The sequence below is a fragment of the Coregonus lavaretus genome (assembly GCF_964263955.1).
Source record: "Coregonus lavaretus genome assembly, chromosome: 14".
Taxonomy (NCBI): domain Eukaryota; kingdom Metazoa; phylum Chordata; class Actinopteri; order Salmoniformes; family Salmonidae; genus Coregonus; species Coregonus lavaretus.
The window spans coordinates 42752729-42874624 of NC_140001.1; the positions used below are offsets into that span (position 1 = coordinate 42752729).

Sequence of the window (121896 nt, forward strand, 5' to 3'; positions counted from 1 at the left end):
GGTCAGGAAACGTATGGCTTCGTTCCTACAATCAATGTGAAACCAAAAACATACGTTTCTTCAACTTCCAAGGAACCAAATGTTCTAGCTGGGAAAATTGTCTCCATTGATGGGTTTTATCTATTGTCGTTATTTTCACAAGTAATGTTCAATTTGACGTCTGAAAAGACCTTATATTCCCACTAATTAAAACCCTAACAAGGTGCAGAGCCACAGCCACCACGCAGCTATGTCTGTCTAGGGTGCTAATCCCTCTGTCATCCCTCCTCATTCCACTCTGATAATCTAATTAACAGACACTGCTGTCTGGTTAACTAACTAATCCCTGCAGCCCTCAATCACACACACACCATTACACACACACTGTTGCTGCCTTCACCCACACAAACAAACTGATAGCAGGCATGGTTATATTGGGCAGCCACCATACCTGTGTTCTACTCCCCCACACCCAAGAACCTGCATATGGGCCTCCGTCGGTGGGTCTGTGTTCACCAACAACAGGACAGGGAACTTTAGCAGTGACTACAGCAAGGAGCAAGACGACAAAACAGGTAGGCCTGTTTCCAAGAACAGGCAGAATATTGTATGATGTTTCAAATAGCCTATGTATTCAATATATTTGTTACTCTGAAATGTATTTGAAGAAGTATTTTAGAAAAGTATTTCATATACTTTTGGAGAGTGTTCAGGAAAGCATTTATATACTTCAAATGTATATACTTCAAATATACATCGTTTTATGGTCAATCTATCTCTTTGTTTCTATATTCCAATCAATGAGTTGTTGTCCCACCTTCCCCTTCAGATGCTCCTCTACTTCAACATATTCTAGTTCCCATGCTGGTAGGTCTCTGCTGTTGTCATGTTGGATCACAAGGTGGCTTCTTCCTACTGACTTCACAGAGGTTGCCTCAAGGTTCCACAATGCTTTGTTTATTATTTATAGCATACCCAAATCAATAATGCATTATTTGTCTTTCTTGTCATAGTTGTATTACCTGCCTGGGTACTACCAAGCTCTCCTTGTGACTGGAGTGGTTCTGCTTACCATCTGTGAAATCACCAGGCTCTATCTGGGCTATATCGGCACCCTCAAAGAGAAGGTAACTGAAGCCAACTTCCTCTCTGGAACAGTGGCATGTATTCATGGATGCCAAGGGAAGCTATGCTTCCCCAATAAATGGACCAATAAAAAACTGGGGAATAAAGTAAAAAATAATGTATCTTTCGTCTCTGTATTTCATAATTGTTCTTCAGTTCGCAAGAGGCAGAATGTACACTACATGACCAAAAGTATGTGGACACCTGCTCGCAAACATCTCATTCCAAAATCATGGGCATTAATATGAAGTTGGTCCCCCCTTTGCTGCTATAACAGCATCCACTCTTCTATAACAGCCTCCAATAGATGTTGGAACATTGCTGCGGGGACTTGCTTCCATTCAACCACAACAGCATTAGTGAAGTCGGGCACTGATGTTGGGAGATTGGGCCTGGCTTGCAGTCGGCGTACCAATTCATCCCAAAGGTGTGCGATGGGCTTCGAGGTCAGGGCTCTGTGCAGGCCAGTCAAGTTCTTCCACACCAATCTCAACAAACAATTTCTGTATGGACCTCACTTTGTGGACGGGGGCATTGTAATGCTGGAACAGGACTATTTCTTCCCCAAACAGTTGCCACAAAGTAGGAAGCACAGAATTGTCTAGAATGTAATTGTATGCTGTAGCATTGAGATTTCCCTTCACTGGAACTAAGGGGCCTAGCCCGAACCATGAAAAACAGCCCCAGACCATTATTCCTCCTCCACCAAACCTTACAGTTGGCACTATGCATTGGGGCAGGTATCGTTCTGCTGGCATCCGCCAAACCCAGATTCGTCCGTCGGACTGCCAGATGGTGAAGTGTGATTCATCACTCCAGAGAACGCGTTTCCAGAGTCCAATAGCGGCAAGCTTTATACCCCCTCATGCCGACGCTTGGCATTGCGCATGGTGATCTTAGGCTTGTGTGTGGCTGCTCGGCCATGGAAACCCATTTCATGAAGCTCAGTTCAGAACAGTTATTGTGCTGATGTTGCTTCCAGAGGCAGTATGGAACTCGGTAGTGAGTGTTGCAACCGAGGACAGATGATTTTTACGCACTACGCGCTTCAGCACTCGCCAGTTCCGTTCTGTGAGCTTGTGTGGCCTATCACTTCAGGGCTGAGCCGTTGTTGCTCCTAGACGTTTCCACTTAACAATAACATTACTTACAGTTGACCAGGGCAGTTCTAGTAGGGCTTGTTGGAAAGGTGGCATCCTATGACGGTGCCACGTTGAAAGTCACTAAGCTCTTCAGTAGGACCATTCTACTGCCAATGTTTGTCTATTGAGATTGCATGGCTGTGTGCTCGATTTTATACAGCTGTTAACAACGGATGTGGCTAAAATAGCCGAATCCACTAATTTGAAATTGTGTCCACATACTTGTATATACAGTGCCTTTGGAAAGTATTCAGACCCCTTGACTTTTTACACATTTTGTTACGTTACAGCCTTATTCTAAAATGTATTAAATTGTTTTTTCCCCTCATCAATCTACACACAATACCCCATAATGACAAATCAAAAACATTTTTTTTGACATTTTTGCTAATAAAAAAACAAAAACAAAACTGAAATATGACATTTACATAAGTATTCAGACCCTTTACTAAGTACTTTGGCAGCGATTACAGCCTTGAGTCTTCTTGGGTTTGATGCTAGAAGCTTGGCACGCCTGTATTTGGGGGAGTTTCTCCCATTCTTCTCTGCAGATCCTCTCAAGCTCGGTCAGGTTGGATGGAGAGCGTCACTGCAGAGCTATTTTCAGGTCTCTCCAGAGATGTTCGATCAGGTTCAAGTCTGGGCTCTGGCTGGTCCACTCAAGGACATTCAGAGACTTGTCACGAAGCCACTCCTGCATTGTCTTGGCTGTGTGCTTAGGGTCGTTGTCCTGTTGGAGGGTGAACCTTCGCTCAAGTCTGAGGTCCTGAGCGCTCTGGAGCAGGTTTTCATCAAGGATCTCTCTGTACTTTGCTCCGTTCATCTTTCCCTCGATCCTGACTAGTCTCTCAGTCCCTGCCGCTGAAAAACATCCCCACAGCATGACGCTGCCACCACCATGCTTCACCGTAGGGATGGTGCCAGGTTTCCTCCAGACGTGACGCTTGGCATTCAGGCCAAAGAGTGCAATCTTGGTTTCATCAGACCAGAGAATCTTGTTTCTCATGGTCTGAGAGTCTTTAGGTGCCTTTTGGCAAAATCCAAGCGTGCTGTCATGTGCCTTTTACTGAGGAGTGGCTTCCGTCTGGCCACTCTACCATAAAGGCCTGATTGGTGGAGTGCTGCAAAGATGCTTGTCCTTCTGGAAGGTTCTCCCATCTCCACAGACGAACTCTGGAACTCTGTCAGAGTGACCATCGGGTTCTTGGTCACCTCCCTGACCAAGGCCCTACTGCCCCGATTGCTCAGTTTGGCCGGGCGGCCAGCTTTGGGAAGAGTCTTGGTGGTTCCAAACTGCTTCCATTTAAGAATGATGGAGGCCACTGTGTTCTTGGGGACCTTCAATGCTTCAGAAATATTTTGGTACCCTTCCCCAGATCTGTGCCTCGACAAAATCCTGTCTCGGAGCTCTACGGACAAATCCTTCCACCTCATGGCTTGGTTTTTGCTCTGACATGCACTGTCAACTATGGGACCTTATATAGACAGGTGTGTGCCTTTCCAAATCATGTCCAATCAATTTAATTTACCACAGGTGGACTCCAATCAAGTTGTAGAAACATCTCAAGGATGATCAAGGTCTCATAGCAAAGGGTCTGAATACTTATGTAAATAAGGTATTTCTGTTGTTTATTTTTTATACATTTGTAAAAATTTTTAAAAAAAACTGTTTTTGCTTTGTCATTATGGGGTACTGTGTGTAAATTAATGAGAAAAATAAATTATTTAACCCATTTTAGAATAAGGCTATAACGTAACAAAATGTGGAAAAAGTCAAGGGGTCTGAATACTTTCCTAATGCGCTGTATGGTGTATCTCACCGGAGAAAGCATCCGAGCAAAACAGCGCCCCTCTGTATGTGTAGGCTATCTATCATGAGCTAGATCAAATTGATCAAATTGGCCCTTTCTTAAATTAGCCATGGATGGAGATTTGGACTTGTGGTTTTACTTAATTCTCCGTACCTGGCAGTGATTATAATGGCGATTCTGATCCAACCATAAATACATGCATTGTGCCCCTAGCCTGAGAGGATGGAAATTCAATATTTAGCTAGATGTAGAAGGCTAATATTAACTAGATAACGTTGCCCATGAATGGAAGTTAGGCTAGCAAGCAAGCATTTTAGCCAGGTTGCCTCTCAGAACCATGGACAGCCACATCATATTTAGCTTAGGTTGATTGGACGAAATAGTTTTTGGTATCTGCCACTGTGTCTTCTTATTATCTCGGCCTTTAGGCCTATATATCACAGTCGCAAGGCATATCAACTAACAGGTTATAGTGGAAACAACGCAATTATCCAAACACATAGGTTGTAATATGTTTGTTTTTTTGGGCTTGGCTTCCCCAGTGATTTTATCCATGCACAGCTACTGCTCTGAAAACAACATTTGCTTTATGTGCTCTCTTCTTCCCCCTTCCACAAATGTCTGATCTGTTTGAGTGCTTTGTGTGTGTATGTGTGTAAACGTTCCCACTGAGTGCACTTTTGGCTAGGACGCCCCACTGAGCCTGTGCGTGTATGTGTGTGTGTGTGTGTCTTTCTCTCTCCCTCTCTCTCTCTTCCTCTCTCTTCCTCCCTCTCTGATCAGGTGCCAGAGCTGGCTGGCTTCTGGCTGATCTCCTTCCTGTTCCAGCTCTCTATCCTGCTCTTCTTCCTGACTGACGAGGACCTCAAAAATCCTCCCTCTGGAGAGGGCTGTCCAATCCCTCTACCTCCTCTTCATTCTCTCAGAGCTCCTGGCTGCCTTTTTCGTAGGATGTCACAAGGGAATCAATCAATCAATATCTTATTTTTTTCGTGAATGGGAAATGTGTAGTGCAGTCAGGTTACAAAAACAACATTAAAACAATTCACATTGGGGAATAGAAGGCAGTGTGCAGATGATCTTTTTACCTTTTATGGGACTTTTTTTAATATACATTACCAGTCAAAAGTTTGGACACACCTACTCATTCAAGGGTTTTTCTTTATTTTCACTATTTGTTACATTGTAGAATAATAGTGTTGACATCAAAACTATGAAATAACACATATGGAATCATGTAGTAAAGAAAAAAGTGTTAATCAAATCAAAATATATTTTATATTTGAGATTCTTCAAATAGCAACCCTTTGCCTTGATGACAGCTTTGCACACTCATGGCATTCTCTCAACCAGCTTCACCTGGAATGCTTTTCCAACAGTCTTGAAGGAGTTCCCACATATGCTGAGCACTTGTTTGCTGCTTTTCCTTCACTCTGCGGTCCGACTCATCCCAAACTATCTCAGTTGGGTTGAGGTAGGGGGATTGTGGAGGCCAGCTCATCTGATGCAGCACTCCATCACTCTCCTTCTTGGTAAAATAGCCCTTACACACCCTGTAGGTGTGTTGGGTCATTGTCCTGTTGAAAGACAAATGATAGTCCCACTAAGCCCAACCAGATGGGATGGCGTATCGCTGCAGAATGCTGTGGTAGCCATGCTGGATAAGTGTGCCTTGAATTCTAAATAAATCACAGAAAGTGTCACCAGCAAACCCCCACACCATAACACCTCCTTCTCCATGCTTTACGGTCAGAAATACACATGCGGAGATCATCCGTTCACCCACACGCGTCTCACAAAGACACGGCGGTTGTAACCAAAAATCTAAAATTTGGACTCCAGACCAAAGGACACATTTCCACTGGTCTAATTTCCATTGCTCATGTTTCTTGGCCCAAGCAGGTCTCTTCTTCTTATTTGTGTCCTTTAGTAGTGGTTTCTTTGCAGTAATTCGACCATGAAGGCCTGATTCACACAGTCCCCTCTGAACAGTTGATTTTGAGATACAGTGGGGAAAAAAAGTATTTAGTCAGCCACCAATTGTGCAAGTTCTCCCACTTAAAAAGATGAGAGAGGCCTGTAATTTTCATCATAGGTACACGTCAACTATGACAGACAAAATGAGGAAAAAAAATCCAGAAAATCACATTGTAGGATTTTTAATGAATTTATTTGCAAATTGTGGTGGAAAATAAGTATTTGGTCAATAACAAAAGTTTCTCAATACTTTGTTATATACCCTTTGTTGGCAATGACACAGGTCAAACGTTTTCTGTAAGTCTTCACAAGGTTTTCACACACTGTTGCTGGCCCAATTTTGGCCCATTCCTCCATGTAGATCTCCTCTAGAGCAGTGATGTTTTGGGGCTGTCGCTGGGCAACACGGACTTTCAACTCCCTCCAAAGATTTTCTATGGGGTTGAGATCTGGAGACTGGCTAGGCCGCTCCAGGACCTTGAAATGCTTCTTACGAAGCCACTCCTTCGTTGCCCGGGCGGTGTGTTTGGGATCATTGTCATGCTGAAAGACCCAGCCACGTTTCATCTTCAATGCCCTTGCTGATGGAAGGAGGTTTTCACTTAAAAATTCACGATACATGGCCCCATTCATTCTTTCCTTTACACGGATCAGTCGTCCTGGTCCCTTTGCAGAAAAACAGCCCCAAAGCATGATGTTTCCACCCCCATGCTTCACAGTAAGTATGGTGTTCTTTGGATGCAACTCAGCATTCTTTGTCCTCCAAACACGACGAGTTGAGTTTTTACCAAAAAGTTCTATTTTGGTTTCATCTGAACATATGACATTCTCCCAATCCTCTTCTGGATCATCTAAATGCACTCTAGCACACTTCAGACAGGCCTGGACATGTACTGGCTTAAGCAGGGGGACACGTCTGGCGCAGCAGGATTTGTGTCCCTGGCGGCGTAGTGTGTTACTGATGGTAGGCTTTGTTACTTTGGTCCCAGCTCTCTGCAGGTCATTCACTAGGTCCCCCCGTGTGGTTCTGGGATTTTTGCTCACCGTTCTTGTGATCATTTTGACCCCACAGGGTGAGATCTTGCGTGGAGCCTCAGATCGAGGGAGATTATCAGTGGTCTTGTATGTCTTCCATTTCCTAATAATTGCACCCACAGTTGATTTCTTCAAACCAAGCTGCTTACCTATTGCAGATGCAGTCTTCCCAGCCTGTTGCAGGTCTACAATTTTGTTTCTGGTGTCCTTTGACAGCTCTTTGGTCTTGGCCATAGTGGAGTTTGGAGTGTGACTGTTTGAGGTTGTGGACAGGTGTCTTTTATACTGATAACAAGTTCAAACAGGTGCCATTAATAAAGGTAACGAGTGGAGGACAGAGGAGCCTCTTAAAGAAGAAGTTACAGGTCTGTGAGAGCCAGAAATCTTGCTTGTTTGTAGGTGACCAAATACTTATTTTCCACCATAATTTGCAAATAAATTCATAAAAAATCCTACAATGTGATTTTCTGGATTTTGTTTTCTAAATTTGTCTGTCATAGTTGACGTGTACCTATGATGAAAATTACAGGCCTCTCTCATCTTTTTAAGTGGGAGAACTTGCACAATTGGTGGCTGACTAAATACTTTTTTTCCCCACTGTATGTCTGTTACTTGAACTCTGTGAAGCGTTTATTTGGGCTGCAATTTCTGAGGCTTCTAACTCTAATGAATTTATCCTCTGCAGCAGAGGTAACTCTGGGTCCTCCATTCCTGTGGCGGTCCTCATGAGAGCCAGGTTCATCACAGCACTTGATGGTTTTTGCGACTGCACTTGAAGAAACTTTAAAAGTTCTTGAAATGTTCCGTATTGACTGGCCTTCATGTCTTAAAGTAATGATGGACTGTCGTTTCTCTTTGCTTATTTGAGCTGTTCTTGCCATAATATGGACTTGGTCTTTTACCAAATAGGGCTATCTTCTGTATACCCCCACTACCTTGTCACAACACAACTGATTGGCTCAAACATTAAGAAGGAATTAAGCATTAAGCATTAAGAAGGAAAAACATTCCACAAATTAACTTTTAAGAAGGCACATCTGTTAATTGAAATGCATTCCAGGTGACTACCTCATAAAGCTGGTTGAGAGAATGCCAAGAGTGTGCAAAGCTGTCATAAAGGCAATGGGTGGCTATTTGAAGAATCTGAAATATAAAATATATTTTGATTTGTTTACACTTTTTTGGTTACTACATGATTCCATATGTGTTATTTCATAGTTTTGATGTCTTCACTATTATTCTACAATGTAAAAAATAGTGAAAATAAAGAAAAACACTTGAATGAGTAGGTGTGTCCAAACTTTTGACTGGTTTGTCTCCTGAGTGGCACAGTGGTCTAAGGCGCCGCATCGCAGTGCTAACTGTGCCACTAGAGATCCTGGTTCGAATCCAGGCTCTGTCGCAGCCGGCCGCGATCGGGAGACTCATGGGCGGCGCACAATTGGCCCAGCGTCGTCCAGGGTAGGGGAGGGAATGGCCGGCAGGGATGTAGCTCAGTTGATAGAGCATGGCATTTGCAACGCCAGGGTTGTGGGTTCGATTCCCACGGGGGGCCAGTATAAAAAAATAAAATAAAAAATAAAAAGAATATTCACTAACTGTAAGTTGCTCTGGATAAGAGCGTCTGCTAAATGACTAAAATGTAGTGTAAATGTAGGTAGGGGTAAAGTGACTATGCATAGATAATAAACAGCAAGTAGCAGCATCGTAAAAAAAAAAAAGGGTTGGTCAATGCGAATAGTCCGGGTAGCCATTTGATTAACGGTTCAGCAGTCTTATGGCTTGGGGGTAGAAGCTGTTAAGAAGCCTTTTGGACCCAGACTTGCGGTAGCAGAGACAACAGTCTATGACTAGGCTGGCTGGATTTTACAATTGCTGGATATTGTGATCTGTTATAAAATTATGATTTTGTTATGAAATTATGAGTTGATGCACTGTTTTATAATTGTCCTGTTTCATTTACATAAATCATGTGTGTTTCAAAACAGTCTTTCAGTTCTGTTACTTTGATGATTGATAATGGTAATGGTAGTTATAACCAGATGGGGGCACTAAATGACCATAAGAGGGATAGTAAACATTGAAGAGTGTGGCAAAGTCCCAATGGTAAGGCTAAATAAATTATCATGCTGCTTAGATCCTGGTGAGAGATATTTTCTGATTATCTAAGTGTAGCTTGTCAGAAGCTTTTGTGGATAGATAGGGAGACAGAACAATGACAGCACAAAAATTGACAGCACAAAATCTCCAAAGAATATTAATTCAATTTCAATCCTATGTGCCATACAAGTTATTTGGTTGAGATAAGAGGAAGAAAGATTGGTAACAGTACATTTTATTATCTTCATAAAGTTTCTTTCAATAGAATATTTCAATTTCACAACTAAAAACATTTAATATCCAACTTACAAGTAACCTAGTACTCAAGCAGCGGTCTTAAAGGTAATCTTAAAAAGAACACTATGATTGTATCACTAAGTAATACTAACAGCTTCAATGCTTTTCCAGTCAAGCTAATCTCTCTGACTGATATAGCCTACTGTGCAATCCAATCAATGCTGATGAAAAGTAGTCCTGTGTAAATAGCGTTTCCCTCATGGTCTCCTCTACAGAACCCATTTACCAGACGACCCTGCCCTCCCCGGCCTCTCCTGAATCACGTTTCATAAGTTTGAATTCCAAGAAGAAGAGGAATAGGGGTAAGAAAAAAAGTGAAAGAAAATCCCTCTAGAGGTTCGGACACATCTGAGGCAGCTCTCCTCACTGCTGCGACTTCTCCGGCTTCTCATCAAATTGACTTTATTTTAGCTGAATGTGGTGAATAAAACAGGGGACATAATGCTCCCTATCTCACCAAACATGTTGTTTCCCTTGTGCTTTCCCTTTGAAATGGGCCTGTGAGTTCTGAGTGTCTCTCTCTGTCTGTACCCTAGGATTCTTTTGTATTTTTTTTCTTTCTTTCTTTCTTCTTCATCCTCCCTTTGTTGCAGAGTATTGTCCTCTCTCTCTCTCTCTCTCTCTCTCTCTCTCTCTCTCTCTCTCTCTCTCTCTCTCTCTCTCCTGATGCGGTGGGCCCCGTCTTCTCCTTAATTATAATTGGGTGCAGCTTCAAGGTAATCACAAATGTGATCCCTGAGACGTGTGGTGGTGGTGGTGCTGTGAGAGCTGTGTGAGGCGCAATGAGAAATGACCACCTTCTGGATCTGTGTGTGTGTGTGTGTGTTTGTGTGTGTGTGTGTGTATGTGTCTAGAGAATGACACATACACACATGAATACACATGAATCAGTAATCCCCTCGATAGTGAGGGTCTGACTGGCTGTCGTGACATCCAAAATGTGTGGGTCCCTCCTTGCACAGGTGCCAAAAATGTGTGCATCTGCTTATTATCTGTGACTGTGATGATCTAAAGTTTAGGCGCCATTAAAAGATGTACGTGTCTCTCTCTTCTCTCTCTCCTTCTCTCCCTTTTCTCTTTTGCACCCTCTTTCTTTCTCTCTCTCTCTCTCTCTCTCTCTCTCTCTCTCTCTCTCTCTCTCTCTCTCTCTCTCTCTCTCTCTCTCTCTCTCTCTCTCTCTCTCTCTCTCTCTCTCTCTCTCTCTCTCTCTCTCTCTCTCTCTCTCTCTCTCTCTCTCTCTCTCTCTCTCTCTCTCTCTCTCTCTCTCTCTCTCTCTCTCTCTCTCTCTCTCTCTCTCTCTCTCTCTCTCTCTCTCTCCCTACCACCCTCATTTTTCTTCTATCATCAACCATGGGAGAGTGAAATGGGGCTCTCCAGATCCAGAATGAGACATGGTCGTGTGTGTGGGGAGTTTCATCCAGGGTATTTGGATTATGTTTAGGGATGAGTTGCAATCTCTTACTCTCATTCCCACAGACATGATGACGTGTAGAGTAGGGCCTGTTGGCTTGTTGTGGGAATGAGAGTAAGAGATTGCAGCTGTAGATGGGAGCACTCGAAGGATAGCTTCATTATTTTGCACCAGCTGTGGCACAAATAATGTTTTCATACCTCAACAGATAGGTGGGAAACCTGACTGTTCACCTTGGATTTTACTTTTTTGGTGATGGTTGAGCATAGGCTACTCATGTAAGTACAGAGTACTAGAGAGAGATACCTCATCATTCTTAACAGTGATACAAATCCTCAGTAAAATGTAGACAAACATACAACATGTAGGCCACTATTTTTACAGCATGTAGCTCTGTAGCTCAGTTGGTAGAGCATGGCACTTGCAACGCCAGGGTTGTGGGTTCGTTTCCCACGGGGGGGCAGTATGAAAATGTATGCACTCACTAACTGTAAGTCGCTCTGGATAAGAGCGTCTGCTGAATGACTAAAATGTAAAATATATCACAGGCATAATCTCAGTCTAGACAATACCAAACATGGTCACCTTTCCTCATCCTCCACATTGTTTCCATCATATTTCAATCTCTAATGCTGAGCCCAGAGGAAATAGAGAGATTTTGACACCATCCTCGTAGTGGCTCATATTGGGAATCAGGTGAAGATTGGCGCCGGAACCTTGCAATCTGAGTGTGATTGCCTGTGTTAGGGGGGATGCCAGGGCCCAGGGTAATTCACTTCCCTCAGTCAGTGGTTTAAATGGCCACTCAGGGTTCTGCATGAGAAGGACCGCATTACATTGATGGGCTCAGTGAGACAGGTGGATCTGAATGTGTTGCTATGAGCTAACTGTGAACCTGACAGTTATTTAAGTGTTTGCTGTTGGTATTTGTCAATGATTTAAGTGGTTTTTCAATGCATGTACTGTATTTAGCTTTTCGTATTGCCCTTATTGAGTAAGCGAGTTCTTGCAGATTATGGCAATATAGGCATGTCTTTCGGTTCTGTTTAAGATGAGTTCTTAGGACTATCAAGTGTGATATACATTCATGTCAGATAAGAGCAGTCATCTATGCTTATTTATTTGTTGGGTGCAGAAAGTATATAATTGACTTTCAAAATCTGACTTTCGCCAGGATGGAGCTTTTGCTTTGAAACAACTCCCTGCAATTAATGTAAACAGAAGATGCCTTAAGAGAGTGTGAAACTTTGATTGTTGTTAAAGGTGGGAGCAGAAGGATCCCGGTTAACCCAGAACTAAAGTATCACTTGATTGGTCAGCTGCTCAATTACGTTTTGTGTCCATAGAGCCATTTCTGTTGACCATCAAACTTCACGTTCGAGTGAAAAGTGTGCATACCAACGTCAAAAAGCTCTGTAGCAGGATAGCTAACACTGATGTCAGGACCATGTCAAACTTAACAGTGAGTGAGTGATGACTATGAAAACACGCAAGACTGATGGCTATAGCTATGTTCAACAAGTATATTAATCATCATCTGTGATTTTTTTGCTGGCTTGCTAGCTTGCTAGGCAATCAATCCTCTGATGACATCCACGGTGTTGTAGACAATAACCATCTGATTACATGTTAACTTGCACAAGCTGCATTTGAAGTTGCATGTGATCGTATCCACTGCTAGATAAACAACAAGGTTTCTGACGAGGAAATGCACAGGCAATTTTTCATGAAAAGCTAGAACGAGGAGCAGAACCGGAACGATCTCTCTTTGCAATGTCCTTTCCCCTACCGAAATTCGAAAGATGCTAACACCTGCAAAATCGTTATTTGTGCAAATGACCATTGACGAAAAACCAAACACTGGAACAACTGCTGCTCGTAATCCTATGCATCCCATTCAGTCCCGACAGACACTCTCGGTTTGCACACAGAAACTTTCCACAAAATATTTAAAGTTTTGATAAGCGAGTGGTTTGAGTGGTTTGAGAGCTAAAACAGCATATGATTCACTCACACTAATGGGAAAACACATCTAATCTAATGGATATCCTGGGCCCAGTTTTTCAAAAGTTATGTATTCGGATTTCGGCTATCGGATAGGATTGAATGCATATTAATAGAACAGGATCCCCCTTTCAAGTAAATGATTCATCTGTTCAATTCATTCTATTTCTATGCATTTAATCCTATCCAATAGGCGAAATCCAGATCGATAACATTTGAAAAACTGGGCCCTGGTGATCCATAGTCTGGCTGACACCTAACTCTCGATGTACTCCTGACTTCAGAGTCTGGAATGGCTCTTTGATGTTGTCGGCACAATGGGTTGATAATGAAGGTGGCTGTGCTTTTACTGGTTGGCTATCTTCTGTGTCTTTCTCATTGAAACACCAACACACACACCACACACAGCCCCTGAGCTCCGCCCCCTTACATTACGGTTGGATTTTCAACTCCAAACAACGAGAGGTCTCAACCCCCGAGGGAGAAAAAAAAACATTTGAGAGAACCAATCAAACCCGCCACACAATTTCTGAGTGAATATTGAATTAACAAACAGCCTTCTTTCCAGACCAATGTGGTCACAGCTCTCCCTGCACTGTGTCACGTGGGTCGTGCCAGCCAGGCTAGGGGATCCACACATCAAGCTTAAAAAACATATACATACACACACACACTCACATCATCATAATTTCAGGAAAATATGACAGCATGTGATATCTTGTGAAATGCCGGTCACTTCTGTGTACTGCAGGCCTCCAAGGCACCAAAGATGAAAAACAAACAATAACTTTTACAAAACAGAAATGATTGGTACATGAGAATAACATTTAATTACAGCTATGGCTAGGATTAACTCATTACAGTCTAAGCCCTGTATAAGACGTTTTAAGAAGGATCATTTTGCTATTTTATTTTGAAGCATAATTTTGCTATTTGATTTAGAATTTAAAAATCAAGATATAAGAGAAATAAATAAATAAAATACATGTATTTAACCCCTTATTTTTGGAACTAAACAGTCTCCATATATGCAGTACCAGTCACAAGTCTGGACACACCTACTCATTCAAGGGTTTTTCTTAATTTTTTACTGTTTTTTACATTGTAGAATAATAGTGAAGACATCAAAACTATGAAATAACACATATGGAATCATGTAGTAAACAAAAAAGTGTTAAACAAATCAAAATATGTTTTATATTTGAGAATAACGATTAGGGTTAGTACTTCAGTCTCCTCTGTTTTTTCAGTGGCAGTGTCATTGCCGAAACAAAGACAGTTCAGCCAAGTTGTTCTGCGTATTTTGAGGAGAACGAGAGGAAGCACTCACCTAGTTATTTTCAGATTCTCATTTTGCTCTTTTGTAGCTTTGTCAACTTTGTGCCCACCCCTTTCTGCAACCCTTCTAATTTAGTGTAACCTGAGCACAGAACCTGTGTGGAATTCCCGGTCTCCGGCAGCGTTTGGAACTACCGATCATGTCTGCCTGACGGACACATGGATTACCCTAGAGAACACTGATACTCAAGCTGCTCTCTAGTCAGCTGAATATGTGTTCTCTCATAGTCCAAGAGCATCTGATCATTGCAGTGGTGACACAGGGCTACTCATTTCTTCTTATTGGAGAATGTATATTTTCCCCCTCTCTCACCTGTCCATATCCTCATTTGAATTCCATGATGTCATCTATCGCCCACCAGGTGCCTCAATGAGCTTGACACCTTGATAAGCTCATTTCCCGACGATGGCTCACCATGCATCATACTAGGCAACTTCAATCTCCCAACACCTGCCTTCGGCCCTCCCGCTCCATGGCTGTGTGACTCTTTGCGAGCTCACAGAACAGGGCTTTGGGCATCTGAGCAAAAATGGAGGAAAACAAAATTTCCGGAGGACCTACCGCTGTATCTGCTGCTAAAGCTGCTTTCTATCACTCTAAATTTCAAGCTTCTGTCTCTAACCCTGGGAAACTATTTTCCACTTTCTCCTCCCTCCTTAATCCTCCACCTCCTCCCCCTCCCTCTCTTCAGACGACTTTGTCAACCACTTTGAAAATAAGGTTTATGACATCCGTTCCTCATTCACTCAGCATATTCTCTGTCTTGGCACCCCAATGGTGGCAAAGTCCATCTTCCTGAAAACATCTGAAACCTTACCTCTTCAAAGAGGATCTTAAATAATCCCACAGCACCTCTGCGTTCGACAATGTGAACCATCAGATCCTCCTCTCCACCCTCTCAGGGCTGGGTGACTCAGGCTCTCCATACTCTTGGATTGCATCTTACCTGGCAGATCGCTACTACCATGGTTGCGTGGAGAGGATTTGTCTGCACTACGCGCTCTCACTAATGGTGTCCCCCAAGGCTCGGTTCTAGGCCCTCTCCTCTTGTTCTATACACACTCACTCGGCTCCATCATATCCTAAAATGGTCTCTCCTATCCTCCTATCATCCAGGCTCTGTCGTAGCCGGCCGTGACCGGGAGACCCATGGGGCGGCGCACAATTGGCCCAGCGTCGTCCAGGGTAGGGGAGGGAATGGCCGGCAGGGATGTAGCTCAGTTGGTAGAACATGGCATTTGCAACGCCAGGGTTGTGGGTTCGATTCCAGTATGAAAAATAAATAAAAATGTATGCACTCACTAAACTGTAAGTCGCTCTGGATAAGAGCGTCTGCTAAATGACTAAAAATGTCAAAAAAAATTTGCTATGCAGATGACACTCAAATACTTTTCTCTGTCCCCCCTTCTGACACCCAGGTGGTGACACATCTCTATGTGCCTGGCAAACATCTCAGCTTGAACGTCGGCCCACCACCTCAAGCTCAACCTTGACAAGACAGAGCTGCTATTCCTTCCAGAAGCCTGCCCGCTCCAAAACCTCTCCATCACGGTTGACAACTACATGGTGTCCCCCTCCCAGAGTGCAAAGAACCTTGGCATGACCCTGGACAACACCCTGTCGTTCTCTGCAAACATCAAAGCAGTTACTCACTCCTGCAGGTTCATGCTGTACAACCCTCAGATTCAACTCTGGACCTCGAAGCCAGTTCCACTGCTTTTTTAAATTGTTCCCCTCTAATCCAGACTGATTTAGACCTGGAACACCAGGTGGGTGCAATTAAGTATCAGGTTCAACAGATAACCAGCAGGCTCCGGACCTCATAGGGTAAGAGTTGAATAGCCCTGCTCTACAACATCCGTACAACCTTCCCTCACAGAGAGGGGTGCAGGTCCTAATGCAGGCACTTGTCATCTCCCGTCTAGACTACTGCAATTCTCTGTTGGTTGGGTTCCCCACTTGTGTCATCAAACCCCTGCAACTTATCCAGAACGCCGTAGCCCACCTGTTGTTCAACTTTCCCAAGTTCTCCCATGTCACCCCGCTGATCTGCACATTCCACTGGCTTCCAGTCGAAGCTCGCATCCACTTCAAGACCCTGGTGCATGCCTACGGAGCAGCAAGGGGAACTTCTCCTCCCTGCCGTCAGGCTATGCTCAATCGCTACACCCCAAATCGAGCACTCCGTTCTGCCACCTCTTGGCCATCCCACCCCTACAGGGGTCAGCTCCCGCTGAGCGCAGTCAAAGCTCTTCTTCTCTGTCCTGGCACCCCAATGGTGGAATGATGCAAAGTAATGCTTGACAGGACCTATGGACATGTATACAGTGATTGATGAGCTTCTGTGAGTGACCGCACCTACACAGGAGATGACCTAACCGCGTGGCTGGGCTGTAAAAAATAACTGATATAGTTAAGGAAGTTTGTGTTCAACCAGCATATTTAAAACACAGTATTAGGCATAGGGGTCGAAATTGGTTCAGTTTAGGGCTACGGTTATTGTTATAGTTGAGGTTAGGGTTGAACCTTGATGTGGACATGAAGTTAGGGTTATGGCTGCTTTTAGGGTTAGGGCTAGTAATAGGGTTATTACAGACATTTCATTTCTTCATATTATTTTGTTAGCTTCACATAAAATAAACATGTCAATCCTCAATTATAATTCCATCAATGTCAAATTCTCGAATGTAGTATTTCCAACCCAAAGGACCACATCCTCCTGAGGAGAGAGAGAGAACAGAAATATTTAGTAGTATTTTGTTAGGATCTCCTACTCTTCCTGGGGGTCCAAACAGGAAACACAACAAACAAAATACACTGCTCAAAAAAATTAAGGGAACACTTAAACAACACAATGTAACTTCAAGTCAATCACACTTCTGTGAAATCAAACTGTCCACTTAGGAAGCAACACTGATTGACAATAAATGTCACATGTGGTTGTGCAATGGAATAGACAACAGGTGGAAATTATAGGCAATTAGCAAGACACCCCCAATAAAGGACTGGTTTTGCACCACTTCTCAGTTCCTATGCTTCCTGGCTGATGTTTTGGTCACTTTTGAATGCTGGCGGTGCTTTCACTCTAGTGGTAGCATGAGACGGAGTCTACAACCCACACAAGTGGCTCAGGTAGTGCAGCTCATCCAGGATGGCACATCAATGCGAGCTGTGGCAAGAAGGTTTGCTGTGTCTGTCAGCGTAGTGTCCAGAGCATGGAGGCGCTACCAGGAGACAGGCCAGTACATCAGGAGACATGGAGGAGGCCGTAGGAGGGCAACAACCCAGCAGCAGGACTGCTACCTCCGTCTTTGTGCAAGGAGGAGCAGGAGGAGCACTGCCAGAGCCCTGCAAAATGACCTCCAGCAGGCCACAAATGTGCATGTGTCTGCTCAAACGGTCAGAAACAGACTCCATGAGGGTGATATGAGGGCCCGACGTCCACAGGTGGGGGTTGTGCTTACAGCCCAACACCGTGCAGGAAGTTTGGCATTTGCCAGAGAACACCAAGATTGGCAAATTCGCCACTGGCGCCCTGTGCTCTTCACAGATGAAAGCAGGTTCACACTGAGCACATGTGACAGACGTGACAGAGTCTGGAGACGCCGCGGAGAATGTTCTGCTGCCTGCAACATCCTCCAGCATGACCGGTTTGGCGGTGGGTCAGTCATGGTGTGGGGTGGCATTTCTTTGGGGGGCCGCACAGCCCTCCATGTGCTCGCCAGAGGTAGCCTGACTGCCATTAGGTACCGAGATGAGATCCTCAGACCCCTTGTGAGACCATATGCTGGTGCGGTTGGCCCTGGGTTCCTCCTAATGCAAGACAATGCTAGACCTCATGTGGCTGGAGTGTGTCAGCAGTTCCTGCAAGAGGAAGGCATTGATGCTATGGACTGGTCTGCCCGTTCCCCAGACCTGAATCCAATTGAGCACATCTGGGACATCATGTCTCGCTCCATCCACCAACGCCACGTTGCACCACAGACTGTCCAGGAGTTGGCGGATGCTTTAGTCCAGGTCTGGGAGGAGATCCCTCAGGAGACCATCCGCCACCTCATCAGGAGCATGCCCAGGCATTGTAGGGAGGTCATACAGGCACGTGGAGGCCACACACACTACTGAGCCTCATTTTGACTTTTTTTAAGGACATTACATCAAAGTTGGATCAGCCTGTAGTGTGGTTTTCCACTTTAATTTTGAGGGTGACTCCAAATCCAGACCTCCATGGGTTGATACATTTGATTTCCATTGATAATTTTTGTGTGATTTTGTTGTCAGCACATTCAACTATGTAAAGAAAAAAGTATTTAATAAGATTATTTCATTCATTCAGATCTAGGATGTGTTATTTTTGTGTTCCCTTTATTATTTTTAGGGATGTACTTAACACTACATAATACAATAGCAGTTTTGATTCAATTAGAGTAGGAAGTTAGGTGACTTCTGATTCAATTCCCATCTTGGCAGTGGTCCATGACTGCCCAGCATGAGAATGTACTCACTTCTCAACCAACACCCGACAGACAGGACGTCAGACATCGGGAATATGATACAGTCTGTCAGCCTTCATGAAAATTCATGTTACTCCCCCTTGAATTTTTTGGGGGACTTTCATAAATCATATCTTGAAATTCATAACATACCAAATGCCTCTGTAGCGAAAATAGGCCTATTTATTTCTTCAACAACACACTCATCATAAGTTGTAAGCAAGCTAGTTACAGTGCCTCCTAAACACATGATTGACATGGGGGAAAAGAGGGTGACCTATCAGCTGATCGTTGATGATTTATGTAAATCTGCTAGGTAGCTAGGGCAATTTATTTTACTGATTGTGATTTATCTTCAATGCTTGTATCAAATAATAACTTAATAATATTCATAATCTTCTAACTCATGATATGTGGCTGGCTAGTGTCTTGTGTGGATATTTTGATATTTTAGTATATGTTGGTTAGCTAGAGTGTAGACTAGCTGTGTTGCTGCTGACCTGACTGAAGAAGGGTTGGATTGGGTCGGAGGGTCGTTGATGCAGCCACTCCTCTCTGTCTTTCTGCCTTTCTCTGCTGCATGTGTCAGCCAACCTGACCGGATATTGATGACGACGTAGGGTTAATGAAATGTTATGCTGCTGATATTTAAACTAGGTGGTATAGCTAGCTACACACACTCAACCGGTGATCGCATCTCTCAAGCCATGCATGTTTGGATACCGGGCAAGTGCAATCGCTGTACAGGGCAGACTGGGAAACAGGCACAACCCGGTGCACGCAAGCTCTGTACAAGGCAGATCAACAGGTGCAATCAACGGAGGATTGGGGGGTTGCGAACTTTTAATGACAAAAAAATATTTTGGGGGAAACTATACCACCACCCAAAAGGGCACTTTGGAGACTGGAAGGGCAAAGGTGCGTCAGTCTAAGTAACAGGTCCAGAACAAGTTCAAGGATATGTACAGTATTATACAGAACCATGAGTGCATGGAACTCCCTTCCATCTTATATAGCACAAGTGAACAGAAAACCTGGTTTAAAAAGACAAATAAAGCAACACCTCACGGCACAACGCCTCTCCCCCATGTGACCTACTTGTTGTGTGTATGTACTGACATGTATGTGTAACTGATGCACACACACACACTACATGTTGTTTTTAAATGTATGTCAATTGTAAAGTATTTTGTCTATAATGTCTTTTTCGTTATATCGGACCCCAGTAAGACTAGCTGTCGCCACTGTCGTCGGCTAATGGGGATCCTAATGAATCAAACCAAATTACTGTGTTATTCAATGCATTTTCTGGGCTATAGTAGCAAAGGCCAAATGCAATATTTTATCAAATCATTGACTCTGCAACGGTACCCCCCCCCCCCCCCCCCCCCAATGGCTTACACTTTTAAGAATTAACTATAAAACCAATTCTCAGCCCACTGCACCTTTAAGAAATATTCTTTCTCCAAACACCTTTTTCGCACTACTGATGAAATCAAATATTATCGCCCTAACACAAACAACCCAGTGTTGACTCCCGGGTCAAAAGGAGTGACATTTCCTCCTGGCTGGAAACATAACATTGTTTGGTTTCCTTGCAGTTGGTTGATTGCTCCACAGTCAATGACCTGTGAAATGGAGGGCTCAGGGGCAGTGATGGAAGTTAAAGGTTGAGTTAGAGATTTAATGATTCAGATTTGGTGGTAGCATATCTGGGTGAAGCTGGGTAGCCAGATGTGTTGCACCAGACCATGTCTTACAATAGCAACCTAAATAAAGAGCTAACAATACTGTGAAATATGTGAACTTCGGGCTTGTTAGCCAGACAAGGAACTGGTTAAAGGGAGGATATTTTTCTGTGTGGTTGTGTGGCTGCACATTGATAATGGCTGTGTGTCCATTAGCATGCAGGTGGAGTTGACACTGACAGTCACCGGCCACTTTATCCTAGTCAATAACAGTACATCTAAGGTATAGAGAACTACATCAGCTTCATCTCTAGCTGTTTGCATTTGATTATGACCATTTGCAAAGCATATGAGAAAACTGTCTTTTAACAAAGTAATCAAACCACACTCTGCGGAGAAAGGCCTTGTGTAGTTAAATTATTAATAAAGTCTAGCCTCTGATTTCTTCGTTTTATTCTGCTTTTTCTCCCCAATTTCGATCTTGTCTCATCGCTGCAACTCCCCAATGGGCTCGGGAGGTGAAGGTCGAGTCATGCGTCCTCCGAAACATGACCCGCCAAACTGCATTTCTTAACACCCGCCCGCTTAACCCGGAAGCCAGCCACACCAGTGTCGGAAGAAACACCCTGACGACCGAGGTCAGCCTGCAGGCGCCCGGCCCACCACAAGGAGTTGCTAGAGCATAATGAGCCAAGTAAAGCACGGTGGCCAAACCCTCCCCTAACCCGGACGATGCTGGGCCAATTGTGCGGCGCCCTATGGGACTCCCGATCACAGCCGGTTGTGATACAGCCCGGGATCGAACCCAGATCTGTAGTGACGCCTCTAGCACTGCGATGCAGTGCCTTAGACCACTGCCCCACTCGGGAGGCCCCTAGCCTCTGATTTCAACAGAGGAGCGCAGGAGAAAAAGTCTCATCCTTAACGTAGAGGTGAAACATATCCATTTATATGTGCTTGGTGTGAACAGGATCATCAGGGCTTTTTATCACTATGGTAGACTGACTCTGTGGGGTTATAGGGACTGGCCTGGACTACTAATAGTCCCATCAATACACACATGCAGGCACGCACGCATGCACGCACACACACACACACACACACACACACACACACACACACACACACACACACACGGATGGCTAGAGGGAGGGAGTTCCAGGAGAAGCCCTATAACCCCCTAGAGTTGATGTCCGCACTGGTGCGTCAATCTAAGTTACGCACCAGAAAGATCCACATCAAAATCTGTCAATTTAAGCTAGAGATATCCGTTTTTTTGCATTGCATCAATCCACCACATCCGCCAGTGTCACACTTCCGCAACTGCGGTGAAAGGTGGCAGAGATAGAGCGGTGTTTGTCAGACCATGATGAGACATCCGGAAAATCAGTCTTCTCACGTAAACGTCTGTAGCGGCCGAACAGTTTAGCCTACAAAACTAATATGGAAAGATGAGACACTCACGAACATGATGGTGTTCTCCGTGTTGCTCTACGACCCCCACAAGTGACAGGAGACTCGTCTGAAGTTGGTTCCGTCAATGTGCCAACTTCTGCTTGGTAGCGTCCGAACCGTTTGGGTTACAAACTAATGGGACCCCACTGTGGAAATGGGAGATTCTCCCGAACGTGATGGTGTTCTCCGTTTTGCTCTATGTCTCCCACAAGTATCATGGGCTCTCTGAAGATAACCGGTACTGGTTTCAAAAAACGAATGGAAGTATGAAGGTAGTTTTGTGCCTACCCAAAAAAAGTGTAAAAAATGAAAAAGTATATTTAAATCTATATTTCCTGCGTTTTTTAGGACAGACACTTCAAAACCTTGTTCCTTATTATTTATTTTTTGACTGTCCTTTTTGCCATTTATGTGTTATTCAATGTGTTTCTATGGGATTAAGTAGTAAAGGCCAAAATCAATATTTTAACAAATCAGTTTTTTATATATTTTTTGGATCCCTAATGGGGTCCTAAAATTCCAAATCAAATAGCTAAATGATCCATAGTATGACCATCTTAAAACAATGACATACGTCAGCTTAGCACCCACCGCTCCCCACTCCCAGTGGGGCTAAGTTTGTGTGTGTGTGTGTGTGTGTGTGTGTGTGTGCATTTGCAGCAACACAAAATCTGGAAAATTTGATATATTTATTGGCAGATTTTGGCTAATATTGCGCGATTACCACCCAACACTTGCAAAGTTGCATTGATTACGTTGTTATCAAGTTTTGTAGAAGAGAAACATTCTCTACCATAGCATTTTAAGTAATATGTGATTTGATATGCATCGCTGATGAGGTACAGAGCAAGTTTCAAATGCATGTACTTTTCCTCTGCTCTATAGCAATCCAGTTTTGTAAGTGTGTATAGCAAGACTAATTCTCCTCTTTTTCCAGGGACTTAAATATCCTTTGAGCAAGGTGGAGCTGCTGCACAAAACCAACTTTGAAATGCTAGACCACCCTTGAATCTGGTTTTTAAGCTAAATAAAATATCACATAGACCTGAAGTAACTGTATGAGTCAAACTTTTTAAAAGATTAAATAAATAATTTTCAGCTCCAAAAAAAGCTTTCAGCTCTCCTCATACAGTATCCCTAGCAGTATGTTGTTCCCATGGATTCACGGGAGACATCTGTGATATGTTGAACTTCAGTAAACCCTCTCTTGATTGGTGCAATATGGGTTCTGAATCCGAGGGCTGAAAACAAAGCTACTGTGAGTCACTGTGCCTTCAAACAATCCAGGAGATACGCTATATCTGGCTTGGGATTGTGTTCTGAACAACACAGGCATCACTTCACCTATCAGCTGGTCGCTATAGCTTTACAAGACTAAATGTTTGCGCATCGCAGCTGGGGCCTCGCAATTTGACGATTGCGACACTAGGACACAAATCTAATATGAGATCATGTTGAACCTATTCTATGTTTCAGCTTAGCTTGCTTACATGGTTAGTATTTCATCCCTATCCTTATGAAAAAGTGACAGGGCTGCATGTTGTTTTTTAAATCACAGACAATGAGTATTTGATAACATGTATTTGAAATGGTAAAATCATGGCCTCCTGGGTCATTTTATTTCCATGACAATTTCCTACTGTCCACTAGGGGCAACACGAGCGCCTATTACCATCTAGTAGCCTCTAAGAAGCGCAGGTTCAATCCCAGTCCTCATTTTTGTCAGGGTGGGTTCGGTTTTAACCCTATCCCAAACCTTAACCCTTACATTAACCCCTCAGAATTAATGCCTAAGATTAACGCTGTTGCCTAAATTGAACACAAATCTTGGAATGACTTCCTAAATTTAACCGTTGAGGTAAGTTTCGGTTTCACTTTTGTGCAGTTTGACTGACAGCTAACATGAGTCAAAATATGCTGTAATTAAAATGGCCACACATCCCATAATCTACAGACAGCACCACAGACAGCCATAATTAAAGCGGCCAGCCATGTCATCTCTGTTACTACAGTTATGGCATTTTCTTTGGAGCTTGTGTTGAGATATGTTATGGTGCCGGTGTGCTAGCTATTCACTGTTGTTTCCTAGATATGTGACTCTACTACTTTATGGCTTTCAAAGAGGAAAGAAAAATATGAATGTTGTGTCATGTAGGAACTTTTGATTACTGGTGCGTTTCTTGGGGGCATCCGGGGAAACAATTGATTAATGTCGTTAGAAAGTAAATGGGCAGTTTTTTCTTATTTTTGTGCCCCTTTTGGGAATAAGGAAACACTTGTCACTCTGATTCATACTGTGACATCATTTTGAGTTTTTCACATTACAGAAATACAGAGGAAAGTAATACTTCCAGGAAAAAGCTGTGTGGGATAACGGTCAGTAGTCTGATTATGGGTGACAGCACAACAACAGAATAGAAACATCTCGGATAAACAACAACGATATCATTTTAAACACTCTGGTTCCTTACTTGCGAACATCTCAAAATGCGCATCAGGCAGTTCAAATTGTTGACGTAGTTGCACATAATAAAACGCTAATGTTGTCTGTTCCCATTACATAACCTGGCACATTTAGCCCTATGATAACCTGACAAGGTGGCAGTGATTATGTCCGGTAACAAATTCTGCATCAACCAATTACAAATGTTGACGTAGTTGGACGTGATCGAACACTTTTCCATGAAAGAGTCTGTGGCACCATCTGCTATTCAGTTACTAAAACACATGCAAAATATCAACTGAATGAATAGCTCACAGTGTAGCAAGCGTGACTCCTGGTAATTTCTGCAGTTTGCCGCAAGTTCCAATCTAATGTGAAATATTGTTTTTTTCCTTTGAAATGTAGAATAAACTGTATTGTGTTAGTGTGTTGCAAAGGGAAGTGCAGCCAAAACCTTGTAAATGAAGATTATGAATACATTTAATGAGGAGCTTCTTGTTGCCGGAGTTCCTCTTGCAGATCGACACATAGGCTACTGCTACATAAATAATAGTCCCTACAATATAGGCTATATTACACAGATGTGTAGGCAACACTTACAATACATGTACAAAGTTTTATATGCATTATACACTTTGTCAGATGCGTTATTTGAATTAAGCATCGAGGACCAGCAGTGAACAGTGTTTTCCTTAACACTGTTCACTGTGGCTGCACAAACCGGGCAGTTACTGTACACCGCGGATTCACAGTTAACCAGTTTAGCAGTGTATACCACCTAGCAGCGGTTGTTATGGAGGTACTTGACGGCTATTTGACAAGACCATAAGGTTCTTTGACTTTTTTTTTTACGATAAACTTTAATGTTGTATAGACCTTAATATTTTTCCCGTAAAAGCACATGGATGTGTGTGAAATGGATAAGCAAAAATATGCGATTTTGACATATATAAGAATACATGCCTTTGGAATTTTGTCTAACGTTAGTAGCTAGTAGCCTAGTCAAGGATGCATCATGCAATATTGGGACACTACACTTTACACACGAAGTGGAACAAAAGTAAACCTTGAATATGGAGGTTTAAAATATCCCTTTGGTGGCCAAGTTGACCTATTTTAAGAAATGCCATTGGTTGGTGGATATAAAGTCTAAGATATTTGATAGGCTGATGCAGAATTTGTTACAGGAAATAATCACTGCCACCTTGTCATGGGGGTGGCAGGTAGCTTAGTGGTTAAGAGCGTTGTGCCAGTAACTGAAAGGTCGCTGGTTCTAATCCCTAGAGCCGACTAGGTGAAAAAACGGTAGATGTGCCCTTGAGCAAGGCACTTAACCCTAATTGCTCCTGTAAGTCGCTCTGGATAAGAGCATCTGCTAAATGAATAATTTATTTTATTTTATTTATTTTGTCATGTTAGCATAGGGTGAAATATGCCAGGTTATGCAAACAATTCTGAAAGTACATGCAATTTTCACTTGTTCCACCGTAAACTGTCATAAACAAATCTCGCAAGTAACCTATCCGACACCGCAAGCTCCCAGCTACTATCTAATCAACGCAAAATGGATATTATCCCACCCCTGGTTAGCCAGTATTGGTTTAAAAAGTCAAACCTAACACAATCTGACAATTAATTTCCAGCAATATTGCCCGTCTGTCTGGTGCGCGCGCGTTTGTCTATCACTCTGTCTGCAGCCAGTTGATGTGATAACCATCTTGTGGGTTGACAGAAATACAGTACTTTCCACAAACCCTTCTCAATTAAATGTTAACTGCAAAGTAGGCTTACCTGGCAGAAGTATATCATGAGTAAGTATATCATTTGTATCTATTATTTGTCATTTGCAAACTTTGCCATCAAACGAGCAGAAGCAGTACAGAACCATCACTAGACTAGCACATTAGATGGCACATCCCTCACTCGCTAGATGCCCAATTAAAGGGCCAGATGCACAATTAAAGGGGAATTACACTCAAATTAAATCAAATCATCAAATCAAGCTTTATTTACAAAGCACATTTTAGACGTGGAATGCAACACAATGTCCTTCACAGGAAAAAATTAAAACAATAAAAATAAAACAAAAAATATTTACTACACAACAAAAGAATGACAATAAAACCTGAACGACTAAAAAGCACCCTAAGGAAAGGCAAAGCTAAAAAGGTGTGTTTTAAGATCTCTTAATAAAATGTCCACAGTTTCGGCCCCGCTCAGGCTATTCCAGAGGCTGGGGGCAAAGTAACTAAAGGCTGCCTCTCCATGCCTCTTGGTCCTAGGCTTTGGGATAGTTAAAAGCCAGTGCCAGAGGACCTGAGGGACCTACTGGGTACATAACTTAAAAGCATGTCTGACATGTATTGGGGTGCACAATCGTGGATTGATTTAAAAACCAATAGAAGAATCTTTAAATTAATTCTTAAACTCACAGGCAGCCAGTGCAGAGACCTTTTTCAAAAATAGAGTTAAAAAAGCATTTAGCTGTTTGAAAACCAATTTTGCTTAAGAATGGAAGGTTGGGGATTGGCCGAAAATTGCTAAGAGCTGAAGAATCTAGATTACTTTTCTTCAAAAGGGCTTTCACCATAGCAGTTTTTAGTGCAGTGGGGAAAGTGCCTGTGAACAGGGAGTGATTAACAATAGCTTGCACGTCTTCAGATATGCAATTAAAAACTGTTTTGAAGAAGGTGGTGGGGATAGGATCAAGAAGGCAAGTAGAAGGCTTAAGTTGTGATATCACTTTCCTGAGCATGTCTGTGTCATCCAGGGAAAATAAATCCATAGTGCATTTGCGTGGTAGGCTTGGGCACATATCATCAAACTTCTCATCAGGTCTTGCTTGACTGATAAACAGCCTAATGTTGGTTATCTTATCTCTGAAATAAGCCACAAACTCATCACATTTAGATGTGGAGGAAAGTTCACATAGGTTTGCGGGGGTAGGATTTATCAGGCCATCAATGGTCGAGAAGAGCACTCTCAAATTATTCTGATTATTAGTGATCAAGTTAGAAAAATGAGCCCATCTGGCATTTCTAATTGCCTTGTTATATATGCCAAGTTGCTCTCTCAGAATATCATAATGGACCTGCAACTTTGACTTTCTCCACTTCTTTCTGCAATTTCTCTTTAATTTAGTAGTTTCCTTACTTATCCAAGGGGCTCTCCATTTGGATGGGGCCTTTTTCAACTTTACTGGAGCTATGGCATCAATGGTTGCCCTTAATTTGCTTTTAAAGTTATCGACTAAATCATCAGAGGAAGGTAGAATAGGTGATGGTGTATTGTACATACACTCAATAAGATCTGTAGCAACTTCAGAGGTAAGATAGTGTTTCTTAATAATGTGTTCAGTATTACCCTGTGCTATGGGCAACAAGGTTGTAAAAAATACACAGTGGTGATCAGATAAAGCAACATCAACAATAGAGGATATGTCAATAGAAAGCACCTTGGTAATAATCAGGTCCAGAACATGGCCACAGTTATGTGTATGCCCAGTAACATGTTGGATAATGTCCATAGAGCTCAAAAGATTCAGAAATTCAATGGTCGTGGAGTCAGTCTCTTTGTCAACATGAATATTAAAATCACCCAACACAATGATTTTATCAGTTCTCAAGGACAATAGACAATAGTTCAGAGAAATCAGTAAAGAAAGTGGGGCAGTGCTTTGGTGGCCTATACAGGGTTATGTCCAGCACTGGTTGCTGACATTTAAACAGTATAGCATGATGCCAAATGAAATGTCCTTACAACAGAGAGCATTAGTAAAAATAGAGTCCGTCACCCCACCATTTTTCCCTGGCTGTAGTCCGGGGGGAGGCTTCAATAAGAGCGACACTACAGTCTGAAGACAGCCATGGTTCAGTGAGAAACATGCAATCAACATTGTGTTCAGTAATAAGGTCATTCATGAGAAAGGTTTTACTTGTGATTGCATGTTTCTCACTGAAGGGTAGGTAACAACACATCTGCCACGCTGATCCTCAACACGGGGGCCCCTCAGGGGTGCGTGCTCAGTCCCCTCCTGTACTCCCTGGTCACCTATGACTGCATGGCCTGGCACGACTCCAACACCATCATTAAGTTTGGTAGGCCTGATCACCGACAACGATGAGACAGCCTATAGGGAGGAGGTCAGAGACCTGGCCGCGTGTTGCCAGGATAACAACCTCTCCCTTAACGTGATCAAGACAAAGGAGATGATTGTGGACTACAGGAAAAAAAGAGGACTGAGCACGCCCCCATTCTCATCGACGGGGCTGTAGGGGAACAGGTTGAGAGCTTCAAGTTCCTTGGTGTCCACATCACCAGCAAACTATCATGGTCCAAATACACCAAGACAGTCGTGAAGAGGGCACGACAAAGCCTATTCCCCCTCAGGAGACTGAAAAGATTTGGCATATAGGTCCTCAGATCCTCAAAAAGTTATACAGCTGCACCATCGAAAGCATCCTGATTGGTTGCATCACCGCCTGGTATGGCAACTGCTCGGCCTCTGACCGCAAGGCACTACAGAGGGTAGTGAGTACGGCCCAGTACATCACTGGGGCCAAGCTTCCTGCCATCCAGGACCTCTATACCAGGCGGTGTCAGAGGAAGGCCCTAAATTTTGTTCTGTTCTCTCTGCCACCGCACGGCAAGTGGTACCGGAGCACCAAGTCTAGGTCCAAAAGGCTTCTTAACAGCTTCTACCCCCAAGCCATAAGACTCCTGAACAGCTAATCATGGCTACCCGGACTATTTGCATTTTCCCCCCGACCCAACCGCCTCTTTTACGCTGCTGCTACTCTGTTTATTATCTATGCATAGTCACTTTAACTCTACCCACATGTACATATTACTTCAATTACCTCAACTAACCGGTGCCCCCGCACATTGACTCTTTACTGGTACCCCCTGTATATAGCCTCGCTACTGTTATTTTATTTTACTGCTGCTCTTTAATTATTTGCTAAACTAAATTTCTTTACTTATCAATTTTTTACTTAACACTTTTTTTTTTTCTTAAAACCGCATTGTTGGTTAAGGGCTTCTAAGTAAGCATTTCACTGTAAGGTCTACACCTGTTGTATTCGGCGCATGTGGCAAATACAATTTGATTTGATTTGATTGCTCTAACATTTAAATGTGCCTCATTCAATGAGTGTGGGCCACTCTGCCCCTGGGGCATCTGGTATCAGGGAACCAATGGAATAACAACCAAATTATTAACGTTACAACCACGTTTACTAATAGTCTCCAATATATCAGAATGGAAGGAGATGAGAGTTTGTATAAACTCACTAGAAGGCGGAGTTAAAGGAACATAAATTAGGTTACTCACAATAACCATAGTGCCATTTCTACAGGAGTTGATATGGTTTCCAAGTCATCTGCTGCTTATTCTGACAGGGAGAACTGGAGCACTACCAGAACCTGTCTGTCAGTCTCTAAAACAGTTTGCGATGTTGCTGGAAATAATCATGGAACCCCTGCAGTTAGAGTGAATTCCGTCTCTTTTAAAAAGTGCTGGTTGCTCCCACAGCAAATCAAAGTTGTCACAAAAAGAGACATTCCTGTTGTTGCAAAGTTTCTTCAGGTACTCGTTTAGGGCAAAGAGTCAGCTGAAACGTTACGAACCCCTTCGGTAGCACGGCAGGGGAACAGAGATAATCATTCTCTTTAAAAAAAATTTTTTAGTTCTCCCTCAAATCTAAATTTGTTATTCCAGACCAAAATAAAAAGTGTATTCTGATGAGATTTAAGCATTGACATGGACTCAGAACATCACATTTCGTTGTTTTTCTATGAACAATTGTAATTGTAAGAGTGAAAAACAAATAAATCTAAAACCAGGAAATGAAAACTGAGAACATAATTTGTGAAAATATAAAACAGAATTTGAGGAAATAAATCACAGATTTTATAGGGCCCCCCTTAGAGTTCTTTATTAACCATTATTTTACCAGTTATATTGATAGAAAACATAGTGCACTACTTTCTCTTGTACTCTTAGGACCTATAAAGGGAAGAGTTGCAGGGGAGAGGAGAAGAGAAGAAAGCTAGAAAAAATGTAGACCCCTGCTGTACATAACAAATAAATCGGTACTGACAAGAATACATGTCTTAAATTATAGAATGAATGCATCAATCATCTAGCTGACATCTGTAAAGCTTTCTCTTTCAATGTTGCTTCTCTCGAAGGGACCGGGGAGAAAACACATTATCTCTAAACAGGGTAGCCTAAATATTCTTCCCTTGCAAACATTTTAATGAGGGAAATAAGTATTTGACCCCCTCTCAATCAGAAAGATTTCTGTCTCCCAGGTGTCTTTTATACAGGTAACAAGCTGAGATTAGAGCACACTCTTAAAGGGAGTGCTCCTAATCTCAGTTTGTTACCTGTATAAAAGACACCTGTCCACAGAAGCAATCAATCTATCAGATTCCAAACTCTCCACCATGGCCAAGACCAAAGAGCTCTCCAATGATGTCAGTGACAAGATTGTAGACCTACACAAGGCTGGAATGGGCTACAAGACCATCGCCAAGCAGCTTGGTGAGAAGGTGACAACAGTTGGTGCGATTATTCGCAAATGGAAGAAACACAAAAGAACTGTCAATCTCCCTCTGCCTGGGGCTCCATGCAAGATCTCACCTTGTGGAGTTGCAATGATCATGAGAACGGTGAGGAATCAGCCCAGAACTACACTGGGGGAACTTGTCAATGATCTCAAGGCAGCTGGGACCATAGTCACCAAGAAAACAATTGGTAACACATTACGCCGTGAAGGACTGAAATCCTGCAGCGCCCGCAAGGTTCCCCTGCTCAAAAAAGCACATATATAGGCCCGTCTGAAGTTTGCGAATGAACATCTGAATGATTCAGAGGAGAACTGGGTGAAAGTTTTGTTTTCAGATGAGACCAATATCGAGCTCTTTGGCATCAACTCAACTCGCCGTGTTTGGAGGAGGAGGAATGCTGCCTATGACCCCAAGAACACCATCCCCACCGTCAAACATGGAGGTGGAAACATTATGCTTTGGGGGTGTTTTTCTGCTAAGGGGACAGGACAACTTCACTACATCAAAGGGATGGACGGCGCCATGTACCATCAAATCTTGGGTGAGAACCTCCTTCCCTAGCCAGTCTCCAGACCTTAAGCCCATAGAAAAAATCTGTGGAGGGAGCTGAAGGTTCGAGTTGCCAAAAATCAGGCTCGAAACCTTAATGACTTGGAGAAGATCTGCAAAGTGGAGTGGGACAAAATCCCTCCTGAGATGTGTGCAAACCTGGTGGCCAACTACAAGAAACGTCTGACCTCTGATTGCCAACAAGGGTTTTGCCACCAAGTACTAAGTCATGTTTTGCAGAGGGGTCAAATACTTATTTCCCTCATTAAAATGCAAATCAATTTATAACATTTTTGACATGCGTTTTTCTGGATTTTCTTTGTTGTTATTCTGTCTCTCACTGTTCATATAACCTACCATTAAAATTATAGACTGATCATGTCTTTGTCAGTGGGCAAACGTACAAAATCAGCAGGGGATCAAATACTTGTTTCCTTCACTGTAGTTAGCTAGCTAGGTTCAGTTTAGCTGGGCAAGCCACCCCATCAGCTTTGGGGGTATAAAGCTATATCACAATTGCTTGCACAGAGAGCAGCTATGGTAGCTTAACAACAATACATGGATGTAGCTATTATTGTGTCTCACAGAATTAGCTATTCAAAACCTACCCTAACCAGAAACCGTGGATAGACGGAAGCATTCGCGCATATCTAAAAGCGCGAACCACCGCATTCAACCATGGTAAGGTGACTGGGAATATGGCAGAATACAAACAGTGTAGCTACTCACTCCGCAAGGCAATTAAACTGGCAAAACATCAGTATAGAGACAAAGTGGAGTCGCAATTCAACGGCTCAGACACAAGACGTATGTGGCAGGGTCTACAGACAATCACGGACTACAAAAAGAAAACCAGCCACGTCGCGCTTCCAGACAAGCTAAACACCTTCCTTGCCCGCTTTGAGGATAACACAGTGCCACTGACGAGGCCTACTACCAAGGACTGTGGCCTCTCCTTCTCTAACGTGATTAAGACATTTAAGCATGTTAACCCCTACAAGGCTGCCGGCCCAGATGACATCCCTAGCCGCGTCCTCAGAGCATGCACAGACCAGCTGGCTGGTGTGTTAATGGACATATTCAATCTCTCCCTTTCCCAGTCTGCTGTTCCCACATGCTTCAAGATGGCCACCATTGTTCCTGTACCGAAGAAAGCAAAGGTAACTGAACTAAATCACTATCACCCTGTAGCACTCACCTCTGTCATCATTTTACATTTAAATTTTAGCAGACGCTCTTATCCAGAGCAACTTACAGTTAGCGAGTGCATACATTTTCATACTGTCCCCCCGTGGGAATCGAACCCACAACCCTGGCGTTGCAAACGCCATGCTCTACCAACTGAGCTACACAGGACTACATGAAGTACTTTGAGAGACTATTCAAGGATCATATCACCTCTACCTTACCTGTCACCCTAGACCCATTTCAATTTGCTTACCGCCCAAATAGATCCACAGGCGATGCAATCGCCATCACACTGCACACTGCCCTATCCCATCTGGACAAGAGGAATACCTATGTAAGAATGCTGTTCATTGACTATTGCTCAGCATTCAACACCATAGTACCCTCCAAGCTCATCATTAAGCTTGAGGCCCTGGGTCTGAACCCCGCCCTGTGCAACTGGGTCCTGGACTTCCTGACGGGCCGCCCCCAGGTGGTGAAGGTAGGAAACAACATCTCCACTTCGCTGATCCTCAACACTGGGGCCCCACAACGGTGTGTGCTCAGCCCCCTCCTGTACTCCCTGTTCACCCATGACTGCGTGGCCAAGCACGCCTCCAACTCAATCATCAAGTTTGCAGACGACATAACAGTAGTAGGCTTGATTACCAACAATGACGAGACCGCCTACAGGGAGGAGGTGAGGGCTCTGGGAGTGTGGTGCCAGGAAAATAACCTCTCACTCAACATCAACAAAACAAAGGAGATGATCGTGGACTTCAGGAAACAGCAGAGGGTGCACCCCCCTATCCACATCGACGGGACCGCAGTGGAGACGTTGGAAAGCTTCAAGTTCCTTGGCATACACATCACCGACAAACTGAAATGGTCCACCCACGCAGACAGTGTGGTGAAGAAGGCGCAACAGAGCCTCTTCAACCTTAGGAGGCTGAAGAAATTCGGCTTAGCACCTAAAACCCTCACAAACCTTTACAGATGCACAATTGAGAGCATCCTGTCGGGCTGTATCATCGCATGGTACGTCAACTGCACCGCCCACAACCGCAGGGCTCTCCAGAGGGTGGTGCGGTCTTCCGAACGCATTACCGGGGACAAACTACCCGCCCTCCAAGACACATACAACACCCGATGTCACAGGAAGGCCAAAAAGATCATCAAGGACATCAACCACCCGAGCCACTGCCTGTTCACCCCGCTATCATCCAGAAGGCAAGGTCAGTACAGGTGCATCAAAGCTGGGACAGAGAGAATGAAAAACAGCTTCTATCTCAAGGCCATCAGACTGTTAAATAGCCATCACTAGCACATTAGAGGCTGCTGCTGCCTATTGAAATCACTGACCACTTTAAGAAATGGAACACTAGTCACTTTAATAATGTTTACATATCTTGCACTACTCATCTCATATGTATATACTGCATTCTATTCTATAATATTCTACTGTATCTTAGTCCATGCCGCTCTGTCATTGCTTGTCCATATATGTATATATTCTTAAATCCCATTCCTTACCAGTTTTGTGTGTATTGGGTATATGTTGTGAAATTGTTAGATATTACTGCACTGTCGGAGCTAGAAGCACAAGCATTTCACTACACCCGCTATAACATCTGCTAAACACGTGTATGTGACAAATACAATTTGATTTGATTTAATTTGAAGTTAGCTAGCTAATGTTAGCTAGTTAGAGTCGAGAGCCAGCTAGTTAGCTAGCTAGCGATGTTACAGCAACCCATAATCAGATGTATTTTCCTGTTGCACAAAGTTAGCTTTTTGGGTGGCATAGACAGCTTTTAAAAGACAGCTTCAGACAGTGAGTGGAACACAGAGAGAGAGATAGATAGATAGATAGATAGATAGATAGATAGATAGATAGATAGATAGATAGATAGATAGATAGATAGATAGATAGATAGATAGATAGATAGATAGATAGATAGATAGATAGATAGATAGATAGATAGATAGATAGATAGATAGATAGATAGATAGATAGTCAGAGTGCAGTACAACTGCGGTTAGAGTGCAGTATAACTGCAGTATGCTGCAAATACTGCGTCCAAAATAACATATTTTTTTTACTGCAGTAATTTTGTAGTGTAACTGCAGTTAGAGTGCAGTATAACTGCAGTTCAACTGCAGTACACCGCAGTTATTCTGCAATTACTGTGTCCTAAATATCACAGTCGACTGCAGTTACTGCACTTTTACTGCAGTTTTAAAACCACAATCTTTTTTTGTAAGGGATGGGCCTGCATACACAAGCTTTAACTACGCCACCAAGTCTCTTCAGACATGTCTCCCAAATGTCCAATGACATCAAAACAACTGGATGGTGTCTGGTTATTGTCAGACATGTCATGTTCGATGTCTTTTAACATTTTGACAAATTGTATCAAGAGCATAGCACATGCCACATACTGTAAAGTAACACCTCTCAGTCTATTCCCATGTCTGTTATGTTTGAGGGGATTTTCTACTTTGTCTTACCAGAAACCGTGGATAGACAGCAGCATTGGGGGATTGGTGATGATACTGGGCTAGAATCCCAAACACCTCAGAGGAGGAACGATGGCAACAGGCATCATAGTGACCAGCTGGGATCCACAGATACAACATAGAGTGACTATCAACTGTGTGTACCCACTAGTGATACTGCAATGTAAGCATCATCAAAGGGACATGCTACCTAAGGTCTTAAACCACATGTGACAGATTGCACAGCTGGGATCTAGAGACTCTAGGAAGCCCAGAGGCGACTTGAGATGGAATATAATAGCTATCCATAAATCTACTGAACCCAAGAAAACCCATCAGTTTTTAAGTTGAGTTACTATCTGAAATGTCATAAGGTCAAACAGCGCTTGTTCATAGAGCTGGCCATCATTCAAAGACAGTGTTAGCCATGATTGTAGGTCTTATGAATCGACAGTAATTTTCCCACATCAATAGTTGTGCTTTAATATACTTTATTTATGTGAAATACCATCCCACAACAGATAGACATCTGGTGTGATCAATGAACATATGTCACAGGGGGCGGAAATGATACAGTAACATGGTTTGCAAGATCCAGAAACATTAAGTATCAAATCACAATACAATGAATGGAACTAGAACATTCAGTAGACTCAACATTTATACATTACAACACGTTTTGTTTCATCTGTAAAAAGAAAATAAATATTTGATTGGTTTCTATTCCTGTACAGCTTTGCTTTGACGATAAACTATGTTTAGTTTACACTTTATTTAAACGTACAATGCCAAAGTGTCTCAGAGGATAAGGCAAAGTAACAGGTCGTGGACCAACCTTTTCCAGACTCTCTGTTTCAAAGGGCAACATAGTCTCATTAGAATATGTCAAAAATAAAGACATTTAAGCAGTGTAGTCAAATGTCGCCCAAACTGAATGTCCCAACAACAGATGTACCAGTTAAATGTACCAACAACAGATCAGGTGGGGTCACCATCTACTCTTATTCTTTATCATTGCATTCTTTTGATGATATAAGGAAAATGTACAAAACAGTAACTATTCAAAACATACACAAGTATGTTTTGTAATGGAACGCAATCATAATGGTTGTGAATGATCCTTGTGCGCTGCTGCGCAGTACTATAAAGTGCCTAATTTGTTTAAAGTACATGTAAATTGACAATGTGCAATTGAATTATGTCCTCTTGCAACCTTGATGCTTTTAACAAAATGTTCATGCACATGAGATAATTGTTGTCCTGACTGTTTTTCGACAGGACTGTAATCATTATTCCATCACCTCGTGGTATGCTTATTCATAACACACAAATACTGGTTCTGACAATTGTCAAACGCAAAAAAAGTAATATTCAATACAAATTAAATATCCTCAGTCTCCAATACAGATTTCAGTATTATAGAGAAGGGCATTTTAAAATTGAATATTTCTTAAATTAAAATCACTTGGAGCTGATTTCCTGGAGTTTTTACAGTCTTTTATGTCCAACAATGAAAATTAAACAAACAAAATAACTGTATTTTTATTTAAATGTTTTGCTCAGAAAACTTGGGGGCCAAATAAAACCACCCGCGGGCCACCAGTTGGGGAACCCTGCTCTACAGTATCTCTCCAATGCAATGTATTAAGCCTGTCCTATTATTTTCGTTCATCTCTGATTCATACACTCCACAGCTGAAAAGTGAAATCTCCAACAAATCTAATCCATGTCATCATGCCCACATTCAGAGATCCAACAACAGAACATAGGGCTAGATTCAATCCATTCTGCCTTAACCCGCGATAACTGACAACTGCATGGCAGTTTGTTTAATTATTTTTATTTAGACGATATCGGAGATGTAACTGTGTCGGAGCTTTCAAATCAGCAAGAGGCTTCCGGCGTCATACCTATCGCGGACATTGCCATTGGATGCGCTGAGTCGCATTAGTAATAATCCCATGCAGCCTTGTAACAAGTTCTAACACTTGAATGTGTGTTGTAATCTACACCTTGATTTGGCTAATATACACTGAACAAAAATATAAACGCAACATGTAAAGTGTTGGTCCCATGTTTCATGAGTTGAAATAAAAGATCCCAGAAATGTTCCATGTGCACAAAAAACGTATTTCTCTAAAATGTTGTGCACAAATTTGTTTACATCCCTTAGTGAGAATTTCTCCTTTGCCAAGATAATCCATCCACATGACAGGTGTGGCATATCAAGAAGCTGATTAAACAACATGATCATTACACAGGTGCACCTTGTGCTGGGGAAAATAAAAGGCCACTCTAGAATGTGCAGTTTTGTCACACAATACAATGCAACAGATGTCTCAAATTTTGAAGGAGCGTACAATTGGCAGGAATGCAATTTGGAGCATGCAATTTGCAGGAATGTCCACCAGAGCTGTTGCCAGAGAATTTAATGTTAATTAATCTACCATAAACCGCCTCCAACGTTGTTTTAGATAATTTGGCAGTACGTCCAACCGGCCTCACAACCGCAGACCACGTGCATGGCTTCTTGTGGGCAAGCGGATTGCTGATGTCTACGTTGTGAACAGAGTGCCGCATGGTGACGGTAGGGTTATGGTATGGGCAGGAATAAGCTATGGACAACGAACAAAATTGCATTTTATCGATGGCAATTTGAATTTACAAAAATACTGTGACGAGATCCTGAGGCCCATTCTTTTTAAAGCTATTTGTGACCAACAGATGCATATTTGTATTCCCAGTCATGTGAAATCTATAGATTAGAGCCTCATTTATTTATTTCAATTGACTGATTTCCCCATATGAACTGTAACCCAGTAAAATCAATGAAATTGTTGCATGTTGCGTTTATATTTTTCAGTATAAATCCTCATTATTTATTTAAATGATTTTCAATTTGAGTGTCATTATTTCTATATAGCCTACAATTTCTCGTTCTGAACTTGCAACACAGGTGGGAGTTTAAGGACGGGTGTGGTATCAAATCAAAATGTATTGATCGCGTACACAGTTTAGCAGATGTTATAGTGGGTACAGCAAAATGCTTTTGTTACTAATAGTGGAGTAAAATGTCAAATGTGACAATGACGACAAGCGCAGCGGCTCACCGATTTGATAGCTCCAGCACAGTTACACCTCAGACATCACCTAAACAAAAACAATGAAACTGCTATGCAGTTGTCGGTTATCGCTGGTTAGCGCTGGAACTGATTGAATCTAGGCCCTAGTGATGAGTTATTATATTTTCATTTTCTTTTGGCTACTAAGAGACATTTAACTGCATATAGTGATTTACTTTCATAGCTTTGGTTGACATTTGTATCTTACAGATTCTCTCAGTATTCATGGATGTCATTCAATGGCAACATTGGCAAACATGCAGAACACTCTAAAGACCACTGGGATAGTGATGGTTAAAATATTACACAGACATGGAGTAGTGCTTTATTGCAGAACTTCACGGGCCATGTGATGTTCAGTATAGCTGTGGTATAGTCTTAAAGGTCATGGACAGTTAAAATCAAGTTTGTCATGAAATTGGATGATATTTGAAGGAAACCAGATCAAAGTATAAAAAATGACTGTTGCTTCTACATTGATAAAGTTTTATCATAAAGTTACTGGTCCGCTCCCCCATGTTAAACACTTGCATTCATTATTAAGGGTACAAGGAGACATTACCTTAACTCTCATTTTAATACACCAATGGTAACATGATGTTCTCTTACCTAATTTAAATAAGTTCTGCCTCGTAACCAACGTTGAAGAAGACGTGTTTGCAGAGGGGCGTGGTTCATATAGCTAGATACAGTGAGGGAAAAAAGTATTTGATCCCCTGCTGATTTTGTACGTTTGCCCACTGACAAAGACATGATCAGTCTATAATTTTAATGGTAGGTTTATTTGAACAGTGAGAGACAGAATAACAACAACAAAATCCAGAAAAACACATGTAAAAAATGTTATAAATTGATTTGCATTTTAATGAGGGAAATAAGTATTTGACCCCTCTGCAAAACATGACTTAGTACTTGGTGGCAAAACCCTTGTTGGCAATCACAGAGGTCAGACGTTTCTTGCAGTTGGCCACCAGGTTTGCACACATCTCAGGAGGGATTTTGTCCCACTCCTCTTTGCAGCTCTTCCCCAAGTCATTAAGGTTTCGAGGCTGACGTTTGGCAACTCGAACCTTCAGCTCCCTCCATAGATTTTCTATGTGATTAAGGTCTGGAGACTGGCTAGGCCACTCCAGGACCTTAATGTGCTTCTTCTTGAGCCACTCCTTTGTTGCCTTGGCCATGTGTTTTGGGTCATTGTCATGCTGGAATACCCATCCACGACCCATTTTCATTGCCCTGGCTGAGGGAAGGAGGTTCTCACCCAAGATTTGACGGTACATGGCCCCGTCCATCATCCCTTTGATGCGGTGAAGTTGTCCTGTCCCCTTAGCAGAAAAACACCCCCAAAGCATAATATTTCCACCTCCATGTTTGACGGTGGGGATGGTGTTCTTGGGGTCATAGGCAGCATTCCTCCTCCTCCAAACACGGCGAGTTGAGTTGATGCCAAAGAGCTCGATTTTGGTCTCATCTGACCACAACACTTTCACCCAGTTCTCCTCTGAATCGTTCAGATGTTCATTGGCAAACTTCAGACGGGCCTGTATATGTGCTTTCTTGAGCAGGGGGACCTTGCGGGCGCTGCAGTATTTCAGTCCTTCACGGCGTAGTGTGTTACCAATTGTTTTCTTGGTGACTATGGTCCCAGCTGCCTTGAAATCATTGACAAGATTCTCCCGTGTAGTTCTGGGCTGATTCCTCACCGTTCTCATGATCATTGCAACTCCACGAGGTGAGATCTTGCATGGAGCTACAGGCCGAGGGAGATTGACAGTTATTTTGTGTTTCTTCCATTTGTGAATAATCGCACCAACTGTTGTCACCTTCTCACCAAGCTGCTTGGCGATGGTCTTGTAGCCCATTCCAACCTTGTGTAGGTCTACAATCTTGTCCTTGACATCCTTGGAGAGCTCTTTGGTCTTGGCCATGGTGGAGAGTTTGGAATCTGATTGATTGATTGCTTCTATGGACAGGTGTCTTTTATACAGGTAACAAACTTTAGGAGATTAGGAGCACTCCCTTTAAAAAGATTGTGCTCCTAATCTCAGCTCGTTACCTGTATAAAATACACCTGGGAGACAGAAATCTTTCTGATTGAGAGGGGGTCAAATACTTATTTCCCTCATTAAAATGCAAATCAATTTATAACATTTTTGACATGCGTTTTTCTGGATGTTTTTGTTGTTATTCTGTCTCTCACTGTTCAAATAAACCTCTCATTAAAATTATAGACTGATCATGTTTTTGTCAGTGGGCAAACGTACCAAATCAGCAGGGGATCAAATACGTTTTTCCCTCACTGTAGCTACTTTACTGGTGGCCAAATTTGACTGTAGGGTGTCAGCAAACATAATTAACATCCGTCAGTGCTGCTGTGAACCGCATCGCAAGAGACATGCCAAACAGGAGATGTATAAAACAAATTATATATATATAATTGATGCAATTTCAACGTTATTTGAGTTGCTTTGTGTATTACCAAATGTGTTTGAGACGATTTTACTGCAACACTGCTCAAAACATCCAAGTTGCTTGACATAGGGATTTCAAAGAGCTGTCAGTCACGATGAGCTCATGAATATAAGCTCCCCGCCACTCAGTCTGTCTTTTTAAACTTCCTAGTAGTTAGTCATGAGAGAAAAAGTACTTTTCAGAATGACTGTTTACCTTTAAAGATTATAGTTATTTTTATTTTATCTCATAGTATTGCATCCCATGGACAACAAGGACCTACCATGGGACAGAAACAGATTGAAGGTCATTGCTCCTGCTTTGATTCTCCAGCACAGGGCTGCACTATGGATGAGCATAAAGGACTATAAAGATCATGTGTGGCCGGTGATATCACATTTGATATGTATACTCATGATTTATTGCTCAATATAGCAATGTTTTTGAACTGACCACAACCAAGGAGCACAAAATACATTCCATCATTCATCTTCTCCTTATACAGAGCTAACACCCCTCTTCTTTGTATATTATTATGCATATAAGTCACATATCAAGAATATACTTTAGGATTTCTCAGTGATATGCTAATACCAATTCATCACGTCTGAGCTGTTTGTTTTTCATTGGCAGTAAGATACATTATGATGATCATCATGGGGTGCTCAGTGAAGTTAATAGTCCACAGTATGTCGATAAGTACAGTTCCCCAAAAAATGACTTTTACAATACGAGCATGTAGTCTACAAACAGCCCTTATGTTCATGCAGAACTGTGAAATATTCATATTATGAAATATTAACTTTTTTGTTGTTTATTTGGTACACAGTACAGATGTAAAAACTCATTCTCCATTCCCTGCCCTGACCCCTAAACTTTGACCCTTAACCTGACACCTTGACCTCCGACCCCAACTCCATTAACAAAAGTGGTCACAGTTGGCCATACGTGAATTAAAACACACCTATGTTTGTTACACAGTCATATGGATATACACTTATAATAACTTCTACAAATGTTTCAAGAGACGACTGGTTAAATCCATGCACTTCATGCACAGATGATGGTCATCCTCCAGACCACCGTAGTAGGGTCTCAATGGGTTCCATTCAGAAAGGAGTTTAAGGAGCAAGTTGAGAAATATGCCCATGAAGTCAATTGGATGAGAGCCATGTATGCCTTTTCTTTAAGTTTATTTTAATGGTGGTTTGATTGTCTGTTGTTTTTGTCATTGTTGTGGTCATGGTTGTGGTTGTCCAGGTGTCTTACAGTATAGTCTCTTCCAGAGAGTCAGGAGGCCATAGCTGTCCCCGTCTACTTCATGCCGCTCCGCAGCACCTGATTGGCTGCGATAAGCATGACGCTGATGATGAAAGCGATGGCGAATGCACATATCAGGCTCTTGCGTACACACGTCTGCTTGACTTGCTGCGTTGGACTAGCTGCTTGACAGGGAAGGCGGCAAGAGGATAAGGAAGGTATTTTAGAGGAAAAGAGATACATATAATGCAACTACCTCCGGCTTATGCATTTTCCCACCACGTCAACTTTGCATATCTCTCACCTGTTACTCCTTCTCAGTTAATCTATATGCCTGTCTCAAAAAAACAATTATACACAAAGTGTATTATAGTGTGTACAAGAAGTCTCTTACGATCTATATCCACCTGAGACACATGTTAAAGTGTGTATTATGCAGTGTGAACTATAAAGTGTCTACTATAAAGTGTGAACTATAAGGTCCCTTACTGTCTATATCCACCTGGCAGGCCCCTGGGTTCTCTATATGGCTCTCCTCGGTCATGATGATGTTCTCGATGTCCTTCATGGTTAGGTGGTCGCAGAACGTATCGTAGAGCAGCCTCTTCAGCTCCTCCACTGTCAGCTTCTGCATGTCAGTCTGGACACGCGCACACACGCACAGACAAACAGGAACTGATGTCACTACGGTGGATATACTGTTCCAAGGTTGATTTGATGTTTTTCACCCCAATGGATATGGTTAAGATTTGGGAATGGTAAGCTGATCCTGGACTTTCTAGCCTGAGAGAACAGCACAACACTGCCCATTGATGCGTGTGACATATTGAATGACTGTCTTGACTTGGGAACATTCACTTCCATACACACACTACAACGTGTGTGTGTTCTAAAATGAACACACACACACTGCTTAGGCATAGACAAGGGAAGCCTGAATCTGTCTCTACATACTTGGTAACTCCTATTACTATCAATATGGGAGGGTAATTATCTGAGAAACTGTCATAGAATCAACACCTGATTACATCTACATGGATTTCACTTCATTCGATAATAAGACGAGTGTATAAAAGGGGTGGCACTGTCCTATTAATTGTCTGCAATCACCCATCACCCACTGCAAAATTATCAGTTTCTCTGGTTTTACTATTTATAGGTATGTGTTTGGGTAAAAATAACATATTTGTTTTATTCTATAAACTGCTGACAACATTTCTCCCAAATAATTGTCAGTATGAGCATTTATTTGCAGAAGATGACAACTGGTCAAAATAACAAAAAAGATGCAGTGTTGTCAGACCTCGAATAATGCAATGAAAATAAGTTCATGTTCATTTTTAAACAACACAATAATAATGTTTTAACTTAGGAAGAGTTCAGAAATCAATATTCGGTGGAATAACCCTGATTTTCAATCGCAGCTTTCATGCGTCTTGGCATGCTCTCCACCAGGCTTTCACATTGATGTTGGGTGACTTTATGCCACTCCTGGCGCAAAAATTCAAGCACCTCGGCTTTGTTTGATGGCTTGTGACCATCCATCTTCCTCTTGATCACATTCCAGAAGTTTTCAATGGGTTTCAGGTCTGGAGATTGGGCTGGCCATGACAGGGTCTTGATCTGGTGGTCCTCCATCCACACCTTGATTGACCTGGCTGTGTGGCATGGTGCATTGTCCTGGGGAACAATGTCAGAGCAAAAGGAAGCACATTTTCTTCCAGGACAACCTTGTACGTGGCTTGATTCATGCCCAATTCCAGCCTTGCTGAAGCACCCCCAGATCATCACAGATCCTCTACCAAATTTCACAGTGGGTGCGAGACACTGTGTCTTGTAGGCCTCTCCAGGTCTCCGTCTAACCATTAGACGACGAGGTATTGGGCAAAGCTGAAAATTGGACTCATCAGAGAAGATGACCTTACTCCAGTCCTCTACGGTCCAATCCTTATGGTCTTTTGCAAACCTCAGCCTGGCTCTTCTTTGATTCTCATTGATGAAGGGCTTTTTTCTAGCATTGCACGACTTCAGCCCTGCCCCTAGGAGCCTGTTTCGAACCGTCCTCGCCGTGCACTTCACCCCAGCTGTCGTTTGCCATTCTTTTTGTAGGTCACTTGATGTCATCCTACAGTTGTTGAGTGACATTCAAATTAGTTGGCGGTCATCCCGGTCAGTAGAGAGTCGTTTTCGCCCTCTGCCGGTCTGTAGCTTTGTTGTCCCCAATGTCTGCTGCTTGACTTTGTTCTCTGCCAGTAAAGCAAGAATTGAACCCTTCTTTTCCTCATTCAAAACTTTCCTTTTCAACTCTTTTGGCATGGTCAATAGTTATTTTGATTTAATTTGATTTATTTTATTATTTTTTGATTAATATTACTTTTGAGGTACTATTAGCACTGTTTTTGCCATCCAGCTGGTCCTATTGCAAGAGGATAGTGATGACCACAGCAGTGGTTTTTATACTTTTCTTCGTTAAATAAGATTTGGTCCATGTGATCACCTAATCAGTACCTAATTCAGTAGAATGAGGTGTGCCTGTGTTGGAATTCAACAGAAACTGGAATGTGATGGCTGTCATACATGTAGAGATGCTGATTTAAGAAAAATTTGCAGTGGTCTCTTAATTTTTTCCACAGCTGTATATATACAGTTGAAGTCGGAAGTTTACATACACTTAGGTTGGAGTCATTAACACTCGTTTTTCAACCACTCCACAAATTTCTTGTTAACAAACTATAGTTTTGGCAAGTCGGTTAGGACTTCTACTTTGTGCATGACACAAGTCATTTTTGCAACAATTGTTTACAGACAGATTATTTCACTTATGATTCACTGTATCACAATTTCAGTGGGTCAGAAGTTTACATACACTAAGTTGACTGTGCTTTTAAACAGCTTGGAAAATTCCAGAAAATGATGTCATGGCTTTAGAAGCTTCTGATAGACTAATTGACATAATTTGAGTCAATTGGAGGTGTACCTGTGGATGTATTTCAAGCATACCTTCAAACTCACTGCCTCTTTGCGTGACATCATGGAAAAATGAAAAGAAATCAGCCAAGACCTCAGAAAAAAAATGGTAGACCTCCACAAGTCTGGTTCATCCTTGGGAGAAATTTCCAAACGCCTGAAGGTTCCACATTCATCTGTACAAACAATAGTATGCAAGTATAAACACCATGGGACCACGCAGCCGTCATACCGCTCAGGAAGGAGACGCGTTCTGTCTCCTAGATATGAACGTACTTTGGTGCGAAAAGTGCAAATCAGTCCCAGAACAACAGCAAAGGACCTTGTGAAGATGCTGGAGGAAACAGGTACAAAAGTATCTACATCCACAGTAAAACAAGTCCTATATCGACATAACCTGAAAGGCCGCTCAGCAAGGAAGAAGCCACTGCTCCAAAACCGCCATAAAAAAGCCAGACTACGGTTTGCAACTGCACATGGGGACAAAGATCGTACTTTTTTAAGAAATGTCCTCTGAATTTAGAATTGTTTGGCCATAATGACCATCATTATGTTTGGAGGAAAAAGGGGGTACCTTGCAAGCCGAAGAACACCATCCCAACCGTGAAGCACGGGGGTGGCAGCATCATGCTGTGGGGGTGCTTTGCTGCAGGAGGGTCTGGTGCACTTCACAAAATAGATGGCATCATGAGGAAGGAAAATTATGTGGATATATTGAAGCAACATCTCAAGACATCAGTCAGGAAGTTAAACCTTGGTCGCAAATGGGTCTTCCAAATGGACAATGACCCCAAGCATACTTCCAAAGTTGTGGCAAAATGGCTTAAGGACAACAAAGTTAAGGTATTGGAGTGGCCATCACAAAGCCCTGACCTCAATCCTATAGAAAATGTGTGGGCCGAAATGAAAAAGCGTGTGCGAGCAAGGAGGCCTACAAACCTGACTCAGTTACACCAGCTCTGTCAGGAGGAATGGGCCAAAATTCACCCAACTTATTGTGGGAAGCTTGTGGAAGGCTACCCGAAACGTTTGACCCAAGTTAAACAATTTAAAGGCAATGCTACCAAATACTAATTGAGTGTATGTAAACTTCTGACCCACTGGGAATGTGATGAAAGAAATAAAAGCTGAAATAAATCATTCTCTCTACTATTATTCTGACATTTCACATTCTTAAAATAAAGTGGTTATCCTAACTGACCTAAGACAGGGAATTTTTAATAGGATTAAATGTCAGGAATTGTGAAAAACTGAGTTTAAATGTATTTGGCTAAGGTGTATGTAAACATCCGACTTCAACTGTACATATCCTTTAAAAAATATATATTTCCCTTTATTACTTTCCAACCCCACCACCCCTTCCCTAATTGGAGTAAACTACTGAACAACAACGCTTCAGCCTCTACTTCCAGCTTATACATACTATATACATTTTATGGACACAGTCAATTTTACAATAATTATATTTAGTTTGTTTTTACTCCTGAACTTCCTCTACCCTCAACCTCTCCGATCATTTCTATGATGTCCATCCGGTTTGCTTCTTTATGTCATATCTTTCTAACTGTGCTCTTTCACAAAAGCTCTCAACCTATAACCTATATACTTATTATGGACCCATTATGCTTTGCATGAGTTATCTTGTTATTAGTTATTGTTAGTTGTTATTAGTCCTATCCTTCACAAAGACTTATCTAAACGTGATAGATAAATTATTTGATAGACAGATGACAGCTATAGCGAAGCATCATGATCACCCAGAAGCCTTTGCTTCAGCTTGTCAGTGGTAATAAGCAGGAGAGAAGCGGGTAATGATTATTTACCTTCCAGAACACGGAGTCAAAGTCGGTTCCATGAAACTTGTCAGGCATTCCGGCTGCTGTCAGCTTGGGTCCCAGGAGAGTGACAAACTCCTCAAAATCAACCTGACCATCACCTGTTGAAGACAGGAAGTTGATGACATCTGTTATGCTAGTGTGTGTGTGTCTGCGTGTAAGCATGAATGCGTGTATGCGTGCCTATGTGGGTGCCTGTGTGTGTGCCTGTGTGCGTGCCCTGCGTATGTTTGTCGATGTGAGTGTCTCACCATCCATGTCCAGTCTCTGTATGATGACCTCCAGCTCCACCTCGTTGGGCATGTATCCCAGGGACCTCATGGCCATGCCTAGCTCCTGCTTGGAGATAAAGCCATTCCCATCACGGTCAAACACCTTGAACGCCTCGCGGATCTCTGCAGAGAAGACAAATACGAAGGAGTGTATGAAACCAGCCTACCTGTGCCATGCGCCTAAGCAATCAATCAATCAATCAATGTCTGGTTGTGCGTGTGTGTTTGGTGGGTGGATCTTAATTGCACAAAGCCTATTATTTGGCAGGGAATAGTATTTTTATTGATTCTACACATCACTTTGCTCAAGCTGATACCCTCCAACTGAGTTGTAAATTGTAGCAATTTTTTGGTTGCAAACGGCCTATGTCACATTGATATTAGTCAGAAACATTTATTCCAGTGCCAATTTTTACAAAGAAAGTGTAAGTATAATAATTCTGGTCATAAAGGCTCAATCCCAATAACTCCCTTTAGCCCTCCCCCCTTTTGCGCAATCCCATGAGCCCCATCGAGTCATAGTGTTATCCCAAATCAACTTTGCGTAGTGCCTTTTCATCCCTCTAGTTGGCCCTCCAAACGAAGTGAATCGAGATGCAGACTTTCTATCGAATGTTTCCCAGAACTCCCATGAAGCTCTGTGACCCAACCCTGGAGAGTTGCTTGAAGAATAACGGATGAGAAAATTACTAGGATTTAAGCAAAATGTAAGGAATTATAATTTTATAACAAATCAAGTAAAACATTTACAGTTAACAGGAATATTTTAGCTGTAGAGACAAATTATGATGCATATTTTTTTGTCATAAAGTTAATTTACAAAAATCACAATTTAACAAGCTATCTGACTAGCTAACATTGGCCAGCTAGCTATACATTTAGCTTGCTATATGGGCGTTTCACATTTGTATGAATTATAATTTGTCTTGTTTAATGTTTTAGGAACTCCTGAGCAAACCAGAAAACCAGGCTGTCATCTTGTGAAACCAAGTGGAAGTAAAGAATCTAGCTAAAGCATTTAATGTTACTGCAAATTGAATGAACAATTTTGTAAACTTGCCTTGCTGTTCAAAAAAAATAATATACGTCCACTTGTCACTGTTCTTTATTGTAGTAGCGTTAATGTTAGAGATTGAAGATATTTGTCATGCAATGCAGCTGAATTAACATAACTAGCGAACTATTTTCTTGCTTATTGTGTAGTAGACTATAAAAATACCTGTATTCCTATGGATGCGTAGCTATGTAGCCGATCTGTGTATAGACCTTAAAACGTTTGGAATAAATATTAGTTCAGAATAGGGGTTTTCATTTTGTATTGCTTCCACTGATTAATCATCAATCCCCAAGAAATTGCAGAAAACATGTGAAGGAAATGCGACTGTTACATTTCAAACCGCAAACTGTTGGGATTGAGCCAAAGTCAGAGTTTTATGAGATTTGTGTAACTGAAGATATCACGATTTACATGAGAGTTGGGTTTGGATAACAATCATGCCCACTTATCCACTAACACTGGATTGTAACACCTAGGGAAAACTGTCATGCAGCTGAGCTGATTGCACTCTATCCAATCATAGCAGCGAACCTCCAGACAGTGAGACAGACCTGCCCATTACACAACGCCTCAGACTCTGACATGTTTACATAAGACATGTTTACAACGCCAATGTTATGTTGAAAGAACACTTGGCCACCAATTGTTTTATGGTAATGCCACCTATTGATGTGTTTGACAGTGATTACTCAAATCTGCCACTGTTTTGGTCATAATGAGAATTGAGACGATGCGCACTTGCATCCCAACTGCCACTTGTCAATATTCAAAAATTCTAAACCTGTACACGAGCATCTTGTGTCCCGCCACAACTTGTTTTGTAACATGATTCGATATAAAACACTGCCAGACAGAAACACACTCTGGTAATAGATAGTGAGAAAGTTGTAAACGCGAAACGTCACCGAAACACACAAGTCGCCACTCGCCAGTGACTTGATAGCTGATTTAGCTAATATTGTCTGTCTGCTCAATGTGTCTGCTAGCTACTACTAGCTAGCTTCATTGACAACAGTGGTGTAAAGTACTTAAGTATAAATACTGTAAAGTACTACTTTAGTCGTTTTTTGAGGTATCTGTACTTTACTATTTATATTTCTTTGATCATTTTTACTTCACTACATTCCTAAAGAAAATAATGTACACAGAACAAAAATATAAATGCAACAGGCAACAATTTCAAAGGTTTTACTGAGTTACAGTTCATACGTGTAAGGAAATCAGTCAATTTAAATAAAATCATTAGGCACTAATCTGTGGATTTCACATGACTGGGAATACAGATATGCATCTGTTGGTCACAGATACCTAAAAAAAAATAAAAAAAACGGTCAGTATCTGGTGTGACCACCATTTGCCTCATGCAGTGCGACACATCTCCTTCGCATAGAGTTGATCAGGCTGTTGATTGTGGCCTGTGGAATGTTGTCCCACTCCTCTTCAATGGCTGTGCGAAGTTGCTGGATATTGGCGGGAACTGGAACACGCTGTCGTACATGTCAATCCAGAGCATCTCAACATGCTCAATGGGTGACATGTCTGTTGAGTATGCAGGCCATGGAAGAACTGGGACATTTTCAGCTTCCAGGAGCTGTGTACAGATCCTTGTGACATGGGGCCGTGCATTACCATGCTGAAACATGATGGGATGGCTTTGGCTGAATGGCACGACAATGGGCCTCAGGATCTCGACACGGCATCTCTGTGCATTCAAATTGCCATTGATAAAATGCAATTGTGTTCGTTGTCCGTAGCTCATGCCTGCCCATACCATAACCCCTTCGCCACCATGGGTCACTCTGTTCACAACGTTGACGTCAGCAAACCGCTTGCCCACACGCCGCCATATACGCTGTCTGCCATGTACAGTTGAAACAAGGATTCATTCCTGAAGAATACACTTCTCCAGTGTGCCAGTGGCCATCGAAGGTGAGCATTTGCCCACTGAAGTCGGTTATGACTCTGAACTGCTGTCCTTTCAAGACCCTGGTGAGGACGACGAGCACGCAGATGAGCTTCCCTGATACGGTTTCTGAAAGTTTGTACAGAAATTATTTGGTTGTGAAAACCCACAGTTTCATCAGCTGTCCGGGTGGCTGGTCTCAAGACGATCCCGCAGGTGAAAAAGCTGGATGTGGAGGTCCTAGGCTGAAGTGGTTACATGTGGTCTGGGGTTGGTTGGACGTACTGCCAAATTCTCTAAAACGACGATGGAGGCAGCTTTTGGTAGAGAAATAAACATTACATTCACTGGCAACAGCTCTTGTGGACATTCCTGCAGTCAGCATGCCAATTGCACGCTCCCTCAAAACTTCCGACATCTGTGGCATTGTGTTGTGTGACAAAACATTTTTGAGTGGCCTTTTATTGTCCCCAGCACAAGGTGCACCTGTGTGATGATCATGCTGTTTAGCTTCCTGATGTGCCACACCTGTCAGGTGGATGGATTATCTTGGCAAATGAGAAATGCTCACTAACAAGGATGTAAACAAATTTGTGCACATTGAGAAATAAGCTTTTTGTGCGTATGGAACATTTCTGTTAACATGTTGCGTTTATATTTTTGTTCAGTATACTTTTTACTCCATACATTTTCCCTGACACCCAAAAGTATTCGTTACATTTTGAATGCTTAGCAGGACAGGAACATTTTCCAATTCACGCACTTATCAAGAGAACGTCCCTGGCCATCCATACTGCCTCAGATCTGGCGGACTCACTAAACACACATGCTTCATTTGTAAAGCCCCTGGCAATCAGTAAAAAATATATATATATATATTGATACTTAAGTATATTTTAGCAATTACATTTACTTTATACACTTAGTATATTTAAAAACAAGTACTTTTAGAATGTTAGTCAAGTAGTATTTTACTGGGTGACTTTCACTTTTACTTGAGTCATTTTCTATTTAGGTATCTTTAATTTTACTAAAGTATGACAATTGGGTACTTTTTCCACCACTGATTGACAAACGCAGAGATGGAACAGCTATCTAACTAGCTAGCTAGTGATGTTGGGCACTGATAAACAGCGTGTAGCAGCTTGTGCTTCATTTACGATAGATTGACAGCTTGCTGATGATGAAGTTGTAGACATTCTCAGAATATCCGCCAGACTGCACGAATACATCCTGGTTGTCGTAGATTATGCTACCAAGTTCCAAGAGGCCATACGCCTTCGCAACATGTCGTCAAAGGGAATCGCCAAGGAATTGTTCATGCTGTTTTCCCGGGTGGGCCTTCCCAAGACGATACTGACCGAAAAGGGAACCCTGTTAATGTCCCCGTTGATGAAGGACCTGTGTCGGTTAAACCAGGTTCAACAGATATGCACAAGCATATTTCACCCACAGACAGACGGTTTGTTGAGAAGACTTGTGTCCAGTGACGGGAAAAACTGGGACATGCTTCTGTCCCACTTAATGTTCGCCCTGTGAGAAGTACCACAGGCGTCCACAGGGTTTTCCCCATTCGAATTGCTGTACGGCAGACCATGTCGATGGATCCTCGACTTAGCCAAGGAGACCTGGGAGGCCCAACCCTGCCCAACATGTTACCCTGATGCGGGACCGACTGTCGGCAATCTGGCCCATAGTAAAGGAGCATATGGAGAAGACGCAACAGACTCAAGTCCGAGCCTACGATAAGTCGCCGTGGGAGAGAAAGTGATGGTACTCGTGCCCACAGCCAAACACCGCTTGCTGGCGCAGTGGAGGGGGCCCTACGAGGTAACGGAGAGGGTCTCACCTGTCAATTACCGCATCAAGCAACCTGACAGGAGGAAGAAGGACCAACTCTATGATGTCAACCTGCTGAAGAAGTACCATGAAAGAGAGGAGGGTGTGGCTTTGATGGCAGTGGAGGACGAGGGAAAAAAGGAGGCCCCTCTACATGTACGCCATGGCCGAAATCTCCTGCCGGAGCAGTCGAGACAGCTAGACAAGCTGATTATGCAATTCGGCAGGGTATTCTCTTCCTCCCCAGGACAAACAGAGGTCCTGTTTCACATTATCCACACCGAGCCAGGCAAAAAGGTGCATATCCGGCCATACCGGATTCCCAAGGCCCGCCGAGCCATCGCTAAGAATGAGGTAAGTGAGATGCTGAGGATGAGGGTGATTGAACCATCTATGAGTGAGTGGTCCAGCCCCATAGTCCTGGCCCCCAAACAACGACTTTAGGGTCTTAAACGCCATCTCTATGTTCGACGCATATCCCATGCCCCACGTGGATGAACGTTTGGAGCGCTTGGGAAAGGCCAAGTTCATCACCACCCTGGATCTGACGAAGGGATATTGGCAAGTGCCGGTGGCTCCAGAGGACCGCCCAAAGACTGCCTTCGCCACACCAGAGGGGCTTGTTCAGTATGTGAGGATGCCCTACAGACTGCATGGAGCAGCGGCGACTTTCCAACGCCTCATGGATGCCATTTTACGGCCCCATCAAGAGTACGCTGTGGCGTACATAGACGATGTGGTCATCCACAGCGAGGACTGGGATAGCCACCTCCGGCGACTGCGGGCAGTGCTCGTGAACTTGGAGGCTACAGGGCTAACAGCCAATCCAAAAAAATGCTGCCTGGGTCTTTCCGAAGCGGAATACTGGGATACACCGTGGGGAACGGACAAATACGTCCACGGGCAAAAAAGACCAGGGTTATTCGGGACTGGCCTCGGCCCCAGACGAAGCCGGACATCCAAGCCTTCTTGGGAATAACGGGATATTATCGTCGTTTTATCCCTGGATATGCCACCATTGCCACCCCCCTCACAAATCTCATCAAGAAAAACCTGCCAAACCATGTAGTGTGGAAGGAGGAGATGGAAAACGCCTTCCAGTCACTAAAAGATAGCCTGTGCTCTGATCCCATCCTGCAGGCTCCCGACTTCTCCCGAGAGTTCATTGTGCAGGTAGATGCCTCGGATACGGGGCTCGGACCGTCCTGGCTCAGGGTGAAGGCGAAGCCGAGAGGCCTATTCTCTTCATAAGTAGGAAGCTCAGTGACTGGGAACAGAGAGATGCTACCGTAGAGAAAGAGGCCCTAGCCATTAAGTGGGCCCTCGATTTTCTCCGGTACTACCTACTCGGGCGTAGGTTCGCCCTCGTTACTGACCACACTCCCCTCACGTGGATGGCCGGTAAGAGAAACAATAACAACAGAATAGCCAGATGGTTTCTTGCATTACAACCATTCTCTTTCCATGTCATCCACAGGGCTGGATTGAGGAACGGGAATGCGGACGCACTGTCCCGACACGACCAAGTTGATGCGTCTGGCACCCGGCCCTCCGGTCCGGTCCCGGCAATTCCTTTGCCCACTGATAGTTGCCCAACCTGGCATGTGAGTAGAGGGGATCAGAGGCAGTTAAGCACACCTGGCGGCACTAATCACCTATTCTCTTCCTCCTACATAAGATATGGTAGAACCAGTAGTACGGGAGAGCTCGGTGGAAAAAGGACGTGTTGATTCTCCAAATGGACTACTTACCTGACAGACGACAGAAGAAAGGAACGGACTACCTCTTGGGAATGGCATACACCGATTCTCACCACCCCAAGAAATAAGCTCTCCACAAACGTCTAGTTAAGACGGTGACACACCCATGATTTATGTTATAGTTAAAAGTTACTCACCTTGATGTCTTTATTCCTGTAAAGAAGAAGATGTGTGTTATTCTTTTGAGATCATCCTTGATTGTGTGGGCATGTTAGAGAACTTTGTTCTATGTCAAAAAACCTGCTCCCGACTCGTTTATTCCACCTTTCCGCTTTAGAGCAACCAACAGAATACTTGGTCCGCTCACAATGTAAAATTGCGCGACATAGACCTCTTCGGCAAAAACTTCCAAATTAATTACAGATTTCTTGATTAATCTTTTATTAATTCTGACTATTTTGAGGAAGTGGTAGTGGCTAAGTTGTTGCTACCGTGACTCAAGAGGGACAAACAAAAGTAATTGCCAGGGTACAATAAAGCGAACATATCACACCCACATCGAACCACACCCCCAAGACTCAAATCAAATTTTGAGCAGCAGAATTGGTGAGTTCAGCCGGTCTTTGAAGGGGAGAGTCAATGAAACCAACAATGGAAGTATATTGTAGCAAATTCAGGGGGTAGACCTGGATTCAAACCCTGGTCCAGTGACTGTCAAGCCAACACCTTAACCGTTACACCAAGAGGACTCAGCATATTAGCATTGTCAATTGTCATGAATGTAAACAGCTAAACCGATGTTAGCAGTGCTGCACTGCAAGCTGAAACTTCCTAAAAAACATTTCAAACTAAATTTGGTAATGTTGATACTCGAAAAGAACCTGACCATGTTTTCTTCCCCACAAGAATTGTGTTATTTTTGCAGTTATTAGTATTTTTCCCATGCTCTGATAGTTCCATCAAGCCACCAGTGAGTTTGTTCACAGCTCTGTTCCCGGTTTCCCAAAGCATCTTAAGGCTAATAAGTTCATAAGGTGCGTTTGGGAAACCGGGCCCTGGTAATCAGTCCGCACCCTTCAAGGGGTTGGCTTGACAGCCGCTGGATCCAGGTTTGTGTCCCGGTCGGGGCTACCCCCGAATTCGCTACAATATACTTCCATGGTTGGTTTCATTGACTCTCCCATTTAACTGCCCCTAATTGAACCATTTGTTGATACAGCTTCTGAGTCCATTGGAGAGGATAATCTTGAGAAAAGTGAGGTGTAGATGTAGATTATAGTCACTGATCTATAAATAGTATTCCCTGCCAAATAATAGGCTTTGCATGATTAAGATTAGCAGAGCTAGGCCTCCCCTGGCATAGCGATCCCCACACCAAACACCCAAACCAGACATTGATTGATTGGAGATAGCTTGTGTCATTTCTTAGGATTTTCTACCTGCAGTAAACCTAGTGGATAATGCTGGAAATACCGGTAAAAGCTAAGTGCCTCAAATAAGTCAAAAATGCATGGCCCTAGTTAGGCCGTCTATATATAGTTGCTTCTGGACAAAAATGTCTGACAGACACATTATTAGAGGAAATGTTTGCTTTTCCATTGTACTTTAATCAAATCTAAAGCATACTGACCAGGTCCAGCTTTAAAATACTTCCCCCACATCTGGAAAAGCTCCAAAGCCCCTTTCCTTATTAGTGACAGTCATATAGGAAAAATCCACTTGTCAAGTCATAATGTCAAATGACTGATCATAAAATATGTAGCATAAAGGATACCGGTTTAGGGGATGTATCTCTCTAGATACAGTAGATGATAAGTAGATCTACTGTAGGATGAATCTGCTCTAGTAGCTACTCTGTTTGCTTTCAGGGTCAGATTGCTTGCTCTTACTTAGATCCATGGTTGTCTTATCATATCAAAGACTGAAACTGGCTTGGGACGTTTTTTTCTGTCTTCAAACACAGTGAAAAGAGCCAGGGTTGAACAGAGTTTAAACTAAACATGAGTGTTTTTGCAAGATAAGGATTGATTGATTGTAGTACTCTGAACTTAATGAAAGTTGAGTTTAGCCGCTCTCAGAGACAAAGGAAAGTGGGCGGAGCAATAAAAGAGTGGGAAAACTGAAGAGGACTATATAAGATGGAGGGAGACCGTAAGGGGGAGTGCCACTCTGCAGACTGGTATCGGCTTTGTTGAAACTCTAATAAAGTAATCTTGATGCAACAAAAACTCTGTAAGACCTTATTTGTAATATAGTATAGTGGTTATTTTCCACAACATTACAAATGTTCAAGCATTCGTAATTCTGTGTTCACTCTTAAAACTCATTGTTAATTATATGCAGTGTAGTGAATGTGATTTGCTGTTGCATTGATGTAGTGGGGTTTCAGAATGGGGATGTATGGGCAAGTCTGGCCAAAATAAACCCCTGACAAATATTTGAGGAAGACAAAAACAAAATGCGAGGATGAATGATGACAAAATGTGTTGTGTATTGTATAGATAAGATGTTGCCAAGGCTTTGGGATTTTCTTTTTTTTTAAAGGCGCAAACAGAATGGAAACCCGTCCGCTACAGGAACAGGGGTACTTGGCTATCATGGATTACAATGGATTACAATGTGACAAACAATTTATAAGGTGGAGTAAATTTGTGCACACAATTTGAGAGAAATAAGCTTTTTGTGCACATGGAACATTTCTGGGATCTTATATTTCAGCTCATGAAAATGGGAACAACACTTTACATGTTGCGTTTATATTTTTGTTAAGTATATATACAGTCGATACACTGAGTGTACAAAATATTAGGAACTCTTTCCATGACAGACTGAGCAGGTGGTAGCCTATCTATTTGAATAAATTAGTCAAGTTATGTCACATTCACCATCCAGGGACTTCTGTGACAGCTCTCGCTACAACATCTTGGAGGTATTATGATCATTTTATAAAGCATTCGTAAGCATTTCTAAACATTTCTAAGCACCCCTTCGGTGGCTGGTACATGGGCACCGAGATTGTTGTCAGGGACTTCTGTGACAGCTTTCGTTACATTTTTCAAATTTTTTGTAATTTAGCAGACGCTCTTATCCAGAGCAACTTACAGTTCGTGAGTGCATACATTTTCATACTGTCCCCCGTGGGAAACGAACCCACAACCCTGGCGTTGCAAGCGCCATGCTCTACCAACTGAGCTACAGGGGACTACAATGGGGGACTACAATGGTTAAATGCCACTATTTTGACATTCTAATGAGACCATGCGGTATTACAGTGATATAACAGTGTTACATGTGTTATGCATGAGTTTGAGGACTTTTTACTATTATTTTTTACTATGATACTTAGAACCTGGAATCTACAATATGCTTTACTGTAATCTGGTAGGGTTATTTATGATACGTCTTCAATACTTACCAGTGTGGCAGATTAATCTGATATCATGACAACATACAGTACCAGTCCAACGTTTGGACACACCTACTCATTCAAGGGTTTTCCTAATTTTTACAATTTTCTACATTGTAGAATAGTAGTGAAGACATCAAAACTATGAAATAACACATATGGAATCATGTAGTAACCAAAAAAGTGTTAAACAAATCCAAATATATTTTATATTTGAGATTCTTCAAAGTAGACACCCTTTGCCTTGATGACAGCTTTGCACACTCTTGGCATTCTCTCAACCAGCTTCATGAGGTAGTCACCTGGAATGCATTTCAATTAAAAGGTATGCCTTGTTAAAAAGTTCATTTGTGGAATATCTTTCCTTCTTAATGTGTTTGAGCCAATCAGTTGTGTTGTGACAAGGTAGGGGTGGTATACAGAAGATAGCCCTATTTGGTAAAGGACCAAGTCCATATTATGGCAAGAACAGCTCAAATAAGCAAAGAGAAACGACAGTCCATCATTACTTTAAGACATGAAGGTCAGTCAATACAGAACATTTCAAGAACTTTGAACGTTTCTTGAAGTGCCGTCGCAAAAACCATCAAGCGCTATGATGAAACTGGCTCTCATGAGGACCGTCACAGGAAAGGAAGACCCAGAGTTACCTCTGCTGCAGAGGATAAGTTCCTTAGAGTTACCAGCCTCAGAAATGGACATTAGACCGGTGGAAATCTGTCCTTTGGTCTGGAGTCCAAATTGGAGATTTTTGGTTCCAACCGCCGTGTCTTTGTGAGACGCAGAGTAGGTGAACGGATGATCTCTGCATGTGTAGTTCCCACCGTGAAGCATGGAGGAGGAGGTGTGATGGTGTGGGGGTGCTTTGCTGGTGACACTGTCTGTGATTTATTTAGAATTCAAGGCACACTTAACCAGCATGGCTACCACAGCATTCTGCAGCGATACACCATCCCATCTGGTTTGGGCTTAGTGGGACTATCATTTGTTTTTCAACAGGACAATGACCCAACACACCTCCAGGCTGTGTAAGGGCTATTTTACCAAGGAGTGATGGAGTGCTGCATCAGAAAAGCTGGTATCCACAATCACCCGACCTCTAACCAATTGAGATGGTTTGGGATGAGTTGGACCTCAGAGTGAAGGAAAAGCTGCCAACAAGTGCTCAGCATATGTGGGAACTCCTTCAAGACTGTTGGAAAAGCATTCCAGGTGAAGCTGGTTGAGAGAATGCCAAGAGTGTGCAAAGCTGTCATCAAGGCAAAGGGTGGCTACTTTGCAGAATCTCAAATATAAAAAATATTTAGGTTTTTTTTACACTTTTGTATTACTACGTCATTCCATATGTGTTATTGTATAGTTTTGATGTCTTCACTATTATTCTACAAGGTAGAAAATAGTAAAAAATAAAGAAAAACCCTTGAAATAATAGGTGTGTCCAAACTTTTGACTGGTACTGTACATACAGAGCTAACATTCATCACTTATACGCTCAACATTCATGCAATAGGTTTCCATAACACATCAAAATATACACTGAGTATACAAAGCATTAAGGACACCTGTTGTTTCCATGACATGGACTGACCAGGTGAATCCAGGTGAAAGCTATGATGACTTATTGATGTCACCTGTTAAATCCACTTCCATCTGTGTAGATTGAGGGAAGGAGACAGGTTAGATAAAGATTTTTAAGCCTTGAGACAATGAGACATGGATGTGTATGTGTTCCATTCAGAGGGTGAATGGGCAAGACAAAATATTTAAGTGCCTTTGAACGGGGTATGGTAGTAAGTGCCAGGCGCACCGGTTTGAGTGTGTCAAGAACTGCAATGCTGCTGGGTTTTTCATGCTCAACAGTTTCCCGTGTGTATCAAGAATGGTCAACCACCCAAAGGACATCCAGCCAACTTGACACAACTGTGGGAAGCATTTGAATCAACATGGGCCAGCATCCCTGTGGAACGCATTCGACATCTTGTAGAGTCCATGCCTCAACAAATTGAGGCAGTTCTGAGAGCAAAAGGAGATGTAACTCAGTATTAGGAAGGTGTTCCTAATGTTTTGTACACTCAGTGTACGCTTACAGTATATAACTAACATCAATGCCATAGCTGGCAGCACAAGACATCTATTAACACACTGTAAACCCAAAAAGTACTATTTAATAATTGGATTAAGTTCTGTAAACATAATATATGTGAAAACGTTGTAGTAACATATGTGTTTTAGGTTCCCATAACATGCACCTCACTTTTGTTTTCGTGATACTTATATTTTTTGTCAGATGAAATGTATCGGAGAGTTTATGTAAACAGGACTTCTGATTATTAGATTGACAGGCACACATATCTGTCAAGTTTGACCTTGATTACGTCTGACATCATATACGTACGTCGATGTTTAAAGGCACGCATGTGGCATCAAAATCTTTCCAACATGGCGGACGGTCCCTGCGACAGTGGATACTTTCTTAATGGTAAAAATGTATTAATGATTATTAACTGTATCGTGCGTGTATGATTTGTCGAACTCAAATGGATATCTGTCAAGCTAGCAATCTGGTTAACTGGCAAGTGCCAGGCAGGGCTAACATTAGCTAGTTAGCTAGGCGCCAGGTAGATTAGCTGGCTAGAGCTAGCTAGCTAGATAGTATGATTTGAAGATGCCGGTGGTGGGGAAGTAACGTTAGGTAGCGTTGATGATGCATAATCAGTTTAAAGTCATTAATGAAAGCTGGAAATTAAATGCAGGCAAGCAAAGCTCTGGAAGCATGTGAAGCATGAAGGTGACTGGAGTCAGATTTGTCTCTGCTGGAGTGGACTTCACCAGCTACAAACGAATACACGAGCTACAAACAAACACAAGTGTGCACTGTCGCCTGAGGGTTCGCGCAGTAAGTTAATGACTTTGCTTCAATAGATAATAGTAGCTGTACATTTTAATGTTTGAACATTATTTGTGTGGTAGTGTTTCTTTGGAGAATATATCCATTGTCAAGATCTCTATCCCTATCCGAATTGTACAACGCGCCAAACACGTTATCTAGCTAGCTAACTCACCCACGCACTGTAAAAAAGCGTTGATGGATATCGTTAACTAGCTAGTTGCTTAAACATAAGGATTTGGTGTCATATGTGATTAAAAAAATTCGGAAGCATATTTTGTCAAATGTGCTTATTAGCTACGCCATGTTTCCTGGTTATGTGCAACTATGTTGGCTTGCTAGCTATGCTACTTGTCTAGCTTGCTAGCTGCCTCATTTGGCGCATGTCTGCAATTGCTGATTGCAACGTGACTGGTGCACAAAATGGCGCAGCCTAAGCTTGATTCAATAGCATGCTGCCTAATTACAATGCAGTACTTAGATTTTTGAAAGTTAAAACTAATTCTGAATTAGTTATGCACTGTACTATTCAAATAACATATGCCTAACTTTGATATTTGGCTTGGGTGTGAAACATAAATCTAAAGTTATGAATATCATTTTCTGTAATTCTCTGAATGAACAGCAGTAGGCCTACATACTTTGACATAAATATTAGGTTCCAACCCTAAGAATGTTACCACTACAAATTGTAATACTAATTCTTTATTGATACTTTCTCTCTACATGCCTAACTGAAGGATGTTGGTGCTCTAGACAGAAGGCGAGTAGTTTAAGGCAAGCTTAGGTTGAAATTACCTGAGATGGACAACATAACAGCATTTTGTGACTTCTTGAAATCGAAACATGATTAAATATTGTAAGTACAACAGTATTTTTCTAAGACCAACTTACGAAATGTTCTTCATTTTTAAAACTATAGGCCGCCAGAGTTTTACCTACAGTATGACTTCAGGAACAACATTTAGGATCATTCTGTTTATGTAGCCAATTAGTCATAACCAATTAGTGAACACCATTCCTTCTGCTTCCAGGTTGCTGATGATAACAGAATGGCTTGGAAAGGTAAGTTGTGTGCAACCCCATTTCACTCCAGAACACATTTACTAAAACACTATCGTCTAAAGCACAGTCATTTCTCAAGAGTGAGTCCACTGCCATGTCTCTATGAAGATTATGTTTGCACATTTCAGTCTTTTAACTGCCGTCTGTGTACAATCAAGCAACCTTTCTTTGAATCTGTACTCTACAGTCACCTTAGGGGACATTTAAAGAAGCATGAGATTGTGGCATGCCCATTTAAGAGTTGTGATTACCACACAAATGTGTACTTGTCATTTAATTCATACAAGAGTAGGACACACCAAGTGAGTGTTAGGTCACTGCTGCACAAGAAATCGTTGACCACTTAAATCAGATATTCTCCTTGTCCCAACCATTAATCTAGGAGGCAATTAGCTAGGTATTTCAGAAGCATGACTACACTATTAGTGATGCTACGCCTAATGAAGTTTGTCGAGGTCATGGACAGTCATGTTCTTTCCAGTGCTACTGCTGAAGGTGCGCAGTTACCATCTTACAAGAGGAGAAAAACGTTTGCTGAGAGAAACTATCCCATGGTAATGCCGGTACAGTATGTTTTAGACTTCGACCAACCTGGACTCACAATGGTGTATGTTCCAATACTTCAGATGATTCAAGGACTGTTTAAAAACACTGATATTCTAAGCAAGATCTCAGAACCAAATATTGAGCCAAGTCAATACATGTCCCACAAAGATGGTTCATATTTTCAAGAAAATGACTTATTCTCAACAGGAGAACTTAAACTGTCACTCCAGCTGTATATTGATGATTTAGAAATTGCTAACCCACTTCGCACATCCAGAAAAATGCACAAACTATCAGCAGTATACTGAGTCCTTGCCACTCTACCCAGTAAATATCGATCACTATACAGCGTGCCGTACTGTGTAAAGTGACAGACCTCCAAAAGTATGTTTACGCGGCTGTACTTGTACCATTATTACATGACATTCATTCTCTTTAACCATCTTTTGTGTTTTGGCTGACAATCTTTCTGCCCATTGATTGCGGGGGTTTCAAGAGTCTTTCAGAGCAGAGTATGTTTGCAGATTCTGTATGGCCACCAACAAACAGTTTCAGTCCAATGAAGTCAGAGAAGGAGAGTTTAGCCTGAGAACTAAAGCCAACCATGACATGAATGTACAAAATGTTGTGCAAAGTGATACTCTGAGCAGTCAGTTTGGTGTGAATGCGGATTGTGTCCTGCGTGAGTCACTGCAGTATTTCCACCCCATCACAAGTTTTCCACCAGATATACTTCATGATCTTTTGGAAGGTATTGTGCCCGTTGAGCTGTCTCTTTGCCTTAAAAGAGATGATTTGCCTTAAGTACTTCACTTTCAATAATTTAAACAGGAAGATAGCATCGTTCCCAAATCAGCACACAAGCAAAGTTGATAGACCACATCCCATTCCCAAGACATTCACCTCTAAAGGGACAATAGGGGGGAATGGACATAAGAATGCCACTCTCCTCAGATTACTTCCCAGAGGGTGATGGTTCATTGGCAGTTTTGATGGACTTGAAAGAAGTGGTAGAATTGGCGATGTGTCCAGCGTTTACAGATGAGATTATTGAGTATTTGCAGTGTAAAATTAGTGACCACAGACAGATTCTTAAAGAGACCTTCCCTGAGTATAGACTTCGCCCTAAACATCACTATGTCGCGCACTATCCCAACCTTATTAAGTGTTTTGGGCCCTTGGAGCACCTCTGGACTATGCGGTTTGAGAGCAAACATCGTTTCTTCAGAAGGGTTGTTCACGACATACAGAACTTTTGACCCCCAAGAGGTTCATTCGAGTGAGATAGAGTTGAAAGTTTTATGGTGAGTCATTATTTGTTTAATGAAGCCATTAGGTACCTAGTGTTACCATTTGTATTGTTTTGACATTCCAAGTGCAACCTCTCAATGTTGTATTCTTCCTCAGCAATGGCAGCTGCAGCTCCTCAAGCCATGATACTTCGCGTTGTTGATGCTGACCATACAAGGAAGATAAACCTGAGCTCCCGTTCAGCATCTGTTGATGACTTGATAAACATTTTGAAGGCCAAGTTTGAGTTTGACTACGACTTCCGCTTGCAGTATGAAGACCCTGACTTTGATGGACAACTTACCTGCTTGATGGACATTGAGGAGTTGCCACAAAAGGCAACTCTGCACCTTTTAGTGGAAGGAGGAGATACAAGTTCTACAGATGACAGAAATACTTTCAGATGTGTCTTCCCCAGAGCGCCTCAGTAGGTGACCGCCAGACGTTTTTCCCATCCATACTTTTGCATTAGAGGTAGAGTTGAAGCTTAGAGAAGGAAATGCTGCCTTTGAAAGGAATGGAAAATATCTTCCGTTGTCTAGAGACCAAAAACATGACATCTTAGAGAAAGTTGCTACTACTGTGTACAGTTTCAAGGCTTACCTAAATGGCCGAGACATAGGAAAGGCAGCTGGAGCGCTTGTTACGAAACACCCCTTTCTGAAAGAGGCAGGATCTGACACTGGGTAGAATGGATGGAAGAACAGCATCAAATTCAAGATGGGTAACTACAGAACCAAGTTGAGGAGAGCAGGATGCCAGGAGACCTCCGTAAACGCAGGAAAAAGAAGCAGAAGCAATCCAGAGAATGAACCACCGCACTCAAACATAAAGAGACCTAAGCGGGCTGAAGTTAACTTTCGGCCAAACTTCCCCCTTGGAGAGGACTCAGGGAGTCTTGAAACGCTGAGGCAGGATATGGTCCAAGAAGATCAGAAGAAGGAAAGGAACTTACCCCTGATCAATAGGAAGATGCAGACCACATTCGCCCTGTGGCGCCAGGGTATAGTCACCGACACTCCACCAGTAAAGGACTTCCTTGATCTCTGGCCTGCTCTGCGCATGGAGTCGCAGGTAAAATTGCAATGCTGTTTTTACACAAATTTGACCTGCTTTAATATATTAGTTATACTGAATGAAATTGTGATACTGTGTTCCAAACTTGTGATAACTTCTAAATACTGTCCTTTGTTGTCTGTCTATTCCAAATGTAGGTGTATGCAGAGATCCAGCGAATTACAAACCAGAACCTGCCAAACATAAGCTATGCTGAGATTGACCGTCACACCCCTCGGTTGATGACCTTGTTTAGACAGAGGGCATTGAAGACTGGAAGGACTGCTGACGCTTTGGTTGACATTCTGAGGTGTCATGATCTACAGGTAAGACAGAGGACTCTGATCATTAGGGAACAGCACATTGCACTGGAATCAGATCTTGGTCGAATGCAAATATCAACTACTTATTAAACCTTGGGCTTAGTCCTGGACTAAAATCTTTTTTAATGGAGATTCTCCATTGAGCTTGCTTTTTAGTCCAGGACTAGGCTTAATAAGTATTTAAAAGGCACCTGAGAGTTTGCCCTTTTGGGACTATTCCATTGGTTCCATTGTACCAGGTTCCCAATTAAACCAAGCTCAGCACATGTCACAAGTGATTTAAGGCTAAATATTCTATATATATATTTAAGGCCCCGTGTAGCTCAGTTGGTAGAGCATGGCGTTTGCAACGCCAGGGTTGTGGGTTCGTTTCCCACGGGGGGCGAGTATGAAAAAAAAATATATGCACTCACTTAACTGTAAGTCGCTCTGGATAAGAGCGTCTACTAAATGACGTAAATGTAAAATGTATTTGAATCTTTCTCTGGTACCAGGTTAGATTAGTAAGCCTATGTCATAAAATTGACATGTATGTATCCCTTTAGGAACTACATGATGCCCACACAAGGTGTACGACTGTTCTCCGTGCTCTTCCTGTGTTGCTGCGCGAGGAAGTCTCCAGATTTTTCAAAACATGCAAGTTAGGTTTCCTGTCATTCTGGTTATTTTTTATTATTATTCTGAGAGGATTAGATGGGTGAGTATGGTCTATCTAGCCAACCATAGATCAGAGTAGATATATTGCTATATAACATGTCTGTCTATTATTCTCATCTGAAGTGCATTGTGTATTTCAGGTGGAGGATTCAGACGAGCAAGAGCTTGGTGACTCACTGGTAGCCCTGCTGACAATCGTTGGTGACAACACGGAAAATCCAGTCCACTATAATCCAGTCAAGATCTCTGTCGTCCTGGAGAGTGAAGTTGTGGTGACTGACCTCCCCAGACTGCCGGATGCTTTCCTGGTAATGTTTGGTCTGATCTATGCTCTACATCTCAGTTATCCAAAATAACTGTCCAACACGTTTGAGTTCATTCAGAAAATCCTGCTAGGTTTAGAAGACCGGAAACTGAAGCCAATGCTACAGGCTCTGAAGAATGATTTGATGATACATGTGTAGGCATTGACTAAATGCCTACCACAAGCTGATGACACTCTTTGTTTTTGTTTCAACATAACGAGACGTGGCTTAAGGTTGGAGTCTTATTTTTAAGATGACATTGTGTTGGATTCTGTAAGAAGTTTTATGCTGAGCTGCTAGAATACAGTACAAAAGATTGTCCGAGTATTTGGTTTGAAGTCGGAACAGAAAATCTTACAGGCCACCTACCACAAGTGCTTTACATGGGCTTTTCCCTAAACCATGCAGGTGGAATTTGCATTGAATTCTATTGTTGCGACTTAACTTTTTGTATAAAAACATACACTCCTGAGTCTTCACCTGCTGTTTTATCAGCTAAAGCTGACATCTTTTGAGAAAGTACCCCATGGTAATGCCAGTACAGTATGTTTTAGACATATAGCGGTGTATGTTCCAATACTTTAGATTCAAGAACTGTTTAATAACACTGATAACACAGCAAAATCTCAGAACCAAATACTGAGCCAAGTCACTACATGTCCGCAAATAGTTTAGCCTGAGAACAAAAGCCAGCCATGACTTTAATCTACAAAATGTTGTGCATAGTGCCACTGCAGTATTTCCACCCCATTGATGATCTTTCGGAAGGTATTGTGCCTGTTGAACTGTCTCAATTGATATTGGAATTTCAGTTTACTTAAAATAATAAGCTGTTTTCTAATCCCAAACTAACATAAACATTATTATTTGTTGACATTGTTGAATTTTTTTTATTGTTTAGGAAAGGAAGCCCAAAAGACACTTGCTCTTACCCCTTAATCATCATTACAGTAGCACCTCCACCAGGGTTTTGGTCAATTCCATTTCAATTCAGGAAGTAAACTGAAATTCCAGTTCTAATTTAATCTCATAGGAATTCATATTGAAATGTTTGTTTACTTCCTGAAAAGGAATTGACCCCAACCATGGTGGAAGTGCTACTGTAAAGTGTTCTCTTTAAAAGTGAACCTTTGCAGTATGTAGGCTAATCATTGTAGGTCATGGTGTATCTTAGATCTGCCATTTTCCTTAACTTATTATTTCCTTGCTCAAATGCATTGAGATTACTTTTTCTAAGCGTATTGTCCACAGTTATTAACATGGCACTTGAATAGGCCTAGCACTCACAAGTTGATTTTGGGGCTTACATATGGGGCAATGTCTCAGTTGAGATCAGTGTCGGGTCAATTCCATTTTAAATTCAGGAAGGAAACTGAAATTCTAATATTTTCCTCAAAGGAGGCAATGAGGAAAATATAAGAATTTCAGTTTACTTACCAAATCGACTGAATTGAAAATGACTGACCCAAACCTGACCTCCACTGAGACGTTGCCACATTGACCCCAATCTGTGCTCTTTAATTGTGAACCTTGCACTATGTTCTCTAACATGTGAACCTTTTACTGTATTCTCTTTAAATGTACTTTGATCAGGAGTCTTTTTTTCTTCAGGAAATGTTTTATTGTTACTGCAATAATACATCCATATTATTCCTGGTTTAAAAGCATTCATTTGTACATGTTTTTTTGTTTTACATTGCTATTATTTTGTTTGAGTTGGTGCTACTAAAAAAACCCTACGCAATCAGTTGCCACAACGTTTTTGATTAGATGTACAACTACCTTTTGATTTAAGTAAGTTATAGTTTTTAATTTGCGTATTAGTTGTCGCAACTTACAATAATTTATTACAGGTTAATGGCTAGGAAGTAAGCATAACACAAACATATTAAGTTCATGCAACATGAGGTTTGTAATAAAACTACTTGAAAGGGGTGCGTTACGTTTACTTAAACATAATGAGTTAAATCAATATATATTTTAATTTACTATAGATCAGAGTAATAAAGTTAATAATTCTAATTACTTTAAGTTACCTGTAATCAAGTGTATATTAATTAACAGAAATGATTAAGTACTGTATCAATCAATAGTTTAAGTTTCATAACTAAAAAAACTGAAGCAATCAGTTGCCACAAATGTATTGAGTTCTGCTAACAGTACATTCATCAAAATAGCTCAAACAACTGTTTTTTTTTATATTTCTCTGAAAATATTCACAAAGACCAAAGATAAAGGGAACTATATAGCATGCACTCCAACTATCTTTCAAAGGGTGCTTGATTCATCATAATCCTGCAGATTCTGTTTCTCTTTGGGGCCACATGACACACAGCTAAATCCACAAAGAGATAATGTTCTGTCTTAATTGTCCCCAAGAGAGATAAAATGCTCTGCTTTCTTTCCTTTTTTTCTACTAGTGAGACACAATCACATTTCCAGACATATGGGCTGAGAATTGTAACAGTAATATTCATTTATTACTCAAATTAAAGACTGTCAATCTTTCTTATGAATCTCATATGAATATGATCAACGATTAAATGAGGAAGGGGACCTTAATATCAGAAACAGAATTCAAAAGATTTCTATTCAAAATGATAATGGAGAAGCACACCAATTATGGGCACATTTCCACCACTTTCTGAATCCCAACTTAACCATAGCACTGAATGTAAATGTGACTGTTTCAAACATTACCTGTCCAAAATCAGTTCACCACAAGATACAACCTAGGGTGATGGACAGCATATGGTCAAGGACAAAATGGAAGGTACAGTATAGCCCATAGGGGATGGAAAAGATTGACATTCTGTAGAAAATATTCACCTAAAAACAGATCAAGTGAGCAAGCATTACTTCCTGACGCTGACCCTATCTCAGATACTGTTTCCTTGCTGCTGCAGATTTCCTGTAACTGAGTTTGACCTTCTTTAAACAGATCTGTGTTTGTTCCCTTTCTTTTTCTTTGTTCCTGTTTGCTTCGGTGAGCTTCAGAGCTGCATCCTCCTCTCTCTGGGAGCATTTGCCACCATTTTATTTGTACTGAGTGGCATTTGCTTTGATGTAAAAAGGTGCTTGTTGAACTTCAAAGATAGAACACCATTACGTTCAGTCCCCTCGGGGCTTGATGGAGGATAAAACACACTAGGGAAAACCAGGAGATCTCAAAGTTTTACAAAGCCATTTAAAGTTTAACCCCACAAGAGAAAGGTGTCCTAGTCTTTTCCTCCCTACAGTACTGTAAATCAATAAAGCACAAAGACACTAACAGTATCTCGCTGAAGCTCACGACTAAGTTAGTATCTGATCAGACACAAAGTACTTGGGAGCCAGACAGATATCAGTTCAACATGTAAGTTATGTCGGGATAGCAGCAACATTCACAGGAAACTCATAGGAGACTTTCTATCTGAAACTTGTTTGAAGGACTTGGATTGATCTTACTTTGAGGTGATTTTGGCTCAAAAAGAAAGATCCTGTTGACTACGCCAAATGAAACACCCTGATCAAAACAGGGGTGCTAGAAACCTAATCTACAGAATTATTATTATTATTATTCAACAGTTTTGTAGTGCCTTCAGCCAAGGTGTTTCAGAGGGTGTTATTGAACCCTTTTGTTTGCAAGTAGCTGATGCTAACCTTAGCCTGTGGTGGCTATAGTACACTAATAGTACAGTGTGCTATCTTAATTTGATAACGCTGTTGTCGCGGACAGCTTTCCTGCGCTGCAGGAAATGCAAATTGTTTAAAAAAGCTTCTAAAGTTTGTAATTTTCGTTTTAGATTTCAGACTTGACTTGCTCTAACAAAAAATGTATCAACCACTACAAAAATGTCCATTAATTATAATCCACATAATAATTCACATTTCCTGTTGCTGCAAGATTATTTTCCTGCTGTGAGAAACTGGTCAAATTAAGATACTACATATGTAGTTTACAGTCACCCATGGCCCATAGACTACTTCCAAGGTAAAACAAATGTTGATGAATACTGAAAAAGATTAACAATCTTCGTACCTGAATGAAAGCACACTGCACAGGAAATGTCTATTGAGGTTTTTGAGGCATCCATTGCCTACAGTAAAGTTATTGCTTTGAGTTTAGTTTTTATCTGCTGTTAACATTTCCTAATTACTAGCTGCAGTGGCTTTGGGAAGTGAGGGCTTTGAGAGCTGTGAAGTGCCCTGAGGACAGGAAATACCCACTCCTATAATCCTGGGCTCCTCTCCATGCTTTAGATCCAGAGAAGTACTCCCTCCTCCAGTCAGAGCGTGTGTGTGTGTGTGTGTGTGTGTGTGTTGTACTCCTCCAGTCAAGCTCCCATCTGCTAGGACGTCTCCCTCACATCAGTAATTGCAGCAGCTCTTCATGTAAGGCCCTTAAAAATCGATGCTTACGACCAAAACATCTCTTAACTGTGTGTGTGTGTGTGTGTGTGGCTCTGCAGACTATTTTTAAACAGCTAACCCATCTTCTCCTGGAAAGGGGCCCACTTGCACACCCAAAACATTTTCAATATTACTGTAACAGCGTCCTAACACAGCTCTGGAGTATTCTAAAGGGGATGCTGTCTGTGTCTCTGGTAAACTCCCAGCTCAGGTTTGAATGAACACACTCACTAGTGGTAGCACATACGGTATGAGGTTTGAAGAAGTGTGTTACCCTGCTTAATGTGCAACATACTCACAAGACTGTGGTTCTATGTTGCTCAGAGCATGGCACTAGCTACTCTGTCATGGGTTCCTGCAGGGACATCACACCTACTAAATGTGTATGCGCTCACTGTACGGTGAGTCAATGTGGATAAAGGCATCTACTAAGTAGCATATATTACAGTCAGGTCCAACATTATTGGCAGCATGATAAAGATGAGCAAAAAAGACGAAAACAATTTATTTGGATAGTCCTTCAGTAGATGCTCTACAGACTATCTACAGACTATCAGTAACATTTCAACTAGCTATCTCCTTACCGTAGCCCTAACCCTAACCTTAACCCTTATCCCAACCCTAAACTTGACCCTAACCCTAACCAGGACCTAATAAGCCCCAGCTGTGGCAGGGGCTCCATGACTGGGTTAGGTGAGACCCTCTAGGGGGGGCCGACACCCCCCCCACCCGGGATCAGCTGGTCGTTTTAGACAATTTTTTACCATAGGCACCTGGGTACCCAATACAAATGAATGAGGGAGGTCTGTTGGGTCCCACTTCTCGCTCTACAAACAGGTTACATGGGGCTGAGGGGGGGGGGGGGGGGGGGGGGTGGCTCCAGGAGCCTCCAAGCCAACTCTCTGCCCTCTCCCTGGGCCTAAAACTTCAGCTCAATCCCAACCATGGAACTTCACTTTTTTCCTCTCCACAGCCTAAGTCCAGACCTCCAGGCCTCTAGGCCTACTCTCTCTGCCCAGCCTGCCCGCCTGCTTGCCCTCTCCCTGGGCCTACCACTTCAGCTCTGTGCACCTGGTAACCTATATCACCCTGGACTTTTCAGACCCCCAGGCCTCCACACCTACTCTTCCTTCCCAGTCCAACACCCCTCTCTCTGGACATAAACCATGACCAAACAACACACACACACACACACACACACACACACACACACAAGGTTGCATTTCAAAGTAATACACATGTTTTAGCAAACAGTGGATAATGGATTTATTTGTGCCTCAGAGATCGGTCCCGGCTGGCGTTATAAGGCAGACGATGAAAGCGATAGTAACAAGATTGTAAGGGAGTGATTCATGTGATCCGTGACAGTTCCATGGTCTTTAATAGAATCTTGATTAAAGTTCATTGTCAGCAGCAGTAAAATAAAATAAAAGTAGGGAGGCTATATACAGGGGGTGCCGGTACAGAGTGAATGTGCGGGGGTACCGGTTAGTCGAGGCAATTGAGGTAATATGTACAGTTGAAGTCGAAGTTTACATACACTTAGGTTGGAGTCATTAAAACTCGTTTTTCAACCACTCCACACATTTCTTGTTAACAAACTATAGTTTTGGCAAGTTGGTTAGGACATCTACTTTGTGCATGACACAAGTAATTTTTACAACAATTGTTTACAGACAGATTATTTCACTTCTAATTCACTGTATCACAATTCCAGTGGGTCAGAAGTTTACATACACTAAGTTGACTGTGCCTTTAAACAGCTTGGAAAATTCCAGAAAATGATGTCATGGCTTTAGAAGCTTCTGATAGGCTAATTGACATCATTTGAGTCAATTGGAGGTGTACCTGTGGATGTATTTCAAGGCCTACCTTCAAACTCAGTGCCTCATTGCTTGACATCATGGGAAAATCAAAAGAAATCAGCCAAGACCTCAGAAAAAAAATTGTAGACCACCACAAGTCTGGTTCATCCTAGGGAGCAATTTCCAAACGCCTGAAGGTACCACGTTCATCTGTACAAACACCATGGGACCACGCAGCCTTCATACCGCTCAGGAAGGAGATGCGTTCTGTCTCCTAGAGATGAACGTACTTTGGTGCGAAAAGTGCAAATCAATCCCAGAACAACAGCAAAGGACCTTGTGAAGATGCTGGAGGAAACAGGTACAAAAGTATCTATATCCACAGTAAAACGAGTCCTATATTGACATAACCTGAAAGCCCGCTCAGCAAGGAAGAAGCCACTGCTCCAAAACAGCCATAAAAAAGACAGACAACTGTTTACAACTGCACATGGGGACAAAGATTGTACTTTTTGGAGAAATGTCCTCTGGTCTGATGAAACAAAAATAGAACTGTTTGGCCATAATGACCATCGTTATGTTTGGAGGAAAAAGGGGCTGCTTGCAGGCCGAAGAATACCATCCCAACCGTGAAGCACGGGGGTGGCAGCATCATGCTGTGGGGGTGCTTTGCTGCAGGAGGGACTGGTGCACGTCACAAAATAGATGGCATCATGAGGAAGGAAAATTATGTGGATATATTGAAGCAACATCTCAAAACATCATTCAGGAAGTTAAAGCTTGGGTCTTCCAAATGGACAATGACCCCAAGCATACTTCCCAAGTTGTGGCAAAATGGCTTAAGGACAACAAAGTCAAGGTATTGGAGTGGCCATCACAAAACCCTGACCTCAATCCTATAGAAGATGTGTGGGCAGAACTGAAAAAGCATGTGCGAGCACGGCCTACAAACCTGACTCAGTTACACCAGCTCTGTCAGGAGGAATGGGCCAAAATTCACCCAACTTATTGTGGGAAGCTTGTGGAAGGCTACCTGAAATGTTTGACCCAAGTTAAACAATTTAAAGGCAATGATACCAAATACTAATTGAGTGTATGTAAACTTCTGACCCACTGGGAATGTGATGAAAGAAATAAAAGCTGAAATAAATCATTCTCTCTACTATTATTCTGACATTTCACATTCTTAAAATAAAGTGGTGATCCTAACTGACCTAAGACAGGAAATCATACTAGGATTAAATGTCAGGAATTGTGAAAAACTGAGTTTAAATGTATTTGGGTAAGGTGTATGTAAACTTCCGACTTCAACTGTACATGTGGGTAGAGTTAAAGTGTCTATGCATAGATAATAAACAGAGTAGCAGCAGCGTAAAAGAGACAATGCAAATAGTCTGGGTAGCCATGATTAGCTGTTCATGAGTCTTATGGCTTGGGGGTAGATGCTGTTAAGCCTTTTGGACCTAGACTTGGCGCTCCGGTACCGCTTGCCGTGCGGTAGCAGAGCGAACAGTCTATGACTAGGGTGGCTGAAGTCTTTGACAATTTTTAGGGCCTTCCTCTGAAACCGCCTGGTATAGAGGTCCTGGATGGCAGGAAGCTTGGCCCCAGTGATGTACTGGGCCGTACACACTACCCTCTTTAGCTTACCCTGCTTGCTCCACCGAACGCCGAAATAATCCTAACTATTATGCAAAACCTAAACCTAACTCTAACCTTAGCATGCAGTTGCTTATCAACAGATAGTTTGTTAATAGTATGACCATCTGTAAAGCATCTACAGATGGACTATTCGGACCATCCAAATAAAGTGTGACCAAAAAGACTGAATAAAGTAAACAATAAAAATTTTGAGCTAATAAAAATAGGAGAAAATTATTTTATAAATGACCAGAGATAGAGATTTTGTTTAACAAATAATATTTTTTCTCAAAAAGATAGGGGTCAAAATTATTTGCACCCCAGTTTTCAATACCTTTCAAAGATTATGTATGGAAGAATGGTCTAAAATCTCTCCCAATGTGTTCTCCAGTCTCATCATTTTTCTGGGAAAAAGGTTCAGTGCAGTTATCCTCGCAAGGTGAGGTATTGAAATATATTGAAAATAGGGGTGCCAAGCATTTTGACCCCTATCTTTTCAAGATAAAATATATTACTTGTTTAACAAAATATTTTTCTCTGAGCAATTGTATTAGTATATTTTCCCCTTTTTTTGCATTCAATATAGCTCAATATTTGAATTATTTATTTTATACAGTCTTTTTTGTTCATCTTGATTAAGGGTGTCAACAATTTCTGACCTAACTGTAATACTCACCGAACGTGTTACAAATAGGGGTAAAATGGGCAATAAGTCAGCAGGGTAGATTTCCAACAGATGCTAAGGAAAATGCAGCTCTGCCGCTTTACAAATTCAAATTTGACCCGTGGATATAGGATGTTACATAGAGCTGTGAGATGGATCTCTAAGTTGGTGTTCATTCGGTTTCTGTGGGATCAACCTGAGCCTCCACACTAGAACCATGAGAACACCCGAAAAGGTCAAATGCAAAAATCAAATACTCCGCTATGCATAGAAACAAAGCTGTCCAAAAGTTTATCCTAAATGTATCCAAGCTATTTATAGGAAATATCCATGATCCATACACTCTTTGAAAAAATTTGCTTTCTAAAAGCTAATAGGTTTATTTGGCTGTCCCTATAGGAGAACCCTTTGAATAACTTTTTTGATTCCAGGTAGAAACATTTGGGTTCCAGGTAGAACTATTTTGGTTTCCATGTTGAACCCTTTCCACAGAGGGTTCAACATGTAACCCAAAATTGTTCTACCTGCAAACAAAATGGGTTCTACCTGGAACCAAAAAGGGCTCTCTTATTGGGACAGTCGAAGAACCCTTTTGGAACCCTTTTTTCTAAGAGTGTACCAAACTGATCTAGCATATCAACAAAGATGGAATATTGGTAACTGCACAATTATATTTTCATAACATAAAATATTTGTACAGTATCTTATTCTATATCCAATGGAGATCAAATTACTTTTCATTAAACGGAAACACAATATCATCCTGGAATACCTTCAAGGTGGTTTCTTTGATTGAAAAGCGAATAAGCGGTTCACCCTCCAAAACTAATCACAGTTAATTTCACAGGTAATAAAGTCTTGCTATATCCAGTGATTCTCTGCAATCGTTCAAAGGGGAAATAAATGATTTAACCCTACCCTAGCTCCATTAAATTCACAGACTTCATCTGGCCCACACTGTAATCCTTCCGATTAATTTGGAAAACAACAATGTGGTTTGTAATAAAGCTGGGATGGGGCTGGAGAAGTGTAACCACTCTCAAATTCATAGATGGGGCTATAGATGCAAAGTTTGACCGTCCATGAGGTTGAATGATCAAAAACTACTGTAAAAATCACAGAGTAGACCTTCAATCAGGCATACTTCACATTGAATCACAATGATTTATTGAGAACAGAGTTTTTAATTAGAGTGGGTTGGGGTGCATAGCATCACTAGAACAGGAATCCAAATTCCATTCTCTATTCTGTTCTAATCATTATATTTCTATGGTTGGGGGCTTCTGTTATACACACTAGAAACAAATGGTTATATATAGTCAGTCAGTCAGTCGAGCAGTGAATTTCAAACACAGATTAAACCACAAAGACCAGGGAGGTTTTCCAATGCTTTGCAAAGAAGGGCACCTATTGGTAGATGGGTAAAAATTAAAAAAGCAGACATTGAATATCCTTTAAAGCATGGTGAATTCATTAAATACACTGGAAGGTGTATCAATGCACCCAGTCACTACAAAGATGCAGGCATCCTTCCTAACTCAGTTGCCGGAGAGGAAGAAAACTGCTCAGGGATTCCACCCTGAGGCCAATGGTGACTTTAAAACAGTTACAGAGTTTAATGGCTGTGATAGGAGAAAACTGAGGATGGATCAACAACATTGTTGTTACTCCACAATACTAACCTAACTGACAGAGTGAAAAGAAGAAGGCCTGTACAGAATAAAAAATATTCCAAAGCACCCTGTTTCCAATTACGCACTAGTAAAACTGCAAAAGAATGTGGCAAAGAAATTAACTTTATGTTTAAGGCAAATCCAACACAACACATCACTGAGTACCACTCTTCATATTTTCAAGCATGGTGGTGGCTGCATCATGTTATGGGTATACTTGTCATCGGCAAGGACTAGGGAGTTTTTAGGACAAAAATAAACAGAATAGAACTAAGCACAAGTAAAATCCTAGAGGAAAACCTGGTCCAGTCTGCTTTCCAACAGACACCTGGAGATAAATTCACCTTTCAGCAGGACAATAAACTAAAACAGAAGGCCAGATATACACTGGAGTTGCTTACCAAGATGACATTGAATGTTCCTGAGTGGCCTAGTTACAGTTTTGACTTAAAATCTGCATGAAAATCTATGGCAAGACTTGAAAATGGCTGTCTAGCAATGATCAACAAACAACTTGTCAGAGTTTGAAGAATTGTTTTATGAATAATGTTTAAATATTGTACAATCCAGGTGTGCAAAGTTCTTAGAGACTTACCCAGAAAGACTTACAACTGTAATAGCTGCCAAAGGTGATTTGAACATGTATTGACTCAGGGGTGTGAATAATTATGTAAATTAGATATTTCTGTATTTCATTTTCAATAAATTTGCAAACATTTCTAAAAACATAATTTCACTTAGTCATTATGGGGTATTTTGTGTAGATGGGTGAGAAAAAAATATATATAATCCATTTTGAGTTCAGGCTGTAACACAACAAAATGTGGAATAAGTCAAGGGGTATGAATACTTTCTGCAGGCACTGTATAACATTTAACATTTACATGTATGGTGCTATAAAGAACCCTTTCCAAAGGTTCTATAAAGAACCATTAAAAATGGGTTCGTTATAGCACCAAAATAGGGTTCCGCTATGATTACAACCCTTTTTATGGTTCTTTATGTTGTGTAATCTATGTTGTCTGTGCGTTAGTACAATACCTATGAACAGTATATCTTTATAAAGGCCTATTTATTGCTAACTTGACGTGTCTTCACATTACAAGCAACATACGAGAGAGAGAGATGCTTTCCTCATGAACCCCCAAGTTCAGCACTGTTAAGCACTGTCACTCAAACTTCTTTTCCAGGTGGGAGTCTGCTGAAGTCACTGACTCTGTGACGCTTGCTAAAGCACTGCTGATCCACACTCCTTCTATCCATTCCTTTTGAGCTGACAGCTGCTGTGTTTAGGAGTAATGGGTCTAGCAGCGATAGGAGTGTTGGCACTGTGATATGAGGCTGTCGTCCCATCAGCAGCTGTGCCGGGCTGAAGACATTCTGGAGTGGAGTTGACCGATTCCTTGAGAAGTAGCCCACTACTAGCAGGTAGGTGGTGCTATTCCGAGTGAACAAGTCCACTCCCAGTCTTTGCCAGGATCTCTCTGGAAGTTGTGATGGTACGAGTGGTTCTCTGTGGTTTGTGCATTCTTTGTTCCATGTCCTGCAGGTAAACACAAGTTTGTGCAGTTGCTGGCTGAGGCCACCACACAGCTTGTCATGCACATTCTCTGCACTTGACTACACCTTGATGACCCTCGTGCAGCTTGGTGAGGACACTGTTTCGTAAGGCTGAGGGAATGACAAGTCTTGTTCCTTTTAACAGGAGACCGCCATGCACTGTGAGAATAGTGTCTTCTGCCAAGTATAGTTTCAGTGATCCTTCACATCCTCTGAACTCAGGCCATTCTTCCTGACAGATTGTCAGGACTTTTGAGCACACACTGTAGGCTTTGAGTTGTTCTCTCAGATTGTACATGTAGGAAACACTCACTGGAAGCTGTTCCATGATTGCGTCCACATACAGTACCAGTCAAAAGTTTGGACACACCTATTCATTCAAGGGATTGTCTTTATTTTAACTATTTTTTACATTGTATAATAATAGTGAAGACATCAAAACTATGAAATAACACATATGGAATCATGTAGCAACTGTCACGTCTCCTCCCATTGCTCCCCTCCGGCACTCTGATTCGCCGGACTACTAAGCCATCGTCTTAGTAACACCTCAGCAACACAGGAATGGAAAACCAACGCACCCTAATCATCTCCAGCGCACCTGCACCTCATCATCTCATCACCACCACTATATAGCCCTGGACTGTTCAGTCATTGTTGTGTGTAATTGTTAGCGTCGTGTCATTTACTCGCTCTTTGTTATTCTCTTTCTCATTGTTAAGTAAAACTTTACCTTGTTGATTCCTGCGTCTGCGTCCTGCCTCTTCGTATCCTCAGTACTCATCACAGTAACCAAGAAAGTGTCAATCAAATCCAAATATATTTTATATTTGAGATTCTTCAAATAGCCACCCTTTGCCTTGATGACAGCTTTGCACACTCTTGGCATTCTCTCAACCAGCTTCATGAGGTAGTCACCTGGAATGCATTTCAATTAAAGGTGTGCCTTGTTAAAAGTTCATTTGTGGAATATCTTTCCTTCTTAATGTGTTTGAGCCAATCAGTTGTGTTGTGACAAGGTAGGGGTGGTATACAGAAGATAGCCCTATTTGGTAAAAGATCAAGTCCATATTATGTCAAGAACAGCTCAGAAGCAAAGAGAAACGACAGTCCATAATTACTTGAAGACATGAAGGTCAGTCGCAAAAACCATCAAGCGCTATAATGAAACTGGCTCTCATGAGGACCGCCACAGGAATGGAAGACCCAGAGTTACCTCTGCTGCAGAGAATACGTTCATTAGAGTTACCAGCCTCAGAAATTGCAGCCCAAATAAATGCTTCACAGAGTTCAAGTCACAGACACATCTCAACATCAACTGTTCAGAGGGGACTGTGTGAAATAGGCCTTCATGGTCGAATTGCTGCAAAGAAACCACTACTAAAGGACACCAATAATAAGAAGAGACCTGCTTGGGGTAAGAAACACGAGCAATGGACATTAGACCGGTGGAAATATGTCCTTTGGTCTGGAGTCCAAATTTGAGATTTTTGGTTCCAACCGCCGTGTCTTTGTGAGATGCGGTGTGGGTGAACGGATGATATCCGCATGTGTAGTTCCCCCCGTAAAGCATGGAGGAGGAGGTGTTATGGTGTGGGTGTGCTTTGCTGGTGACACTGTCTGTGATTTATTTAGAATTCAAGGCACACTTAACCAGCATGGCTACCACAGCATTCTGCAGTGATACGCCATCCCATCTGGTTTGGGCTTAGTGGGACTATCATTTGTTTTTCAACAGGACAATGACCCAGCACACCTCCAGGCTGTGTAAGGGCTATTTGACCAAGAAGGAGAGGGATGGAGTGCTGCATCAGATGACATGGCCTCCACAATCCCCCGACCTCAACCCAATTGAGATGGTTTGGGATGAGTCGGACGGCAGAGTGAAGGAAAAGCAGCCAACAAGTGCTCAGCATATGTGGGAACTCCTTCAAGACTGTTCGTAAAGCATTCCAGGTGAAGCTGGTTGAGAGAATGCCAAGAGTGTGCAAAGCTATCATCAAAGCAAAGGGTGCTATTTGAAGAATCTCAAATATAAAATATATTTTGATTTGTTTAACACTTTTTTGGTTACTACATATGTGTTATTTCATTGTTTTGATGTCTTCACTATTATTCTACAATGTAGAAAATAGTTTTAAAAAATAAAGAAAAATCCTTGAATGAGTAGGTGTGTCCAAACTTTTCACTGGTACTGTATGTAAATGTGTTTTTCTTTTTTGCAAAAAACTGTTTTTGCTTTGTCATAATGGGGTTTTGTGTGTCGATTGATGACGGGAAAAAAACAATTTAATCAATTTTAGAATAAGGCTGTAATGTAACAAAATGTGGAAAAAGTGAGGGGTCTCTGATGCTGTGATAGCTGAATAGGCCGATGGCATATTGTCATCTTGTTCCACACTAATTACATGATGACAGGACTGTGAGTGCCGTCGATGGCTTATAACTCAACTCCTTATTAGATATACACAATAGAATGCTGAGTTATAGACAGGTGTTTGCCAGATACACCTTGTATTGTTACATGGCCTTGACAGAAGATAGGAAACTTGATGGCCTTGATTAAATAAAATGTAGAGCTTATAGAATTTTTTATTCACCCTTTTTTTCACATCTTGTGTGGATATTGGCTTAGTTTTGTATGAATATCCTTAACCCTGATTCCTTATAACTCCATAAACTATTAACATACCGTGAGCCTACCGGTGATATACAGTATGCAAGGTAAAAAGTTATTATTTGTTATTCATTACCCTTGGGAAACAAGTAAAGCCGTGGGGTGGACTAAAGAGATTTTAGATTCTCAACGATCAGGAGTAACAAGTTGCCCTTTTAGTGTAAGGTACAGTATGTGTATTTGGTCCTCCTGCACCCAGAGAACCTGAAAACCAGCCAACACATCTTTGCCATGAAGATTGGTCACTGTTACAGTATGTGTTGTTGTTCTTATCACCATGGCAGCATATGTTTTCAACGGACGGGTGATGTTTGACCCCTTGAAAATACACCCCCACAACACCCACAAATTCTGCACAGGCATACGTTATGTGGATCGTTTTTTCTGCCTTAGCCTACTGAGCATATGCCAGAGTCTTTAAATATCACCATTTGTATTCACTCCAGTATTTCCACAGAAATGGAAAGCAAACCTTCACCTTGAGGCTATCAGATGTTGTCAGTGTTTCCTCTGCACTTACTAGGGCAGCAACATAAATATCAACATAGCCTTGCAGGCTGTCAGTGTCATTAGGAATACACTGCTGTCATTGTGGAATGGTTTTCTAGATCCAAAGTGAGGTTGTCAATCAAAAAAATAGACAGTGCATAAAAGCAAATACATTGTAAATTTACATTCATAGACATGCACTTTTCTGCATATTACGGTTGTTGCGCTTCTGCTGAGGTAAAAAGTACAATCTGGTAGAAAATAAGAAAATGTCTAAAGATGTCTTTCCTACAGCTACTGAGATAAACTGAAAGACAATCTTACAATACAGGCTGAGTAGTATAATTATGTTTCTCATAGAAGCACATGAGAGAGACTTCTTCTTCTTTGTGTTCTATTATTGAAGACACTTCCTGTTAGCGTTGCTTCAGCTTCCAGTCTCTGGAGGACAACAGCCAATAGTATCTCAATCCTAGATGATAGCCATTCGGTTTTCATAATGAAACAAGGCGGATGCCCATCACAGCGCCTGAGGCGCGGTGATGGAGAGAAGTGACTGTTAATTTGGTTGATTTAGATGATTCCAGGCACTTTACTTTGGATGAGTCTGTTAAACAGTTAATCCCAAAGGGGTTCGCTAGCACACTCGTTATATAAACAGTTGCATTTGTTAGTCAACCTGACAGTGATCAAGAGAGAGCTTTCGGCATGCCTACCTATGCATATGACTCCAGGAGTGTGGAGTGTTTGCTTGGGAGAGTTTTAAATGGTGGGAAACCTAAATATGTGGTTGTAAGTCAGCTAGCAAGCATTTATCGGACAACTGGTGGTTTTGAGGCAGCATGCCACTGTAGGCAAGCCGATATTGGACCCATGTCTACAGCCAATGCAGCTAGCAACACCGTCCATGGTTAACCAAGTCAATGTGACGTGTAAAAGTGTCGGCCCACTGCAAAGTCAATGAGCAGAATGCACATTGGGCCACTGCCTTTGCCAATTGTGGGCTGCTCATGGGCCGCTATAAGCTTGCTACAGCGAAAGTGGATCAGTGCTAGGGTGCAATCATATTCACCTCAGACATCATTGAGGATGGTTTACATAGATGTTATCCCAGTAATCCCTGTGTCCTGTCTCCCTCCCATACATCTGGCTCTCATCATATTTGAAGATGATGGGAATCTGTTTTGAAAAGGATCAACCGTCATTCCTCCCCAGTAGTGTAGGAGGAAATGTTGAGAACACATCACCTTAATCCTGGTCTTGTTGTACATTTGCAATATGTTATCCCACACACACTTAAGCCTCCAGAGCAACAAAAAATGGCATTCTATTCTGTTCCAATTATAGCTTTTGACAACCCCTCTCAGGCGTTGGGAGAGCAATGCTGGTTGCCTCATCCCCCTGAGTGTTCAAGCTGGTAATTGAAAATCTAGTTTTTGGCTATGTGTATCATTAGTAGGCCATACCCTCTCACACACCAATTTGACCTCTCCTTGCCTCCCCAATTGCCCAGCTGATCCTGATGCATTTAACATCTCTGACAACCAGAGACAATTCTCCCCCTCCCCCCAAGAGACTCAGAAGCAAAATAGGGATTGTACATTACAGAGTTTCTGTACTATTGGACGTAAATTCTGTGCAATCTCCTCCCACCCTAACTTTGCTCCCATCTTTTGATGAACATCTTGAATGGTGAGTATTTAAACTGTTCAAAATAAGCACACTTGTGATTATTGTGATTCACACAGCTGCTTAAAGGATGTTTCTTTATAAAGCTGTTTTTATAATTTTGTCTGTCTAGAACACTACACGCCGTGGCCTAGCCGTCTGGCACAGATTTGGGTGTTAAGCCTGAGCGGCTTAGCTCATTTTGAAAGAGGCTGATTGCAGTGAGCCAGTACCTTTCATTTTGTCTCATATCATTAGACAAATTCAAAATGAAACGATGTCTGTTCAAAGAGCCTGAGGCTATTGTAGACTACAGTATAAATAGAAGGGTTGTTCCACAAAATGAGTGCCTTTTGTGTCCCTTTGATATTTTAAGTAGAAATGATGCACCAATATTGAATTATAAAAGCCTTATAATAAATAAAGTGCCATTTAATATAGACCACATGGAGAATTCAATCAATCTGATTTTTAAATATGAATAAAGACTTGATAAACTGCCTAAATTCAGCATTTGTGACTCTGTGACTTCTAGGGAGATTTTAACCCACTTAATCCCTACATTTCTCCAACTTTTCATCATCATTGTAAAGCCCCAGTTATTTTGTTGCTTTGACAAAGTCATTTCTGAAGATTATTATTTATTTAATGTGATTAGTGATTCATTTATGTCTGTCCCTCATTTTAAGGTCAACCCTGTTATAATATGGTGAAACTGTTCCTTTTTAAATATTTTTTGCAAATGAAACATTGAACATCTAACAAGTCAAATTATAGTGTAAAAGAAGGTGAGCTGGTTCTACTCTTTTTGGCCATTTGCTGATGATTTGTGGTGGAAAACTTAGTGGGTCAAGCATAACACGTCAGCCATGTTATGCATAGATAGACAGGCTAGAATCTTTTTTTAAATGGTTTTTTATTGTGAAGCTTGCATTAAAATGCCACTACCTGTTGCACACAACAAGCTTCTATTCCCCCTGTCACATGGGGATTTATGGCTAATTTAAGATGAAATCGTCAACGCCGTTACGGTCACCCCTGTTAATTTATTTGGCACTTAATAGGCACTTACTACAGTAATTCTATTATTTAACCTCTTGAGATAGGAAAACTCGTTTTTTAAATAGTTGAACATGTTTTCTTACTGACATAATGTTAAAATGAGGTGGAATCCAATGTTGTTGTTTTTGTACCAAGTTACACTTCTCAAAAGGCACCGAATTGGTGGAACAACCCACAACACAATAAAACAACTACAAAACAGCTAGAAATTGAGATCCATTTGAACTACAGTACCAGTCAAAAATTTTGACACACCTACTCAGGGTTTTTCTTTATTTTTACTATTTTCTACATTGTAGAATAATAGTGAAGACATCAAAACTATGCAATAACACAAATGGAATCATGTAGTAACCAAAAAAGTGTTAAACAAATCAAAATATATTTTAGATTCTTAAAATATGCCTTGATGACAGCTTAGCACCTTCTTGGCATTCTCTCAACCAGCTTCACCTGCTTGAAGGAGTTCCCACATATGCAGAGCACTTGTTGGCTGCTTTTCCTTCACTCTGCCGTCCGACTCATCCCAAACCATCTCAATTAGGTTGAGGTCGGGGGATTGTGGAGGCCAGGTCATCTGATGCAGCACTCCATCCCTCTCCTTCTTGATCAAATAGCCCTTACACAGCCTGGAGGTGTGTTGGGTCATTGTCCTGTTGAAAAACAAATGATAGTCCCACTAAGCCCAAACCAGATGGGATGGCGTATCGCTGCAGAATGCTGTGGTAGCCATGCTGGTTAAGTGTGCCTTCATTTCTAAATAAATCACTGACAGTGTCACCAGCCAAGCACACCCACACCATAACACCTCCTCCTCCACGCTTTACGGTGGGAAATACACATGCAGAGATCATCCGTTCACCCACATCGCGTCTCACAAAGACACAGCGGTTGGAAACAAAAATCTCAAATTTGGACTCCAGACCAAAGGACACTTTCCACCGGTCTAATGTCCATTGCTCGTGTTTCTTGGCCCACGCAAGTCTCTTCTTATTATTGGGGTCCTTTAGTAGTTGTTTCTTTGCAGCAATTTGACCATGAAGGCCTGATTCACACAGTCCCCTCTGAACAGTTGATGTTGAGATGTGTCTGTGACTTGAACTCTGTGAAGCATTTATTTGGGCTCCAATTTCTGAGGCTGGTAACTCTAATGAACTTATCCTCTGCAGCAGAGGTAACTCTGGGTCTTCCTTTCCTGTGACGGTCCTCATGAGAGCCAGTTTCATCATAGCGCTTAATGGTTTTTGCGACTGCATTTCAATAAACTTTCAAAGTTCTTGACCATGTCTTAAAGTAATGATGGACTGTCATTTCTCTTTGCTTATTTGAGCTGTTCTTGCCATAATATGGACTTGGTCTTTTACCAAATAGGGCTATCTTATGTATGTGATGTGCTATGTCTTTTCTCTGAAAGTCATGTTGCTCTGAAGACATTTGACACTGTCTGATGTCGCTGATGTGGGAGTGACAGGGTAGACTAAAGGAGTGAATTATATAATCATGCAAATGACACTGCAAAGAACAATGTTGCCACTGACATGCTGCTCCTATGACATGCATCTCCTAGCAACCAATTCCATGAACAGCATCCCTTAAGAAGAGCTCCTCCTTAATACAAATATTTTGTTAAATTATTTTATTTTATTATATGTGAACAGGACCTGCAGAATGAGCTACAAGATCTAAGGCAGGAATTGGTCAGCCACCACCACCCACTCCTTACAGAGTCCAGTAAAAACCTAGGACCCAGTAAACTATCAACCAACCAACCCAACCATCCAACCAACCAACCAAAACAACCAACCAACCAACCAACCAACCAACCAACCAACCCCTCCACCCCAGTCTCACGGCCTGTGACTGCTCCAACTCCTGACTTCCTCCACAGGCCTGAGAAGAAGCCTGACATTGTTTTGATGATGGACTCCAATGGAACATTTGTTAAATAGAGTGGGGGCAAAGTTGTGGTGCCCTACATCTGAGAAAGCATTGGAGCTCCTGTCCGTGGCCCAGCTTGGTTCACCGAGCCTTATCATTGTACATACTGGAACCAATGACTTGCATACTCAACAGGAGAGGGTGGCCACATGACTTGGGAGGGTGATGGAGAGGGCCTCTACCACCTTCCCAGATGCCAGGCTTGTAAAGTCCACCCTGCTACGGAGGAGAGATTTTCACCCTGCCACTACCGAGAGGATAAATGCCAGCCTCTCCTGGGACTGTGCTAAATTGCCAAATGTAGAATTGGCCCACCATCTCATCATTAATCTGTCTGTATGATAATGTACACTTGTTCAAAGAGGCTGTACCCACATTCACCAGGATGTTAAAGGATGTTACTTTCGGTGGCCAGTCCACTTCCCCACACAGGAGCAGCAGATCAGCCACCAACTCCAAATCAGACGCTTGTTTAGACCTGCATCCGGTGGTGCCTCACAGAGACTGGAGAACAGCTAGCAACACTGCCCCCCACACCACCCTCTTCTCTCCCAGAAACTGCATACACTGAGCTATGCCCAAGCTGTACACAGTCCCAGAGGCCCCACACAGAGTTTGGAGCATCACTGGCCACAATGCCCTGCACACCACCCTCTTCAACTCCCCCACAACCTCCCTCCCATGTTACCAGACCAGGCCCACCTCAGCACAACACAAACAGACACGGCCCATCACAGCACAGCTCTACCAGACCAGGCCCACCTCAACTCAGCCCAGCTCTACACAGCACCGACCACTACCCCTAGGGTCTGGCAAAACACTGTAGAGTGTAGTGCACCACATGATGCAGTCCACGCCATGTATCATTCACATCATCAGCCCTCATATGCTGAGAGTTTGGAGCTTCGCCAGCTACACTGCCCTCCGCACCACCCTCCTCAATTCCCCCACAACCTTCCTCCCAGGCTAGTTTTGGTTACCCTCCCTACTCCCATCCCCAGGACAGGCCTGGGACACTCCTGCACCCCATGGTAGCCCCAACCCTGCAACAGGAGACAGACCAAGGCCTCCTGTGCACATCCAGACTGGAGCATCAGCATCCACTCCTTTGGCGCGAGCTTCATCCGGGTGGACTGAGCTCTGCCAACACTGCTCACCCAGTTCCTGCCCAGCACCCAGCGACTTGAGGGAGGGTCGGTCGAATACTCAGTCTACCATGCTCTCATGTAGATGGCCAGGGACTTTGGCAGTCTCAGCTCACTCAACAAATAGCTGCAGCTGACCACAGGAGGCTGCTGAGGGGAGAACAGAATACCCCCTCTGACTTTAAATCTTGTAGGGGGCTTGGAAATGTTTGTCTTCGGAGATGGTCATTTTAGGGGATTTGAATCTGGATAGGCTATCCCCGGCCTCAGATCAATTTAAGATGATATGCATTGATTTTAATCTCACTTAATTGATCTCAAAACCCACACGACTAAATGTGAAAAACCCTGTTAACTCCTCATTGATTGATTTAATTCTTACTATTAACCCCCATAAATATTTGTCTAGTGGAATATTTGCATATGATCTCAGTGATCATTGTCCCATACTATGTATGTATTAGAGATACCAAACAGAAAAATACTAATCCTTGTTCAATTAAGAAGATACATAAAACATTTATTTTTTTAAATACATGACATGTTCTACTCTGATTTAGCCACTGTCTTAGTATTCCTGACCCTGAGTTGGCTCTAGAAAATGTCTCCTCCATATTTATTCCTCTGGCAGATAAACATACCCCTTTTAAACAATTCATAGTCAAAGATAGATCTAACCCTTGGAGCTATCTGAGTTCATTCAAATGAGAGATCAGGCCTGGGCCAAAGCAAGGAGAACTGACCCTGTAGTGGACTGGCAATCTTTCAGACAACTGAGAAACAGATGTACTATCTTGATTAAGAAAGCTAAATCAAGCTATTTTTTAAGGTCTATCTCTGACTCTGCTGGTAAACAGTAAATGCACTGAAGCGTACAAATTCCTCTTCTTCCCTGCCTAAGCATGTTCTGTCTGACTATGGCATATTAACTGAGAACAATGAGATAAGTGATGTTTTTAATTGTCATTTTACCCCGGCAGGCTTTTTATTTTAGAGAAACTGTGGTTTAATTGACACTAGTCAGTCAATCGACTGCTCTTCCCTCTGCCAGCCTCTAGCTGACTCGACGGTTAACACATCAACTTCTAGTGAATCTTTGTTTTCATTTCAACAATTTACTACCTGTGATGTGCTAAATGCCTTGCTTAAGACTGATGTAAAAAAACAACACTGGGGCTAATATGCTTGATCCATTTTGATTGCTGAATCATTAACCCATATTTTTTATCTAAATGATTAATCACCCTATTTCAAAACTTTCTTGCCTAGCTAAAATATTAGAATCCTTGATTAATTCTCAGCTAAGATCTTTCTTAATTTTTGAAATGTATTGTAAATGTACATCAGTCAGGTTTTAGACCAGGTCATAGCACTATCTCTGCTGCATCCCTAGTTATAAATGATGTGGTTAACTGTATGGATAAAAGGCAACATTGTGCTGCCCTCTTCAATGACCTGTCAAAGGCCTTCGATGCTGTTGATCACTCATTGCTAATTCAGAGGCTTTCCTCAATTGGCCTAGACTTGGCTCCATGTAACTGGTTTAGAAATTACATAACAAATACAACTCAATTTGTATCTACTGATGGTGTTAAATACAGTTTTCTGGACATAACGAAAGGTGTCCCGTAGGGGTTAATTCTGGGTCGTGTACCTTTTACTGTTTACATAACAATATTGACAATTGTAACCTGGACGTGAATGCAGATGATACTGTTGTTTATGCTATTGCACCCACGGTTGACCAGACTCTATCTGAACTACAGTCTACCTTCATTGTATTACAGAAAATCTATATTGACCTTAAAATACACTAAACAAAAATGTTAAATGCAAGAAGCAAAAATATCAACGATTTTACTGAGTTACAGCTCACATGAGGAAATCAGTCAATTGAAATAAATGAATTAGCCTCTAATATATGGATTTCACAGAACTGGGAATACAGATATGCATCTGTTGGTCACAGATACCTTTAAAAAAAAAAGTAGGGACGTGGATCAGAAAACCAGTCAGTATCTGGTGTGACCCCCATTTGCCTCATGCAGCGCAACATCTCCTTCGCATAGTGTTGATCAGGCTGTTGATTGTGGCCTGTGGAATGTTGTCCTACTCCTCTTAAATGGCTGTGTGAAGTTGCTGGATATTGGCGGAAACTGGAACACACTGTCGTACACGTCGATCTAGAGCATCCTAAACATGCTCAATGGGTGACATGTCTGGTGAGTATGCAGGCCATGGAAGAACTGAGTCATTTTCAGGTTCCAGGAATTGTGTATAGATCCTTGCGACATGGGGCTGTGGATTATCATACTCAAACATGAGGTGATGGCGGCGGATGAATGTCACGACAATGGGCCTCGGGAGCTCGTCCCGGTATCTCTGTGCATTCACATTGCCATACCATAACTCCACCGCCACCATGGGGCACTCTGTTCACAACGTTGACATCAACTAACCGCTTGCCCACAAGATGCCATACAAACTGTCTGCCATTTGCCAGAACAGTTGAAACCGGTATTCAACCATGAAGAGCACACTTCTCCAGCGTGCCAGTGGCCATCGAAGGTGAACATTTGCCCACTAAAGTCGGTTATGACGCTCGAAGATAGCGTATCTTATAACATTGATGTCCGGGAGGGCTCTCGCCTGGGTGAGAGCAGTGTGGGAGCAACAATCCACCGTTTGCCTCAGTCTGGAGGAGTCCGTGGCGGAGGTTAGGAAGGTGTTCGATTCTCCATTGTCCGGGAGAGAGGCTGCTCAGAAGCTATTCCAACTGCGTCAAAACTCCCGTAGTGTGGCAGACTACACAGTAGATTTTCGCACGTTGGCTGCTGAGAGTGCCTGGAACCCAGAATCTCTTTTCGACACGTTCCTTCACGGATTATCAGAGGAGGTTAAAGACGAGCTCGCAGCCCAGGAGCTTCCCATGGACCTCGACTCCCTCATCGCCTTGACCTTACGGATCGTTGGGTGTCTACGGGAACATAGGAGGGAGAGGAGGTCTGTTCCCGGTCACACTCGCTCGTCCACTGCTCCCACCTCGCCTCCGAGGAATCCCGGAAGTTCCCAACATCCACCTTATCGAGAGAATCACCCGAGTGTGTCACCCGAGTGCCCACAGGAATCACCAAGGGCGGTCGACTCGCCTCCTCCAGAGCCCAAGCTACTGGGAAGGGCTAGAATGTCTCCGGCTGAACGTTTACGCAGATTGAGCACCAGGAGCTGTCTGAATTGCGGGACTACAGGACATTATATTTCCACCTGTCCATTAAAAAGACCAGGCTCATCAGTGGGTACGAGTACTCTGGTGCGGCGTATGGGGATTTTCCAATCTCCCATTAGTCGGACCCCTCTCCATGCCACCCTGTTGTGGGGTGACCAGGCCAAATCTCTCAGGGTGTTCATTAACTCTGGGGCCGACGAGAGCTTTATCGACGCTACCTTGGTGTCGGAGCTGGCAATCTCCACTCAACCCCTCTCTATTCCCATGGACGTCAGAGCGCTGGATGGGTGCTCTGTTGGCAGAGTCACCCGCAATACGGTTCCTATCAACCTACGAGTATCAGGATATCACAGTGAGTGTATGCAGTTCCTGCATACCATGTACCCGTGGTTTTGGGGTATTCATGGCTCCAGAAGCACAATCCCCTGACCGACTGGGCTACTGGTTCTATTGTGCGTTGGAGTCCGTTCTGCCATGCACATTGTCTTAAGTCGGCACAGCCTGCCCCGGGACGTCTTCCTGCTGAGTACCTGGACCTCCGGGAGGTCTTCAATAAGGCCCGCGCTATGTCTCTCCCTCCGCATCGACCCTACGACTGCGCTATTGACCTTCTCCCGGGCACTACACCACCCCGGGGGAAGCTTTACTCCCTGTTGGGTTCGGAGACCAAGGCTATGGAGGAGTACATTGAGGACTCTCGCTGCAGGGAGTATTCGTCTATCTGCCTCTCCCACCGGTGCAGGGTTCTTCCTTGTGGAGAAGAAGGACAAAACCCTGCACCCGTGTATCGACTACCAGGGCCTTAATGACATCATGGTTAAAAAAAGTTACCCTCTTCCACTTATCTCCTCAGCTTTTGAACCTCTTCAGGGAGTGACCATCGTCTCAAAGTTGGACCTTCGGAGCGCCTAACATCTGGTTCAGATACGGGAAGTAGACGAGTGGAAGATGGCTAGCGGGCACTATGAGTACTTGGTTATGCCACTCGGACTGACCAACGCTCCCGCTGTGTTCCAGGCCCTGGTCAGCGATGTGCTCCGAGACATGCTGAACCGGTTCGTGTTTGTCTACCTCAACAACATCCTTGTCTTTTCCCGTTCAGCTCAAGAGCACATCCTCCAAGTCCGACAGGTCCTTCAGCGTATCCTGGAGAACCAGCTTTTCGTTAACTCCTCACCGTCAAGATGGCTTTGGAGGTGTGGAGGCACTGGTTGGAGGGGGCGGAACACCCATTCTTAGTGTGGACTGACCATAAAAACCTGGAATATCTCCTCACCGCCAAGCGCCTCAACTCTAGGCAGGCTCGTTGGGCCTTGTTAGTCACCCGTTTCAATTTCACTCTCTCCTACCGCCCGGGGTCCAAGAATATAAAGCCTGACGCACTCTCACATTTGTATAGCACTGTTGCTACTCCGTCTGACCCCAAGACCATCCTCCCTACCTCCTGTCTAGCGGCTGCACTTGTCTGGGGTATAGAGAGCCTGGTCCGTAAGGGGGTCCGGCTAACCGGATGTTTGCCCGTTCCCCAGTCCTGGAATGGGCACATTCCTCGAGACTGACCTGCCATCCAGGCTCCCGTTGGACCCTGGCTTTCATCCAACAATGCTTTTGGTGGCCTTCCATGGTTCCTGATGTCTCCGCATTCGTCGCCGCCTGCACTGTGTGTGCCCAAAATAAGACTCCGCGGCAAGCTCCGGCTGGCCTTCTTCAACCACTCCTCACCACCCCTGGTCCCATATATCCCTGGACTTTTTTACTGGTCTTCCTCCGTCAGATGGCAACACCACTATCCTGACGGTGGTGGATAGGTTTTCTAAAGCCTCCCATTTTATTCCCCTTCCCAAATTACCCTCAGCCAAGGAGACGGCTCAACTCATGGTGCGGCACGTCTTCCGGATCCATGGACTTCCGGTCGACATGGTCTCCAATCATGGTCCTCAGTTCTCGTCCCGGTTCTGGAAGGCGTTCTGTACTCTCATTGGGTAATCGGCCAGCCTGTCCTCTGGTTTTCACCCCCAATCTAACGGCCAGTCGGAGCGAGCCAATCAGGACCTGGAGACGGCTATTCGTTGCCTCGTCTCCGCCAACCCCACCACCTGGAGCCAGCAACTCGTGTGGGTGGAATACGCCCGTAAGACCCTTCCCTGTTCGGCCACTGGTCTCTCGCTCTTCGAGTGTTCCTTGGGATATCAGCCCCCGCTCTTCCCTGAGCAAGAGGAAGAAGTCAGCATACCCTCTGCCCAGATGTTCATCCGCCGCTGTCTCCGTACCTGGAACAGAGCCCGGGCCACTCTTCTGAAGACCACATCCAGGTATCGGCTCGGGCAGAGGGTATGGCTTTCCACTTGGGACCTGCCCCTCCGGGTGAAGTCCTGTAAACCTTCCCCCCGTTTTATCGGCCCTTTCCCCATCTCGAAAATCCTTAGCCCCTCTACTGTTCGTCTTCTGTTGCCCCACACCCTCCATATAATCACACTTTCATGTGTCTATGAATAAACTTCTGTCTCACAGCCCTTTGTCTCCTGCAAACTAGAAACCATATAACCTGAGGCTGCATTTATTGTAGCTGGGGATTTTAACAAAGTGAATTTGAGAAAAAGGCTGTCTAAATTCTATCAGCATATTGACTGTAGCACTCGCGCTGGAAAAACACTGGACTATTGTTACACTAATTTCCGCGATGCATACAATACCCTCCCCGCCCTCCTTTCGGCAAATCTGACCACGACTCCATTTTGCTCCTCCCTTCCTATAGTCAGAAACTCAAACAGGAAGCACCCGTGCTTTGGACTATTGAACGCTGGTCTGACCAATCGGAATCCACGCTTCAAGATTGTTTTGATCACGCGAACTGGGATATGTTCCGGGTAGCTTCTGAGAATAATATAGATGTATACGCTGATTATGTGAGTGGGTTTATAAGGAAGTGTATAGGAGATGTCGTACCCACTGTGGCTATTAAAACCTACCCTAACCAGAAACTGTGGATAGATGGCAGCGTTCGCGAAAAACTGAAAGCACGAACCACCGCATTTAACCATGGCAAGGTGACGGGGAATATGGCAGAATACAAACAGAGTGGTCGTTCACTCCACAAGGCAATCAAACAGGCAAAACGTCAATATCGAAATGGAGTCGCAATTCAACGGCTCAGACACGAGACGTGTGTGGCAAGGTTTACAGACAATCACGGACTACAATAGGAAAACCAGCCACGTCGCGGACACCGAAGTCTTGCTGCCAGACAAGCTAAACAAGTTCTTTGCCCGCTTTGAGGATAACACAGTGCCACCGACGCGGCCAGCTACCAAGGACTGTGGGCTCTCCTTCTCCGTGACTGACGTGAGTAAGACATTTAAACGTGTTAACCCTCGCAAGACTGCCGGCCCAGACGACATTCCTAGCCGCGTCCTCAGAGCATGCGCAGACCAGCTGGCTGGTGTGTTTACGGACATATTCAATCTCTCGCTATCCCAGTCTGCTGTCCCCACATGCTTCAAGATGGCCACCATTGGTCCTGTACCCAAGAAAGCAAAGGTAACTGAACTAAATGACTATCGCCGCATAGCACTCACTTTTGTCATCAGGAAGTGCTTTGAGAGAATAGTCAAGGATCATATCACCGCCACCTTACCTGTCACCCTAGACCCACTTCAATTTGCTTACCGCCTCAATAGGTCCACAGACGATGCAATCGCCATCACACTGCACACTGCCCTATCCCATCTGGACAAGAGGATTACCTACGTAAGAATGCTGTTCATTGACTATAGCTCAGCATTCAACACCATAGTACCCTCCAAGCGCATCATTAAGCTTGAGGCCCTGGGTCTCAACCCCGCCCTGTCTAATTGGGTCCTGACGGGCCGCCCCCAGGTGGTGAAGGTAGGAAACAACATATCCACTTCGCTGATCCTCAACACTGTGGCCCCACAAGGGTGCGTGCTCAGCCCCCTCCTGTACTCCCTGTTCACCCATGACTGTGCAGCCATGCACGCCTCCAACTCAATCATCAAGGTTGCAGATGACACAACAGTAGTAGGCTTGATTACCAACAACGATGAGACAGCCTACAGGGAGGAGATGAGGGCTCTCGGAGTGTGGTGTCAGGAAAATAACCTCTCACTCAACGTCAACAAAACAAAGGAGATGATTGTGGACTTCAGGAAACAGCAGAGGGAGTACCCCCCTGTCCACATCGACGGGACCGCAGTGGAGAAGGTGGAAAGTTCCTCAGCGTATATATCACTGACAAACTGAAATGGTCCACGCACACAGACAGTGTGGTGAAGAAGGCGCAACAGCGTCTCTTCAACCTCAGAAGGCTGAAGAAATTTGGCCTGTCACCTAAAACCCTCACAAACTTTACAGATGCACAATTGAGAGGGCTCTCCAGAGGGTGGTGCGGTCTGCACAACACATCACCGGGGGCAAACTACCTGCCCTACAGGATACCTACAGCACCCGATGTCACAGGAAGGCCAAAAAGATAATCAAGGACAACTACCACCCAAGCCACTGCCTGTTCACCCCGCGAGGTCAGTACAGGTACATCAAAGCTGGGACCGAGAGACTGAAAAACTGCTTCTATCTCAAGGCCATCAGACTGTTAAACAGCCATCACTGGCACAGAGAGGCTGCTGCAGGCTGCTGCCTACATACAGACTTGAAAATCACTGGCCACTTTAATAAATGGAACACTAGTCGCTTTAATAATGCCATTTTAATAATGTTTATATATCTTGCATTACCCATCTCATATGTATGTACTGTATTCTATACTATCTATTGCATCTTAGCCTATGCCACTCTGATAATGACATTGCTCATCCATATATTTATACATTCTTATTCCATTTCTTTACTTAGATTTATGTGTATTAGGTTTTTGTTGTGGAACTGTTAGATATTACTTGCTAGATATTGCTGCACTGTCAGAACTAGAAGCACAAGCATTTCGCTACACTTGCAATAACATCTGCTAACCATGTGTATGTGACCAATACATTTGATTTGATTTGTTTCATTTTGTATTGATATTTTGATGTGTGTATTTTCTGTAATTTCTGTAATTCAGGGCTCATCTCTTAAAGATACTTTGGTCTCAGTATTACTCCCTGATAAAATAAAGGTTAATTAAAAATACTTTATTCAATATGTCTGTTGACAAAAGAAGCAACTAGGCAGTGTATTTCATCTTATATTTTCTCTATATTTGCTAGTAGAGTGAGAGGAAGAGAGAGAGAGAGAGAGAGAGAGAGAGAGACAAAGATATATTCCGAAACTACTCACTGTCTGGACAACCCTGTTGGCATCCACTCTAGGAATGTTGATTTATCACATGCTCAGTCTATAGGGAGTTGAATCTCATCATCCAAACAAAATGTGATTATTTTGTTATTCACGTTTTTCTGCCAGCTTTTCTAATTGTAACCAGTCACAGCAGCACTGAATGGGTTTCCTGTGCTGTGCTGTGCGTGTGTGTGTGTGTGTGTGTGTGTGTGTGTGTGTGTGTGTGTGTGTGTGTGTGTGTGTGTGTGTGTGTGTGCTCTGTTGCATCTTGTGTGTGTATGTGTGCACGTGTGAGCCTGTGCCGCTGTGCGTGTGTGTGACTCCAGGTTCAATTAGCTGTTCATCTCGTTTCTGTCCCAGGGAACTTCTGCATCAGTAACCACCACACAGTGAAGATCTCTCACAAGACCTGACCAGCGATACATAATCAGATGCTGTCATTCACACTTAAGCATGCATTCTGTCATGGTCAGATAAGCCAAAATGTGACGCATTTTAATTGTTTTACAGTACATTGATATACATATTCTCACACCGAAAAGCAGTACAATATACCAACAGTTTCAGTCAATCTGTCAAAGCTCAACCATGCAGCCAAATGCTGTCTGTCTCAAACTGGGACTTGAGAGTGGGTTGAGCCGTTCTTCCTCTATCTGCACTCATAACTACAGTATAATTGTGTTCCCTTTAAAAACAAGCTATAAATATACTGTAGCTGATCCATAAACCTCAATCAGGTGACAAGGGTAAGCCAGCCAGACAACACAACTCTGAGTGAAGCCCTACAATAGGAGATTTCTGTCACAATGTGAGCATTTCTCTATCATTGAGATGATTAATCCACTGGGTTTCTATACACCCTTAAAAATAAAGATGCAAGTTGGAACCAAATAAGGTTATTGAGAGTGATGCCATAGGGGAAACATTGGCATCCATAAATAAATACAAAACCAGACATGTTTCGGACCTCCAGGACCGGAATTGAATAGCCCTGCTGTAGGGTTTTAAGCATTATTTGCATATTTCCCAGGGTGCCTTTCGAGTGAATTTTTGAGATACCAGTACCACTGTTTGCTAGTGACAGAGACATTTATTCATGTTTAGTCCTGTGGCCTTCACCAAGAGAGATCCTAAGTAAATATGTTGTCATTAAAATTAAATTAAGACAATACAATACATATTTAATAAGGCCTTCTATTGAGAGCCTAGTTTTACCATAATACAGTGGCCTGAAACTCATAGTTTACAGGCCACATCAGGCCTGCAAGTCATATTATGCTGGCTTGCAAAGTGATGTGTAATTCATATTGGAATCCAGCCAGAGTGGGGATATCCAACATTTGCATGCAGAATGACTGCCAGGGTTGGGAAGACAACAATATGAGACTACCTTAAATATCTAAACTGGAACAACAATTTCAGTAATGGGTGCAATAAGTCCAAGTAAAAAGATGAGTTTAAAAGAATGTCTGTTAATTATATTTGAGTAGCATCAGAGGAATGAATCAATGTACATGCAAAAACATAGATATTGAAACAAACAATTCTTCAAATTAACCTACAGTCATGGTCAAAAGTTTTGAGAATGACACAAGTATTGGTCTTCACAAAGTTCGCCGCTTCAGTGTTATGAAATATTTTTGTCAGATGTCACTATGGTATACTGAAGTATAATTACAAGCATTCCATAAGTGTCAAAGGCTTTTATTGACAATTACATTAAGTTTATGCAAAGAGTCAATATTTGCAGTGTTGACCCTTCTTTTTCAAGACCTCTGCAATCCGCCCTGGCATGCTGTCAATTAACTTTTGGGCCATATCCTGACTGATGGCAGCCCATTCTTGCATAATCAATGCTTGGAGTTTGTCAGAATTTGTGGGGTTTTGTTTGTCCACCCGCCTCTTGAGGATCGACCACAAGTTCTCAATGGGATTAAGGTCTGGGGAGTTTCCTGGCCATGGACCCAAAATGTCGATGTTTTGTTCCCCGAGCCATTTAGTTATCACTTTTGCCTTATGGCAAGGTGCTCCATCATGCTGGAAAAGGCATTGGTCGTCACCAAACTGTTCTTGGATGGTTGGGAGAAGTTGCTCTCGGAGGATGTGTTGGTACCATTCTTTATTCATGGCTGTGTTCATAGGCAAAATTGTGAGTGAGCCCACTCCCTTGGCTGAGAAGCAACCCAACACATGAATGGTCTCAGGATGCTTTACTGTTGGCATGACACAGGACTGATGGTAGCGCTCACCTTGTCTTCTCCGGACAAGGTGTTTTCGGATGCCCCAAACAATCGGAAAGGGGATTCATCAGAGAAAATGACTTTACCCCAGTCCTCAGCAGTCCAATCCCTGTACCTTTTGCAGAATATCAGTCTGTCCCTGATGTTTTTCCTGGAGAGAAGTGGCTTCTTTGCTGCCCTTCTAGACACCAGGCCATCCTCCAAAAGTCTTCGCCTCACTGTACGTGTAGATCAGGGGTGTCAAACTAATTTTAGCTCAGGGGCCACATGGAGGAAAATCTATTCCCAAGTGGGCCGGACCGGTAAAATCATGGTATATATAACTTAAAAACAACAACTTCAGATTGTTTTCTTTGTTTTAATACTATCAACATAAAACATAATGCTGGAGCCTGAGGACAGTGTGTCCAAAATAGTAAAAGCACAACATCACTATTAATCATAAAACACCTCAAGTTTATTTGAAAATTCTAAAGAAAAAGAACACGCAAACACACAATGCCTCAGTGATTCACAGAAGTATATCACAGATCACAGAACTATATCAGGGTGTCTCATGCAGCACTTTAAGTGGGGTTGCATAGTTTATTTGACTCCTGATACCTGGCATCTTTTAGCTTTCACCAGCGCATCAATATCAGGCGTCACATCCTGAGTGGCAGCCAACTTCAGGATGTGATTCAAGTGCTTGTGCGTGAGCCTTGAGCGCAGCTTTGTTTTATTTATGCTCATTACAGAGAACTTGCTCACAAAGATATGTGGTTCCAAACATGCACAACAGTTTTGCAGCGAGGGCTGTCAAGTTGGGGTAACCTGGCAAGAGATTCTGATCAAATGTGTCCAAGCCAGCTGCGGCAAATTTGCCCTTCAAATCCGAGTCACACTGCAAGTATATTATTTCAAGTTGGATGCTGACGGGCAGATCAGAGGGATTCACGGTTAATGGCGAACAAAAAACGTTGAAGTCTTTCTCCAGTTCACCAAAAATCTGAAAGCGTTGCTCAAACTCCCTTAACAGTCCCGTTATTTTATCTTTGAACCGCTTCATGTCTGCCACATGTTGGGTCGCGCACACATTTTTCAGACAGGGGAAGTGAGCTGCATCACCACCGGCGAGTTGCGTCTCCCACAATGACAGCTTCAACTTGAAAGAACGTATGCTGTCATAATACTGCGTGGCAACTTTGTTGCACCCTTGCAGCTGTTTGTTCAAGTTATTCAGGTGCTCTGTAACATCCACCATAAATGCAAGGTCCTGCATCCATTCTGCGGAATGAAATTCTAACACTGGTTTGCCCTTTTCTTCCATGAACTGTTCAATTTCTTCTCATAAATCAAAGAAACGCCTCAGCACAGCACCTCGGCTTAACCATCTTACCTCAGTGTGGTATGGCAGGCCATAGATGTGGTCTTTCTCTCTGAGAAGGCTGTCAAACTGACGTTGATTCAGGCTTCTGGATCGGATGAAATTAACAGTTTGGATGACCACCTTCATGACATTATCCATCTTTAATGACTTGCAACACAAAGCCTCCTGGTGCAAAATACAGTGAAAAGTCCAAAAATCACGTCCTCCATTTGTAGATTGCACTTTCTCTCTGAACTTTGTCACAACGCCTGCTTTTTTCCCGATCATTGAGGGCGCACCATCTGTAGCCAGGCTGACAGCGCGGGACCAGTCCACTCCGACCCTGTCCAGCGCGCTGACGAGTGCAGTGAAAATATCAGCTGCTGTCGTTGTATCTGTCATCAGCACCAACTCCACGAACTCCTCGGTGACGGTCAATGTGTCATCAACTCTGCGGATGAAAATGGCCAGTTGTGCAACATCTGTAATGTCCGTGCTTTCATCAATTGCAACCAAAAACGCAATAAATTACTTTACTTTTTGCTTCAACTGGCTGTCCAAATCCACTGAAAGATAAGAAATCCTGTCTGCAACTGTTTTTCTTGTCAGGCTGATATTTGCAAAAGCCTGGTGCTTTTCAGGGCACACAATCTCCGCTGCCTTCATCATGCATGTTTTTACAAATTCACCCTCACTAAATGGTTTTGAAGCCACTGCGATTTCATTAGCAATGAGGTAGCTAGCTTTCCCTGCAGCGCCACTGATGTCTCGGCTGTGAGTAAACACAGACTGCTGTTTCTTCAGACCTGCCAACAGTTCATTCACCTTCTCTCTTCTCCGCTGTCCTTGAAAGTTGTCATATTTGTCGGCATGAAGACTCACATAGTGGCGACGAAGGTTATATTCTTTCAGCACTGCAACATGCTGTGAACACACCAAACATACAGCTTTCCCATTCAATTCCGTGAATAAATAGAAGGATGACAATTTTTCTTGGAACACTCTGCACTCTGCGTCCACTTTTCTCTTTTTTGACAGAGACATATTGGGGCAATGAGGGTGCCAAAGCACATAATGTTAAAAGTAGAAGCCGTAATAAATATCGCGGGCAAAACAAAGTAGCTCATCCGGACAGGCTGCACTTGCTTGACCTATTTGCTCTGCCCCGGTATAAACAGTTTGCTTGCTTAACACAATTGCTTCTGCGCCATCCAGTGGACACAATTGGAACAGCAGTTTCTTTTATTGAAAAATTGCAGCTAATTTTTATACTTTACAAAATCATCTCGCGGGCCGGATTAAACCCGTTTGCGGGCCTGATCCGGCCCGCGGGCCGGACGTTTGACACCCCTGGTGTAGATGCACTCACACCTGCCTGCTGCCATTCCTGCGCAAGCTCTGCACTGGTGGTGCCCAGATCCCGCAGCTGAATCAACTTTAGGAGACGGTCCTGGCGCTTGCTGGACTTTCTTGGGCGCCCTGACGCCTTCTTCACAACAATTGAACCTCCCTCCTTGAAGTTCTTGATGATCCGATATATGTTTGATTTAGGTGCAATCTTACTAGCAGCAATATCCTTGCCTGTGAAGCCCTTTTTGTGCAAAGCAATGATGACGGTACGTGTTTCCTTGCAGGTAACCATGGTTAACAGAGGAAGAACAATGATTTCAAGCACCACCCTCCTTTTAAAGCTTCCAGTCTGTTATTCTAACTCAATCAGCATGACAGAGTGATCTCCAGCCTTGTCCTCGTCAACACTCTCACCTGTGTTAACGCGAGAATCACTGACATGATGGCAGCTGGTCCTTTTGTGGCAGGGCTGAAATGCAGTGAAAATGTTTTTGGGGGATTAAGTTCATTTTCATGGCAAAGAGGGACTTTGCAATTAATTGCAATTCATCTGATCTCTCTTCATGACATTCTGGAGTATATGCAAATTGCCATCATCAAAACTGAGGCAGCAGACTTTGTGAAAATTAGTATTTGTGTCATTCTCAAAACTTTTGACCACGACTGTACAATAGAGCATGCTGAGAAAATTTGATAATGAAGGCATGGTTATGTATCAACTCTGGTTATTAACACCAACACTGGGGTTATTTTACCCCACTGAGTGTTAATTGAACTATTTAGAGTTTTAATTTAACTCTTGAATAAACACAAAAAATGTACACTGACAAATCAACACTAGTTAACGCTGGTGAATGTATGTATGTAAATGTTATGTTGCCTATTGTTTTTGTCTATGTATGTTTTTTGTTTATTGTGCAAAAAAGTGAAATAAAATATATTTTTTAAAACACTGGCCAATTTACTATGTGCTATGAAAATGACACATCTACAGGCTTCCATACATTTCAAGAACCTTTTAGAATTCTGAGGAACCATAGATGCCACATCAAGAACCCCACACAGAACTCAAAGGTTCTTTATCGGGCAAGAGTTCTCCAGAAACTTTAAAGGGAAGATTGCAGAATTAGTTTGCTGTTAAACATTCTGATTGGTTTCATCTTTCCAACCAAAAGTCCCAATACGACATATCACTTTACATTTGTATTCTGGGAGTAATTTTATCAGAATTTGACCTAAGTCATGTCGGAAAACCGTTCAGAAAAGTGACGTCAAGAGAAGAACACACGAGTGAATACACAGCAGGAGTGAAGCCGCTGTCCCCATTAGACGGTAAAGACCCACATCATAGCAAGTCCTCATTGTTTTTGAAAACACATTTTGGCACTCTGAATAAAGCCAACTAATCATTTGACCATATCCTTTGATTTCATTATTCTGTATCAGCAAAAAATAATATCACTTATACAATGTGCAGGCTTTTAGCATAGCCCCTTTTACACCCCTGCTGGCTTACCCCTACTAGCTAACCCCTAGCAACCTTGAAACACATCACTTATTAGCAGTTCAGCACATCAGCATTTCTCGTACTGTTACACAAAATCAAGATAAACCTTTACCATTATAGTATACATTAAATGTCAATAAGCAAACTGGCTAAAACTCTCTCGTTGGCCAATGTTAGCTATAGCTAGCCACATGCTAACCTGAGTGCTAACGTTACTAACGTTACTAGCAGCAGTAACAGTAAATCCAGGTATAATGGCTACCACAAACATTGGCTACCATGATATTCTGCAAGTTATACCGGCCAATAAAGATCAGGCAGTTCAGCAAAAATAAAGACATACTGTACCTTGAAATAAACAATGACATTAATTCATTCATTTCTACAAAATGTGCAGTGTTGATGGAGTTGTGTAGCTTGCTTGCTAGCTAGATAGCTTTAGTACATCCCCAAACACCATGCTAGATCCGAGTGGGCCAGTTCACTGTGCATGGCCCAGTGCACTTAGATAGCTGGCTAACTTAGTTTTTTTTTATAATCTACTAGCCACATAACATGGCAAAACTCTTTGGGCATTTTAGTACCTACTTACCTGATTCGCCTCCATCACCAAAGACACCAGCAGGCTGTTCCTGTCTTGACGTCAAAGCCACAAAGTATTGTTGGTATATGAGTTTTGATAAATGTACTGAACAAAAATATAAGCGCAACATGCAAAGTGTTGGTCCCACTTTTCATGAGCTGAAATAAAAGATTCCAGAATTTCTTTATATATTTTTTGGGTACTTCAAGGGGTCTTAAAATTCAAAATCAAATAGCAAAATGATCTTGGTATGACCTTCTTAAACAATTCCATATAGCTTAGTAGAACCCCCTCCCCCCGTTAAGAGCTAAGGAAGAACCATTTAAGAACCTTCATTGTTTTTGTGGATAATAAAGGGGGAAGTGTTGTAGTGTATAATGTCTATGACTCAGTATTAAGCCAGACAGCCGATCACAACACTGAATAAAGTCCTACAACTGTAACTGACTGACCCTGTATATAGTATGCTTGCTTACTTTCTCCAGTTCATATTTCTTATTTTTATTTATCTTGTGTTTTGTGCTACCTTATGATATTTTTAGTATTATATTGTTATTGATTCCTGCATTGTTGGGTTTAGAGCTTGTAAGATAGGCATTTCACTCTACTTGTGCACTTGACATTAAAACAATTTGAAACCTCATACAATAGGTGATTTCTACCACTACAATGTGAGATTTCAGTCACAATGTAAGCATGAGTGCTCTGTCTCATTGAGAGGATTCCTCTACAGGGTTTCTATGTAATACAGATTATGTGTCTACCAGGGGTTTACATTTCAAGTGCTGTTTATATGGATACAGACATTATTGCTATTGGGAAACGTGTGCCGGGGTGCATAAATACATGAACACTGATTTCTAACCCTTTTGTTGGAGAGATAGTAGCAATGTTTGTTTTCATTTTAGAGTACTGCCTTCTTACCAGAACGAGTACTGGTCAGTCACTGATTAGCAAATCCACAATAAAGCACTATTACACACCAATAAACAAAATATGTGGACTCATAGTGGGGAGGCTTGTAGCACTGTCTTTTGAATCTGTGGACATCCCACTCCTCTCACAATTCCCCTTTCACCTGCAAACACAACCGGCTTTAACCACACAAAATTATCCCACTGATTGATGATAAAAAATCTATTGATTAATTGATAACTTCATAATTGATTAAATTAGAAAGTTGAGGTAGAAAAGCAACTAAACATATGTGAATGACAATCTACAGTGGGCAGTTGTCTAAACGGAGTCACACATTGTCATCACGGTGAGGCGAGGGACTGCTTGAAATGCAGACGCTCTAAGCGGCGCTGTCTGTGGTGCTTAATCTGATAACGCTGATAGCGACTCCGTCTGAATGAACTCACACCGTTCGCTGGCCATTACTTACATTAAGAGCCACAACAATTAGACTATAGTGAATTCAATTGCCTGACCCTTACACTTTTTCAAACATTGAAAGAGCCATGATTATATACTGACTAGGCAACAGAATACCCGCAGAGCTGGTAATCGAACCAGAGCTGGTTACAGAACAGGTAAAGTCTCATCCTCACCTTCCACCTCGTCCTCTGGCAGGTTGACCGGGGCTCGGTAGGCGAGCATGTCCGGGATAGTGCAGATGCCCCGGTACATCAAATTGGAGGTGATTGGATGCATGATAGGCATGGCTGCGGTGACGGTCTGGGGCTGCCACCTGTGCCCTGGTCTTCATATGAGTGGTTCTTCAGAGAGTCGTTCACAACTTTACTTTCAAAGAGGGTGCGGGGGTCATGGATAGGAAGGAACCGCTGTGGCCACAGGATCGAGAGGCAGGAGAGAGGAGAAGATCCGTGAATTCCTCCCCCGTTCTTTGGTAAATTAACACTAAGAAGCCTAATAGATTATTATTATTTTTATAAACGTGACGTTGTCACAGTATCTCCTTTTTATTTATCTGGATACTCGACAGTTATTTGTTACACACATTGCGAGATTGATCTAGCCTAGGTTGAGGCAAGTAATTGTCAAATTTTGAAAAATGCCTAAATTGCCACACTTATAATGGCTATTAGCTGAACAAAACTAAACACATCACGGCCACTCCATCTGCTGAGAAACACTGCCAGTGAGCATTCAGCGCAACATGCAAATAAAAAATACCAGCGGTTTATCTCACTGCGGTAGAAGAGAGACAGACAAAGACAATGAGACAATTCAACTATGCTTAATCCGTTGTTTCTGTCCAGTAGTTCATGCAGAGAGATAATATGAATTCAGCCACTTGTTGGATCTCTTGGATGTGAGTTATTTTCTTGGTGCACACTCTGTGCCTTTATCTTTCCATTGAGCACTCAGTGATTAAATCCAGGTGAAAAACACAAATTAAAGACTGACAGCGTAAGAATCAGAAGTCCAAATGTACCTTAACTCAAAACACCAAAATGCATGCCCCCCGAATTGTTAGAACATTCACAAAAAAAGACTATGCGTTCAGTGCGCGGGCACACTCGCTCGCCCTTATTTGGTCATTGGCACGGGGGCGCCTTTCCATCTCCAATTCACTCTTTGTTCCGCACAGGTAAGGGACTCTTGTGAACGGCAGCCATGGACCCTGTGTATAGTCAGCTCTCTCACACACGCGCACACACACACTCCATACCCTGACTCCACTATGTGTGCATCTTTCTCACTGCGTTCATTCTGTATTCCACACAGCACGCGCACTAAATCCCGTTCTTACCTGCCCGTAGGGACACACGTGCTCCCCTAGTACCACATAAACAACGAGAGCTGTGATTAATTACAACTAGGCACAATAGCATACCGAGAATTTATCCCCTGGCGTCTCTCCTAATATAAATTAATACCTTTTACCTTTTATATCTGAAACCTTAAATTGCACACCAAATGTTAAACATTGAACAGCCATGTGTGCCATTGAGGTTGTTGACCAGAAACCACTGAAGGTGATGCCAACAAATACACTACATAACCAAAAGTATGTGGACACCTGGTCGTCGAACATCTCATTCCAAAATCATGGGCATTACTATGGAGTTGGTCCCCCCTTTGCTGCTATAACAGCCTCCACTCTTCTGGGAAGGCTTTCCAATAGATATTGGAACATTGCTTCCATTCAGCCACAAGAGCATTAGTGAGGTCGGGCACTGATGTTGGGCAATTAGGCCTGGCTCGCAGTTGGAGTTCCAATTCATCCCAAAGGTGTTCGATGGGGTAGAGGTTAGGGCTCTCTGCACGCCAGTCAAGTTCTTCCACACCGATCTCAACAAACCATTTCTGTATGGAACTCGCTTTGTGCACGGGGACATTGTCATGCTGAAAGAGGAAAGGGCCTTCCCCAAACTGTTGCCACGAAGTTGGAAGCACAGAATCGTCTAGAATGTCATTGTATGCTGTAGCGTTAAGATTTCCCTTCACTGGAACTAAGGGGCCTAGCCCGAAACCATGAAAAACAGCCCAAGACCATTATTCCACCTCCGCCAAACTTTACAGTTGGCACTATGCATTGGGGCAGGTAGTGTTCTCCTGGCATGCGCCAAACCCAGATTCGTCTGTCGGACAGCCAGATGGTGAAGCGTGATTCATCACTCCAGAGAACACATTTCCACTGCTTCAGAGTCCAATGGCGGCAAGCTTTACCACACTCCAGCTGACGCTTGGCATTGCGCATGGTGATCTTAGGCTTGTGTGCGGCTGCTCGGCCATGGAAACCCATTTCATGACACTCCCGACGAACAGTTCTTATGCTGACGTTGCAGTTTGGAAATCGGTAGTGAGTGTTGCAACAGAGGACAGACGATCTTTACACGGCTGAGTCGTTGTTGCTCATAGACATTTCCGCTTCACAATAACAGCACTTACAGTTGACCGGGGCAGCGCTAGCAGGGTAGAAATTGTACAAACTGACTTGTTGGAAAGGTGGCATCCTATGACGGTGCCACGTTGAAAGTTACTGAGCCCTTCAGTAAGGTCATTCTACTGCCAATTTTTGTCTATGGAGATTGCATGGCTGTGTGCTCGATTTTATACACCTGTCAGCAACGGATGTGGCTGAAATAGCCGAATCCACTCATTTGAAGGGGTGTCCACATACTTTTGTAATAATATGGCATAATAGGGCAGGCACTGGCATTTAAAGTAATTGAAGTCACAAGTGTATTTCATTAAGTTATAAAAAAGGGATAGTTCACCCAAATTCCTAAATAAAATTGTGGTTTCCTTACCCTGTAAGCGTTCTAAGGACAACATATGACAGCAATCCATGCTTTGGTTTAGTTTTTATGGCACTGTTTCCAAATTTGTCGCCACTAACCATTTGGACATGATGTGCGAAAAAATGCTAATATCAATACAATGGCTTGAATTAGATTTGTGCCACAAATGCTAAAATGTTAGCATTTGGAAACAGTGGCAGGGAAATAAAACCAAAGCATGGATTGCTCTCATACGTTGTCCATAGCTTGCTTGTTGAGGATTATAGGCTTGAGGTGGCTTCCTTGATCACGCAGGTCGCCAGCCTACGTAAGAAACTGGGGAAAAAGCAGAGTGGAATGTTTACCTTTTCTACGCCAGTCGCTGGACAGCATTTACGCTTGTTGGATGCATCTCCGCCTTGTCGTTTGTCGTTATCCAACTGGCCGGTGTTGTCCGGAGCTCCCCCATCTGATAGAGTCGAAGGAGCACAGCAAGAGGAGCAATCAATGATGGTCGCATGTCACGAGCCATGGAAGCTAAAGACAGCGGCCTCCCGTAAAGCAGTCTACACTCCCAACGAGAGGCCCGGAGCTGATACAAACAACTAATAGTTTCGCCGTCCTGGAGCCTGATCTTCCTGCACCATCGTTGCTGGGGGTACCTGTGTCTGCGGCCGTAGTGCCTACTCCTACGATTTCGAAGTCGACTTCGGCAACCTTCCGTACCTGCTCTGGATCGAGCGGGGCTTCTCCATCTGTCGGAGGCCTGCACCAGGCGCCAGGAGCAACAGGCTCAAGTTATCCTGCCTCTCGCCCGTCCAAAAAGGGTTCTCCGAATCCTGTCAAGCGTGGGAGTGGGTGGATTTCCTTGTCCTTCTCGCCACCTGTGATTTTGGGCAGCTCCATGGTAAGAAATGTGACCATTTCTGGTGCAAAAACAATGTCCTAACCCGGAGCTCGAGTAAATTACATTACTAAGCTGCTCCTGAATGTACTACGTCAGGACATGGAAATCGAGTCAATCGTAGTCCATGTGGGTTTTAATGACATTATGAAGGCCAGCTCTGAACAGTTGAAATTGGATTTTAAAGAGCTGATTGACTCTCTGCTAGACACTAATAAAAGACCCATCATATCTGGCCCTGTGCCCTCTCTGAATCGTGGCATTGAACGTTTTAGCAGGATTCTTCACAACTGGCTACGTGATTATTGCAGCTCAATGGGTGTAACTTTTGTTGAGAATTTCGTTACCTTTTGGAAACAAAATACATTTTATAAGGAAGATGGGATCCACCCATATCATTTAAGTTCCTGGATCATTTCACAGCATTATGAGGCTGCATTGAGACAATGACTTACAGTGCCTTGCAAAACTATTCATCCCCCTTGGTGTTTTTCCTATTTTGTTGCATTACAACCTGTAATTTAAATGGATTTTTATTTGGATTTCATGTAATGGACGTACACAAAATTGTCCAAAATGGTGAAGTGAAATGAAAAAATTTCTAAATAATAAATAATGGAAAAGTGATGGTGCATATGTATTCACCCCTTTGCTATGAAGCCCCTAAATAAGATCTGGTGCAACCAATTATCTTCAGAGGACACATAATTAGTTAAATAAAGTCCACCTGTGTGCAATCTAAGTGTCACATGATCTGTCACATCATCTCAGTATATATACACCTGTTCTGAAAGGCCACAGAGTCTGCAACACCACTAAGCAAGGGGCACCACCAAGCAAGCGGCACCATGAAGACCAAGGAGCTCTCCAAACAGGTCAGGGACAAAGTTGTGGAGAAGTACAGATCAGGGTTGGGTTCTAAACAAATATCAGAAACTTTGAACATCCCATAGAGCACCATTAAATCCATTCTTAAAAAATGGAAAGAATATGGCACCACAACAAACCTGTGAAGAGAGGGCCGCCACCAAAACTCACGGACCAGGCAAGGAGAGCATTAATCAGAGAGGCAAAAAGAGACCAAAGATAACCCTGAAGGAGCTGCAAAGCTCCACAGCAGAGATTGGAGTATCTGTCCATAGGACCACTTTAAGCCGTACACTCCACAAAGCTGGGCTTTACGGAAGAGTGGCCAGAAAAAAGCCATTGCTTAAAGAAAAAAATAAGCAAACACGTTTGGTGTTGGCCAAAAGGCATGTGGGTGACTCCCCAAACATATGGAAGAAGGTACTCTGGTCCGATGAGACTAAAATTGAGCTTTTTGGCCATCAAGGAAAACGCTATGTCTGGCGCAAACCCAACACCGCTCATCACCACGAGAACACCATCCCCACAGTGAAGCATGGTGGTGGCAGCATCATGCTGTGGGGATGTTTTTCATCGGCAGGGACTGGGAAAGTGGTCAGAATTGAAGGAATGATGGATGGCGCTAAATACAGGGAAATTCTTGAGGGAAACCTGTTTCAGTCTTCCAGAGATTTGAGACTGGGACGGAGGTTCACCTTCCAGCAGGACAATGACCCTAAGCATACTGCTAAAGCAACACTCGAGTGGTTTAAGGGGAAACATTTAAATGTCTTGGAATGGCCTAGTCAAAGCCCAGACCTCAATCCAATTGAGAATCTGTGGTATGACTTAAAGATTGCTGTACACCAGCGGAACCCATCCAACTTGAAGGAGCTGGAGCAGTTTTGCCTTGAAGAATGGCTAGATGTGCCAAGCTTATAGAGACAAACCCCAAGGCTCTTGCAGCTGTAATTGCTGCAAAAGGTGGCTCTACAAAGTTTTGACTTTGGGGGGGGGTGAATAGTTATGCACGCTCAGGTTTTCTGTTTTTTTGTCTTATTTCTTGTTTGTTTTACAATAAAAACTATTTTGCATCTTCAAAGCGGTAGGCATGTTGTGTAAATCAAATGATACAAACCCCCCAAAAATCCATTTTAATTCCAGGTTGTAAGGCAACAAAATAGGAAAAATGCCAAGGGGGTGAATACTTTCTCAAGCCACTGTATCAATGACCCAAGCCCAGCTCAGTTAATCCCTACCATTGTGACGTTGAGTTTTCATAATACTTCAGCAAATGTACATTGTACCAGGGGCGTTGGAAGACACAATGTAAGTAACCTAATTTATGTCCCTCTAACTGCCCTGAATGCCTCTGCTGATCCTACAGCTATTGTATGCAGTATTCATGTGCCTATGAACCAGATTTATACTGATAGCACTGAAGAAGTGTGCCCTAGTAGGAAGTCCACTGTGTGCAGCTCACCCTGCACTAACATAAATAACATGAGCATTTCTACTTCTGCTAAGCTTTCCAGTAAAGCGATGAAAACAAGTAAGCATCCCAGAAGAAAAGTTCTTAAAATAGCCCACATTAACATACAGTGGGGAGAACAAGTATTTGATACACTGCCGATTTTGCAGGTTGTCCTACTTACAAAGCATGTAGAGGTCTGTAATTTTTATCATAGGTACACTTCAACTGTGAGAGACGGAATCTAAAACAAAAATCCAGAAAATCACATTGTATGATTTTTAAGTAATTAATTTGCATTTTATTGCATGACATAAGTATTTGATCACCTACCAACCAGTAAGAATTCCAGCTCTCACAGACCTGTTAGTTTTTCTTTAAGAAGCCCTCCTGTTCTCCACTCATTACCTGTATTAACTGCACCTGTTTGAACTCGTTACCTGTATAAAAGACACCTGTCCACACACTCAATCAAACAGACTCCAACCTCTCCACAATGGCCAAGACCAGAGAGCTGTGTAAGGACATCAGGGATAACATTGTAGACCTGCACAAGGCTGGGATGGGCTACAGGACAATAGGCAAGCAGCTTGGTGAGAAGGCAACAACTATACAGGTAACGAGTAAAGCCAGTGTGTCTACGTATGCGGATGACTCAACACTATACACGTCAGCTACTACAGCGACTGAAATGACTGCAACACTTAACAATGATCTGCAGTTAGTTTCAGAGTTGGTGGCAAGGAATAAGTTAGTCCTTAATATTTCTAAAACTAAAAGCCTTGTATTTGGGACAAATCATTCACTAAACCCTAAACCTCAACTAAATCTTGTAATAAATAATATGGAAATTGAGCAAGTTGAGGTGACTAAACTGCTTGGAGTAACCCTGGATTGTAAACTGTCATGGTCAAATCATATTGATACAACAGTAGCTAAGATGGGGAGAAGTCTGTCCATAATAAAGCGCTGCTCTACCTTCTTAACAGCACTATCAACAAGGCAGGTCCTACAGGCCCTAGTTATGTCGCACCTGGACTACTGTTCAGTCGTGTGGTCAGGTGCCGCAAAAAGGGACTTAGGAAAATTTCAATAGGCTCAGAACAGGGCAGCACAGCTGGCCCTTGGATGTATACAGAGAGCTAACATTAATAATACAGTGAGGGAAAAAAGTATTTGATCCCATTTAGCAGACGCTCTTATCCAGAGCGACTTACAGTTAGTGAATGCATACATGTGTTTTCTTTGTTGTTCTGTCATATTGGGCCCCCCGTGGGAAACGAACCCACATCCCTGCCGGCCAAACCCTCCACTACCTTGGACGACGCTGGACCAATTGTGCGCTGCCCATGGGTCTCCCGGTCGCGGCCGGCTGCGACAGAGCCTGGACACGAACCAGGATCTCTAGTGGCACAGCTAGCACTGCGATGCAGTGCCTTAGACCACTGCGCCACTCAGGATCCCCTGCTGATTTTGTACGTTTGCCCACTGACAAAGACATGATCAGTCTATCATTTTAATGGTAGGTTTATTTGAACAGTGAGAGACAGAATAACAACAAAAAAATCCAGAAAAATGAATGTCAAAAATGTTATGAATTGATTTGCATTTTAATGAGGGAAATAACTATTTGACCCCTCTGCAAAACATGACTTAGTACTTGGTGGCAAAACCCTTGTTGGCAATCACAGAGGTCAGACGTTTCTTGTAGTTGGCCACCAGGTTTGCACACATCTCAGGAGGGATTTTGTCCCACTCCTCTTTGCAGATCTTCTCCAAGTCATTAAGGTTTCGAGGCTGATGTTTGGCAACTCGAACCTTCAGCTCCCTCCACAGATGTTCTATGGGATTAAGGTCTGGAGACTGGCTAGGCCACTCCAGGACCTTAATATGCTTCTTCTTGAGCCACTCCTTTGTTGCCTTGGCCGTGTGTTTTGGGTCATTGTCATGCTGGAATACCCATCCACGACCCATTTTCAATGCCCTGGCTGAGGGAAGGAGGTTCTCACCCAAGATTTGACGGTACATGGCCCCGTCCATCGTCCCTTTGATGCGGTGAAGTTGTCCTGTCCCCTTAGCAGAAAAAATTATGTTTCCACCTCCATGTTTGACGGTGGGGATGGTGTTTTTGGGGTCATAGGCAGCATTCCTCCTCCTCCAAACACGGCGAGTTGAGTTGATGCCAAAGAGCTCGATTTTGGTCTCATCTGACCACAACACTTTCACCCAGTGTTCATTGGCAAAGTTCAGACGGGCCTGTATATGTGCTTTCTTGAGCAGGGGGACCTTGCGGGCGCTGCAGGATTTCAGTCCTTCACGGCGTAGTGTGTTACCAATTGTTTTCTTGGTGACTATGGTCCCAGCTGCTTTTAAGAGTGTGCTCCTAATCTCAGCTCGTTACCTGTATAAAAGACACCTGGGAGCCAGAAATCTTTCTGTGTGAGAGGGGGTCAAATACTTATTTCCCTCATTAAAATGCAAATCAATTTATAACATTTTTGACATGCGTTTTTCTGGATTTTTTTGTTGTTATTCGGTCTCTCACTGTTCAAATAAACCTACCATTAAAATTATAGACTGATCATTTCTTTGTCAGTGGGCAAACGTACAAAATCAGCAGGGGATCAAATACTTTTTTCCCTCACTGTATGCATGTCAATCTCTCCTGGCTCAAAGTGGAGGAGAGATTTACTTCATCACTACTTCTATTTATGAGAGGTATTGACATGTTGAATGCACCGAAATGTCTGTTTGAACTACTAGCGCACAGCTCGGACACCCATGCATACCCCACAAGACATGCCAGAAGAGGTCTCTTCACAGTCCCCAAGTCCAGAACAGACTATGGGAGGCGCACAGTACTACATAGAGCCATGACTACATGGAACTCTATTCCACATCAAGTAACTGATGCAAGCAGTAAAATTTGATTTAAAAAATAGATACAAATACACCTTATGGGACTGTGAAGCAACACAAACATAGGCACAGACACATGCATACACACACATGATAACATACGCACTATAAACACACGTACACATGGATTTTGTATTGTAGATATGTGGTAGTGGTGGAGTAGGGGCCTGAGGGCACACAGTGTGTTGTGACATCTGTGAATGTATTGTAATGTTGTAGGGGAGGGAATGGCCGGCAGGGATGTAGCTCAGTTGGTAGAGCATGGCGATGTGGGTTCGATTCCCACAGGGGTATGAAAAATAGTATGAAAAATAGAAAGATAATGTATGCACTCACTAACTGTAAGTCGCTCTGGATAAGAGCGTCTGCTAAATGACTAAAATGTAAATATAAATGTATAACTGCCTAATTTTGCTGGACCCCAGGAAGAGTAGCTGCTGCCTTGGCAGCAGCAAATGGGGATCCATAATAAATACAAAAACAAATACAGAGTAATTAAACCAATGTTTCATTTTATAATTTGTGCTAACTATCCTTTTATGTAACTTTTTGGGCGACGTCACCAAATTCACATAGACATATGAGTTATAGATCTGTCATTCTCATTGAACGTAAGTCTAAAAGAAGCGGTAGATCTGTTCTATGTGCACTATTTCTATGCCTCCCGTTCTTAAGTTTCATTTTTGAGTCTTTTACTTTCGGTTTGGTACACCAGCTTCAAACAGCTGAAAATACAATATTTTGGGTTATTTAAAATATATTTAACAGCGATTCTTTACACTAAACATTGCTTGTTTTGTCAGATAAACTGAAATTAGGCGAACTATTAGAATCTTTGCAACCAGGAAATGGCAGAACAATTTCTGCATATTGCACCTTTAAGGATGAAAAACCTTTCTGGATTTTTAGACAGTGGCTCTTCACTGTCTTTTTGTTCTCTGATTAATAATCTACTGAGTGTTTTAAAAGTAATTCAAGTCACATAGCCTTCATTCCCAAGTGTTACTTCTGAGGCTGAGGTATTTGCATAACAGTGGACAAGGGCATATATATATACAGTAGGTCAATTTGCTTTTGGAAACTTTTATAATCTTGCATCATTAGCAACTAATGTGAATTCATTGTGAAATCAACGAAAAATGTCAGCATGTCATTGGATTTAGGTTAAAAGTTGGGTGAAAAAAAGACTATATTCCCTTTTTGTAAATTCAATCAATTTTTCATGTTGATTCAACGTCATCACATAGATATTTGTTGTTGAAATGACGTGGAAACAACGTTGATTCAACCAGTTTTTGCCCTGTGGGCTGTGTGTGTGTGTGTGTGTGTGTGTGTGTGTGTGTGTGTGTGTGTGTGTGTGTGTGTGTGTGTGTGTGTGTGTGTCACTCCTCTGTTGACGACTTGGGGGGGCAGGGTTGGGGTCACTTCCATCTCCTCCCAGGAATACAATTTCCAATACAGTCCTGAATTGAGTTTCAATGTGACCGCAGTCCTGGTGTTGTTTAGTCACGTTTAACTCCCCTAATTTATAAGTAATTACATTCCATCAGAGACATCATTAATATACTGTTGAGAGTAAACACACACACACAAACACACACTTACACACACACACACACACACACACACACACACAGTGCCTTCAGAAAGTATTCATACCCCTTGACTTATTTCACATTTTGTTGTGTTACAGCCTGAATTCAAAATGTATTAAATATATATTTTTTCTCACCCATAATAACAAACTGAATATATGTTTTAGAGATTTTTGCAAATGTATTGAAAATGAAATACAGATATCTAATTTACAAAAGTATTCACACCCCTGAGTCAATATTATGTAGAAGCACCTTTGGCAGCGATTACAGGTGTGAGTCTTTCTGGGTAAGTCTCTAAGAGCTTTCTACACCTGGATTGCGCAACATTTGCCCATCTTCTTTTCAAAATTCTTCAAGCTCTGTCAAATTGGTTGTTGTTAATTGCTAGACAACCATTTTCAGGTCTTGCTATATATTTTCAAGTAGATTTAAGTCAAAACTGTAACTTGGCCACTCAGCAACATTCAATGTCTTCTCGGTAAGTAAGCAACTCCAATGTAGATTTGGCCTTGTGTTTTAGGTTATTGTCCTGCTGAAAGGTGAATTCATCTCCCAGTTTCTGATGGAAACCAGTCTGAACCAGGTTTCTTCTAGGATTTTGCCTGTGCTTAAGTCCATTCCATTTCTTTTTATCCTGAAAAACTCCCCAGTCCTCAATGATTACAAGTATACCCATAACTTGATGCAGCCACCACAATGCTTGAAAATATAGAGAGTGGTACTCAGTAATGTGTTGTATTGGATTTTCCCCAAACATAACACTTTGTATTCAGGACGAAAAGGTTCATTGCTTTGCCAAACGTTTTGCAATATTACTTTAGTGCCTTGTTGCAAACAGGATGCATGTTTTGGAATATTTGTATTCTGTATAGGTTTCCTTATTTTCACTCTGTCAATTATGTTAGTATTGTGGAGCAACTACAATGTTGTTGATCCATCCTCAGTTTTCTCCTATCACAGCCATTAAACTCTGTAACTGTTTTAAAGTCACCATTGGCCTCAAGGTGAAATCCCTAAGTGGTTTCCTTCCTCTCCGGCAACTGAGTGAGGAAGGATGCCTGTATCTTTGTAGTGATTGGGTGTATTGATACAACATCCAAAGTGTAATTAATAACTTCACCATGCTCAAAGGGATATTCAATGTTTTTGAAATGTAATCCATTTTAAATTCAGGCTGTAACACAACAAAATGTGGAAAAAGTCAAGGTGTGTGAATACTCTGAAGGCACTGTACGTGTGAGACACATCTGATATCCTGTACACCTCAATTGTCTTAATCCCACCTCTACATTGATGTCTCTCTCTCTCTCTCTCTCTCTCTCTCTCTCTCTCTCTCTCTCTCTCTCTCTCTCTCTCTCTCTCTCTCTCTCTCTCTCTCTCTCTCTCTCTCTCTCTCTCTCTCTCTCTCTCTCTCTCTCTCTCTCTCTCTCTCTCTCTCTCTCTCTCTCTCTCTCTCTCTCTCTCTCTCTCTCTCTCTCTCTCTCTCTCTCTCTCTCTATATATATATATATATATATATATATATATATATATATATATATACATATATATATATGTTTCTCTCTCTCGCTCTCTCTCTCTCTTTATCTCTCTCTGCCTGCTTGACTTTATTCTTCCCTCCATCCCATCCCTGTGTTAAATCAGAGGGCCCAGTAAAAACACCTCTCCACATCATTGCCTGCACCAACCAACCCAGGCCATTGACTCACAATCCTCTCTTAGAAGAAGCATTCAAAGCTTCTCTGGCATTCAGTGATTTTATTCCAAGTTCCTTTTCAACTGTCCATCGATCCTGATGCCAGCAGTGCCCCTTGACATCTGGGCTGAAAACAAAAAGCTTGAAGCTCTCTGTGGCTATACCACCTCCTCCATCTTCTCCAACAGAAACCTGGAGTCTCACCCGTTTATGTTCACAAAGCAGCCCATCTAGAGTGCACTCAGTGAAGAGGCATTGAGAAGGTCAGACTGCTTTGTTCTTCCAATAGACACTCAATAAGCCTGACGTTTAGGCCCGATGCAGTCAGCGCCTTCCTTTGTTAAAGCAGGCACCTAATGATTTCCCTCTCCTGCGCTGGAACCTGTGTGTTAGTGTCTCCTACTGTTGTTCTCTGGCTCACCTCCATGTCAGTGGTGTGGTGAGTCTGTCGGTCTCAGGGCTAGCACTAGATGGCAGTGCTCCTACCCTCACTGCCCACACAACCCTCAATGCCTAAGCCCTCTCATCTATCTGATTTCCAAATCGACAACTAGATTTTGTACCCGCAAGGCAGTTGTGTAGATGTTAGACAGGGTTAGGGGGTAGAGGATCAATTCGGAATTCATTGTATGTTGTCTAGTAGCGTTTCTCATAACCAAAAATGAGCTGACCCTTTGTCAGTGCTTTGGTACAACTCCTTCCTACTCATTGCCACTCATGGGCAAATGTGTACTACAAGCTACCATGGTGGCATGGAACTGGGCTGAGCTGAACTAGGGGGGCTAGGGGAACTGGGGTGGGTAGTTGAGCTAGGGGGGCTCCGGTGATGCCCATCAGGACTCTGATGACAGCTTGGCGCCACAGAATTAAAACTCATACCGAGCCCAGCTCCTCATCTCCCTGGCAGTTATTCACCAAAGACAGGAAGGAGGCTCGCAGGAGGCTGACAGATGGAAAAGTAGAATAATTGGCAAGTCTGTAACAAGGATGTGGAGGAGAGAGCCTGAGGTTTTTGGGAAGAAGCCTGATTACATTGTTAGAGATGAAAAAAGGTGAAAGATTAATAAAGAGGGAAACAGAGAGAGGTAAATAAAGTAGAGAAGAGCTAGAGAGGAGATTGAAAGTTTGAGAAAGAAAACTGTAAGGCAATTTTGTTATAACACATAAAGATGGTAATCATCTCATCAGTGACGTGCATTGAGGTTGGTGGCTGGGTAGACACTGGCTATTATCAAAGCCAGATTTACTCACAAATAAACCTTGATGAAGCCCAAGTTCCCCATACAACAGATAGCTCCAACAACCAGCGTGTCATAGGCTATTAACCGAAAAAATAAATCACCAAATGTAAATACCAATGTAGCCAGGAAACACAACCAATAGCCTCCGATGGCGGCATATTTCATATCATTCGACAAAATGACACACTGCTCAACTCAGCTCAGCCATAGACCAATGTATCATCCACAGTTACAACTGATAGATGGCACTAAAAGACCAATATATGGACACATTTCATCCAAATAATTTGCAACGCAAAATCCATAGCCTTTCACAATGGATTAACAATTCTTCCAATGCAATAAGGTTCTAACGAAATGTCCATATCAACAATCGAAATGACTGAAAAACGCAGTTCAAAACATAAATAAAGTGACTCATCAAAACAAAATTCTAGCTTAATAAATCAAATGCATCAAAGCAATGTTATCCGTATGTCACGCCCTGGCTCTAGGGACTCTTTTATGTTGAGCCAGGGTGTGTAGAGTCTATGTTTTGTGTTCTTTGTTTCAGTTTCTAGTTCATGTGTATCTATGTTGGCCGGGGTGGTTCTCAATCAGAGGCAACGAGAATCAGCTGTTGCTTGTTGTCTCTGATTGGGAACCACACTTAGGCAGCCTGTTTGGCACAGTGTATTGTGGGATCTTGTTCCGTGTTGGTTTGTGTATGTACCCAAGGACTTCACGTATCGTTTTGTTGTTTTTGTTCGTGTGGTGAATATATAATAAAAGATGTTCGCATTCCACGCTGCGCATTGGTCCAATCCTTTCGACGATCGTGACACCGTAGATCCAAACCATAAACAGCTAGACTGCTTTAGGAAATGAATTACATATTAAAGCCACTAAAGTATAGACAATAGAGTAAATGGGGAAGTAATTTACAAAGGAAAACCTTTTATACAGGTATATGAGGCCGCGGCCAGGATTCAGCACTGCTTAATGGACAGTGCCTCGGGGGCCGCTCATATGATAACCTACAGGTTAACTCCGTGGCCTCTTGGTCCCACTTTAAATTACGTTCAGCTTATAACGGCTTCATAAAGCCTTCATAATGCTTAGGTTTATGTTATATTTGACCTAGTAGGTTATGTCACATTGGATATTGGTGGTTATGTCACACAGTTAAGCCACATTTATGAACCCTTTATAGACCATGTCATATGGTTATAGATGATTTGTGACACAATTATGTAGTGTTTATGAAGGCTTTATGGAGACTTTATGAAGCCTTTATAAGCTGCACGTCATTTAAAGCAGGACCAGCCTCTTAAACTCTGACGCCCTCTGGTGGCATTTTCTAAACAGCACATAATATTGTATACTACTCTCATAAAGTACATTTCGGTTTAAAAACTATAAGTCCTACAAACACATGCTAAGTACTTTTAGAAAGGCTGAGATACAGCAGGCCCCAAAAAACTGAAATGCATCACATTGTTGTTTATTTTTTCTTCGGCAGGGGGGAATAATAGATTTGAAAGTCTAGGTTGAATTAAAATATGTCACCAATTACTGTTCCAAAAGGATTTCAAAAATAATAATAATAATTGTCAGATCTTTTACCTAACACAGCCATTTTAAACATGCCATGCCTTCATTTTTGTCTTACAGGAATGATATAGCTACAAATGAGGAGAAAGCTGAAGTCTCTACCTATCCATTGATGTAAATACACTACATGGCCAAATGTATGTGGACCCCCCTTCAAATTAGTGGATTTGGCTATTTCAGCCACATCCGTTGCTGACAGGTGTATAACATCGAGCACACAGCCATACAATCTCCATAGACAAACATTGGCAGTAGAATGGATGACTTAAGAACTCAGTGACTTTCAACATGGCACCGTCATAGGATGCCACCTTTCAAACAAGTCAGTTCGTAAAATGTATGTCCTCTTAGAGCTGCCCCGGTCAACTGTAAGTGTTGTTATTGTAAAGTGGAAACCTTTAGGAGCAACAACGGCTCAGCCGCGAAGTGGTAGGCCACATAAGCTCACAAAATGGGACCGCCGAGTGCTGAAGCGCGTAGTGCATAAAAATTGTCTGTCCTCGGTTGCAACACTCACTACAGAGTTCCACATTGCCTCTGGAAGCAACGTCAGCACAATAACTCTTTGTCGGGAGCTTCATGAAATGGGTTTCCATGGCCGAGCAGCCGCACACAAGCCTAAGATCACCATGCGCAATGCCAAGCTTCGGCTGGAGTGGTGTAGAGCTCGCCACCATTGGACTCTGGAGCAGTGGAAACACATTCTCTGGAGTGATGAATCACGCTTCACCATCTGGCAGTCCGACAGACAAATCTGGGCTTGGTGGATGCCAGGAGATCGCTACCTGCCTCAATGGATAGTACCAACTGTAAAGTTTGGTGGGGAGGGATAATGGTCTGCGGCTGTTTTTCATTGTTCGGGCTAGGCCCCTTAGTGAAGGGAAATCTTAACGCTACAGCATACAATGACATTCCAGACGATTCTGTGCTTCCAACTTTGTGGCAAAAGTTTAAGGAAGGCCCTTTCCTGTTTCAGCATGACAATGCCCTCGTGCACAAAGCGAGGTCCATACAGAAATGGTTTGTCGAGTTCAGTGTGGAAGAACTTGACTGGCCTGCACAGAGCCCTGACCTCAACCCCATCGAACACCTTTGGGATGAATTGGAACACCAACTGCGAGCCAGGTCTAATCGCCCAACATCAGTGCCCGACCTCACTAATGCTCTTGTGGCAGAATGGAAGCAATGTTCCAACATCTAGTGGAAAGCATTCCCAGAAGAGTGGAGGCTGTTATAGCAGCAAAGGGGGTACCAACTCCATATTAATGCCCATGATTTTGGAATTACATTTTCGACGAGCACGTGTCCACATACTTTTGGCCGTGTATCCGAAGCACGGCCGCAAAACACTACATTTTACAGCGAATGCTGCAGAAGAAGCACTCCTTAATCCGCTTGCGCACACACATGGCTGACTGGTGCACCCACACACACCGCTGGCTGTTTAAACCTGTTTGAAAACAGCCTACAGTGCATTCGGAAAGTATTCAGACCTCTTGCCTTTTCCACAGTTCGTTACGTTACAGCCGTCTTCTAAAATTGATTAAAAATAATAATAATGTCATCAATCTACACACAATATCCCATAATGACAAAGCGAATTCCAGGTTTTTTGATATTTCTGCACATTTATTATAAATAAAAAACAAAAATACATTATTTACACAAGTATTCAGACCCTTTGCTATGAGACTCGAAATTGAGCTCAGGTGCATCCTGTTTCCATTGATCTTCCTTGAGATGTTTCTACAACTTGATTGGAATCCACCTGTGGCAAATTCAATTGATTGGACATGATTTGGAAAGGCACACACCTGTCTATATAAGGTCCCACAGTTTACAGTGCATGTCAGAGCAAAAAACAAGCCATGAGGTCGAAGGAATTATCCGTAGAGCTCCGAGACAGGATTGTGTTGAAGCAGAATTCTGGGGCATTGAAGGTCCCCAAGAACACAGCGGCCTCCCTCATTCTTAAATGGAAGCAGTTTGGAACCACCAAGACTCTTCCTAGAGCTGGCCGCCCGGCCAAAGTGAGCATTCGGGGGAGAAGGGCCTTGGTCAGGGAGGTGACCAAGAACCCGATGGTCACTCTGACAGAGCTCCGGAGTTCTTCTTTGGAGGTGGTGGCAGCATCATGCTGTGGGGATGTTTTTCAGCGGCATGGACTGAGAGACTAGTCAGGATCGAGGGAAAGATGAACGGAGCAAAGTACCGAGTACAGGTTGAGGAAAACCTGCTCCAGAGCGCTCAGGACCTCAGACTGGCGGCGAAGGTTCAGCTTCCAACAGGACAACGACCCTAGCACACAGCCAAGACAACGCAGGAGTGGCTTCGGGACAAATCTCTTAATGTCCTTGAGTGGCCCAGCCAGAGCCCGGACTTGAACCTGATCTAACATCTCTGGAGAGACCTGAAAATAGCTGTGCTGCGACGGTCCCCATCCAACCTGACAGAGCTTGAGATCATCTGCAGAGAAGAATGGGAGAAACTCCCCAAATACAGGTGTGGCAAGCTTGTAGCGTCATACCCAAGAAAACTTGAGGCTGTAATCGCTGCCAAAGTTGCTTCAACAACGTACTGAGTAAAACGTCTGAATACTTATGTAAATGTATTATTTCCGATTTTCAGTTTTTTGTCTAAAAACCTGTTTTTGCTTTGTCATTATGGGGTATTGTGTGTAGACTGTTGAGGGGAAAGAAATGTCATCCATTTTAGAATAAAGCAGTAACGTAACAAAATTTGGGAAAAGTCAAGGGGTCTGAATACTTTCCGAATGCACTGTATAATATATCTTTGTCTATAAAAAATTATCTGAGCTGCATGTGATTGAACAAGTCACAGGAAGAATGCGCTCCTTTCGTTGCCTTCCTTGTAGACAGAATAAAACATGGTTGGGCAGATTACTTGAAAACTATCTACAGTGAGGGAAAAAAGTATTTGATCCCCTGCTGATTTTGTACGTTTGCCCACTGACAAAGAAATGATCAGTCTATAATTTTAATGGTAGGTTTATTTGAACAGTGAGAGACAGAATAACAACAAAAAAATCCAGAAAAACGCAATTCATAAAATGTTATGAATTGATTTGCATTTTAATGAGGGAAATAAGTATTTGACCCCCTCTCAATCAGAAAGATTTCTGGCTCCCAGGTGTCTTTTATACAGGTAACGAGCTGAGATTAGGAGCACACTCTTAAAGGGAGTGCTCCAAATCGCAGCTTGTTACCTGTATAAAAGACACCTGTCCACAGAAGCAATCAATCAATCAGATTCCAAACTCTCCACCATGGCCAAGACCAAAGAGCTCTCCAAGGATGTCAGGGACAAGATTGTAGACCTACACAAGGCTGGAATGGGCTACAAGACCATCGCCAAGCAGTTGGTGCGATTATTCGCAAATGGAAGAAACACAAAATAACTGTCAATCTCCCTCGGCCTGGGGCTCCATGCAAGATCTCACCTCGTGGAGTTGCAATGATCATGAGAACGGTGAGGAATCAGCCCAGAACTACACGGGAGGATCTTGTCAATGATCTCAAGGCAGCTGGGACCATAGTCACCAAGAAAACAATTGGTAACACACTACGCCGTGAAGGACTGAAATCCTGCAGCGCCCGCAAGGTCCCCCTGCTCAAGAAAGCACATATACAGGGCCGTCTGAACTTTGCCAATGAACATCTGAATGATTCAGAGGAGAACTAGGTGAAAATGTTGTGGTCAGATGAGACCAAAATCGAGCTCTTTGGCATCAACTCAACTTACCGTGTTTGGAGGAGGAGGTATGCTGCCTATGACCACAAGAACACCATCCCCACCGTTAAACATGGAGGTGGAAACATTATGCTTTGGGGGTGTTTTTCTGCTAAGCGGACAGGACAACTTCACCGCATCAAAGGGACGATGGACGGGGCCACGTACCGTCAAATCTTGGGTGAGAACCTCCTTCCCTCAGCCAGGGCATTGAAAATGGGTCGTGGATGGGTATTCCAGCATGACATTGACCCCAAACACACAGCCAAGGCAACAAAGGAGTGGCTCAAGAAGAAGCACATTAAGGTCCTGGAGTGGCCTAGCCAGTCTCCAGACCTTAATCACATAGAAAATCTGTGGAGGGAGCTGAAGGTTTGAGTTGCCAAACGTCAGCCTCAAA

The 121896-nt window shown here is 42.6% G+C and overlaps 1 protein-coding gene and 1 pseudogene across 2 annotated transcripts in view; one reads left to right on the forward strand and one right to left on the reverse strand.

Moving 5' to 3' along the window:
- LOC311141143 (transmembrane protein 17A-like) overlaps positions 1-15713 on the forward strand; it is a 16043-nt pseudogene extending 330 nt beyond the window's left edge. The window contains exons 2-6 of the transcript in view: positions 422-554; positions 777-880; positions 993-1106; positions 4808-5003; positions 15639-15713. The product of the transcript in view is annotated as a transmembrane protein 17A-like (transcript). The remainder of the gene's footprint in view (positions 1-421; positions 555-776; positions 881-992; positions 1107-4807; positions 5004-15638) is intronic.
- A 26258-nt stretch (positions 15714-41971) lies between these two features.
- Positions 41972-102950, reverse strand: LOC311141216 (calcium-binding protein 7-like; the record flags this gene model as incomplete). Its single annotated transcript, XM_084176475.1, has 5 exons — positions 41972-42099; positions 42407-42557; positions 46708-46820; positions 46971-47114; positions 102839-102950. 5 exons carry the CDS (start codon positions 102948-102950, stop codon positions 41972-41974), a joined length of 648 nt encoding a protein of 215 aa, XP_084032601.1.
- Between the last annotated feature and the right edge of the window lie 18946 nt (positions 102951-121896).